Source organism: Ovis canadensis, chromosome 3 (genome assembly GCF_042477335.2).
Source record: "Ovis canadensis isolate MfBH-ARS-UI-01 breed Bighorn chromosome 3, ARS-UI_OviCan_v2, whole genome shotgun sequence".
Lineage (NCBI taxonomy): Eukaryota > Metazoa > Chordata > Mammalia > Artiodactyla > Bovidae > Ovis > Ovis canadensis.
In genome coordinates, this window is record NC_091247.1 from 85,451,304 (window position 1) to 85,590,842 (window position 139,539).

A 139,539-nucleotide genomic window follows, 5' to 3' on the forward strand; every position below is an offset into this window, starting at 1 on the left:
CCAGGCAAGAGTAATGGAGTGGGATGCCATCACCTTCTCCATGATTTTTACAACATATCTTTTCAATAGCATATTATTTCATCAATGATCCCTCAAAAAATCTGAATCAAGTTGTCTTATCTCTTTCTTACAGCTTATTCTGTCGTCCACATGAGTATTCCTAGGATCATTTATTTAGTCGTGCATTAATTGTAGGCTTCTAACCTATAGTGATGAAATTCTTGTTCAGAATCCTCCACTGACTCCTAACATTCAAACATCCTAATACAATAGACAAACCCCTTCATGATCTGACCTCTATCTAGCTCTGCAAACTCATCTTTCATCCCTTTCATTTACAAACTGGGCTCCTGACACAAAAACAGTCCTGTGGCTCCCTGTCCTCTCTAGCTTGTAGGATCTGTAAGTGGTGTTTCCTCAGTGGACATCCTCCCCCTACTCTGGGCTAGCTGTCAAACTCCTTGTGTTCTTTAACATTCTGTACAAGTATCACTCTTCCCTTTCTTGACATCTTAGTAAAGTCTTTGCTTTTCTGTGCTGCTTCAGTGTCTTGTCCACACTTCTACTATAGTATTTATCTATGTTAAATTACTAATTTAAGAATCTTGCTTCTACAAGATCAGGGGTCTGCATACTCTCAGAGTATCCATGAATCACCTGAATTATAAGCAAAACTTTACACAGATCTATTTTCTTCTGGGGAGAAGGTTCAGAGCTCACATCAGACTCTCAAAAGAGTCCATATTTACTCTCTCAAAATCAAATTAAGAACACTGCACTAGATGACGAGTCCCTAGAAAAGTGAGTTCTGTTCTTTGGGTCTGTTAGCTGAATGAGATTTTTAGTTATTATTTAAAGATAGATGTTCATACTAGTAAAGATATATGGTAAATTCAACTTCCTCTATTCTTTGATGGTTTAAAGTAGACCAGAAGTGTGATACAATGAAAAGCACATAGGATAAAAAGAAAGAGATGGAAGGCTTTATACCAAACTACTAACAGTGGTTACTCTTGAAAAGAGGGATGGGTTAGGGGTCAGATGGACTTACACCTTTTACTTATGCTCTTCTATCTTGAACAAGTGTTTGTTTTATAATGTGCACTTTTTAGATTTTAAATTAAAAATTAATTCTTTTAACTATGGGACTTTAAGTGCATTAAACATTCAAATTCTAACTCTGTTTCTTATTTAGCTTTGTGACCCTGGAACCTTACTAATCTTTATAAACCTATGTTTCTTCAACTGTAAAACCAGGGAAAGACTTACTAATCCCACATAGTTATTACATCACAAAGCCTAGTAGAAAGTAGACAGTAAATTTAGCTGAATGTAAAGTTAAGGGTTTTTTGAACTCTTCAAAAACATCTAAAATAGAACTCAAAACATAGCCATTATTATCTCAACACTGTGAGTAAACATTACAGTGTGCTTAGTCACTCAGTCATGTCCAACTCTGCGACACTATGGACTGCAGCCTTCCAGGCTCCTCTGAACATGGGGATTCTCTAGGCAAGAATACTGGAGTGGGTTGCCATGGCCTCCTCCAGGGGATCTTCCCAACCTAGGGATCAAACCCAGGTCTCCCACATTGCAGGCAGATTCTTTACCATCTGAGCCACCAGGGAAGCCCATATTATTATCTCAATACTGTGAGTAAACATTCATAAATGCAGTAAAAGTTTGATGTCATATGGCTGGTTTACGATGTGGCTATTAGCTGTGATTGCTAATTAATAAAGGAATCCCATAATATATTCACTTGTTTTTAAATAAAGAAGGGTTACAAAATTTTTCCAAATAATTTATAATATTTGTACTTCAAGAATGAAGTACAAGCACTGGTTTAAACTAAGTAAAGTACAAATATGTTTAAACTGGGTTCTCAGTTTATCCATGTTCTTACTAATAACAAATTCTTTGCAGTTTCACTCACCTTGTGGCCTGTCTCCACCTGTAGACATTACACCATATTTTGTGAAGCCTTCTTGATTTCTTTATAGGTTCTACAAAAAATAAAATGTTATTGATATGACAGGTACCTTGTAATTTCTACCATCTTTTATCCTATAATTTCATAACTAAAAGTTTTGTTATATATGCAATTGATTAAAATTTCTAATAGTTAAAAATACATAAATTAAATGCAAAAATCCTTGTTCCTCTTAGTCTTTAATTTTTAAGTCACTTGGTGTTAAGTAGGCACAATGACCTTGGTATTTGTCTCTGGAGTGACTAATAAAAATTAATTCTTATGTATTTAGAAATGTAGTTGGAATACTCTAACATGGCTTAGGGAGCTTTGCTGAATCAAAAGAATTCAAATCAGCTCATCTGACCTGAAAATAATGAAAGCCAAAAATCTAGAGATTTGCATTAAGTATCCCACATTAAATGAAATCACCTACATCAGGTGACAAGTGGAGGAGGTTTGTAATAGGTTTTTCTGTAGAGGCTAAGTCAGGTGATCTACAGTCAAAAGTAGGTATAAATCCTTTTGGAGAACACTCTACGAATTATATAGTTTTGTGAGTAGGACAGCAGATTCCAAGCCAGCTGTGTGTTTTATTTATTTTTCATTATCTGAAGCCTCTTGGGCAGTTTGGCCAAGTCTCTGAATCTTTGGACCTTCAGCTTATTAATTGGTATAACTGACCCAGTAGTAATAGTAGTCATCTCACAGTTCAGAAGTGAAGATTAAGGTGAGTGAAGGCTGAGGGGGCAGGGGCCAGGATATAGGAGTGGGCTTACTGAATCACCTTTGTCATTTTGTCAAGGTCCCTGTCCTTTATCCTAAGTGAATCTGTTTATTTCCAGCTCGGCTTGCTCTTTCTTTCCCTTTAACTTCACAGAAAACTTTTCTTAAAAGATTCCTTTTTTGTACAAATGCTGTTCTTTGTCCTAAAGGAACATGAGAGGCAATGGATGGCCTTACCGGCTCTGTCAGTCACTGCTAATTGCCACCCAGTAACCATGTTCCCTGTTTTCTAAGAAACCTGTTAAAAACAAAACAAAACAAAACTGTATTCCCCATTCTCCTTCACAGGTAGTTGTAACCATGGGGATAGATTCTACTCATGAGTTACAAGTAGAAACAGTGTGAGTGACTTCTGGGAAGTCTCCTTAAAAGAGACAGCACATCTTTTTCTTCCCATTCCTCCTTCCTGCTGGCTGAACACACAAATGAGACAGGTGGACTCCTAGCAACCTTCTGTACCAAGAGGTGAGACACCAAGGATGGCAGAAGAGCAAGATGGAAGGAAATCTTGATCTTTCACACCAAGGAATTGACTGAATAGCTCTGGATTGCCTATCTATGGACCTTCTTTTTTTTAACATAAGAGAGAAATGAGTTTCTAGCTTATGAAAGCCACTATTATTTAGGTTTGAGCCCAATCTTACTTATATGCTGGTCCTTTAGGAGGTTGTCTTGAAACAGGAACCATTTCTAATTCTTAAAAGTGTCATTACATTTCCTTTGATCCTATGTGTGCTTTCCTCATATCAAAAAATTTTCTACTATTCAAAAGCCTCTAGGGGATCCCTCCAGTTGTTTTTACCCTTTCTTTCTTGCATCACTCATATCTTGGATAGTGTACATTCATTTGAGCTCTTCAGATAGGAACTTGGAAAATGGGGCCACTCTAGTGGGGAAGGAAAAAGGAATTTTGGCTAAAATTAAATTTTAGCTTTTTTTGCATATTATAGGAAAAGCAGAGTTCATTTCAACTCAGAAAATATTTATTTAGCCCATACTATGTAAAAGGCATTGTGCCAGATCTTGGGAGGGAATATAAAGATGATATAGTCCCTCCTTCAGGGAGTTTACAGACTAGTAGGAAAGATGAGACATACATATAACTAACTATAGCATATGATGGATTGGAAAAACACGATAAGAAAAGTATAAAGTACCTAAAACTTGCAGAGAAAAAAAAATGAGTTCTGGTCATGGGGATTAAAGAAAGTGTCATAAAGAAGACAGGTTATGAGCTTGCCTGTGAACAGTTTGTAGATACGGTACAAAGGGGATCAGTGAAGGGTCAGAGGTGGACAGTTGCAATGCATCAGAAAATTTAGGGGTTCCAGGGAGTATCGTTGGTAGAGTAGAAGGTAAGGCTGGATAGTTGGATTAGAGACAGATAAAGGGAGGTGAATATCTTCTTGGGAGTCTCATCCGATGTGGAGAGAATAAGGAGTTACTGAAAGCCTCTGAGCAAGGGAATAACCAGATCACATGTCCTCAGTAAGAAGATGACAATTTTGACTGCAGAGGAAAGACTGGCTGTAGAGAGGCTAAGATGGGCACCTTTAATAATCCAAGTAAAAGGCAATGGTGGCCTGAATTAGGGAAGTGACTATTAGAGTGGAAAGGAGGGCACAGACAGAAGCAATATTTCAAAGGTTACTGCATGAGCTAAATGTATGCTTTGCCCAGGAAAAAAAAAAAAAAGAGTTGTAAAAAGAGTAATTCCCTGATCCAGAAGTGGAAAGAATTTTTAAAATTACTCTACGTTCTCTTAAACTAGGAAACTAAAAGGAGGCTGAATATGCTGTAATAATGAATTTATTGGTTCTACAATTTTGACAGAGACTTAACCTTTCTATTTCCCCAGATGTCAGTTGGGGGTACTCTGATTGACCCTCGAGGAGGTAAGGAAAGAATATGGAAGAGCATCTCAGGAAAGAATGCAATCAACCCTTCTATCCCATTGTTCATCCTTTGCCCAAGTGTTTTAGTAAATAGCAGATGGAAGGTGTTTTGCAAGGTAAGATTCTTCCACTTCTCCTCCGTTATCCCTTTGCCCATCCTTATGCACCATCTCCACTCAGCCTATCCATGCACACACTCCATAAGAAATCCAGAGAAAATTTAAGAGGAGGAGGAGGTTTTCTAAACAGCATTAAGAATTTCCTACTATTTGTCTCTTCGTTGCTCACTAAAACCATGCCAGCATAGCTCCCTCGAAATGGAGAAGGCTAGCCTAGACACATATAAGGACATTGTATTCTCTAATAGCTTTCAGATAAATAACACTCCCCTCCCCCAAGTCCTAAATAGCTACTTCTTCATTATCAGGAGATACATTTTAGAGATCTCCTCAAATGGACACAGTTGAACATTTAATCAGCTGCCATTTTCTGTTTTTATTTTCCTGATTATTGAGGAAGATTGAAATGGGTATTAAAGCCTGGTAATCTCTCTTTTCTCAATAAGGCAGGAGCAGACAAAATAAGCATGAACCTACGAATCAGAAGCGTGTCCTGTGTAATCTTTTGCAATTTATGGTTTAGTTCATCTTATGTGGGGCACTGAGAGCAATAAATGTAATAAAATAATGAGGATTTTTTTCTTCCGTGATTCCCAAGGTGATTCTTAGCACTCTCAAAAGCAGAAGTGATTAATCAAGTCAGTGGGGACAAGCAGCAGTAATGTGATTGTCAAAACTATAGATATCTGTTAAACTGTGTTTCACTCTCATGTAAGGTGTTTGTGTATGTTTGTTTGCATGTGTGTGTGTGTGTGTGTGTGTGTTGGGAGCTAGTCAGTGGGAGAATCAACGTCTTCAACATTGTCTCTGAGAGAAGATTAGCAGGAATTATAAATTTAAAAGATTCTTACATTTTATAAAAACCCAGAAGCTAAGAAAAATGTTGAGCAACTCATACTCTAGTCTTAAATTTCAAAATCAAAGGTCCTTAACTCAGGGTGTTCACAGATTGTATTTCAGGCTATCTATAAGTCTTCTGAAATTATATGCAAAATTTGGTGTGATTTTACATTTCTTTGCAGAGAGGGTGGGCTGGTTTCTAAAAATTCATAGAGTGATCCTTGACCCTCAAAAAGATGAACTCCCTTCATTAAAGAAAAGAGGACAAAGGAGGAGAGAAGGAAAGAGAGAGAGGAAAGAGGGGAAATAAAGAGAATTCAGGAGTCTTATCAATTCTGTCCCAAACCAAATGAATCAAATGTATGTGAAATTTGAACAAGGCACTTATCTATTAACCTTTATATTTGTATGAAAAGTTAGCAGTAGTATGATCATCTTCCTTCCAGAAGCCTCTGAGGTTTCAGGCTGGTTTCGACTGCATTTTGGAGCCCATGGTGTTAGCAAAAATTTAGATGTTAATTCAATTCTTGGAAACTATTTAGAAGAAAATGTGCTAAATCCTTCAGAAGTGCCTTTAAATGGCTACACCATTTGCAGCCAATAATTTTGTATTAAAAGGAGATATAAAAAAGATAAAATTTACACAAAGACAAATTTCTATATTTTTCAGAATATTATTGTTTCAGCATATAAAAAACTAATTATAGTGGATTCCTATTCTCACTTAAGAAAAGAAAGCTTTCAGGTGAAGCCTAATTCTTATCATGCTCCCCAAGCCCCAGCAAAGGCTTTAGAATTTTCACTAATGTTCCTATGTAACTAATTAGCACATATTTTTCTGCACATAGAGGAGTAAACACTGATAGAATCCTCTATCCCTTTTCTATGTTACAAAAGCCATGAATTAGCCTCCCTCCATTTCTAATCTTTTTCATTTTTCATTCTTATTCCTAAAGAGGCATACACATATTAGATATATGTGCCTTGTAAAATAGGCAGTCAGTCATCCTTTCTTTAAGATTGCTCTCAAATTTTAAGTCAGCTTCAACTAAATATGTAAATAAGCAACTCTTCAGTCCAAACATTTTTTAGTTGACAACCTGCAAAGGCAGACTATGACATCATATAAAAATAATTGTTATAACTTTGAATAAATAGTACTTTCTTTAAATGACTTCCTTAAAGAAAAGTTAGTATATTTTGAACCTGCATTAGTAAAGATTTATGAGATTTCTACTCTTCTGAAAATATTTGCCCTCTCAATGTCTCTCAAAGCATATAAAAGCACTACTTACCCCATGTTGCTTGCCGTGGTTATATCATCATCAGATCAAGGCGTATCTGGATTCTGAATTAACTTAAAGGTTATAAAAAGAAGCAGTAGAGGTTTGACTTCCCCAGAAACGAGACTGTCATATGCTAACTAGGCTTTTAAATGAGGAAAACTAGTGTCTCTTCTAATTATATAAGCTCCAGGTCAAATTCTAGCATCAACTAATCAAATAACTGAACTGCATTTAGTATCAAGGAGTAAAAAAAAGAAAACTGTTTAAGATGAATGATTTTAGCATCTTTGAAAACTGGAGACTTGGGCATTGGAAGTTATTCTTATACCATTAAAAGTTAAATATTTTAAAAGCAATGTATATATCTTGCTACCTTAAATAATTTGAAGAAAAGTATTAGGGAAATTTTAGTTTGCAGTAAAACAGGTATTTTTCTGTATTTTCCAGAAGTTCTGAATTTGCATTGTATGTCCTGGTCCCTGAAAACATCCTCTCAGGTTATCTTAACTTGTCCAGTATTTATCTCCTTACAAATTTTAATAAATAAAAATAAACTCTAAAATCATACCAAGTTAATGCTAAGCAACATATCCAAAATTGTCTAATTTTTAAATGTATCTTTTGAACACTTATAAATAGTCTTTTAAATTAAATACAAAGTTATTGTGATTTCTATTTAAAAAATGCCATTTAATTTCAACATTTTAAAAGACATTTCAACCCAAATTTATAATAGTACAACTAAAAATAGAATTTGGCAATGATTTATTGAGGAAATACAAATTTTCACAAGAAGTTGATAAAAGAAGTATATTACAGAAGTTATCTGTTCCATACACCATTTTGGAGGAGTTAGTTTTACAGAAATAGTTTCGGCAAAAATGCTAATCTTTTAAAAAATTTTTAGTGGAGTATAGTTGCTTTACAATGTTATGTTAGTTTCTGCTATACAGCAAAGTGAATTAGCTATACTTATGCATATAGCCCCTCTTCTTCGGTTATCCTCCCCATTTAGGTCAATACAGAACACTGCGTAGAGTTCCCTGTGCTATACAGTAGTAAAGTCTTTATTGTAATTTTTAATAGGTAGCTGTCATGTACTGCTTTGGCAATTTTTAAATTACTTTATCTAGAAGTAAAGGTGCTTTCTAGGCAGAGAATATGTGAGCCCACACTGATCTACTTTTTTTTTTAAATGAGATATAATTCACCTATGTCAAGGAGAAATACATTTTCCTCTACCCTTCCAGATTCTTCTGGCTGGTCTAAGAATTACAGTAAATTTGACATGAGATAGATTAACAGGAGAAAATCAAAAGTTTAATAACATGGGAGAGAATCAGGAAAGCGAATTAGCTCACTAAAATGGTCAAAGCCCTGACCTTAAAAACCACTTTTAGCTAAAGATAAAGGAGGATGTTGAGGGTAATGGTTTGGGACTTCAAAGGAAGGCAATTCAAGTAAGTTGGAAAAGCAAATGTTTGGTAAACAACTGTTTGTTGGGCCAGGGACAGACAATGAGGCAGAGTGGACTCTAAATGTCTGGGCCTTGCTGAGTTTCCCCCATCACATCTAGCCTAAATTCGTTGCAAGCATCTCTGGTGATACCTCTATTCTGGCAATAGATGCTTTATCTAAATTCTTTAGGCGGTTAAGGGGCAGGTGAAAAGAAAGACTTTAGGACTTAAAAGAAAGACTTTTAAGACTGTTTCTTAAAAATAAATCTCCCTAAATTAATACTCTTACCAAAGAGACACATTTTGCGGTGGCACATTTGGGATGGCTTCCTTACGTACAACATACATAAAATTTGCCCTTTTAATATTAACATGAACAATTCAGGGGTTTTTTGCATTTGCAAGTTGTACAGCTACTAATTCTAGAACATTTGCATCACTAAAGAGAAACAACCAGTCCATTCTAAAGGAGATCAGTCCTGGGTGTTCATTGGAAGGACTGATGCTAAGCTGAAACTCCAATACTTTGGCCACCTCCTGCGAAGAGTTAACTCATTGGAAAAGACTCTGATGCTGGGAGGGTTTGGGGGCAGGAGGAGAAGGGGACGACTGAGGATGAGATGGCTGGATGGCATCACCAACTCGATGGACATGGGTTTGGGTGAACTCGGGAGTTGGTGATGGACAGGGAGGCCTGGCGTGCTGCAATTCATGGGTCGCAAAGAGTCGGACGCGACTGAACTGAACTGAAAGGGAAACCCAATGCCTCCCAACTCCTCCCTCCTTTGCACTACTAATTTACTTCCTGTCTCTATGAATTTGCCTATTCTGGATACTTCACATAAAACATAGTATTATATGTGGCCTTTTGTGACTGGCTTCTTTCACTTGTTAGCTTCCCTGGTGGCTCAGATGGTAAAGTGTCTGCCTACAATGCAGGAGACCTGGGTTTGATCCTTGGGTTGGGAAGATCCTCTGGAGAAGACAATGGCAACCCACTCTAGTACTCTTGCCTGGAAAATCCCATGGACAGAGGAGCCTGGTAGGCTACAGTCTATGGGGTCGCAGAGTCGGACACGACTGAGCAACTTCACTTTCACTTTCTTTCACTTGGTATGATGTTTTCAAGGCTGGTTTATGCTATATCATATGTCAGTACTTCATTCCTTTTTGTGGCTGAAAAATATTCCACTGTAGAGATATATCACATTCATCCATTTATCAGTTGAGGGACATCTGGGTCTTCACTATTGGGCTGATATGAATGATGCTGTTATAAACATTTATATACAAGTCAATTCTCTTAACGTGCATACTCAGGAATTGCTGGAACATATAATTATATATCAACTTTTTGAGAAACTGTTTTCCACAGTGCTGTACCATTTTTCATTCCCACCAGACCAATCTTTATTATTATGTGTTTTTTAACATAGCCATCCTAGCGATTGAGAAATGGCATCTTATTTTGGGTTGCTTTGTATTTCCCTAAAGAATAATGATGTTGAATATCTTTTTGTTTGCTTATCAGTTCAATTCAGTTCAATCGTTCAGCTGTGTCCGACTCTTTGCGACCCCATGAATCGCAGCACGCCAGGCCTCCCTGTTCATCACCATCTCCCAGAGTTCACTCAGACTCATGTCCATCGAGTCCGTGATGCCATCCAGCATCTCATCCTGGGTCGCCCCCTTCTCCTCCTGCCCCCAATCCCTCCCAGCATCAGAGTCTTTTCCAATGAGTCAACTCTTCGCATGAGGTGGCCAAAGTACTGGAGTTTCAGCTTTAGCATCATTCCTTCCAAAGAAATCCCAGGCTTGATCTCCTTCAGAATGAACTGGTTGGATATCCTTGCAGTCCAAGGGACTCTCAAGAGTCTTCTCCAACACCACAGTTCAAAAGCATCAATTCTTTGGCACTCAGCCTTCTTCACAGTCCAACTCTCACATCCATACATTACCATGGGAAAAACCATAGCCTTGACTAGACAGACCTTAGTCGGCAAAGTAATGTCTCTGCTTTTGAATATGCTATTTAGGTTGGTCATAACTTTTCTTCCAAGGAGTAAGTGTCTTTTAATTTCATGGCTGCAGTCACCATCTGCAGAGATTTTGGAGCCCCGAAAAATAAAGTCTGACACTGTTTCCACTGTTTCCCCATCTATTTCCCATGAAGTGATGGGACCGGATGCCATGATCTTCGTTTTCTGAATGTTGAGCTTTAAGCCAACTTTGTCACTCTCCTCTTTCACTTTCATCAAGAGGCTTTTTAGTTCCTCTTCACTTTCTGCCATAAGGGTGGTGTCATCTGCATATCTGAGGTTATTGATATTTCTCCCGGCAATCTTGATTCCAGCTTGTGTTTCTTCCAGCTCAGCATTTCTCATGATGTACTCTGCGTATAAGTTAAATAAGCAGGGTGACAATATACAGCCTTGACGTATTCCTTTTCCTATTTGGAGCCAGTCTGTTGTTCCATGTCCAGTTCTAACTGTTGCTTCCTGACCTGCATACAGATTTCTTAAGAGGCAGGTCAGGTGGTCTGATATTCCCATCTCTTTCAGAATTTTCCACAGTTTATTGTGATCCACAGACATTTGTATATCTTCTTTGAAAAAATGTCCATTCAAATCCTTTGCCCATATTTAAACTGAGCTGTCTTTTAATTTATGTATATTTATATATGAATTCTGTATATATTCTGAAAACTAAACCTTTATCAGATATATGATTTTGCAAGTATTTTCTCCCATTCTGTGAACTGTCTTTTCATTTCCTTGATAGTTTCCTTTAAGACATAGATATACTTTTTAAAGATGACAAAATTCAGGTACAGGATTAGAAACTGACTTTGTCAAGATCTGCATAGTTTATATTAAAATGAACAAACAAACTCTCAATTGAATCATATAATTTCTTTTTTTTTCTTCTTTTCTTTATTTTGTCATGTGCTAGTTTAGTTCCCTGACCAGGGATCAAACCTGCGCCCCCTACAGTAGAAGCACAGAGTTTTAACCACTGGACTACCAAGGAAGTCCCCACAATTTATTTTAAATTAATTATAAGATGATCAAAAGAAAGTACAAAAAGGTGTAAATAAGTGATGGTTTTATTGGTAAAAGTAAACAGATAGTGTATGAAGTTATTTCAGATGACAGATTTAGTTGTTTTCCTTAGAAGTAAAAGCTGCAATTACCATATTAAAACTTTAATGCAGGCTATCTACATATGGAGCTTTAGCCTCAGGCCTGGAGCAGCTGTGAAATGAAAGTAACCACACCATTCTAGTCCTTGGATATCAGTATATTGTCCTTCACCTTCCACCCTGCAACAGTAAAAAATAAGTGTGTTCATTAACAAGACCAGAAATTTATAGTCCAGGTATAAGACTGTCTAGTATATTATATACTATGTCTGAAGAATTATATCATTCTGCTTTCAAACTTTGATTTAAAACCTGACAACCTATTTTTATATCCTACAAAAAAATAATACTACTATTCCAAACAACACTGTCATTATACAATTTTTTATGTCTAAGATTTTAGGGTTACATATGCTTAGTTTAGACAAAACCAGAACAGTCACAAAACGAAAAGTTTATATTGGTTATCTGACTTAATTAGTTCATTTATTCAACAAATGTTTATTGATCTTCAACTATGTTTGAGATACTGTGCTCTATGCTGGTGTTTTCTGGACTATTTGGAGTGGTGAAAATGCACTTTGCAGAACCAAACAGACCTTTATCCCATGGGTTAGAGTTTTCTCCCTTTATTAATATCAGTGGGAAAAGTTTATATGCTGTCATTACAGACTTGGCAACAGAAGAGGTGAACACTTTTCTACCCTCCTCAATATGTATCAACCTCTTCATAACAATTAGGTTGCATTTTTAATTCTGGAAATAATAAGGGGGTAGTTATAAATGAACATGAAACCTCTGGATGACATAGTATTTGGTGTGAGGATTAAGTTTATAAAGATGTGTGAGGGTGGGGGTGGAGATTTGGATGAAGGTGGTCAAAAGGTACAAATTTCCAGGTACAAGATAAATAAAGTATTAGGACTATTTATGTATGTAGAAATGTAGTAATGTACATTTCTACATACATAAATATAATTAATACTTTTGTATGTTATATACAGGGCTTCCCTGGTGGCTCAGAGGTTAAAGCGTCTGCCTCCAATGCAGGAAACCCGGGTTCGATCAAGTTAAGAGAGTAAATCCTTAGTTCTCATCACAAGAAAAAAATATTTTTTTTATTACTTTATATCAATGTGAGATGATGAATGTTCACTAAACTTATTGTGGTAATCACTTCATGATATATGTAAATCAAATCATTATGCTGTATACCTTGAATTTATACAGTGCTGTACATGAATGACATCTCAAACTGGAAGAAAATCTAAAATAAAATTTAAAACTATAAAAAAACCTTATTAAGACATTTCCAGTGAAAATAATTTTTGGCCTAAATTTTCTCAATAATTGCAACAAACTTTCCATCTCTCTTATGACTGCAAAAAGTTCCACAGGAATAAAGGAGTCAAGAGGATATAAATGAAAAATCTAATAGATTATCACTAGGCATGATATGTTTTGGAGGCTCATGATGGCCTTAGCCTCTCTCATAACATTTTTCCCCAAAATGATAATCCAACAATTCTTCTAAAATATAAGTATGCTGCTGCTGCTGCTGCTGCTAAGTCGCTTCAGTCGTGTCCGACTCTGTGCGACCCCAATATTTTAACTAAATACATTACAAAAGAAATTTAGCATTAACTAAATTTTTAGGCAAATATGCCTGAAAAATATCTTTTAGACTACAGTGACTTTTAATTTTAAACTCACCTGTTTTCATTGAAATTTCCAGTGTATTTTGCCCCAGTTGGGAATGTATAAGTTCCCAGTCCATGAAACATATTGTCCTTAAAGTGTCCTTCATATATTGCTCCTGAAAAATGCTCAAGTCTTCCGAAACCATTCATCTGTTTGCAACAAAGGAAATGACCTCAGTAACTCATCTTCAGTTTCATTAGTGTATTTCTAAAAAGTATACACAGATGTCTGTCATCCACTTAGTTATTATTTAATCTAACATTGTATCACCCTTTATTTCCACAAAAATAAGACAACATTTTTATCATTGTCCTTTGTATGTCTGTCTCTGTGAAGCTGACAAAGTCAGTGTTTCTCATCTGGGGCAATCGAACATCTTGCAGGTCCATAATGATAACAACAGGGCTCCTCAAGATACCTTGAATATATCGAAAATCTTAAAGGCCAACCTGTTTAGTTAGCCCAGAAATGGCACAAAGAAGTTGTTAAGAACAGAAATTTGTATTCAAGCAGATCTAAGACCATTTTTGTTTCATCACTTACTAGCTAGGCAAGAAATCTGAGCCTAATTTCCCTCAATTGTAGAGCAGCAATATTAATGATAACGAATCATTAGGCTGCTGTAAAGATTAAATGAGAAAATTATGTAATGAGTCTAGTTTGTTCAACGAATAGGAAATGAGAAAGATGATGACAGCTCTCTGAATGAGTTTCATACTATTCCTTATATTATTCATATATATTAAATACAATAATTTGTTATTTTTATTGCATGGCCTACTCATACATGTTTTTTGAAATGGCGAAATGCCAGGAATCATTTAACCAACAGAGTTACTTATCCACTGTCAATATTCAAAACAATAATAATACCTTGTCATCTTTCCAGCTTCCTGTGTAGACAATCCCATTAGGAGTGGTATGAATACCTATTCCATTTCTCTCAATGACTCCAGAAGATGTTCTTGTACAGTCCCCATCTAAGTAAGAGAGAAATACTGAAGATTATAAACGGGAACCCTGTTTGGCTAAATAATAAAGTATGTTCAGGCTTAATCAGAACTGCATCACAGTGGGTCTCTCTGCTTTCCTAGAACTAAAACTAATGAGACCACAGATGAGGCACTCTGTGGACCTTTAAATTATTGAGACTCAAGGGCCTGGAAGACTGACGTATTGCTATGGCCCTCCCATAGGTTTCCAAGGCACACTGTCTATACTTAACTTTAGAGTTTGAGTTTAAGATTTAAAATCTGTTCCTCCATTAGTATCTTTTTTTCTCTCCATTAGTATTTCTGTGTGATTTTATTTATGGAGTCAATATCTCAATAGTACTTTTATCAAGTGTGACAGTCCCAGTTTTGCACTCTTAAGCTATTTAATCTATATAGAAAAAAGTAATTGAAATGTATGCTTACCATACGTGTCTCCATTCGGAAATATAAAGTTTATCTTAAATACTTCTGGAGCTGTTTTAAAAGATTTAAGAAAAATCACATATTTTTTAAAGTTTTTTATTCTTTGATATGAACAGTTTTTTAAAGTCTTTATTGAATTTGTTACAAAATTGTTTCTGTTTTATGTTTTGGTTTTTTTGGCTACGAGGCATGTGGGATCTTAGCTTCCCAACCAGGGATCAAACCCACACCCCCTGCATTGGAAGGTGAAGTCTTAATCAGTGGACCACAAGGGAAGCCTCAAGCTTAAACATTTTTATGTTATAAGACCTATAACAAATTTGCTTAAAGAGCCAACCAAATACTCACTTTATATTCATGTTTACTTGGCATTTCCATAGTCGAGTGTAGGGTTCTGGGGAAATAATTTTGTCTAGATGATCTATTTTTATTTGTTTAACAGCTTTATTAATATATAATTCACGTACCACAAAAATTACTCTTTAAAAGTATACAAAATTCATTTGTTTTTGCATACTCAAGTTGTATAACTGTCACCACAATCTAATTTTAGGATATTTTAATCACCCTCAAAAGAAATCCTATACATATTATCAGTTTCTCTCTATTACCCTAAAACCTACCCAACCCCATCCCCAGACCCTGGCAAACAATAATCTATAATCTGTCTCTATGTACTGGTATAATCCAGACAGTTCATAGAAATGGAATCATACAATATGTGGTCCTTTGTAAGTAGCTTCTTTTACTCAGCTTCAAGTTTCATCAATGTTGTACCATGTATTAGTATTTTATCACTTTTTATTGCTGAATAGTCCATGGTACAAAAAGAACACATTTTGTTTATTTATCCATTGATCAGTTGATGGTCAGTTGAGTTGTTTCCAGTTTTGGCTGTTATGAATAGTGCTACTATAAACATTCATGTGTAATTTTTTGTACGGGCATATGTTTTTATTTCTCTTGGGTATTTGATCTATTGATTATTTCACAGAGGTAAGGTAGAGTGAGCAATCTCAGAATTGGCAGCAGAAAGAAATAGAAAAAAAAAGATAGTAAGTGAGAAGAGGTGGGGGGAGGAGTAGGGTCCAAACAGAATGAGATTAGAATGAAGACCAGGTGAAAAATGAAAAAAGAAAACCACAGCCTTAGGGGGCAGGGGTGGAATGGAATCTATGCCTCAGAGCTCTGAGACATTCAGTGGATTAAAACTTTAGAAACTAATTTTTTCCAATACTGAAGAAAACATATATTGGAGATGCTAAGTAAACTATAACTTCTAGAACAACAGCCTATTAGAATGTTACTCAAAGTGTGGCCCATGCATTAGAACCATTTAGGATGCTTTACAAGTTCCTAGGCCCTACTCCACACTGCTGCTGCTGCTGCACTGCTTCAGTCGTGTCCGACTCTGTGCGACCCCACAGACAGAAGCCCACCAGGCTCCCCATCCCTGGGATTCTCCAGGCAAGAACACTGGAATGGGTTGCCATTTCCTTCTCCAATGCATGAAAGTGAAAAGTGAACGTGAAGTCGCTCAGTCGTGTCTGACTCTTAGCGACCCCATGGACTGCAGCCTACCAGGCTCCTCCGTCCATGGGATTTTCCAGGCAAGAGTACTGGAGTGGGGTGCCATTGCCTTCTCTGCTACTCCACACTACTGAATCAGAATCTCTATGGGTGGGACAAGAGAACTGATCTTTTCAACTGGAAAACTAACCTGAGTGCCAGTTATGAAAGGCTGGAAGCTCATCTCCTCTGAGGAAACAGAGTTAATAAAATAGGCAGAAGACTTAAACATCATCAAAAAGGGAGAGTCCAGCAGCCTTGAGACAGGAGTAGACATTTATGAAAAATAATTAACAATTTAGGAAATGAATAATTTAACTGTGAAAAGAAGAGAAGCAAAAAGCAAAGGAGAAAAGGAAAGATATACCCATTTGAATGCAGAGTTCCAAAGAATAGCAAGGAGAGATAAGAAAGCCTTCTTCAGTGATCAGTGCAAAGAAATAGAGGAAAACAATAGAATGGGGAAGACTAGAGATCTCTTCAAGAAAATTAGAGATACCAAGGGAACATTTCATGCAAAGATGGGCTCAATAAAGGACAGAAATGGTATGGACCAAAAGAAGCAGAAGATATTAAGATGAGATGGCAAGAATACACAGAACTGTACAAAAATGATCTTTACGACCCAGATAATCACGATGGCGTGATCACTCACCTAGAGCCAGACATGCTGGTAAGCAAAGTCAAGGGGGCCTTAGAAAGCATCACTATGAACAAAGCTAGTGGAGGTGATGGAATTTCACTTGAGCTATTTCAAATCCTGAAAGATGATGCTGTGAAAGTGCTGCACTCAATATTCCAGCAAATCTGGGAAACTCAGCAGTGGCCACAGGACTGGAAAAGGTCAGTTTTCATTCCAATCCCAAAGAAAGGCAATGCCAAAGAATGCTCAAACTACTGCACAATTGCACTCATCTCACACGCTAGTAAAGTAATGCTGAAAGTTCTCTAAGCCAGGCTTCAGCAATACGTGAACCATGAACTTCCAGATGTTCAAGCTGGTTTTAGAAAAGGCAGAGGAACCAGAGATCAAATTGCCAACATCTGTTGAATCATCGAGAAAGCAAGAGAGTTCCAGAAAAACACCTATTTCTGCTTTATTGACTATGCCAAAGCCTTCGACCCTGTGGATCACAATAAACTGTGGAGAATTCTTCAGGAGATGGGCATACCAGACCACCTGATCTGCCTGTTGAGAAATCTGTATGCAGGTCAGGAGTAACAGTTAGAACTGGACATGGAACAACAGACTGGCTCCAAATAGGAAAAGGAGTATGTCAAGGCTGTATATTGTCACCCTGCTTATTTAACTTATATGCAGAGTACATCATGAGAAACACTGGGCTGGATGAAACACAAGCTGCAATCAAGATTGCGGGGAGAAATATAAAAAAGCTCAGCTATGCAGATGATACCACCCTTATGGCAGAAAGTGAAGAACTAAAGAGCCTCTTGATGAAAGTGAAAGAGCAGAGTGAAGAAGTTGGTTTAAAGCTCAACATTCAGAAAACAAAGATCATGGCATCAGGGCCCATCAATTCATGGCAAATAGATGGGGAAACAGTGGAAACAGTGAGAGACTTTATATTTTGGGGTTCCAAAATCACTGCAGATGGTGACTGCAGCCATGATATTAAATGACGCTTACTCGTTGGAAGGAAAGTTATGACCAACCTAGACAGCATATTCAAAAGCAGAGACATTACTTTGCCAGTAAAGATCCATCTAGTCAAGGCTATGGTTTTTCCAGTAGTCATGTATGGATGTGAGAGCTGGACTATAAAGAAAGCTGAGCACCAAAGAATTGATGCTTTTGAAGAGTGGCGTTGGGGAAGACTCTTGAGAGTCCCTTGGAGCGCGAGGAGATCCAACCAGTCCATCCTAAAGGAGATCAGTCCTGAGCGTCCTTTCAAAGGACTGACGTTGAAGCTGAAATTCCAATACTTGGCCATCTGATGTGAAGAGCTGATTCATTTGAAAAGACCCTGATGCTGGGAAAAATTGAAGGCAGGAGCAGAAGGGGATGACAGAGGATGAGATGGCTGGATGGCATCACCAACTCAATGGACATGAGTTTGGGTAAACTCCGGGAGTTGGTGATGGACAGGGAGGCCTGGCGTGCTGCAGTCCATGGGGTCACAAAGAGTCAGACATGACTGAGTGACTGAACTAAACTGAATTGAACTGTTGAAATAAACCGCCTTAGAAGGGCTGAAGAGCAAAATGAAAACCATTGGAAAGTAAATTAGTGAACTGGAATACAAGGCTGAACATTTTTCCCAAAAAGAGGCATAAAGGAAAACAGAGATATCACCTGACAAACCTTTCATATCTACCCTCATCCCCAGACTCTTCTAGGACCTCCCACAGCACTCTTGTTCTATCCCTGCTGTAGTGTGTGTGTGTTGGTCTATCCTTACTGTAGAGTGTGAGACTGTGTGTGCGTGTGTTGGTCTATCCCTAGAGCCCCCACACCACTCTTGGTCTATCCCTACTGTAGTGTGTGTGTGTGTCTGTGTGTGTGTTGGTCTATCCTTACTGTAGAGTGTGAGTGTGTGAGTGTGTGTGTGTGTGTGTGTTGGTCTATCCCTAGAGCCCCCACACCACTCTTGGTCTATCCCTACTGTAGTGTGTGTGTGTCTGTGTGTGTGTTGGTCTATCCTTACTGTAGAGTGTGTGTGTGCGTGTGTGTGTGTGTGTGAGTGTGTGTGTGTGTGTTGGTCTATCCCTAGAGCCCCCACAACACTTTTGGTCTATCCCTACTGTAGTGTGTCTGTGTGTGTTGGTCTATCCCTACTGTAGTGTGTGTGTCTATGTGTGTGTTGGTCTATCCTTACTGTAGAGTGTGAGTGTGTGTGTGTGTGTGTGAGTGTGTGTGTGTGTTGGTCTATCCCTAGAGCCCCCACAACACTTTTGGTTTATCCCTACTGTAGTGTGTGTGTGTGTCTGTGTGTGTGTTGGTCTATCCTTACTGTAGAGTGTGAGTGTGTGTGCGTGTGTGTGTGTGTGTGAGTGTGCGTGTGTGTGTTGGTCTATCCCTAGAGCCCCCACACCACTCTTGGTCTATCCCTACTGTAGTGTGTGTGTGTCTGTGTGTGTGTTGGTCTATCCTTACTGTAGAGTGTGAGTGTGTGTGTGTGTGTGTGTTGGTCTATCCCTAGAGCCCCCACAACACTTTTGGTCTATCCCTACTGTAGTGTGTCTGTGTGTGTTGGTCTATCCCTACTGTAGTGTGTGTGTCTATGTGTGTGTTGGTCTATCCTTACTGTAGAGTGTGAGTGTGTGTGTGTGTGTGTGAGTGTGTGTGTGTGTGTTGGTCTATCCCTAGAGCCCCCACAACACTTTTGGTTTATCCCTACTGTAGTGTGTGTGTGTGTCTGTGTGTGTGTTGGTCTATCCTTACTGTAGAGTGTGAGTGTGTGTGCGTGTGTGTGTGTGTGTGAGTGTGCGTGTGTGTGTTGGTCTATCCCTAGAGCCCCCACACCACTCTTGGTCTATCCCTACTGTAGTGTGTGTGTGTCTGTGTGTGTGTTGGTCTATCCTTACTGTAGAGTGTGAGTGTGTGTGTGTGTGTGTGAGAGTGTGTGTGTGTGTGTGTGTTGGTCTATCCCTAGAGCCCCCACAACACTTTTGGTCTATCCCTACTGTAGTGTGTCTGTGTGTGTTGGTCTATCCCTACTGTAGTGTGTGTATGTCAATTGCCCTTAAATGGTTCACACACCCGAAACTTCGGAATGTTAGAGCTAGAAGAAGGGAACCTAAGAGGTGCAGACTGGCAGTACGCTGGCACTGGCCCAGTGTGTCACAACAGCGAATCGACGGCCGGATGAGAGCTAGAACCCAGGTCTCCAGATTCCCGCTCCTGGGGCTCTCTCTGTACCCCCATCCCACCAGGAAATCTGTCTCATCCCTACTGGAGTTGCCAGGGGCCGGCTCACTGCATGTTCTATTTAAGAGACGTTGAGAGGATGGGGCACTCACTTGACACAGGGCTGCGGGAGAGATTTTCTGGACTCTGTGATTCTCCCTGGGCCGCCAGCTCGGTGGCCTGGAGGGCAGAAGCCCTAGTTCAGCGCCGGGTGCGACATGGTTGCTAGGGCGACCAGGCACCTCTCACCCGGAAGCGAATGTGGGGGGAGGGGTGGGCCCGAGGTTGAGCCAATCAGAAGGCGCCAGGGCTGTACCGCTGTAGCTGGGCCGCTGCGGAGCCGCTCCAGGTAAGGTCAGGGTGGATGGCAGCGCCCAGGCAGGGCCTTTGGCCGCTGGGCGCCACGTCCGAATAGGTGGCCCGAGAAGCAGCGCTACAAACCCGGGACGGTCGCCCCTTCAGCGGACGAGGAATGTGTGTCCGTGTGCGTGGTCCGCGCGTCTCCCTGGTGGTCAGTGTGCGGACCTTTCTACCGTCAGCCTCTTCCGCAGTGGGCAGGGTCTGAGAAGCCTCCCGGCCCGGTGGGATCCAGCCTGTCTGGCAGGGGCCGGTGAGTCTGGAGCAGCAGGATCCTAGGCCTGCGACCAGGCCTGGCCTGGGTCGACAGCTGAGGGTTGTACAGCTGAGGCCGGGGAGCTGAATTCTGCCGGATAAAGGGTTGACTTGGAGGGCCTCGGGCTGGTTTCCTGTATCTTAGCTCCATCTCCAGTTGGTGGCTGTTTGGGGAGAGGATTGGCTACAGTATGCTGGAAGAAAGTTACCAGGTCTGGGTATCTGCAAGGAGCTGGATCTATGGGGTCAGTCAGAGATTTGCCTGGGAGGGGAATGGTTTGTGCTAAGTTTTCAGCGCCCAGCTTGGTGATTCTGTTCCTGGGAGCCAAACTTAGGTTCTCGTGTCCACGGTGAATAAAGAAAGTTGAGATCTTCCCAGGCTAAATGGATTTCTGATGTTTTGTTGTCTTATGGGGCCTGCCTGACCAGGGAAAAAATGCCATTCCCGGGGCTAGCTGATTAACGATTGATCTGACAGCATGCCTTTCATATGCAAACCAACCAATCCTGCCCGCCTTACCTCCAACAACCTCCTTTGTCTAACCAGCAAGCCTGTAGTTCACTTGCCCTAAATCAGTCCAGGGCCAAGTACCAGGCAACTAGGGACAAGCCCTAGACCTTAGAGTCTGTGGGAATTACTTAAAGTAGCCAGTCCTAAGCTGTTTTCCCTGCCTGGCCTCTTCTTTCCCATGGAAAAACCAAGAAAGAATGCGGGGTGGCCTTCTCCTTACTCCTTTCTGCCTGCTCCTGACACAGGTGCTTCCCTGGCGTGGCCTATGGAGACAGACAGACCTCTCCTTTTTAGGAGAGCTGTAAGTAACATTAAACTTTTTCTTTTGATGGTATTAATCTCTCTGTGTCAGCACTCAGTCACCTTTATAAATTAAGGCCCAGGCACAAATCAAAGCGGGGCTGGCTTAACATTAAAATTTTGAATTGAAGATACAAAGTACATGTTTGGGGGGTAAAAGGTAAGTATGGGGGAAAGAATTTCAGCTTTGGAGTCAAATGGATTATTTCAGACCCTAGCTCCAGGCTTTTCTTCTATAGTAGTGACATTGGACAAGTTGTGTAATTTATCTGTACTCTAGTTTCCTCCTCTATAAAATATAGAAAATAATATTTACCTTGTAGGAGTTTTACAGAATTAATTGAAATAATCATGCAGACTTATATTTCCAACTATGTTCTACACATCTCCATTTGAATGTCTAGAAGGCATCTCCAGTGTAACATCCATTCTGAACTTGTGACACTCCCTATGTAATTTCATGTCCATTCCCTGGTGGCTCAGATGGTAAAGCATTTGCCTACAATGTGGGAGACCCAGGTTCGATCCCTGGGTTGGGAAGATCCCCTGGAGAAGGAAATGGCAACCCACTCCAGTACTCTTGCCTGGAACATTTCATGGATGGAGGAGCCTGGTAGGCTACCGTCCATGGGGTTGCAAAGAGTCGGACACGACTGAGCGACTTCACTTCACATTCCCATTCTGATCACATGGCTGAGCACAGAACCCCTATTCACCTAGTTAAGCTAGGACCTCAAATTTTACAATAACTCTAGACACTTCTTATACCTTTCATCTAATTCATCATCTATGATTAAAATACATTGAGACTCTATGGCCACTTTTCAACTCTACTTGTTTCCTCTGTAGTCCAACTCACTGTTTAGTTTTGTTTTTTATTTCCTACCTGAACAATTGCAGTAGTTGCCTAACTGGCCTCCTGGTTCTCCTCACCTCCCTACAGTCATTTTATTCTTCACATAGCAGCTAGAGTAATTGTTAGAACCGAAGTCAGTCATACCAAGCTTTTGCCTTTGTCCTCTATTGACTTTCTATTATATTTAGAGTAAAATTCAAAGTTCTTCCTAGGGCTTATACGGCCATCTCTGGTCTCTGACCCCATCTCCTTTGCTTACTACGTTGCAGACCCACAAGACTCCTCACTGTTCAGCCCACTGCACTGAAGATGTTATTCTGGACTTGGACCCTTTTCACCTACTATTGCTTTGCTTAGAATGTTCTTTTTACAAATATTTCATGACTCATTTTCTGCATGTTCACATGTCTGCTCAAATATGATCTCAGAAAGATGATCACTCTTACCTGACCACTCTATCTGAAAAAAGACTCAATTTTTTTCTTCATAGCACTTAATATTGTATATTTGTTTATTGTCATCTTAATTTCTAGAGGATGAGCTTCATGAGGCAAGAATTTTGTTGTCTTTGCTGTTGTATCCCTAGAATCTAGCACTTAATAAGTGTTCAATAAATATTTGTGGAATGAATAAATAAATGAATGGCTCTTCATTTTCATATCAGTAATTTATTCAACCCTCAGCTATTCCTCAAATACATGTTGAATTCCTGTTATATGCCATACACTATTAGAGGTACAGCGGTAATCAACATGGATATACTCCTTGCCTTCAGAGAGCGTTCTGGGGGCAGGGGGAGTGGCGGGAGATAAACATCAAAGAAACAATAAATACGTATAATTATAAAGGATTTGAAGAAAGGAATATCAGGAGACCTAGCCCAATTGCTACATATTTATGAGTTTCGCAGTTATTTCCCTGCTTTTGATTTCAAATTTCGTTTTAGTTTGGTTGCAAAACATACTTTTTAAAGTTTTGTCTTTTTAAACTTATTAAGGTTTGTTTTATAGGCTAGTATATTGTCTATCCTGGAAAATTTTCCTTGTCCACATACGAAAAATGTCTATTTTTTGTTGGTAGAATGTTCTATAGATGTCTCTTAGGTCAAGTTGGTTTTTACTGTTTCAAGTCTTCTGTTTCCTTATTGATCTTCTGTGTAGGTGCTTTTTACCGTGGCTGAACGTGGGTATTGCAGTTTCCTGCTGTTATATGTTGTGTATTTCTCTGTTCATTTCTGTCAGTTGTTGGTTGATGTGTTTTGGTGCTCTGTTATTACGTACAGTATATTTATAATTGTTACATCTTCCTCATGGATTGACTCTCTTATCTTTATGAAATGTTCTTCTTTATCACTAACAAGATTTTTTTTTGCTTTATAGTCTATTTTGTTTGATATTAACATAGTTGTTGCAGCTTTCTTGTGGTTTTCATTTGCATGATTTCTCTTTTTCCATCCTTTTACTTTTCATTTATTTGTATCTTTGAATTTAAAGTGATAGACAGCATATACTTGGATCTTGTTTTTTTCACTAAGAATTCATCTTTTCATTGGATTGTTTAATCCATTCACATTTAATATTGTTATTGGTATAGTGGGATTTATTTTTTCCATTCTACTTTTAGTTGTCAGTATGTCTCATGTCTATTTTGTTTCACTGTTCCTACTTTGCTGTTTTCTTTTGCATTAAATTATTCAATAAATTTTCCTAATGCAGTATTTTAATTTCTTTAGTGATTTTTTTTCACTACATTTATTGAATTTTTGGTTTACTTTTTAGTGACTGCTCAAGGATTTGTCTTATACCTCTTAACATATCAGAGTCAACTTCACATTTATACTAACTCAATTTTGGTAATATATAGAAATGTTACTTTCATATAGCTGTATGCCTTTCCTCTCCTTTTTGCAGTTAAGATTCCACATGTAAGCAATATCATATGATATTTGTCTTTGTCTGAGTTACTTCATTTAGTATGATAATCTCTCAGTCAGTTCAGTTCAGTTCAGTCACTCAGTCGTGTCCGACTCTTTGCGACCCCATGAATCACAGCACGCCAGGCCTCCCTGTCCATCACCAACTCCCGGAGTTCACTCAGACTCACGTCCATCAAGTCAGTGATGCCATCCAGCCATCTCATCCTCTGTCGTCCCCTTCTCCTCCTGCCCCCAATCCCTCCCAGCATCAGAGTCTTTTCCAATGAGTCAACTGTTCGCATGAGGTAGCCAAAGTACTGGAGTTTCAGCTTTAGCATCATTCCTTCCAAAGAAATCCCAGGGCTGATCTCCTTCAGAATGGACTGGTTGGATCTCCTTGCAGTCCAAGGGACTCTCAAGAGTCTTCTCCAACACCACAGTTCAAAAGCATCAATTCTTCAGTGCTCAGCTTTCTTCACAGTCCCACTCTCACATCCATACATGACCACGGGAAAAACCATAGCCTTGACTAGACAGACCTTAGTCGGCAAAGTAATGTCTCTGGGTCCATCCATGTTGTTAGTAATGGCATTATTTCATTCTTTTTTATGACTGAGTAATATTCCGTTGTGTATATGTACCATGTCTTCTTTATCCATTCATCTGGCAATGAAACCTTAGGTTGCATCCCCATCTATACATTGTTATAGTTATTACTTTACCATCTGTAGTCATTTTATTAACCCAATCCATCTGTGCTCCCGCCAACCTGTTTTGTTCTATTACAGCATATACGTTACATTTTTGCGTATCATAAACCCACTATTACGTTATATATATATTATTTTATATAGTTGCTTTTTAAATCAGTTATGTGAAGAAAGAACAAAATATGGATATACACTGTTTGGTAGGTTTTGAGGAAGTTGATTTTGTTTTATATTTACATAGTTACCTTTACTGGTGCTTCTTTTTATGTGTGTGTGAGTTCAGATTACCATCTAGGGTCACTTTCTTCAGCTTAAACAAATTCCTATAGTAGTTTTTTTGTAAAGCAGATCTTAATGGGTTTATATCTGTAAGTGACAAGTTGTTTTTCTCTAAATGCTTGCAAGACTTCTTGTCTTTAACTTTAGCATTTTTATGTATTGTGTCTATTTATGGATTTCTGGCTTTATCCTGTTTGAAGTCCTTAGAACTTCCTTTATGTGTAGGTTATTGTCTTTCAATACATTTGATAGGTCTTCTGTCATTATTTCTTAAAATGTTTTTTCTGTTCTTTTCTTTCTCTCTCTCCTATCCTTCTGGTGTTTCTGTTATGCATACTACTAACTTTGGACTTAGTTTGGGTGTAGTTAGTTGACTTAGTTAGAGCTTAGTTTGTTCTTTATTTCTGGTTCCTTAAGATGTAAATCTAGGTTGTTTATTTGAGATCATTTCTTTTTCTTAACATAGACATTTATTGTGATAAACTTCCCTCTTAGAGAACTCCTTTTGCTGCATCCCATAATTTTTGGTATGTTGTGTTTTCATTTTCAGTTGTTTGAGGATATTTTTAAATTTCCTTTTGGTTTTGTCTTTGACCCACTGGTTGTTCAGGAGCATGTTATTTAATTTCCATACATTTATGAATTTTCCAGTTTTCCTTCTTTTATTGATTTCTAGTTTTATACCATTGTTACCAGAAAAGATGTTTGATTTGTTCTCAGTCTTCTTAAATTTGTCAAGACTTGTTTTATGGCCTAACATATGATCTATCCTGAAAAATATTTCATGTGGCTTTGAATGGAATGTTCTGTGTATGTCTATTATAGTTCAAGTCGAATTTTTCTTTTACTGGATGACTATCTTTCTGGATGATCAGACCATGGTTGAAAGTGTGATATTAAAGTGTCCTATTACTGTTGTATTGCTGGCTGCTTCCTCTCAGTTATGTTAATATTTGCTTTATATATTTAGATGCTCTGATATTGGGAGTATAAATATTCATAATTGTTAGATTCTCTTGATGAATTGACCCCTTTATCACTGTATAATGATCTTCTCTGTCTCTTGTTACAGTGTTTGACTTAAAGGCTATTTTGTCTGAGTACAGCTACCCCTGCCGTTTCCTTGTGCATTTACTATCTTTTACATCCCTTCACTTTCAGTCTGTGTGTCTTCGCAGCTGAAGCAATTCTCTTAAAGACTGCATGTAGTTGAGTCTTATTTTTTTTATCCATTCAACTATTTTATGTATTTTGATGGGAGAATTTAGTCCATTTACATTTAAAGTAATTATTGATGAGTAAGGACTTACTGCCATATTGTTGTTTTCTGAGCATTTTTAAGATCTTTTGTTTGTTTCTTTCTCTCTTGCTGTCTTCATGATTTGATGATTTTCTATAGTGGTATGCTTTGATTTTTTTCCCTCCTCATCTTTTGTATATCTACTATAGATTTTTTTAAAATTTTTTATTCATTTATAGTTTCTTTCTTACTATAGATTTTTAATGTGTAATTGTTTGGTTTGTTTGTTTTTTACTGTGAGGCTAATGTAAGACATTTATAACATTTTACTTTAAGCTGATAGCAGCTTAACTTTGATCGCATGCAAGAGTTTTACAGTTTTACTCCCCTCCAGGCACAATCTCTTAGCCAGAGCTGTTTCTAAAAATATATATGTAAATATAAATTTTACTTATCAAATCATATATTAAATACATGAAACATCTCTTCTAGGGTTTTTAAACCCTGTGCCAGACCTAACCAAATCAGAATGTAGCAGGGGACCCTACACACCCTCGTGTGTGATTTGAAAACTTCTCCATGTGTTTCTGATGCACCTCCTGGTTAAGAAACTTGTGTCAGAGAAACTTATTAGATATTAGTCTGGGGAGATGTGCTTATAAATCTTTTGTGAAGCAGTTTGTTCATGCTTTTAAACTGGCCCTTTGAGTGCGTTTTCCTTTTTCTTTTTCTTTAAAATAGGCTATATCCTTAACTTTGACAAACAAAGGATTATTATATTTACCTGGTTTTATAATGTCTGTATTACTTTTTTCTCTTGCAGGTAAAAATGAGTTCTTCAGTAAGAAGGAAAGGCAAGCCAGGGAAAGGAGGTGGAAAAGGGTCTTCCAGAGGAGGAAGAGGAGGCAGGAACCATGCTAGTAAATCTCACGGGGGTGGCAGCAGTGGCGGTGGTGTTGGCGGCAACAGAAAGGCATCAAGTAGAATCTGGGATGATGGCGATGACTTTTGTATCTTCAGTGAATCAAGGCATTCATCCAGGTTATTATACTCGTTGAATGTTCAAATATGAAAACAGTGTCAATTCCTGATGTATGGGACAAAAGATGGTTAAGACAAAGGGGGAAAATGCCAAGTAATTCTGGCTAAGTTACTCTTCCTATTATTTTAAAGCCTTGCAGTCCCCCACTTTGAGAATTTTTTTATTTTTTATTTATTTATTTTTAAAATTTTATTTATTTATTTGGCTGCTCTGGGTCTTAGTTGTAGCATGTGGGATCTAGCTCCCTGACCAGGGATCAAACCTGGGCCCCTGCACTGGGAGCTCAGAGTCTTAGCCACTGGACCACCAGGGAAGTCCCGAGAATTTTTTTAAAAGCATAATGGTAAATAACACCTTTGGGAGAGGGCTGGGCATTGAAATCTGAACTTAACTTTAACTTCCATATGACACTGTAAATTGAGTGTAATATTGTTATTGTAATCAATATTACAGAAAAGTAAATATTGGAAATGGTAGGGTAATTGAAAATTATATTAAGTATTTCTTAGGCATTGTAGTTTGAAGGTCCCGAAATGAGATCTGGCTGTATCCCTTCTGTTTAGTTGATGAATTATCCATTTTCCAACCGATCAACCAAATATTTACTGAAGCTTAATGTGATGGCCAGAGATAGATATCATGCCCAGGCTTCTCTCATAGTCAACTTTTAATTAGTGAACGTTGTTTTGTTGTTGTTCAGTCACTTCAATCATGTCCAACTCTTGGCAGCCTCAGGGACTGCAGCACGCCAGGCTCTTCTGTCCTCCACTATGTCCCAGGGTTTGCTCAAATTCATGTCCAGCACCACATTTTGAAAGTATCAATTCTTTGGCACTCAGCCTTCTTTATGATCCAAAGCTCACATCTGTACATGACCACTTTTGTCACTAAAGTGATGCCTCTGCTTTTTAATACACTCTATAAGTTTGTCATAGCTTTCCTTCAAAGGAGCAGGCATCTTTTACTTTCAGTCCTCAGTGATTTTGGAGCCCAAGAAAATAAAATCTATCACTGCTTCCACTATTTCCCCTTCTATTTGCCTTGAAGTGATGGGACCAGATGCCATGATCTTAGTTTTTTTAATGTGGAGTTTCAAGCCAGCTTTTTCATTCTCCTCTTTCACCCTCATCCAAAGGCTCTTTAGTTTCTCTTTACTTTCTGCCATTATGAGTGATATCATCTGCCTATTTGAGGTTGTTATTTCTCCTGGCAATCTTGATTTCAGATTATGATTTATCCAGCCCAGCATTTCACATGATGTATTCTGCATAATTCTAATACATGTTTAATGAAAATAAAGATTTTCTACTGCATGTTATGCAGTATAAATATAAAATTCTCCTTGTTTTTCAAATTGCACTTTAAGCTGTTTACTTAAATTTTTAGAGATAGACTTCTTTAGAGTTATGTGTATATACACAGGCATACACACCCTCTTATGGGAACAATTACCAACTAAATATTGGTTAGAAATATAGGTGAGTGCTGAAGTTTCACTGGATCATACATGCTTTTAATTTAAATGAATTCAATTGTATACATTCAGGAAATAAAAAAGAAGAACAGATGGTATTTAAGTAGTTAAACTTGCCACTAAATGAATCTGAACTCCATCATGAACAGGATAATGAGAGAGGAAGGTGTCCATTCCTGTCAGTCTCAGTGTCTAAGTGCTTTATATAGTTCAAGCTTCTTGATGCACTGAGTAGGTGATATTAATGTGTTTTTTTAAACATATATTTCCTATACATAGTCTCTACCCTAACCAAATACTTCACTTGGTATGCAACCAGAGAATCTCCATTTTTTTCCATTCTAAATGAAGAATGGTCATTTTTTGACATACTGAGAGATAATATATCAATCTCAAACTTGATTCCTTTTTAAGAAATCTTCCAGAATAATTTAAAGCTACATTTCACATTAGCTGCTGACCTAAGAACTTGACTGCTGAGTTAGATGCAGCTCCATTCTTTCTGAAAACACTTACTTTATAGGTTCTTAGGGTCTTAGATGTTCATTCACACAGGATATATTGACTTAGTGCCTACTATGAGCCAGACAGTGTTTTAGTGACCAGGATTACAACAATGAATAAAATATTGTCCTGCTGTTCATAGAAGGAGGTTTGAGATATAAAAACTGTAAACAAAGGTGTAATAATATGTCAAGTGGTAAGTACTATGGAGGAAAATAAGGATGAAGGGATAGAAAATGCCAAACTGGATTGCTCGTGTTTTTAAATGGTTACTCTTGTCTGTGGAGTGATCAGAGAAGACTTCTCTCTTGATGTGTCATTTGAGGCAGGACAAGAAAGAAGTGAAGGAGTAAGCATGAATCTATCTGAGGGAAGAACGTTTGAGGCAGAACAGCAAGTGAACAGTTCCTGAGGCAGGAGTTTTAAGAAGATTTAGGGAATGACAAGGAAGCCATGTGGCTAGCATGGATGGGTAAGAAGTGTTAGGCAGTTAGATTCGGCAGGCTATGCTGTATAGAATCTTATAGGCCAGTATAAGGATTTTGTTTTGTTTGTAAGTTTTAAAAATCATGTTTGCTGAAGTGTAATTTACATTCAGTAAAACTCACCCTAAAGTTTGACAAATGCAGTCATCTCTGTAACCAGCAGTTCTTCAAAACTCGCCCATGCCCTTTTGCAGTGAACTCCTCCCTGATCCTTAGGGATTCATCTGTTTTCTGTCAGCAGGATCAAATTTAGTCACTAAAATGATGTATTGTAGGAAAAATAAGCACATAAAACCAAGGGATTTTTTTCTTTGTGTGTGGTTATTTGTTTAGTTGGTTTTTTAGTTGGTTTTTTGGCTATTTGTTAGTTGGTTTTAGCAAGCTGTGTGACTTGCTGTATGGCTTAGTTCCTTTACCAAAGCTCAAACCTGGGCCCTCTGCAGTAAAAACACAGAGTTCTAACCACTGGACAGCCAGAGAATTCCCAAAATTCAAGTTTTTAAAAGGATACTTTGGAATGTATACTCTTTAGAGTAATCAAAAGAATTGGGATTTTTAACAAAAGCTTTGAAAATTAAAGCACAGTTGTTGACAAAGTTGTCTTAAGATAGTTGCAGAATAGCTAGTCTAGTTACTGTGTCAGTCTTCAGCCTGGGGCTGTTTGGTACAAAACTATTTTAGATAATGGAATTGAATTATACAGAAATTCTCGATGGGGCAGATGTATATTCTCACAGATACCTGACACCTTCTCAAAAGATCACCCCTGCTGCCACCATGCAAGGGACAAGGAAAGCAGAAACATCTGTTCTGTTTATATCAGTCATCTCATGTTCAGATAGACCTTGCTGTCCAGTTGCTAAGCGTGTTCAGTTTTGTGTGCCACATGGACTGCAGCATGCCAGACTGCCCTGTCCTTCACTATCTCCAGGAATTTGCTCAAATTCATGGCTTCCCTGGTGGCTCAGACGATAAGCGTCTGCCTGCAATGTGGGAGACCCGGGTTCAATTCCTGGGTAGGGAAGATCCCCTAGAGAAGGAAATGGCAATCCACTCCAGCACTCTTGCCTGGAAAATCCCATGGACGGAGGAGCCTGGTAAGCTACAGTGCATGGGGTCGCAAAGAGTCAGACATGACTGAGCGATTTCACTTCACTTCACTTCATATCCATTGAGTCAGTGATGCCATCCAACCATCTCATCCTCTGTCATCCCCTTCTCCTCCTGCCTTCAGTCTTGCCCAGCATAGGATCTTTTCCAGTGAGTCGCTGTTTGCATCAGGCAGCCAGAGTATTGGAGCTTCAGCTTCAGCATTGGTCCTTCCATTGAATATTCAGGGTTAATTTCCTTTCGGATTGACTGATGTAGTCTCCTTGCTGTTCAAGGGACTCTCAGGAGTCTTCTCCAGCACCATAGTTTGAAAGCATCAATTCTTTGGTGCTCAGACTTCTTTATGGTCCAATTCTCACGTCCGTACTTCACTACTGGAAAAATCATAGCTTTGACTATACAGATGTTTGTCAGCAGAGTGATGTCTTTGCTTTTTAATACACTGTCTAGGTTTGTTATAGCTTTCCTTCCAAGGAGCAAGCTCTTTTAATTTCATGGCTGTAGTTACCATCTGCAGTGATTTTGCAGCCCAAGAAAATAAAATGTCACTATTTCCACTTTTTCCCCATCTATTTGCTATGAAGTGATAGGACCAGATGGCATGATCTTAGTTTTTGAATGTTGGGTTTAAGCTTGCTTTCTCACTCTCCTCTTTCACTCTCATCAAAAGACTGTTTAGTTCCTCTTCACTTTCTGCATTAGAGTGTTATTATATGCATATGTGAGGTTGTTGGTATTTTTCCCAGCAATCTTGATTCCAGCTTGTGATTCATCCAGCGCAGCATTTTGCATAATATACTCTGCAGATGCACCTTATCTACCTGAAAAACTTCTTTCAAGTACCACCCTTGAGGTTTGTCAGCATGTTGAAGTAGATTGAGCCAAATTGTGTACCATGGCTGAAAAGCTATTATAAGGACTTTGCCTTTTGGTTTGAGTAAGATGGGAAGCCATTGAAGGGTTTGAGGCGAGAGTATATGTCATCAATCACTCTGGCCAGAGTTACTGCCATTAATTATATCCTTTTATATGAATTAGAAAATGGTGAATGTGAATTAGAAAATGCCCCCTTCTCTGGTCACTTATAGCTCCAGAATACATGTCTTGGCAAGCAGAGAACACATTGGATTTTAGCTCTCACTGTCCCCTCCTCTGCTTCAGGACCCTTTGCATAGTACACAGTCTGTGCATCTATACTCAGCAGCCCTGCCTCAGTGTACTGTGTGGAGAATCGACTACAAGGGGACATGAGTGAAAGCAGGAAGACCAGTTAGAAGATACTGTCCCGGTGGTAGTGTCCTAGACAATTTAATAATATGTCTGGAGTTCAAGAACAAGATCTCACCTGGAGAAGTAAATGTATGAGTTCTTTATGAGTAAATACTATTTAAAGCTATGAGACTAAATGAGATAGGTTGTAGAGAAGAGGTCTAAATTTTGAGCCCTTGGGCACGCTAGGATTTAGGGTTGAAAGAGGTTAGGAGAATCAGACAAAGTAGATTGAGAAGTTGCCAGTGAAGTAGGAGGAAAACTAAAAGCTGATTTTCTGGAAGTCAAGGAATGAAGATGTTTTAAAGGGGGTTATCCAGTCAGATTGGCTTGGATACTTAAAAGGGATATGCAACTTGTATAAAAAAGTGCTTCTAGCAGGTCAAGAAAAATGTGTTCTGGGAGTTCCCTTGGTGGTTAGGACTTGGCACTTTCATTGCTGGGGCCCCAGGTTTAATCCCTGGTTGGAAGCTAAGATCCGACCAGCTGTGCAGCACGGCCAAAAGAAAAGGAAAATGTGTTCTGACTGTTGTCCACTGGATTTGGCAATGTGGGTAGCATGCGTAACCTTGATAAGAGTTGTTTGGTATAGTTTAGTTGGTATAGAGTGTGTTTCAGAGAGAAGAGGAAAAACAGTGGCGACAAAGACATGATTTAGAGACCCCTTTGGGGGAGTTTTACTGTAAAGGGCAAGGGTGGGAAGATGGATAGGACAATACCTTGAGGGGGATGTAAAGTCAAAGGGAGGAATTTTTTTTATTAATACGGTAGATGTTACATAGCATGTATATATGCTGGTGGAAATAATCCAAAGGAGAATGAAGAACTGATGTTGTAGAGAGGGGGATAAGTGCTAGAATGATTTCCTTGAGGAGACTGAAGAAATTGAGATACAATATACAAACAGAGGGACTGACTTTTAGGATCAAGAATGGTTCATCCTTAGTAACAGGAAGGAAGGCAAAGTATTGAGGTTTACAACTAAGTGGTAGATGAAATAGCATATGTAAGGTCTCCCCCACCCCCCTTTATTTTTTGCACTAATCGTGAAGAAACAGATAAATCCAAATTATGAGTATTCTACAGAAATACTGGCCTGAGTACCTAAAAAAAAGTCAATATCAGGAAATAGATAAGGAACTATTCTAAATTAAAGGAGTTTGAAAAACAGATAACTTAATGTCATTTTTAACTAGATAATCAGAAAATCTGTAGAAGATGTGACTGAGGCAATTAGGAACTTTGAATATCAGTTCAGTTCAGTTGCTCAGTCATGTCTGACTCTTTGTGACCCCATGGACTACAGCACACCAGGCTTCCCTGTCCATCACCAACTCCCAGAGCTTGCTTAAACTCATGTCCATTGAGTCACTGATGCCATCCAACCATCTCATCCTCTGTCATCCCCTTCTCCTGCCTTCAGTCTTTCCCAGCATCAAGGTCTTTTCCAATGAGTCAGTTCTTCACATCAGATGGCCAAAGTATTGGAGTTTCAGCTTCAGCATCAGTCCTTCCAATGAATACTCAGGACTGATTTCCTTTAGGGTGGACTGGTTGGATCTCCTTGCCGTCCAAGGTACTTTCAAGAGTCTTCCCTAACACCACAGTTCAAAAGCATCAGTTCTTCAGCGCTCAGCTTTCTTTATGGTCCAACTCTCACATCCATACATGACTACTGGAAAAACCATAGCTTTAACTAGATGGACCTTTGTTGGCAAAGTAACATCTCTGCTTTTTAGTATGCTGTCTAGGTTGGTCATAGCTTTTCTTCCAAGGAGCAAGCGTCTTTCAATTTCATGGCTGCAGTCACCATTTGCAGTGATTTTGGAGCCCAAGAAAATAAAATCTGTAACTGTTTCCTTTGTTTCTCCATTTGTTTGCCATGATGTGATGATATCAATATATAGTTAAATGATATATTAGATGAGATCAATATAAAATATTAATATCTTGTGAGTGATAATAGTATTATGGTTATATAAAAGTTTGTCTCTGTTCTTAGGAAATAACATGCAGAAGTATTTACGAGTGAATATGATGTCAGCAGCTTACATTCAGATGGTTTAGAACATGCATGTGTATACATGGGGAAGCATATATATATATATGCATATATGTGTGCATATAGAGAGGAAATAAGAGAAGGGCATAAATGTGTGTGTGCATATAAGTATGGCAGGTGTTAACAGTTATTGGTGAATCTTAATAAATGCTATATATATTAAAAAATTTTTGAAACAAAAAGGGGAAATGATGAATTTTGGATAACGTTTCTTTCAGAAGTTGGGATTATGTGGTTAAAAACCCCAGTCTCTTCTATTTTCTCCTTTGCTACCCAGTTGAGAGAGTGTAAGTGTGTGGTTCTTTTCAAAGTCTCAGTAATACGTTGGATTTTCAGTATAGAGAAGTTTCTACCATTTCCCTAGATTTTTGAAAATTTATAATGAAACATGCCAAGTGAAAAAAAGAAAAGAAACTTTGTGAGTAAAGGTAAACTGTAGAATTCATTGTTTTTTTAAATATTGAAAAGTGTCTCTAAAAAGTCTAAATTCCAAAAATGAGATTAGTGAAATAGTGAATAGTGAAATAAATTCTAGTCTCTCTGTGTTTAAAATTTAAAAATTAAGTTGTAGGAAAATGTTTAATTTGGGGGAAATGCCAGTTTGATTTTAATAAGGAAATAAAGCAAATTATAAAAAATTACATATGCCGCATAATTTTATAAAAAATGTATGTGAAAAGGAATGATATTAGTTAAGATGTTTTCTATTCTTTGTTCTCTATTTTTCTACAGTAAACATGTATTATTATATTTGTAATCAGGGAGTTAAAAAGTTAAATATTTCAAAAAATAGGGCCTAATAGTCACAAGATACGACTCTTAGTTGTTTTTGGATTAAATACCTCAAATAGAGTGAAATATGTACTCTTTGTACAAAGCGTGTTTCTTGTGAAAGAAATATGACTCCTCCACTAGTGCAGGAGTCATCATAGCATTGTTTTCCCCAGAAGATTCTTGAGTTAGTGAAGCAGGATTTAATGGTGAAGAATCTGATCAGGTTTTTCCCCAGCATTTAGAATATAATGAAGTTGAATAAATACCATAGACATGGAGACTATCTCCTCATTGATGTCCCCTTTCATAAGATACGTGACAGTCCAGTCATATTGTGGGTGTATGGAGACCCTGAAGAGAGTGTAAAAATTCTGATAACAAATAAGTGTGTAATTTTGTTCTTGTGTCCTTTGCAGACCTAGTAACAGTAGCGTGAGAAAAGGGGATGCACGCCCCAAGTGGAAGCCTGAAGCCAAAGTGCCCCTGCAGACTCTACATATGACTTCTGAGAATCAGGAGAAAGTGAAAGCTCTTCTCCGAGACCTGCAGGAACAAGATGCAGATGCTGGATCTGAGTAAATTATTATATTTGAATAAATTATTATATTGAGGAAGATAAAATGTGAGGGTCCTGTGTGTCTTTGGAATACTGTATCAATACTAATTGTGTTGTGGCTGTGTAACTAGTTGAAAGTGAGCCAAGAGAAATACAAGAATAGTTATTCAGCAACTTCTTGTCCTTTACAGTGTAACCTTTAGTTATTAAATTGTCTCTTTAAGTTTTAGTTGATCATCTGAGAAAGAAAAAAATGAGATTCCAGTAGTATCTGGCTGGGTTGTTGTGAAGATTTTCAAAGAGCTAGTACATATAAAACATTTAACATAGTGCCTGGCAAGTAATACATGCTATTAATTCCCAATATATAAGTTATTAGATCATTAAAGAACTAAATCAGTGACTCAGTAGTGTCAGGATGTGGTTCCATGAGTTCTTAAACCCTTATCAAATTTTTATTTGAAGCAAGTAGAAATTAATATATGATATATGAAAATGTTACTTTTGCCAGAAGAGGTGTTTCTGGGGAAGAAGATGATGAGCCTGATTATGACGACGAGCAGTACTGGTCACCCGGACGAGAAGCCTCCCTTGTTCCTGACTCTGATCCTTTGGAATGCGCTGGCTCAGGCCTGGTGGAGCCTCATAACCCAGACTTTACAGTCTCAGCATTTGCAGTGCACAGACTTTCCAGGTTTGCTTTCATCACTTATGGGAGGATCGAAGGAAACGAAGTCATGTTGTAAACGAATTACCTCTTCCTGAGTACTTCCCTGTAGTGTGGTCTCTAGCAGCAATACTTCCCTGTAGTGTGGTCTCTAGCAGTAATGCTTCCCTGTGGTGTGGGTTCCAGCAGTAATGCTTCCCTGTGGTGTGGGCTCTAGCAGTAATGCTTCCCTGTGGTGTGGGCTCCATCAGTAATACTTCCCTGTAGTGTGGGCTCTAGCAGTAATGCTTCCCTGTGGTGTGGGTTCCAGCAGTAATGCTTCCCTGTGGTGTGGGCTCTAGCAGTAATGCTTCCCTGTGGTGTGGGCTCCATCAGTAATACTTCCCTGTAGTGTGGGCTCTAGCAGTAATGCTTCCCTGTGGTGTGGGCTCCATCAGTAATACTTCCCTGTAGTGTGGGCTCTAGCAGTAATGCTTCCCTGTGGTGTGGGTTCCATCAGTAATACTTCCCTGTGGTGTGGGCTCCATCAGTAATACTTCCCTGTAGTGTGGGCTCTAGCAGTAATGCTTCCCTGTGGTGTGGGCTCCATCAGTAATACTTCCCTGTAGTGTGGGCTCTAGCAGTAATGCTTCCCTGTGGTGTGGGTTCCATCAGTAATACTTCCCTGTGGTGTGGGCTCCATCAGTAATACTTCCCTGTAGTGTGGGCTCTAGCAGTAATGCTTCCCTGTGGTGTGGGCTCCATCAGTAATACTTCCCTGTAGTGTGGTCTCTAGCAGTAATGCTTCCCTGTGGTGTGGGCTCCATCAGTAATACTTCCCTGTGGTGTGGACTCTAGCAGTAATACTTCCCTGTGGTGTGGGCTCTAGCAGTAATACTTCCCTGTAGTGTGGTCTCTAGCAGTAATGCTTCCCTGTGGTGTGGGTTCCATCAGTAATACTTCCCTGTGGTGTGGGCTCTAGCAGTAATACTTCCCTGTGGTGTGGGCTCTAGCAGTAATACTTCCCTGTGGTGTGGGCTCTAGCAGTAATACTTCCCTGTGGTGTGGGCTCTAGCAGTAATGCTTCCCTGTGGTGTGGGCTCTAGCAGTAATACTTCCCTGTGGTGTGGGCTCTAGCAGTAATACTTCCCTGTAGCGTGGGCTCCATCAGTAATACTTCCCTGTGGCGTGGGCTCTAGCAGTAATACTTCCCTGTAGCGTGGGTTCCAGCAGTAATACTTCCCTGTGGTGTGGGCTCTAGCAGTAATACTTCCCTGTAGTGTGGGTTCCATCAGTAATACTTCCCTGTGGTGTGGGCTCCAGCAGTAATACTTCCCTGTGGTGTGGGTTCCATCAGTAATCCTTCCCTGTGGTGTGGGCTCTAGCAGTAATACTTCCCTGTAGTGTGGGTTCCATCAGTAATACTTCCCTGTGGTGTGGGCTCTAGCAGTAATACTTCCCTGTAGTGTGGGCTCTAGCAGTAATACTTCCCTGTGGTGTGGGCTCTAGCAGTAATACTTCCCTGTGGTGTGGGCTCTAGCAGTAATACTTCCCTGTGGTGTGGGCTCTAGCAGTAATACTTCCCTGTGGTGTGGGCTCTAGCAGTAATACTTCCCTGTAGCGTGGGCTCCATCAGTAATACTTCCCTGTGGTGTGGGCTCTAGCAGTAATACTTCCCTGTAGCGTGGGTTCCAGCAGTAATACTTCCCTGTGGTGTGGGCTCTAGCAGTAATACTTCCCTGTGGTGTGGGTTCCATCAGTAATACTTCCCTGTGGTGTGGGCTCTAGCAGTAATACTTCCCTGTAGTGTGGGCTCTAGCAGTAATACTTCCCTGTAGTGTGGGTTCCAGCAGTAATACTTCCCTGTAGTGTGGGCTCTAGCAGTAATGCTTCCCTGTGGTGTGGGCTCTAGCAGTAATGCTTCCCTGTGGTGTGGGCTCTAGCAGTAATACTTCCCTGTAGTGTGGGCTCTAGCAGTAATACTTCCCTGTGGTGTGGGTTCCAGCAGTAATACTTCCCTGTTCTGTGGGCTCTAGCAGTAATGCTTCCCTGTGGTGTGGGTCATAGCAGGACTTGATAGTCTCAGTGTCCTGTCTTTTAGGATAGGTATGTGAGGTAGAAGTTAGTATTATCAGGGAGACTTCTTCGGGATACAGCCCCTGCCTGTCTACACTTATATCATCACGTGGATGGTTTTCTGATTGTGGGTTTTTTCAGTGGTTTTATTTATTTATTTATTTTGGCTGTGCTGGGCCTTCATTGCTATGCAGGCTTTTCTCTTGGTGTGGCAAGGCGGAAGCTACTCTAGTTGCCTGCATGGGCTTCTACCGAAGTGGCTTCTCTTGTTGTGGAGCATGGGTGTAGGGCTTATGGGGTCAGTAGTTGTGGCTCCTGGGTTCTAGAGCTCAGGCTCGATAGTTGCCGCACACGGGCTTACATGCTCCACAACATGTGGGATCTAACTGGATCAGGGATCGAACTCATGTCTCCTGCATTGGCAGATGGATTCTTTACCACTGAGCCACCAGGGAAGGCCCACATGCATGTATTTAAATGAATGTCTCTTCTGTGGTTTGATACTACTTCTTGATATTAGTCTTTTTTTGTCATGTTTCACACGTGGCAGGTATGGTTTCCACACTGAACACTGCCAGGCAGCGCTGAGGATTTGTGATGGAGACGTGGGGGCATCACTGGAACACCTACTCACCCAGTGCTTTTCAGAGACATTTGGAGAGAGGATGAAGATATCTGAGGCAGTTGCGCACATGAGCTTGGATGAGTGTGTGGAACAGCGACAGGAAGAGGCATTTGCTCTCAAGTCAATCTGTGGAGAAAAATTTATAGAAAGAATTCAAAACAGAGTCTGGACCATTGGATTAGAACTGGAGTATTTGACAAGTAAATTCTGCAAATTCAAGCAAAAGGAAAGTACCAAAAATATACAGGAGGCTTCACTTGAAGTCTGCAAATTTTACCTCAAAGGAAATTGTAAATTTGGATCAAAGTGCAAATTTAAACATGAAGTGCCCCCAAATCAAATTGTCGGAAGAGTCGAAAGAAATGTAGATGATTCTCATCTAAATGCTAATGAAGATGCATCATTTTTATATGAACTTGAAATTCGATTTTCTAAAGACCACAAATACCCCTACCAAGCTCCCCTTGTGGCATTTTATTCCACCAATGAGAATCTACCTCTGGCTTGTCGTTTACATATTTCTGAGTTCCTTTATGGCAAAGCCTTGACATTTGCAGAAACTTCAGAACCTGTTGTATATTCTTTGATAACCCTTTTAGAGGAAGAATCAGAAATAACCAAGTTACTAACAAATACCCATCACAAGTACAGTGTCCCTCCTGTGAACTTTCTGCCAGTATCACCTGGAACCAGACTAAATAATCCTGTCTGTCGTAAACCAGTGATTCCAAGTAATTCGTTTTTTTCAAATCAAATTCCAGAAGGTACGTAAGGCACTGACCAGATGGAGGGTGTTGTGGAGTGGGGCATTTGGAATGATGGATTAAAGAAATCAGAAGTTTTGAGGGCTGATCTGGGATCTCCAGGGATCTTAGGCAAGTCATTCTCCTCAGTTTAAGGGCAAAAAGGAATGAGAATCCCCTGAACTGTGCCTGACTTTCATTGTAAGGCCCAGTTGTGTCACTGTATTCCGGCTCACTGAATCAATCAAAAATTTATAGTGATGTATATAAGCTTGTTTTAGCAGGTGAGGGCTGGAAGAACCTTAAAGCATCCTTTCAGAAAATCTGCTTCATTTAACCCATTTGGTTTCATGTGATTACTTCTGATACTGTCTATAGGATTACTTTCAAATGAGTTTTTAGAGATACTTCTCTTTCTGGACCACTGTCCATACCCTCCTGCTTTTACCATGGTAGACCCCCAAAATTCATCAGGGCAGGGCTCTCTTTATGAATCCCTAAATCCTCAAATAGAGAAATGTTTGTACAAGCCTGTGGCTTTCTCCAGATCCAGATGTGCTATACAGAAGTTACCCCCTTTCAAAGTTCACCATTGGATTCAGAGAAACAAGTTTTTATTATTTCCCAAGAGTTCCTCGATAGACGTCAACAGGTAGAGAACAGTGAAACCACCAAGATGTGGATGCTAGACAGCTGACTGGGTTCACTCACCTGCCCCTTGACTTACTCCCAACTTGCAGCTAGTTCTGGCACATGGGACTTGGATGTGTTCCTCAAGAAATGAACAAGTATGTGTCATGGATTTTGGTGGGGGGAATAACAGCTTTATTAATATATAATTTACACCATGAAATCACCCTTTTGAAGTGTACAATTCAGTGATTTTTAGTATATCACAGAATTGCGCATCCATGACCACTGTTTAATTCTGGGACATTTTCATCACCCCATAAAGAAACACCATACCTGTTAGCAAGTCACTCCTCATTTCTCCCTTTCCCCAAGGCCTAACAACCATGAGTCTACATTCTGTCTCTATGGATTTGCCTGTTCTGGACATTTCATGGAAATGAAATCATACAGTAAATACATGGCTTTTTGTAATTGGTGTCTTTCAGTTAGCATACACAATGTTTTCCAGGTTCATCCATGTTGTAGCATGGATCAGTACTTCATTCCTTTTAATTACTAAATAATATTCCATTATATGGACATATCACATTTTATTTATTGATTAATCATTTGATTAATGATTATATTAAATGATTATAATGACACATTATATATATTGTGTCATGGAAATTTAGGAACACCTGCAGATATTTAAATCCTTAATTAACAAGGCATGCCATGATTTTCTTTTCTTTGTTCTTAACTTGGTTTAAGCAGAGCCATTTATACTTGATGATAAGTTTATTTGAAGATGTATTTTAAATTCTTTAGCAGTAGTAGTGTGGAAATGAATGAATTTGTTTTGTTCAAGCTTTAACTGTTTCTCTATTATGATTTTTGTTGTTGTTGTTACTTTGTTAGATAGTAACTTTCCCCCTTTGCTAAAGAAAGGGCTCCATATCGAAAACATTTCCTTTTATCCCCTTCAAGTTGAAAAAGAATCAGAGCCTGAGGAGGAGACAGATGAGGATGAAGGTCCAGCACCAGTTATGGTGGAGAATGAAAGCTATGTCAACCTTAAGAAAAAGATTTCCAAAAGATATGACTGGCAGGCAAAATCAGTACATGCTGAAAATGTCAAAATCTGCAAGCAGTTCCGAATAAAACAGGTAGGGTATTCTAAGAGAATGGCTAGTATTGCCTCTCTGATGTATGGATGAAGGGATTAGGAATTAGGAAGCTTTGGCTACTCTCCATAGTATACTTTCAGTCTTTTACTCTGATTAGTCAAAGTTTCTGCATGCCACCGCAAACTTGGATGCATGTTCTAACTAATTTTGGAAAATCTGATGGCTGATGAAAATGCAACATGTATATACCAAATATTCTGAGAATCCTGTGGCTTTGGTACTGTGATAGAAATCTGATAAGTGAAAGAAAAATTAGTACTGTGATTTACATTAGAAATACCAGTGTAGAAAAGGATAAGGAGGGACTCAACCCTATTTCAAGGCCTCCCAGAATAAATCATTTATCCAGGGTCACATAGCTGCTAAGGTTTCAAGCTAATTCTGTTTCCAAAGTTCATATTGTTTTACCTTATTCACATGAAGATTATTTTAAAAGAATTCATTAAGTGAACTGTCAGGATAGAGTTGGATGTAGGATAAAGATGAGTTACTTAAACCAGTTTGGGGATTGGATTAGATGCTGTCTAAGAGCTCTTTCAACTTTAAAGTTCTGTGATTCTGATTTTTGACATAGTATTAACACAAGTACATATATGCTGCAACACCCATAGAGTGTCAAATTGATCATACGTAAATAATGGTAGAAATTAAAAATTACACATTCAGTTTGAGTAGTGTGTTTACAGTGGTAAATTTATATGATTATATACAGATAGTGTCTGTGTTAATATAAATCCCTTACATTAGTCAAAAATACATCCACAGTTTTGACCTGTAGTACAGCATTTATAGCATTGGCCATTAGATGTCAAAGGGAGTTATATAGATGTGGTGATTGACCGAAAACCCTTTAGTGAGTGGTCTTAACTGTTGATTTGGATAAAAATCTGATGCTGTGTAGAGCTGCACTGTTCTATATGGTAGCCTCTAGCCATGTGTAGGAGAAGGCAATGGCAGGCCACTCCAGTACTCTTGCCTGGAAAATCCCATGGACGGAGGAGCCTGGTAGGCTGCAGTCCATGGGGTCGCTAAGAGTCGGGCATGACTGAGTGACTTCACTTCACTTTTCACTTTCATTCATTGGAGGAGGAAATGGCAACTCACCCCAGTGTTCTTGCCTGGAGAATCCCAGGTACAGAGGAGCCTGGTGGGCTGCCATCTATGGGGTCGCACAGAGTCAAACACAACTGAAGCGACTTAGCAGCAGCAGCAGCCATGTGTAGCTATTTAAAGTTTAATTAAAATTAAGTATAATAAAAATTTCAGTTCCTTGATGTTATTTAAATGCTCAATAGCCACATGTAGCCAGAGGTTGCTGTATTGGACAGTGCAAATATAGAACATTACCATCAGCCCAGAAAGTTCTGTTGAATAGTGCTGGTGTAGAGATTGTTACAAAAAGAGCTGGATAGGTGCTAGGCAAGAGGGGTTTTTTCTAAGATCCTTCAGTTTATTCAGATGTAGGAAAGCCACACAGATTCCACAGCTTGTTCTGGCAGGTTCTCTGAACAGCCTTCTGACCAGCATCCCACCCCCAACAAATCTTCACTTTCTATCCCTAAGCAAATTGATGAAGAAAGGACAGAAAAGGTATGTCTAACTTTGGAATTCCATGTTCAGAGCTTCGTGAAAGGTTATTCAGAGTAACCAAACTGATGTCTTGTTTTTGTTTTATTAGGCCTCCAGACAGTTCCAGTCAGTTCTACAAGAAAGACAGTCTCTCCCTGCTTGGGAAGAAAGAGAAAACATTCTCAAAATGTTGAGCAAGCACCAAGTGCTTGTTATAAGTGGTATGACTGGGTAAGAATGTAATTTATTTGTAATGCAGCTGTCATCTGTGAATATGGTGTGTGCCCTGGCTACCACTCACTGCTAGTTCGTCTTTGAAAAAGGAAAAAATAGTAGCTGGTGTTATTTGTGCTTTTTCCTGTCAAATATTAAATAATATCTCACAGAGGCAAACATGGTGGCAACTGTAACCAATTCAAAGCGAAACTCAGAAGTTTGGGAGTTGATAGACCTTGCGCACCACTGCCTTGAATCAGTTTAAAGCAAAATGCCTAGCCGAAGGCTTTTAACAAGACCCATTTAAAAATGTAAAGAATAGTTCCAGACCATTTAGCTTGAAACTCTTCATCTAAATTTATTCTGAATTCCCTAAAACTTTTGTTTAAGAACAGCTTAGGGTATCTTACTGTTCTGTTTCACAGTCTCCATGTGTTATCCAAACCTATTTATCAGGGACGAGCTGCAGGCTTATTTTAATTCTGTATTTGGTGGTTTAGTCACTAAGTCATGTCCGACTCTTGTGACCCCATGGACTATAACCTGCCAGGCTCCTCTGTCCATGGGATTCTCCAGGCAAGAATACTGGGGTGGGTTGCCATTTCTGTGTTTAAGGGTTTTCAATTTAATTTGTGCCCAGACTCACAGATATAGTAGTAACTTTGTATCTTCCAGTTTCTTGTCTTTTTAACTTCAGTCTATTTATAGTCAAGCAATGCCACACCAAGGGAAAAAACAAAGTATTTTAATAATCACAAGATAATACTCCTATTTCTCTGGGATTCATATGTAGAGTTCACATTCCTGGAGACATTTATAGACCTTAAGCTACTGTTTATTCAATGGTCCCAGTGTTACAAATAATAAACTTATTTGATTGCTCTTTTAATCTCAGTGCAAATTCCTAGGAGTTAACAGCTATAGGTAATAAGTCAGTAGGTAGGTTTGGAAGATAGATGAAGCTGAACAACTTTTACTCTGATTAGCTTTCTTAACCTTCCTCATTGCGTATGATTGCTTCTTCAGTTAAGTAGCACTTAAAAACTCTCATTTTAGGATTTATTTGTCCTACATCTTTTTGACATACAGATGTGGGAAAACCACACAGATTCCACAGTTTATTCTGGATGATTCTCTGAATGGACCACCTGAGAAGGTGGCTAACATCATCTGTACCCAACCCCGACGAATCTCTGCCATCTCTGTTGCTGAGCGCGTTGCTAAAGAAAGGGCAGAAAGAGTGGGTCTGACCGTGGGATACCAGATCCGGTTAGAAAGTGTCAAGGTTTGTATGTTCTTCTTATTTCCTGATGACAGAAGTGTAAGTTTTTCAGGTACAAAGAGTCATTGGTGTCTGGATAGTCACGGGCAAGTTGGTATATATACTTCAACAGGGCTGAAGTACTTTCAGACATATTTTAGTTTAAACTGTTACTGGGCTATACTTAATTTCCTCTATAAAGACCTTCTGTTCTTTGTTGGCAGAAGTGATCTAGTAAGTGCTGCCTTATTCCTAAGACTGGGACTTAGTCCATTTAATCAAATATAGAATGAATAAATTCAGAATTTGTTTCATCATTCACTGTTATCTTTATGTTTTATAATAATTTTTAAATGCTTTCTGTGAGTCCTAAAATTTTCATCTGAAGTGGGAAAGCTTTTGCTGTTATTGCCAGCAAGAAACTATGCATTTAGTCTCTTGGTTTATATTAAATGGAACTGCTGGTGTGTTCAATATTCTTTATCCCTACCCATTAAAAATGGCCTTGCTGGGAAAGTGTTTCCTTTTTTCAAAAATTTCATTAACGTTTTCTGTGCCCTTTTATGTGTAAGTCCTCAGCCACCAGATTGTTATACTGCACCACAGGAGTGCTGCTAAGAAGGCTGGAGGGAGATACAGCTCTACAGGGAGTCACCCATATCATTGTTGATGAAGTTCATGAGAGGACAGAAGAGAGGTAAAACAAAGATTTTCCAAATGAGCACCACATACATAGAATGGAGACAAGGCTTAAAGAATTTCATTCTGCTTCCAGTTCAGTTCCTTAGGGCTAGTAATGGTAGTTACCATAGAGAAGGCCTAAGTTAGAGAAGAGGAACTGCTTTCCTGGTCTCCAGGGTCTGTGACACGGAAAATGCTAGGCAGCACACCTTCATTGCTGGAAGAGTCATCCTGTTAGATGGACATCATCTAGTAAGAGGCACCTTGCTGAGCTGGGCACTGTACTTAGCAGGAGTGTCATGTGTAATGCATGTTGCAGCTGATGGATTAGTCAGTATATGCTTCCTTCTTTATTCATTTGGCCAGTCATTCAGTCCTAATGTGCTAAGTTGCTTCAGTCATTTCCCACCCTTTGCAACCACATGCACTGTAGCCTGGCAGTCTCCTCTGTCCATGGAATTCTCCAGGCAAGAACACTGGAGTGGGTTGCCATGCCCTTTTCCAAGAGGAACTTCCCAACCCAGGGATCGAACCCATGTCTCTTACATCTCCTGCACTGACAGCCAGATTCTTTACCACTAGCACCACGTGGGAAACCCATTCAGTTCTGATATTCATTCATATATTTATTCAGCCTGTATTAAGTGCCAGGTGGTGTATTAATTGCTGTAGATACTATAGTGAACAAACTCATGGTTCCCCTTCATCTCTTATGGTCTGCTAGGAAAAACAAATAATGAACAGGTAAATAACTACAAATTGGAATAAGTACCATAAAGGAATAAACAGGAAGCTGTGTTTGCGGGGAGAGAGCCTTAAGATAGTAGAGATGATGTCTCTGAAGAAATTACATTTAAATTAAAAACAAGTATGGAAAGGAGTCTCGTGAGACATAAGAGGGCAAGACAGGCATTTGCAAAGACTGCAGTAGCAAAGGGCTTCATGAGTTTAAAAACTAGGGGAAAGCCAGTGAAGCTGAAAGCATTTCAGTAGTGAAATGAGAGGAAAGGTGACAGGTTAAAAAAAAAGGCAGGAAGCAATGCACTGTGAATAATAAAGCATTTGGATTTTACTTTAATGGAATTAAGTCATTAAAGGCTTGAAATATAAAACAAAAAGTCTCAATATTTTAAAAGGAAGGACCATTAACTAGATGGCATTAATCATAGTTTGTCATGTAGTTGTTATTTTTCAGTCGCTAAGTTGTGTCTGACTCACCACGACCTCATGGACTACAGCATGCCAGGCTCCCCTGTCCCTCACTGTCTCCTGGAGTTTGCTTAGATTTGTGTCCATTGAGTCAATGATGCTCTCCAGCCATCTCATCCTCTGCTGCCCTTTTCTTTTGCCTTCAGTCTTTCCCAGCATCAGGGTCTTTTCCAGTGAGTCAGCTGTTCTCATCAGGTCGCCAAAGTATTGGAATTTCAGCTTCAGAATCAGTCCTTCCAATGAATTTCAGGGTTGATTTCCTTTAGGATTGACTGGTTTGATCTCCTTGCAGTCCAAGGGACTCTCAAGAATCTTCTCCAGCAACACAATTCAAAGGCATCAATTCTTCGGTGCTCAGCCTTTTTTATGATCCAATGGTCAAATCCATACATGACTTCTGGAAAAACCAAAACTTTGACTATATGGACCTTTGTCGGCAAAGTGATGTCTTTGCTTTTTAACACGCTTTCCAGGTTTGTCATAACTTTTCTTCCAAGGAGCAGGCGTCTTTTAATTTCATGGTTGCAGTCACTGTCCACAGTGATTTTAGAGCCCAAGAAGAGGAAATCTGTCACTGCTCCCAATTTTTCCCCACCTATTTTCCATGAAGTGATGGGACCAGATGCCATGATCTTAGTTTTTTGAATGTTGAGTTTTAAGCCAGCTTTTTTATTCTCTTCTTTCAACCTCATTCAGACTTAAATTGAAGAAAGTAGGGAAAACCACAAGACCATTCAGGTATGACCTAAATCAAATCCTTTATAATTATACTGTGGAAGTGACAAATAGATTCAAGGGATTAGATCTGATAGAGTGCCTGAAGAACTATGGATGGAGATTCGTGACATTGTACAGGAGGCAGTGATCAAGGCCATCCCCAAGAAAAAGAAATGCAAAAAGGTAAAATGGTTGTCTGAGGAGGCCTTACAAATAGCTGAGAAAAGTAGAGAAGCGAAAGGCAAAGGGGAAAAGGAAAGATATACCCATTTAAGTGCAGAGTGCCAAAGAATAGCAAGGGGAGATAAGAAAGACTTCCTCAGTGATCAGTGCAAATAGAGGAAAACAACGAATGGAAAAGACTAGAGATCTTTTCAAGAAAATTTGAGATACCAAGGGAACATTTCATGCAAAGATGGGCACAATAAAGGACAGAAATGGTATGAACCTAACAGAAGCAGAAGATATTAAGAAGAGGTGGCAAGAATACACAGAACAATACGAAAAAGATCTTCATGACCCAGATAACCACGATGGTGTGATCACTCACCTAGAGCCAGACATCCTGGAATGCGAAGTCAAATGGACCTTAGGAAGTGTCACCACGAACAAAGCTAGGTGGTGATGGAATTCCAGTTGAGCTGTTTAAAATCCTAAAAGATGATGCTGTGAAAATGCTGCACTCAATATGCCAGGCAAATTTGGAAAACTCAGCAGTGGCCACAGGACTGGAAAAGGTCAGTTTTCATTCCAATCCCAAAGAAAGGAAATGCCAAAGAATGTTCAAAGTACCACACAGTTGCACTCATCTCACACACTAGCAAAGTAATGCTCAAAATTCTCCAAGCCAGGCTTCAACAATATGTGAACCATGAACTTCCAGATGTTCAAGCTGGATTTAGAAAAGGCAGAGGAACCAGAGATCAAATTGCCAACATCCGTTGGATCATCGAAAAAGCAAGAGGATTCCAGAAAAACATCTGCTTTATTGACTACGCCAAAGCCTTTGACTGTGTGGATCACAACAAACTGGAAAATTCTTCAAGAGATGGGAATACCAGACCACCTTACCTGCCTCCTGAGAAATGTCTATGCAGGTCGAGAAGCAACAGTTAGAACTAGACATGGAACATCAGACTGGTTCCAAATTGGGAAAGGAGTACGTCAAGGCTGTATATTGTCACCCTGTTTATTTAACTTATATGCAGAAATGCATCATGAGAAATGCTGGGTAGGATTAAGCACAAACTGGAATATATATTGCTGGGAGAAATTTCAATAACAGATATGCAGGTGACACCACTTTTATGACAGAAAGCAAAGAACTAAAAAGCTTCTTGATAAAAGTGAAAGAGAGTGAAAAAGTTGGCTTAAAGCCCAACATTCAGAAAACTAAGATCATGGCACCTGGTCCCATCACTTCATGGCAATTAGATGGGGAAACAATGGAAACAGTGACAGACTTTATTTTGGGGGGCTCCAACATCACTGCAGATGGTGACTGCAGTCATGAAATTAAGAGATGCTTGCTCCTTGGAAGAAAAGCTATGACCAACCTAGACAGCATATTAAAAAGCAGAGACATTACTTTACCAACAGAGGTCCATCTAATCAAAGCTATGGTTTTTCCAGTAGTCATGTATGGATGTGAGAGTTGGACCATAAGAAAAGCTGAGCGCCAAAGAATTGATGCTTTTGAACTATAGTTTTGGGGAAGACACTTGAGAGTCCCTTGGACTCCAAGATCCAACCAGTCAATCCTAAAGGAAATCAGTCCTGAATATTCATTGGAAGGACTGATGCTGAAGCTAAAACTCCAAAACTTTGGCTTCCTGATGTGAAGAACTGACTAACTGGAAAAGCCCCTGATGCTGGGAAAGATTGAAGGCAGGAGGAGAAGGGGACAACAAAGGATGAGAGGGTTGGATGGCATCACCAACTTGATGGATGTGAGTTTGAGCAAGCTCTGGGAGTTGGTGATGGACATAGAGGCCTGGAGTGCTACAGTCCATGGGATTGCAAAAAATCAGACACAGCTGAGTGACGGAACTGAACTAAACTGAAGAGGCTCTTTAGTTCCTCTTCACTTTCTGTTGTTAGAGTGGTATCATCGCCATGTCTGAGGTTGTTGATATTTCTCCTGGCAATCTCGTCATGTAGATCATGCTCTAAAGCAGAAGAATAATGGGAAAAAGAGATGATCCTGTGAAAATAATGAGGGTTTTGCCAAAAGGACTATACTATTAAAATTATCTTGAGAAGAAGAAAAGTCTAAGTTAAGTTGATGGGCTGACAGAGAAGCCAAAACAGATCATAGTAAAACTAAAGAGGAGGAAGAAACACATGTATGTGAAAAGAGGTCCCAGCTACTGTTGAGAAACAGTTTTCAAGAACTGAACAGGGAAGACATGCAACCAGAAGACTGTTAGAAAAAATAAATAACACTGATCTAGTTATAAATAGGAAATATACAGAAATTTGAAACTAAAGAAAAGGATTTTTATATAAAAAGAATAGATCAGGGAATTCCCTGGCGGTCCAGTGGTTAGTACTCAGCACTTTCACTGCTGGGTCCCCAGTTTTGATCCCTGGTCAGCAGTCCATGGGGGTCACAGAGTCAGACATGACTAAATACACATGCATGCAATCCATGGGAGTCACATAGAGTCAGACACGACTGAACACACACATACATGCAGTCCATGGGAGTCACATAGAGTCAGACACGACTGAACACACACATACACACACACGAGGCACTGAGATCTTGCAAGCCGCGTGGTGTAGCCAAAACATTGTTTTAAATAAAGAATAATAAATAAAAATAATTCCTAGAACAAAACAATAATAAATTTTAAGTAGCTGTATAGAAAGCCCTGAAAATCTATGTTTGAGGGGCAAATCATCTTTTTGTAGAGACTCAGAGAACAGTGGGGAAAAAGTAAATGGTAAATAGTGTCAGTTTGCAGCTAAATGGTAAAATGAACATTTGAAAAAAGAACTAAGAATCACTGAACAGCTCTGAAGAAGAAATCAAAGCATTCTACCAAAATAATAATATTTAAATGATCGTATTCTAACAGTTTTTAAATTTTAGCGGAAGTTATTTTGAACATAAAAAATAACTCTGGGTTTTATAACATTTATGCTTCCACAGACTCAAAGAAACTGGAGGATAGCACTGAATCTGGTTCCTGGCTGCAATGGTGTTCTCAGAAAAAGATTCTTATAAAAACTTAATGACATATAGGGGCTTCCCTAACGGTTCAGCAGTAAAGAATCTGCCTGCAGTGCAGGAGTCGGTTCAGTCCCTGGTCAGGAAGATCCCCTGGAGGAGGGCATGGCAGCCCACTCCAGTATTCTTGCCTGGAGAATCCCATGGACCAAGGAGCCTGGAGGGGCTACAGTTCTTAGGGTTGCAAAGAGTTGGACACAGCTGAAGCGACTTAGCACACACAGTGACATATAGAATATTAGCAGTTAAAAACTCAAAATATTTTCACATCTGAATAAAGATAAATAACACACTGGAGAAGGGAGATTTGAGAATTTACAAATACCAGTCTATGGGAAGGAACTGTTGAAATTATAAGAAAAAGTAGAGGAATTATAACAAAAAGTAGGGAATAAGTGACTGAAAAAAGGCAGAAAATAGCAAATTCTAGGAACTAATATCAGTTAAGAAATAAGATAAAAGGTTGAAAGGAGAAAAATTATATTTAAATTTTTTAATAAATTTTTTGATCATAGAGACAACATTATTTTAACACATTTAGGCAATGTCAAGAAAATCTTCCTTTATAGAATGGCTAATTACCTGTTAGAATTTGGTCTGTTTTCTTCTGGGAGTATATTGGGAGTTAGGAAAGAGATGTGTGTCCATAAACACTATTGGGATTATATAGTGTGTGCTGCTTTTGATCTAATATTTAATTGCATGAACTGTTTTTGAAATTATTATTAATAATTGCATGAGGAAATTCTAATATATGGATGTATCATAAATTATTGGGTTGGCCAAAAACCCAAATTAAGTTTTTGGCTAACTGAATACCTAACCACTTGCCTATTGTTACATTATTTTCCTATTCCCTAAAATAGAAACAGAAAAATCATAAATGTAATTAAATTATCTCATTAAAGAAAACTAAGTGTATAAGGATATACTCTTATGAAAAATTGAAACAATGTAGATAAAGCAAAAGTCCCCTGTAACACTCGAATCATTCTTGATCCCTTCCCCAGAGATAACTGCAGCAGTCAGATTGGTGATAAATATTAACTTATATGCTTGCTTTGTCAGAAATAGGTACTTTTGTTTCATGACCTTTTTTTCTTTGACAAATTATATATTCATTTAATAAATCAACAAGCATTTATTGAGCACCTGCTATATCCCAGGCATTGGTCTCGGTACTAAAGTACTATCTTGTAGAACAAAATAACCAAAATCCCTGTCCTCATAGAGCTTGCATTCTAGTGAGAGAGCCCAACACTGAGCAAGATAAAGAAGTAAAATATAAGGTGTATTTGTTAAGTGCTAAGAAGAGAAAGGGTAATATGAAATGCAAGGAATGAGAGCATTTGCAATTTTAAACATGGTGGCCAGGGAAGGCCTCGCTGAAAAGGCACATTCTGAGTCAAGATTTGAAAAAAAGTGACTGAGTGAGCTTACCTCTGTGAGTATCTGGGAGAAGCCCTTTCTAGGCACATTAATAACACATGCAAGGGACCTGAGGTCCATGTCTCAAAGACATTAAGGAGAACATTGTGGCTGAAGCCAAGTGAACAAGAGGAAGAGGGACAGGAAATGAGCAGTGGGGCTGCAGATTCTGGGGCCTCATTAGTAAGAACTTTGGTAAATCATTTGAAGGATGTTGAGCAGAAGAGTTGAACAGTCAGGTTTACATTTGAATTATTGGTCTGCCATATTGAGAATAGATTTCAAGAAGTCAAGGGCTGGGGAAACCAGTTAGGCCTTTGATGTTCTGTGGTACATAGCGTTCTACAGCGTGGGTTCTTTTTCCACTAACAGTATGGCTTAGAGATGTTTTCATGTCTGTATCTAGAGTTCTGAACATCTAGAGTTCTGAACATCTAGAGTTCTGCTCTATTCCTTTTATCTGCCTCATGTTTTTCCTTAGAATGGATGATACTGTCTTAATTAACCATTTTTTGATTGATAGACATTTCAGTAGTTTCCATTGATTTACAAACTCTGCTATAATGAAAATCATTGTGTATGCCTCTTTATGTACATATAGATATCAAGAGGTAGAATTATCAAATGTAATGATAAATCCTGTTGGTATTTTGATTGGTACTACACATATTTGGACTTCCCCGGTGGCTCAGACAGTAAAGTGTCTGCCTATAACGCGGAAGACCTGGGTTCGATCCCTGGGTTGGGAAGATCTCCTGGAGAAGGAAATGGCAACCTACTGCAGTATGCTTGCCTGGAAAATCCCCTGGATGGAGGAACCTGGTAGGCTGCAGTCCACGGGGTCGCAAAGAGTCCGACGCGACTGAGCGACATTTACTTTACTTTACACATATTTTAGTTTATTTGATGGGAAATTGATAGCATTAAATCTTTACATCTAGAAACATGATACATCTTTCTCAGAATGTTGCAAGTTTTTTTCACATAGGTATCATACTTACTTGAAATATGTCAAAGTTTATTAATTTTCATATGTTAAATTTGTTTGATCCTCAGGTGTTTCTTTTATTTCCTCTAGTGACTTCTTACTGCTAGTTTTGAAAGACATTGTGGTGCAGAGACCAACTCTTCAAGTTATTTTGATGAGTGCAACCTTAAACGCTGAGCTCTTTTCAGAATATTTTAGTTCCTGCCCAGTTATCACTATACCAGGTGATTAAAATGCATCATTAAATAAGTATTGTCCTAATAAGCAAATACAATTATTTTAAAGTTCATTTCAGATAGAAATGAATAAGTATTTATACCTCCTTCTAGAGAAGAATGATTTGTTTATAACAAAATCATAACCATATAATGAAATTAATGAAGAGGTAATGTTATATTCATTTGCTGGGAGATTTTAATTTATATGTGTTTTAAAAAAAGTCTAGGTGATTGGATTTCTAGCATTCTGTTGTGTTTAATACCAAAGTGTGAATTTATAATGGTAATCTGTCATAAAGATGAAAGTTGTATCCATGTATAGCATATTTGTTCATTGATGAATTCTGCTAAATTTCTGGATATTGACCCACTCTGGGAGTAAATTGGGTAGTCTGTGTCTTCTTTTGGTGCTTTCAGTCTCATTGTGGGATTAATTTATCACCTTGGGCTTTTGGCTTATCCTTCTGCAGTTGATTGCTAAAGGAACAGTTTGGAAACACTGATAATAGTACTACTTGTTCTAGTTATAGAGGATATCAACAGTAGATTTAAAGATGAAATTATATTCTTGATCTAGAATACAGTTTTTGACTGTTATAAGATCCCCTGTGAGAAAGGAGGTAGGGGGTGAAAAGGTATAACAGATTTTTAAAAGAGGTAAACGTCTTATTAGCAAGTGATCATTTCTTCAACTATACACTTGTTTTATTTATTAACGGGAATCTACTCCTTCCAATTTTTATCATCAAAAGTGTTTTTTGGATACTTTTAAGACCACAGAGCAAATAGTACCTTATTGTGCCAGGCTTCATTTTAAGAAAATTTTACATATACAAACAATTTCAAGATAGTTGAATGGGTAGTCTGAGACTTACTTGTCCTGTCTTCTTGTTTTTCTAGGTCGTACATTTCCTGTCGATCAGTTTTTTCTGGAAGATGCAATTGCTGTGACAAGGTAAGGAAGATATTATTTATTAAGGTTTGATGAAAGTCCTTGAAAACAAAAAAATTATTTTACCTCATTGTGCCCAGATACTGATAAATGTGTTATTTTTTCTTCCAATTTTTCAATTTTTTGCATTTTGCTTTCCCCTTTCAGCAAATATTTACTATTCAAATTGTTTGAATTCACAGGCAATATATTATATGTTCAGCTCAGTTCAGTCGCTCAGTCATGTCTGACTCCTTGCGACCACATGAATCGCAGCACACCAGGCCTCTCTGTCCATCACCAACTCCCGGGGTTCATTCAAACTCATGTCCATTGAGTCAGTGATGCCATCCAGCCATCTCATCCTCTGTCATCCCCTTCTCCTCCTGCCCCCAATCCCTCCCAGCATCAGAGTCTTTTCCAATGAGTCAACTCTTCTCATGAGGTAGCCGAAGTATTGGAGTTTCAGCTTTAGCATCAGTCCTTCCAATGAACACCCAACTGATCTCCTTTAGAGTGGACTGGTTGGATCTCCTTGCAGTCCAAGGGACTCTCAAGAGTCTTCTCCAACACCACAGTTCAAAAGCATCAATTCTTTGGCACTCAGCTTTCTTCACAGTCCAACTCTCACATCCATACATGACTACTGGAAAAAACATAGCCTTGACTAGACGGACCTTTGCTGGCAAAGTAATGTCTCTGCTTTTCAATATGCTATCTAGGTTGGTCATAACTTTTCTTCCAAGGAATAAGCGTCTTTTAATTTCATGGCTGCAGTCACCATCTGCAGAGATTTTGGAGCCCCGAAAAATAAAGTCTGACACTGTTTCCACTGTTTCCCCATCTATTTCCCATGAAGTGATGGGACCAGATGCCATGATCTTCATTTTCTGAACGTTGAACTTTAAGCCAACTTTTTCGCTCTCCTCTTTCACTTTAATCAAGAGGCTTTTTAGTTCCTCTTCACTTTCTGCCATAAGGGTGGTGTCATTTGCATATCTGAGGTTATTGATATTTCTTCCGGCAATCTTGATTCCAGCTTGTGCTTCTTCCAGCCCAGCATTTCTCATGATGTACTCTGCATATAAGTTAAATAAGCAGGGTGACAATATACAGCCTTGACATACTCCTTTTCCTATTTGGAACCAGTCTGTTGTTCCATGTCCAGTTTTAACTGTTGCTTCCTGACCTGCATATAGGTTTCTCAAGAGGCAGGTCAGGTGGTCTGGTATTCCCATCTGTCTCAGAATTTTCCACGGTTTATTGTGATCCACACAGTCAAAGGCTTAGGCATAGTCAATAAAGCAGAAATAGATGTTCTTCTGGAACTCTTGCTTTTTCGATGATCCAGCGGATGTTGGCAATTTGATCTCTGGTTCCTCTGCCTTTTCTAAAACCAGCTTGAACATCAGGAAGTTCACAATTCATGTATTTCTGAAGCCTGGCTTGGAGAATTTTGAGCATTCCTTTACTAGAGTGTGAGATGAGTGCAACTGTGTGGTAGTTTGAGTATTCTTTGGCATTGCCTTTCTTTGAGATTGGAATGAAAACTGACCTTTTCCAGTCCTGTGGCCACTGCTGAGTTTTCCCAATTTGCTGGCATATTGAGTGCAGCACCTTCATAGCATCATTTTTCAAGATTTGAAATAGCTCAAAGATTAGATAATTATACATTTGTGTTAGCTGTTATTATCATTCTACCTTCAAGAAGTTTGCAATACATGTGGATGTTAAGATGTGTGTTTAAGTTTGGTACTGTATAGAAGATGATGATGTCTGTTGGATGCCAGCGGATTGCTGCTTTTTGGAAAGCCTTGCTTTCTCTTTCCTATTCCGTGACCTTAAGATTCCCAGAGTTTTGTTCTTGCACTGTTTCTTCTCAGGCTTATTTCAGCTGTTGCTGCTGTGTTTTCAGCTGTTGCTGCTGTGCCAAGAACTCCAGATCAGCGTCTTCATTCCTAACTTCTGAACTCCACAATGAAAATACCTGTCACATCTGACACCTTAAATTTTTTTTCCTTCTCTCTGCTCTTTCTGTGTCTAATAAGCCCCCTCATATTTCTTTGTTTATTTAATGATGTAGTATTCTCAGGCTAACAACCCTAGATCAGTGGTTCTCAAACTTCATAATGCAATATCATACTTAGGGAGCTCATTAAAGTTGTGTTGTGGGCTGTATCCCATTTCCACTGAATGTGAACCTCTGGGGAAATCCTTCATCTAGTTTCCCTGTCTTTTCTCTCACTTTTCTAAACTTACTACCTCCAAAATTATCTTAAAACAGATCCAAAAGCATTCCAATGTGTTCTCCACCAGAAGTAGGGCATGACGGAATCCTAGACTGGTGAAAGAATAGCCCGTGAATTGGGCAGAAGTGTTCTTGCCTGGAGAATCCCAGGGATGGGGGAGCCTGGTGGGCTGCCGTCTCTGGGGTCACAAAGAGTCGGACACGACTGAAGCGACGCAGCAGCAGCAGCAGCAGAGCAACACTGGCTGAATGAGATGTGAAACAGGTGAATGTTGTCATTCCTCACCAACAGACCCGCATCCATATCCACACGTTCTTTTTCGTCCTGCTCAGGTATGTGTTGCAGGATGGGAGCCCATACGCCCGCTCCATGAAGCAGATGTCAAAGGAGAAGCTCAAGGCCAGGCGCAGCAGAACCGCATTTGAGGAGGTGGAGGAGGACCTGCGTCTCTCCCTGCACCTCCAGGATCAGGATTCTGTCAAAGATGCAGTACCAGATCAACAGTTAGATTTTAAACAGCTCCTTGCCCGCTATCAAGGTAATGTGCTTCCTGGGGGAATTTTACAGTTATGCCAAAGGTAACCAGAGAAAGAAAAATGTAGCTCTTGTTTCATAATTATCTTGTCTTTAATTCATTAGAATAATAGAAAAATAACAGTTCCAATACATATTAAAGTCATTATTATTTATATTTACCAGTGGGTTTTTTTCTGATTATAAAAGAAATGTGTTCATTATAGAAAAATGAGATGGTAAAACATAAATTATATTCTTGAATATTTTGTAACTTTGTATTTTGATGTGATTTCAAATTTAGAATTAAAAGGTTGCTGGACTGCAGTGAACTCTCCTTTATCCTTTACCCTGATTCACCAGTTATTAACATTTTGCTTCATTTGCTCTGTGTTCACATATCTATATTTTTCCTGAATGTTTTGAGGGTAAATTGCAGATACGATGTTCCTTAACCCCTAATATTTCAGTATATATTTTCTAGGAACAAGGGCATCCTCTTACATAACAATAGGACATGGGAATTCCCTGGCAGTCCAGTGGTTAGGACTTAGCAGAACCGCCAGGGCCGGATTCGATCACTGGTCCTGGTTCCACGCCTGGTCAGGGAACTAAGACTGCAAGCCATGCGGTACGGCCAAAAGAAAAACCCCACAACAATAGGGCATGATCAAAATGAAAACATTTAACACAATACGGTACTTCTGTTTAATCTGTAGTCCAGATTCTCATTTTGTCAATCATTTCAATAATCTCCTTTATTGCTATTTTTTAAATGGTACAGTATCCAACCCAGGATTACATACTGTATTCAGTCATCATGTGTCTTTAGTTTCTTTTGATCTAGAAAAATTTACCAGCCTTTATTTTTCTTTTATGATTTACATTTTTAAAGAGTTTTGGGCCAAGTATTTTGTAGAATGTCCCTCATTTGGATTTGTCTAGTGTTGCCTAATGGTTAATTTTAGGTTATGTGTTTTTGGTTAGAAAACCACAGAAACAATGTTGAACCTTGTTCTCAGTGCATGCTATCAGGAGGCATATGATGCTGCCTTGTCCCATTATTGGCAGTGTTAACTTTGACCAACTGATTAAGACAATGCCTGTGTTTCTTCTCTGTGTAGTTGTTATTTATTCCCTTGGTAGTTAATGAGTCAGTTGTAGAGAGAGATTTGAAACTATTTAAATATCCTCAAAATTTCACCTACTAGTTTTAACATTATTCAGTGGGCATGGAAAATGACCTAAAATAGGCCTAAAAAATCTTTTTTTAGGGTCCACCCTGTGCTGAGTGCTTTACCTATGTTGTGAAGTACTCTCTCCTCCCATGCTAGATCCCACCCATCTTTGTTCCTAGATAGCCTTCCATATGTTCAGCTGGGCTGAATCCATAGAGATCCTAAGATGAATACTTTTGCTTTCTTTTTAAAGCCTAGACAGGTCTCAGCTGCTTTTCCTGTTCTCTTTTCCCTAGATTGCCATCCCAACTCTTCTTGGTCCTTCCAAAAAAAAACTGTTTACCTTGCAAGGTGTAAGGGCCTCAGATCCTTGCTACTTCTGTAGCAGAAAAGGCAAGTGAGTTTTCCTTTTCCTCCTTCCACCAGGGACTCAGTCCTGCGTGGGAAATGGTGATCATAAAGGAACTAGGGCAATAGCCATTTGTTCTGCTGTTCAGGAAGATTCACATAGCTCCCAAACGTTTCACTTCATCTTCCCAGCATCCTGGGAAGCAAGGTTAAGAGCATAGACTTGTATCCTACAGACCTGGGCTTAGCTCCCCAGGCTGTCATAGCCCAGTCAGATGCGAGTTCTCCATCCTCTCTGTTGCTGGTTTCCTTGTCTATAGAATGTGGTTATTTAGGAGATTGAATAAGACAATACAGATCAGCAGCATAGGGCCCAGTCAGTCAGTGCAGATTTATGATTCTGGTGAGAATGACTCAAATGTTTGTGTTCTTTCTGTACTTCATACCAGCTGACAGTTCCCATCTCCTTATTCTGTTACAAGAGTTAACAGGACTCTCTTTTGTTTCTCTTTTGAAATTCCAGAGTTTTCTTTAAGAATTATGACTGGATCTAAGTCACAGTCCTTCTAATGTCCAGCACAGGGACACAGAAGTTCCGAAAGTGCCTCTGAGAAATCTTTTCTAAGGATTTGCGGTCAGGAGCCTGGCTCTTCTGCTGTTTTCTGTGTGATGCTGGGCAGGTCTCTTAGCTTCTCTTAGTCTCCCTCTCCCTCTGAAACAATGACTTCTATCTAGCTGATCTCAGTGCTTTCTTTCACCTTTCAGAAAATTAAATGTTGTTCCCTAGCTCAATTTTTAAAACTTTTTCTAGTTGAAAGAGAATAATAAGTCTTTTAAAATACATAATTGATTAGTAAGCCCTGCTGAACTTTTTAAATTAAAAACATATTTTTTGTTTCCTTTTTTTTTCAATTAACTGGTTCTCCTTTTGGAAAAGTCTGGCTATTTGGAATCTTGGCAAATAAAAATGATTCCTGCTCTGCCTTCCACACCATCCACGTCTTTGCTTGTATAGCCTGTTTCTTCCTTTGTTTGATTTTTTACTGACATATGGTTCACTGTTAGGACAGCATTGTTTAAAAATGGCTTTTGCCTCTTTTCAAGCTTTTCAGCAAAATATAGGAAGCTTCCCTTCCTTGATACCAACTACAGTTATTTTGCTGTGGTTAGATTCTGTTTCAGGTGATGGGTCATTAGGAAGACCCAAAGGAAAGGGCAGCTATCTTTGGAGAGTTAGTCTCCCCCAGTTTATGCTGTTCGTTTGTTTGGTTTGGGGACTTTGTTTTGTTGTAGTTGGTGCATGTAAACTCTTAGTTATGGCATGTGGGGTGTAGTTCCCTGACCAGGGATGGAACCCAGGCTCCGTGCATTGGGAGTGCAGAGTCTTAGCCACTGGACCACAAGGGAAGCCCCTGCTGTTTGTTTCTAAAAGGAGCTGAGGCTTATAGTGCAACATAAGGAGCTATGTCTTTTACTAGGCCTCATGTGTATTAGAAGGAGATTGTAGACCCTCAACCTGAGGGTCTGTGGGTAGACTTCAGGGGTGTTGGTGAAGCCATTAAATCACATGTATTTTTCAGGGAAGATTCGTAACTTTTACGATTTTCTCAAAGGAATCTAAAAGTTAAAAGTCACTGTTGTAAAAGTGATGCTGAAGCTGTGGTCTGTGTGCTTTGATTTTTATAGTGACTGTTAGCTGGGCTTTCGTCTGATGTGACTTAAAACTTGATTAAATCTGGAAGGGTTTTCTGAAATACATTGCACTTTGAGTCTTATTTCTAGAACTTGAACTGTCAATAGATGCATGATAGATAAAAGGGGAAGGAAGGAAGACAGTAAAAAGCTGCCTCTCTGGCCCTTTGAAGCAGAGCCAGGAGCCTGCTCTTCAGGTAACAAAGTGCTTCTAGTGAGCTTGTACTTTCTGAGAGACTAAAGGGAAAAAGTTCATTTCAGTGCATTCAGTATGAACATCTGTGTTATTAAATCAAGATACAGCTAGTTCCCAGGCATATTTTCTTCAATAAGGTATAAAACTATTAATATCTTTATTATTTTTACCTTTCTTGCAGGAGTTAGCAAATCAGTCATCAAAACAATGTCCATTATGGATTTTGAAAAGGTTAATCTTGAATTAATCGAGGCCTTGTTAGAGTGGATTGTGGATGGAAAGCACTCCTACCCTCCAGGTAACTGTTGCTTGTCTTAAGTGTGAGCTGGCCAAGGGCAGGGACCGTCCTTCCTGACACAGTGGGGTTTGTGGGAACAGCCTATCTTCCTGGAGCCCTCACCCCAGTTTCCATCCCCAGTTGTTGTAAAGTTCCTTATTAGATTTTTCAGGGGGAAATTTTACCTTTTACCCACTTGAGTAAAAGGATGTTAACAATACGAAGTCCAAAAGGAAGAAGGCTGAAAAGAAGCCTAGGTATCTACCTGTTGAACACTCATTTGCCTCTGTGCATGCCTGCTCAATCGCTGAGTCATATCTGACTCTTTGCAACCCTTGAACTGAAGCCCACCAGGCTTCTCTGTCTGTGGAATTTTCCCAGCAAGAATACTGGAGTGGGTTGCCATTTCGTCCTCCAGGGGGTCTTCCCAACCAAGGGATCAAACCCACATCTCTTGCATCTCCTTCATTGGCAGGCAGAGTCTTCACCACTGCACCATCTGGGAGTCCCTGGCTAAATGGGAATCTAGTAGTGAGTGTTTGAGTCACGTGAAGACTAGACAGTTGGAGACCACAGGACCATGGGGTCAAGAGAACAGACTTTGGAGAATCTGTTAAACTTCCTGTTGTCTACTCTGTAACCTTGGATGATAAAGCCCTTATCTTTTCTATGCCTCAGGCTCCTTGTGGTAAAACAAAGACAATAATAAATCCTATTTTGAGGATTAAAAGAAACCATATATAAAACACTTAGCACAGTGCCTGGTGTATAATTAATGCCCAGTAGCTACTGCCCCAACAGTGTTAAAATTATGCTAGTCTATTTAACATTGTTTTTATTATGACTGTTATTACTCCTCCTCCTCCTGTTAATAACACAGGGCAATCTCTGTGTTATTAACACAGAGCAGTCGCCTTGCTCACTGTCTTCATGGCCTTCTTACCTCATATGTAGCCCCTTATCCCCAGGATGAATAAATCCCCAGATCTCATAACTGGATCTTTCACATCAGTCAGGTTTCCATCAAATGTCTTCTCTCCAGAGAAGTCTTCTCTGACCACCCTGTCTGTTGTCTCTTCCTTCACTCTGTCATAATACCCAAAAATGGGTTTCATTTTTATTATAGTACTTTTAACACTATCCAAAATTAAAGTTCTGCTTACTAATGGTCTCCTTTCAGTTCAGTTCAGTTCAGTCGCTCAGTTGTGTCTGACTCTTTGTGACCCCATGAATCGCAGCACGCCAGGCCTCCTTGTCCATCACCATCTCCTGGAGTTCACTCAGACTCACGTCCATCGAGTCTGTGATGCCATCCAGCCATCTCATCCTCTGTCGTCCCCTTCTCCTCCTGCCCCCAATCCCTCCCAGCATCAGTCTTTTTCAATGAGTCAACTCTTCGCATGAGGTGGCCAAAGTACTAGAGTTTCAGCTTTAGCATCATTCCTTCCAAAGAAATCCCAGGGCTAATCTCCTTCAGAATGGACTGGTTGGATCTCCTTGCAGTCCAAGGGACTCTCAAGAGTCTTCTCCAACATCACAGTTCAAAAGCATCAATTCTTCGGCGCTCAGCTTTCTTCACAGTCCAACTCTCACATCCATACATGACCACAGGAAAAACCATAGCCTTGACTAGACAGACCTTTGTTGGCAAAGTAATGTCTCTGCTTTTCAATATGCTATCTAGGTTGGTCATAACTTTTCTTCCAAGGAGTAAGCATCTTTTAATTTCATGGCTGCAGTCACCATCTGCAGTGATTTTGGAGTCCAAAAAAATAAAATCTGACACTGTTTCCACTGTTTCCCCATCTATTTCCCATGAAGTGATGGGACCAGATGCCATGATCTTCATTTTCTGAATGTTGAACTTTAAGCCAACTTTTCCACTCTCTTCTTTTGCTTTCATCAGGAGGCTTTTTAGTTCCTCTTCACTTTCTGCCATAAGGGTGGTGTCATCTGCATAGCTGAGGTTTTTTATATTTCTCCCCACAATCTTGATTCCAGCTTGTGCTTCTTCCAGCCCAGCATTTCTCATGATGTACTCTGCATATAAGTTAAATAAGCAGGGTGACAATATACAGCCTTGATGTACTCCTTTTCCTATTTGGAACCAGTCTGTTGTTCCATGTCCAGTTTTAACTGTTGCTTCCTGACTTGCATATAGGTTTCTCAAGAGGCAGGTTAGGTAGTCTGGTATTCCCATCTCTCTTAGAATTTTCCACGGTTTATTGTGATCCACACAGTCAAAGGCTTTGGCATAGTCAATAAAGCAGAAATAGATGTTTTTCTGGAACTCTTGCTTTTTTGATGATCCAGCGGATGTTGGCAATTTGATCTCTGGTTCCTCTGCCTTTTCTAAAACCAGCTTGATCATCTGGAAATTCACGGTTCATTAAGCCTGGCTTAGAGAACTTTGAGCATTACTTTACTAGCGTGTGAGATGAGTGCAGTTGTGCGGTAGTTTGAACATTCTTTGGCATTGCCTTTCTTTGGGATTGGAATGAAAACTGACCTTTTCCAGTCCTGTGGCCACTGCTGAGTTTTCCAAATTTGCTGGCATATTGAGTGCAGCACTTTCACAGCATCATCTTTCAGGATTTGAAAAAGCTCAACTGAAATTCCATCACCTCCACTAGCTTTGTTTATAGTGATGCTTTCTAAGGCCCACTTGACTTCACATTCCAGGATGTCTGGCTCTAGGTGAGTGATCACACCATCGTGATTATCTTGGTCTTGAAGATCTTTTTTATGCAGTTCTTCTGTGTATTCTTGCCACCTCTTCTTAATATCTTCTGCTTCTGATAGGTCCATACCATTTCTGTCCTTTATCGATCCCATCTTTGTATGAAATGTTCCCTTGGTATCTCTAATTTTCTTGAAGAGATCTCTAGTCTTTCCCATGGTCCTCTTTAGTAGAATATAAACTCTTTAAGAATGAATAAGGATTTCTTAATTCTGTTCTAGGGTCTGAGGGATGTTCCTAAGACCCAGAACAGTACCAGGAATATTTAGGTATGGAATAAATATTTGTTGCATAAATAGCTGCAACATTGTTGAGTGATAATTAAGTGGAATCATAGATCAGAAAATTTTATTATGTGCTTATGACCCAGTGCTTAGTGGCTGCCTAGATTTTAATCATTATGTGGTATTTTCTAAAGAAACATGTGAAACACGTAGAATTATTGAAGTGCCTTGTTTCTCACTGCTTGGCAAATAGCCAGTGTTGGTTAATGCATTATCACGGGATTAAATACCTGATTTCATCCCAAAGGAAATGACTATTACTGAAAAAATTAAAGTATAGCAGTCAAATGTTGGAAAGTTATCTGAATTCAAAGTAAAGTTGATGTAGTGATTAGGCAGTTGGTAACATATATGTGAATATTAAAGATAACCTTGATACTGATGGCCAAGCCATGAGTGCAGAGCAGATCAAAGGCACATAGAAATATACAGTTTTTCCCACTCCATATAGATTATTTTACCACTCTTAAATTTTGTGTTACTTTATAGAGTGAAGCATGAGGTATGTAATGGAAAGAGCATAGATCTGGTACCAGACACCCCGTATTTGTGTTCACACACCCTTCCTGTTAAGCTCTGTTACCTGACTATGTGACTCGGACCTTAAGGGTACTAATACTCTTCTTAACAGGTGGTTATGAGGATCAAATGGAGATAATCCATATGAACATTATTTGTAAACTATGAAGTATTAGAATGAACACTGAAAGATGTCTTTTGTCCTTCTCACTTCAGAGTTCAATTTTTGTAATAATTTAGTTTCCTTATTTATTTTATGGGGAGAAATAGCATGATAAATAATTGGTCATTAGCTCCTTGTGGGCAGATCTTTGTTTTACCTTCCATTGTACCTAGCACAGAGCTGACAAAGGTACCCAATAAGTATTTGTGAGATTAAAGGAGGTGCTGTTGAAGAGTGTCAGTTTCCTCTCTGAATGAAGCACAAAAGGTGTCTATTGCTGAGTGACTGTTCTTAACACAGAAATATACTATAATCACTTATCACTGTTTATTATCTTTAATGTAAAATTTTAAAACCCATAAGCCATGTTTATGGCATGGTTAGTTTCTGTATGGCCTCTTCAACACATATCTGAATTTAGATTACCAGATTGGTTGGCCAGTTATAGCTCCTTTTCCTCATTTCCAGTGAAATGTTTATGGATTTGACTTAGTAATGTAGAGAAGAGTCTTCCTGTCTTGTAAGATTAGAAGGATAACTCTATAGAAAGAGAATGTCAGAGCCAGTGCATTGAAGAAGTATGTTTAACGAGCTTTGCTAATGATTCTTATGTAATGTAAAGTCACTCAGTCGTGTCCAACTCTTTGCGACCCCTTGGACTGTAGCCTACCAGGCTCCTCTGTCCATTATATTTTTCTACATGTCATATTTTTTTCTGTTTTAGAAAGATGCAATACCTCATTCATTTTTTAGTTATTAAGTCAGAAAATGTATTTTAAAAGTTTGTTTTCCACTTAATTCCCTGGTGACTTTACAAAGACATGGGGTAGGAAATGGCAACCCACTCCATTATTCTTGCCTGGAAAATTCCATAGACAGAGGAGCCTGGCAGGCTATAGTCCATGGGGTCACAAGAGTCGGACATGACTAAGTGACTTTCACTTTACAAAGAAGAGAAAATTGATGGTGAAAAAGTCTCAGATTATTACATTTTTCATTTAAACTTATAATCTATAATAGTTTTTTCTTTTTTGCATCTATCAGATTGATTCTTTTGTTGTTGTTTTCTGACTGTTGTTGTTCAGTCACTAAGTCGTGTCTGGCTCTTTGCAACCCCATGGACTGCAGCTAGCCAGGCTTCCCTGTCCTTCACTATCTTCTGGAGTTTGCTCAGGTTCATGTCAATGGAGTCTGTGATGCCATCTAACCATCTCATCCTCTATTGTCCCCTTCTCCTTTTGCCTTCAATATTTCCCAGCATCAGGTTCTTTTCCAGTGAGTCGGCTTTTCTCATCAGGTGGCCAGATTATTGGAGTTTCAGTTTTAGCATCAGTCCTTCCAGTGAATGTTCAGGGTTGATTTCCTTTAGGATTGACTGGTTTGATCTCCTTGCATTCCAAAGGACTCTCAAGAGTCTTCTCCAGCACCACAATTCAAAAGTATCAATTCTTTAGGGCTCAGCCTTTTTTATGGTCCAACTCTTTTTATATACCCAGGTGCTATACTCGTATTTTTACCGGGACTAGCAGAAATCAAAATGCTATATGAACAGCTCCAGTCTAATTCTCTTTTCAACAATAGACGTAGTAATCGGTAAGTAATTGCTTTTTATATTCTTAATCATCTGTTGCAATTATATGTGAAAACGAATTACCAGAAAGATCTCTTTGACTGTCGTCACCCTCTTTAGATCCTAGTGTCACTCATCAAGAATATGTTTGTTTATGCCAGCTGGGAATAGACAAAGCAGTTTGTTTCAGGAAGTCAATTCATAGCTCTATTCCATTATATAAAAATGTTTCTCTTCACTTAGCATAGTATCTCAGAACAATTGCATGTACAGTTAACCCTGGAACAATATGGGTTTCAAATTTTTTTGTCAGTGATAGAGACTGTAGTACTGCATGATCTGTAGTTGGTTAAATCCATGGATGCGGAACCACAGGTACAGAGGAACCGCATAACAAAAGCCTGATTATAAATCATATGTGAGTTTTTGACTGCACAGAGGATTGGCTCCCCCTAATCCCTGGATTGTTCAATGGTCAACTGCTATTTCAGTTGCCAAATACCAGGGATTAAAGAAGCCAGTGTTAATAACAACAAATAAATGCTACCATTTTGAGAAAAAACGGTTTTCAGTGGTTCCTCTTCCAGTAGCAGAAAACACTGGGTATGTCTTCATAACTGAGGGAACAACTACTTGACAGATGAACACCCCCTAGAAATAGAAGAATGAAGTTTCTTAGAGAGACTGTCTCTGTCTCTCTCTGGCATTAAGCGTAGGGGAAAAAAATTCTTGTTTGGTTAGTGTGCGCTGGGCTTGGGTTACTTGTAGAATATCAACTATTTATTCTTATTAATTATTTACTACTGAATTACACTCCAGCTTTTCCCAAGTTGATGCAAGGTTTTTAGTTCATAGAACTCAGTAAGTACTTTGTAAGGGTCAGGAAAAGCCTTTTCACTTAGAAGACTTGGATCTTCTAAGGACAGGTTGTAGAGAAGCTGCTCGTTTTGGGAGTCATATTGCTTTAATAGAAATCCACCCATTATAACCTGATTTCAGTGTTTTGTGCTAGAACACTCAATATGTTTTTGTTTTTTTGTTTTTTTAGATGTGTTATTCACCCACTTCATTCATCTTTATCCAGTGAAGAGCAGCAGGCTGTGTTTGTAAAACCTCCTATGGGTGTAACTAAGATTATAATTTCCACCAACATTGCTGAGACATCCATAACCATCGATGATGTTGTCTATGTCATCGATTCTGGGAAAATGAAAGAAAAGAGGTATCCTCTTTTGGTGATGTAAAAGAGGGGCTAAAGATGCCTCAATTGGAGCAACACAGCTGTTAAAGGCTAATGCTATTAAGCTATGTAGATTATTCTTTGAAAAATCTTTATGCAAACTCTGTAGATATATAAGTGTTTCTTACATTCCCTCCCAAACAGAGGTGAGAGTTTAAAATTTTACCTTAGAAATAATTATTTTTCTTTTTTCATTCATATGCTTTACATGTACTTGAATGAAAAAGAATTGGTATGGGAGGTGATGGATATGTTAATTACCAGAAGACTGGTAATCATTTCATGAAGTGTGCATATATCAAATAAATGAAAAATAATTTTTTTAAAGTTGAATAGAAAAAACTGAATGTGGTATATACTAAAGAAGCCATTTAAATTAACGCTTAGCACTCAACTATCCCAGAACATGCAGGAACACTGTCCTTCAACAGAAGTAGAGCGGTTCATCTGATCTGTCCATGCCAAATAAAATCTTGGCCACATTTTTATAATGTGACTCCTTTTTACCTTTTCCTTTACTTTATAGATATGATGCCAGCAAAGGGATGGAAAGTTTAGAGGATACTTTTGTCTCTCAAGCCAATGCCCTGCAAAGAAAAGGTCGAGCAGGTCGTGTAGCGTCTGGGGTCTGCTTCCATTTATTCACCAGCCATCACTTCAATCACCAACTTCTAAAGCAGCAGCTACCAGAAATACAGAGAGTGCCATTGGAACAGCTCTGTCTGAGGTACACATTGGTCCTCGTGTCCTGCTTCCAAAAGGTCCCAGTGTTTCTCACCCTACGTTCCATGTTTTCTTTTTTTTAGTACAAGATGTTTTGCTAAGCATGCACTTGGACACACTCATTCATTTGCAAAGAGCTCTCCAGTGTTGCCTTTACCATATTGCTTCACATCAAGATTTCTTGCATTGCAGAGGATGGCCTTAAAATAGAGCTTAACAATAACACTTATAAGTCAAGAAAGTAATCTAACTTACCAAGAAATTTCTGCTAGGGCAGCACCAACATTCAGTCATCACAGGGGAAAATCTGCACCCTCATCATCAATTAGAACAAAGTGAACAAAAGCAACTTAAAACACCATTATTTACCTGGTGAACAAACAAGAACAAATATCATAAAATGGAATATAGTGAATGAATGATTAAACTTGATGTTACTGAAGCTGGGAAACCTTTGGTTCAGCCTTTCTGAAAATTTGCATAGCATTTTATAAGAACTCTAAAGCTATCTATGCCCTTTGACCAAGTCATTGTTTTGAGAGAGAATGCTCATAAAATGTTACCCCAAAGGGAAAAAAGTTGCTTGTACAAAGATATTATGCTCTTCTTTTATCCAATTGGTGTATTTCGAGGTCCTTCTATTACATTAGTAAAAATGTAAAGGAATTGTAAGTAAAGTAAACTTTTTACATATTAAATTTTTCTCTTTCAAAAATTACCTAAATTCATAATTTAAAAACAGCTTTTCAAGAGCTGCCACAGGCAGGACACAATGCACATTAATTTCATGAACAATTGCTGTGCAATTTCAGATGTGGGAAAGAGAATAGGTGGATCATTTCAATGTTATTTTGTGATTTGAATCCACTGTTACAGAGAAAAGTATTTTGGAAGTTTATAGAGAGAAATATATTTCAAATCTCAGTAAATTTCAGAATCTGAAAGTGTTTCTGCAATTTATTGCTAGGAGAAGTACAAGACATAAGAGGTTTTGTTTTGTTTTGTTTTAATTTATTTAAACTGACATTGTTTGGTTTATAAAAGCAGATATTTGGGAAATTGTAAATTATTATTCATTCATGGCAGAAGCTTACTTCTTTGTGTCATCCCACCAGAAATAAAATTGACAATTGTTTTGTTTTCTTCTTTCAGAGTTAAAATTTTAGAGATGTTTAGCACTCACAATCTCCAGGCTGTGTTCTCTCGGCTCATTGAACCCCCGCACACTGATTCTCTCCGTGCCTCAAAAATACGATTACGAGACTTGGGAGCATTAACTCCAGACGAAACACTGACCCCTCTAGGGTATCACTTGGCCTCTTTGCCTGTCGATGTGAGAATCGGCAAACTAATGCTGTTTGGGTCTATCTTCCGCTGTTTGGATCCTGCTCTCACCATTGCTGCCAGTTTAGCTTTTAAGTCTCCTTTTGTAAGTAAACAGCATTCATCTCAGCTGGAGTCCATAAGGGTCTAAGGGGACCATGGGGCTGCTTCAGGGTTATGTGAGCCCCTTAAAATTTTTCTTCTGAGTGTATTACATGTGGCTCTTTCAAGGCACAATGTCTAAAATTTTTATCAGATCTTCAAAGAAATCCATGCCCCAAGCAGATTAAGAACTAGAGACCCAGCATATTTAAATCATCTAAATATGCTTTTTCTGTATCTCCTTTACTTGCCCATTATAGTAAAATAAAAAAAATAAGTGTCCCTGCATGATTTTAAAAAACAATAAATACACTGGACTACATTTTTATCAGCTTTATTGAAATATAATTCACCCATTTAAAGTGCACTGTCGTTTTTAGTATTGTGCAGTCATCACCCTAGTCAGTTTTGGAATGTTTTTGTCACTTCATAAAAAACCTTATTTATCACTCTCCTATTTCCCTCTAATCTCCCCATCTCCTCCATCCTCAAGCAACCACCAGCTGGCTTTCTGTGTTCATAGATTTGCCTTTTCTGGACATCTCATATTAATGAAATAATATATAGTGTTTTGTGATCAACTTCTTCACTTAGCATAATGCATTTAAGATTCATCTATGTTATAGTATGTATCAGTACTTCATTCCTCTTATGGCCAAATAATATTCTTTGTTTGGGTGTACCACAATTCGTTTATCCATGCAGCACTTGAAGGACATTTGGGATTATTTCCACCTTTGGCTATAAACTTCCATGTACATGTTTTTATGTGAACATATGTTTTCATTTGTCTTAGGTGTAAGACCTAGGAGTGAAATAATTTGGTCAAATACTAGCTGTTTATTTAACTTTCTGAGGAACTTCCAGACTCTTCTAGAGTAGCTACATTTTACACTTGACCAGCATTTTATCAGGATTGTAATTTCTCCACATCCTGACTAACACTTGCTATTATCTGACTTTTCTTTTAACTATCCTACATGCTGTGAATTTGTGGTCTTTGAACTGTATTTCTCTAATGGCTAATGATATTAAACATCTTTTCATTTTCTTCTTGTCCATTTGTATATCTGACAAGAAATGTCTTCAGATAGTTTGCCCATTTCTTAATTGGGTTATTTGTCCTTTTATTATTGAGTTCTAAGCATTCTTTAGACATTCTGGATATAAGTTCTTTAACAGATATGTGATGTGCAAATGTTTTCTCCTGCACTGTGGTTTGCCTTTTTCACTTTCTTGATCTGTTCTTTGAAATACAAGTTCTTATTTTTATGAATTCCAGTTTATTTAGTTTTTTGTTGCTCAAACTGTTGCTGTAATGGTTAAGAATTCATTGCTAAATCCAAAGCAATGAAAATTTATCTGTATATTTTTTCCTAAAAGTTTTATAGTTTTAGCTCTTACATTACATTATGGTTTTCGCTCCATTTTGAGTTAGTTTTTGTATATAATGTGAAGTAAGAGTCCAGCTTCATTGCTCTGCATGTGACTATCCAATTGTCCCATCACCATTTGTTGAAAAGGCTATTCTTTCCCCATTGGATAGTCTTTGCATCTTATAAAAAGTCAATTAACCATAAATATATGGTTTTATTTCTGGATTCTTAATTCTATTCCATTGAATTATATGTTTACTTATGCCAGTTTCACACTATTTTGATTCAAAATACAAAACTCGAATAGTTTTGTAGTAAGTTTTGAAATCAGGAAGTGTGAGTCCTCCAATTTTGTTCTTTTTGTTAGTGTTTTGAGGATTTTTATATCATTTATGAGCGATGCTGGTCTGTAGTATTCCTTCCTTGTGATGTCTTTATCTGGCTTTGGTATCAGAGTAATACTGGCCACATGATAATTTGGGAAGTGTTCTTGCCAACTTTTTTTTTTGAAGATTTTGTGAGGAATTAATTCTTTAAATGCTTGGTATAATTCAGTGGTGAAGTCACGTGGGCTTTTCTTTGTGGTTAGTTTTTTTAATAATTAAACCTCTTTACTTGTTATAGGTATATTCAGATTATCTGTTTCTTTTTGAGTCATTTGCATTTTTCTAGGAATTTGTCCATTTCAGCTAAATTACCTAACTTATTAACATACAAACACTCATAGTATTTTATAGTCCTTTTTATTTCTGAGAGCCTGGTAATAATGTTACTCTTCATTTCTGATTCTAGTAATTTGAGCCTTCTCTCTTTTTCTCATGATCAGCTTGCCTAAAGGTTTATCAATTTTGTTGATCTTTTCAGAGAACCGGCTTTTGATTTCATTGATTTTCCCTACTGTTTTTCTGTTCTCTATTTTATTAATTTCTGTGATTTATTTTCTTCTATTTGTTTCAGTTTTAGTTCATTTCCCAGTGTCTTAAAGTGAAAGGTTAGGTTATTGATTTGAGATCTTTCTTCTTTTTTAATATAGACATATACAGCTATAAATTTTCTTCTATGGACGGCTTTAGCTGCATCCCATAAGTTTTGGTATGTTGCGTCTTCATTTGCATTCAAGTATTTTCTAATTTCCCTTTTCGGTTCTTCTATGACTCATTGGTTATTTAGGCATGTGGTGTTTAATGTCCATGCATCTATGAGTTTCCCAGTTTTTTCCTGTTATTGACTTCTAGTTTCATTCTGTTGTAGTCAGAGAATATACTTTGTATTATTTTAGTCCTTTAAAACTTGTTACGATCTTTGTTTTATGGCTAAGCATATGCTTTATTCTGGAAAGTATTCCATGTAGACTTGAGAATGAATTATTGTTATTGGTATTGAGTAGGGTGTCAATCTGCCTTTATTTTCACCAGGGCTTATCTCAGATAGATAGGGAATAGAGAGATGCAATAATTTTCTTCAGTTTTAATGTTATACGTCATGGAATTGTAAACTCACAGATCTACAAAAAGATCTTAGTTCAGCCTCTTCATTTAATAACAGTTAACAAAACCAAGGACCAGACTGGGTGATGTAGCTTACTCAGCAACAGTCAGTACTGATGTGAGCAATACCTCCACTGCCTATTCTCATGTAATCTAAATAGCCTCTCATTGGCTGTTTTCTTTTACTGGAATATAGAAATTGTTCATTAGAAATACTGGTGTCACCCTTAGCCAAAACTGAACACCTGTCCTTTGCTGGGTTCTGTAAGCATGATTCCCAAATGTAATCCTTTCTCCACTAGCCTTCCTAAAACAGAAGAAATTTTATTTTCAAGTAGAAATAAATAAAATTTTAATATTACTGTGTTACCTGTAAAGGTGTACAGATATACAAATTTAGAAAGAAGCACCATAGTTGGTTTAGATTGACTGTCAGTGTGATACTAGGGCCTCAGTGTAACATGCTGGTACCTATAGTACTGATACATGTGTATGTTGTATTGATACATGTGTATATTATAGTGAAAGAAGGCAGTGAAAATTAAGTTCTCAGCTAATGTCACTAATTTCTAGGGAAAAGGAGAACCTGTATTTTTAAGAGGAAAAAGCATGAATTATGGGTATAGAAATAGGGGGGACTTTCATCCCAATTCCAAAGAAAGGCAATGCAAAAGAATGCTCAAACTACTGCACAATTGCACTCATCTCACATGCTAGTAAAATAATGCTCAAAATTCTCCAAGCCAGGCTTCAGCAATACGTGAACCGTGTACTCCCTGATGTTCAAGCTGGTTTTAGAAAAGGCAGAGGAACCAGAGATCAAATTGCCAACATCTGCTGGGTCATGGAAAAAGCAAGAGAGTTCCAGAAAAACGTCTATTTCTGCTTTATTGACTATGCCAAAGCCTTTGACTGTGTGAATCACAATAAACTGTGGGAAATTCTGAAAGAGATAGGAATACCAGACCATCTGACCTGCCTCTGGAGAAATCTGTATGCAGGTCAGGAAGCAACAGTTAGAACTGGACATGGAACAACAGACTGGTTCCAGATAGGAAAAGGAGTACATCAAAGCTGTATATTGTCACCCTGCTTATTTAACTTATATGCAGAGTACATCATGAGAAATGCTGGACTGGAAGAAACACAAGCTGGAATCAAGATTGCCGGGAGAAATATCAATAACCTTGGATATGCAAATGACGCCACCCTTATGGCAGAAAGTGAAGAGGACCTAAAAAGCCTCTTGATGAAAGTGAAAGAGGAGAGTGAAAAAGTTGGCTTAAAGCTCAACATTCAGAAAACAAATATCATGGCATCTGGTCCCATCACTTCATGGTAAATAGATGGGGAAACAGTGGAAACGGTGTCAGACTTTATTTTTTTGGACTCCAAAATCACTGCAGATGGTGACTGTAGCCATGAAATTAAAAGATGCTTACTCCTTGGAAGAAAAGTTATGACCAACCTAGATAGTATATTCAAAAGCAGAGACATTACTTTGCCGACTAAGGTCTGTCTAGTCAAGGCTATGGTTTTTCCTTTGGTCGTGTATGGATGTGAGAGTTGGACTGCGAAGAAGGCTGAGTGCTGAAGAATTGATGCTTTTGAACTGTGCTGTTGGAGAGGACTCTTGAGAGTCCCTTGGACTGCAAGGAGATCCAACCAGTCCATTCTGAAGGAGATCAGCCCTGGGATTTCTTTGGAAGGAATGATGCTGAAGCTGAAGCTCCAGTACTTTGGCCACCTCATGCGAAGAGTTGACTCATTGGAAAAGACTCTGATGCGGGGATGGATTGAGGGCAGGAGGAGAAGGGGACGACAGAGGATGAGATGGCTGGATGGCATCACGGACTCGATGGACGTGAGTCTGAGTGAACGCCGGGAGATGGTGATGGACAGGGAGGCCTGGCGTGCCGAGTTCATGGGGTCGCAAAGAGTCGGACACGACTGAATGACTGAACTGAACTGACTGAAGTATAAAAGGTGAAAAAGAGTCTATAAAATGAAGATATCAGAGTTAACAGAATCTTGGATTTTAGATGTAGCTTTTACAATGAGTAGCTCTTTGACTTCTTGCCACTAGGAAGTAAAAAACCCAATAGAGGTCATTTTGAGTGGGAAGACGGACTCACACAGACAATTAAGGCTGTTGGCTTGGCACTTAACCACCATAATTACTTTTAGCCAGTCACCCACTTTGTATTCTGACCCACACGACACACTTCCCAAGCACCTGACTTCAGCAGCAGCAAAGTGCCACTTGAAACCTTGGGTAAAATGTGTCCTTCAAACTTGGCTTTCTTCCTTTAGGTATCTCCCTGGGATAAAAAAGAGGAAGCTAACCAGAAAAAGCTAGAATTTGCATTTGCAAACAGTGATTATCTGGCCCTTCTACGAGCATATAAGGTAAGTATATAAGCTAATAGCTGAGGTTTATTACCAGAGTTAGCACTAAAGACAGAATAACATTTTGGTTTTCTCAAAAATTTAGGGATGGCAGCTAAGTATGAAAGAAGGTATGCGTGCAAGTCATGATTACTGCAGACAAAACTTCTTGTCGGGAAGGGTTCTTCAGGTGAGTTGCTCTTTGGAAATCTGTTTCATTCACTTACTGTCATAGTGCACCAGAGGGTGCTGCAGCTTATCTTGCGTGTCCTACCTTGACATTGGAAACATTATTTTTGGAATATGCTTGGCTTCACCAGCTGTGTAAAACAGACTCCTGAACTATGACATCAGGCCTTCTGTGCTGAACCTTTCAATTCACCCGTTTTTCCTCTTCTCAGTGAATCTGTGTTTAACTTACGTGGAGGCTATGGGAATGTAGCCATTCTGCAGATTACTGCTTACTAGAAATCACTTTTTCCAGTGATTATACCAAACATCCTTAACCTGGATCCATAACCCCCTGAAATTGTTTCCAAAGTCACGCCCTTATACATATGTGCACTATTCTGGAGAAAGAGACCAAAGCTTTCATTGAGTCTCAAAGGTATCAATGACCATCCCCAAATCCCTTACCTTCTCCCTAAAACCAAAGAACAAATAGTGAACCAGATTTTCTTTATTTTTATTTTTTTTTCAGATTTTCTTTATTAATTCTTCTGTCCATCAGAGGCTACTGTGTCAAAAACGAGTACACGAGAAAGGTTTATTATCTTTTGTATAATCATAGACAGGGCTCTGTCTTCTGTTGTGACAATATTTTAGGCCCCTTTCCATAGCAGCATGAAAATCCAGAATAATAATGGTGTATATATTTATAGAGCCTCCATTTCACTCAAATTTTAAAGCTAGGGAGGTGGAAGGACTTTCTTTCCATATTAGATGATGTTTTGGAATAGAACACAAAACTAATGTTCATACCTGACAGCTAGTTACCTCTCTACCCCATAAGGACCGTCAGAGCAGAGATTTTATGTTTTCTTCAGTTCTATATCCCCAGTGCCTAGAAGAGTACTTAGAACAAGTTGATGCCCAGTAAAATTCATTGAATGCATGAGTGAATGAGTTTGTTTATTGACAGTGAAGTTCAGTTCAGTTGCTCAGTTGTGTCCGACTCTTTGCGACCCCATGAATCGCAGCATGCCAGGCCTCCCTGTCCATCACCGTCTCCCGAAGTTCATTCAAACTCATGTCCATCGAGTCAGTGATGCCATCCAGGCATCTCATCCTCTGTCATCCCCTTCTCCTCCTGTCCCCAATCCCTCCCAGCATCAGAGTCTTTTCCAATGAGCCAACTCTTTGCATGAGGTGGCCAAAGTACTGGAGTTTCTCAGTACTGAGAAATCCCAGGGCTGATATCCCTCAGAATGGACTGGTTGGATCTCCTCAAGGGACTCTCAAGAGTCTTCTCCAACACCACAGTTCAAAAGAGACCTCAGAACCATCCCAGTACTTGCCTTCCTCCTTCTCTGCCTTTAGGTGTACTACAAAGAGACCTTTGGAGAAGACAGAGGCTCTGGCTTTAATCTAAGTATAAGAAAAGCAGTGATTTTCAATCTTGGCCACACATTAGATTCACCTGAGGAAGCTTAAAAAAAATGCAAAATGCCCAAATTCCACCCCACGCCAGTTACATCTGGATCTCTAGGGGTAGGGCCTGAGCATCTGTTTATTCTCCTTGTTGTGAATTCAACAAGTCATTCTCATATGCTGCAAGGGTTGAGAACCACTGGTCTAAAGATATTTTATATGTAAAGCACAATAATATTTCCTTGAGTCCTTAAGACTTTTAAGTGTAAAAGATACCTTTAAATTACATATATATATTTACTAAATTTGATCTTTTTCCTTTATTTACGTTAGATTATTAGGCTGTATTTAGATGTTTCAGTGATCTTTGAGGTTCATCCATTACTTCTTTTCACTAAATTCCAGCTTAGAGCATAGAATTAGTTTTAATAAGATACCAATAAAAGCTTGTCATGAAATAGAACTCTGGGATATTTGAATCCCAGTTGTATTTTTGCCATGTTATCCATCTGTACTTGAGACAGTCCAAGAAAACACTTAAATTGTCATCAGAGACAGAGCCATTGCTTAGCTTTCCATTCCTTTGATTGGCGTCATCTGCTTCTGTGTTGTCTGATAGACAGCCGGTATTTGAACAGAAGCCAAAAACAGGTTTGTTTTCATTCTGGTGCTCAGCTACAGAATGAGTGTGTAAATCTAAACCAATTAATAGTATTCCTATTCCCAGGGGAAAATATGAGCCAGCAAGTCTACAAGGTAAGAGAAATGGAACGTTTCTGAGGTGGGTATTCTGCATCCATTGAGAGAGAACGCCAACCGCTTTAAGCTCAGAGAAGGCACTATAAGGACCCCAGCAGAAAGGAAGTAGGAAAAATGAACAGGGTCACAGCACCATGAGTTAGGGTTCCAATCACAATACACTACATTTCTGGCTGTAAGCATTGCCAGAAAAAAATCAGACCTGTGCAAAATCCAGTTAATTTTTTTGTAAACACCTGACCTGCCTCTTGAGAAACCTATATGCAGGTCAGGAAGCAACAGTTAAAACTGGACATGAAACAACAGACTGGTTCCAAATAGGAAAAGGAGTACGTCAAGGCTGTATATTGTTACCCTGCTTATTTAACTTATATGCAGAGTACATTATGAGAAACGCTGGGCTGGAAGAAGCACAAGCTGGAATCAAGATTGCCAGGAGAAATATCAATAACCTCAGATACGCAGATGACACCACCTTTATGGCAGAAAGTGAAGAGGAACTAAAAAGCCTCTTGATGAAAGTGAAAGAGAAGAGTGAAAAGGTTGGCTTAAAGCTCAACATTCAGAAAATGAAGATCATGGCATCTGGTCCCATCACTTCATGGGAAATAGATGGGGAAACAGTGGAAACAGTGTCAGACTTTATTTTTTTGGGGTCCAAAATCACTGCAGATGGTGACTGTAGCCATGAAATTAAAAGACGCTTACTCCTTGGAAGAAAAGTTATGACCAACCTAGATAGCATATTGAAAAGCAGAGACGTTACTTTGCCAACAAAGGTCCGTCAAGGCTATGGTTTTTCCAGTGGTCATATATGGATGTGAGAGTTGGACTGTGAAGAAAGCTGAGCGCTGAAGAATTGATGCTTTTGAACTTGGAGAAGACTCCTGAGAGTCCCTTGGACTGCAAGGATATCCAACCAGTCCATTCTGAAGCAGATCAGCTGTGGGTGTTCTTTGGAGGGAATGATGCTAAAGCTGAAGCGCCAGTACTTTGGTCACCTCATGCGAAGAGTTGACTCATTGGAAAAGACTGATGCTGGGAGGGATTGGGGGCAGGAGGAAAAGGGGACGACAGAGGATGAGATGGCTGGATGGCATCACTGACTCGATGGACATGAGTTTGAGTGAACTCCAGGAGATGGTGATGGACAGGGAGGCCTGACGTGCTGCGATTCATGGGGTCACAAAGAGTCGGACACAACTGCGCGACTGAGCTGAACTGAACAATTAAATGATCTTTGGGTTTTCTGAAATTTGTGAATTTCTGTGTAACAGTTTTACTCTGTCTGCTGGTTTGTATAAGTGAAAACTGCCCTTCTGGGAATGAACAGACAAGATATTCTTCATACTTGTCTGGTAAACCCATGAGTCCACTGTCCACTAAATTAATTCATTTTAGTAGTCATTTTTGCCTTTGATGTGTCAGTGTCTCTGCTTAAAGACTTTCTCCACTTGTTTCAGGAAATGGCAAGCCTGAAACGACAGTTCACTGAACTGTTATCGGACATTGGCTTTGTTAAGGAGGGACTCCGAGCAAGGGAAATTGAGAAAAGGGCCCAAGGAGGAGGAGATGGTATATTGGATGCCACAGGAGAAGAGGTAAAGTGTGTGCAGGTAGCTCTTATTTTATTTCTCTTTAATGATCATATACTTAGTCTATTACCTGAGGAATACCTGTAGGCCTTCTTCACTTAAGCCCTGGGAGCAATAGGTTAGTGGCAGTCTTGATTTCCTTCTTTCCACAAATGTCAACTAACACTCATAAAAACAAAGGTTTTTCTGTTTCTTGTTGCTTTTGCTATTTTTGTTTTATTTACATAGATTTTTGGTGAGTCCATTAGAGATAAAACAGACTTTCCAATAATGTCTTCTTAATCAGACCAGCCTTTTTCAAACCAAGGATAGTTTTATATTTAACTATAGGAAGAACAATTCAAGATGAACCTGATGTCACGCTCAGTGCAGTTAATACTTTCTAGAAATTGTGAACATCTCACAAACCCGAATCTTTCTCTCCACTGATCCTTAGGAACACTGGCTTTATAACTGCTTTGCAGAGATCTTGAAAATAATTGTGGGCTTCTTGGAATGGGTCCTGTGTGAATGTAGTTGAGTAGATTGCTTTCTTAGAAATAATTTTTCACATGCTTTTAAGATAGAAGTCAAAAGAAATATAATAGTAAATTCTAAGGCACAGACAGAAATAGTCACATTATTTATAAGATTAACACTGTATTTCTCTCACAGGCAAACTCAAATGCTGAGAACCCCAAGCTGATATCAGCAATGCTGTGTGCTGCTCTGTATCCAAATGTAGTGCAGGTAACAGAACGTTTTCCTGGTCCCCCCCACTTCTTGTTGGTTTGATTTGTAGCCAAGAGATGTAAGTTAAGACACTCACATTAAACATCTAAAGACACACACACACACAGCCTTTTAAACTTAGTTTATATTTCCAATCCTTCAATTCTCCAAATGTGTTTAGATATAGAATCTTAAAGAACACATTCATTATATAAAATAAGGTGCCTTTTTAATCCTTCTGACATGATATTCCAGAAATCAAAATGGGCATAAATGTCACTGTCAGCCAGTCTGTGCATAACTAACCTAGGCTTAGGTCGAAATTTGATTCTACTACAGCTCCCATTATGCCCTCTCAGTTCAGCTCAGCTCAGTCGCTCAGTCGTGTCCGACTCTTTGCGACCCCATGAATCACAGCACGCCAGGCCTCCCTGTCCATCACCAACTCCTGGAGTCCACTCAGACTCACGCCCATCGAGTCAGTGATGCCATCCAGCCATCTCATCCTCTGTCATCCCCTTCTCCTCCTGCCCCCAATCCCTCCCAGCATCAGAGTCTTTTCCAATGAGTCAGCTCTTCGCCTGAGGTGGCCAAAGTACTGGAGCTTCAGCTTTAGCATCATTATGCCTTCTACTCTGGGCTAAAATTAGATAAGAACAGAATCAAGTCAGTGCTTTGCCATGGGACATCTGTGATCTCTTCTGGAAACTGTACCTGAGTGGAGTGTTGGACTTGCGGTTTGATCATCTCGTCCCTGTCAACCTCAGAATGTGAATTTGTCAGCGTACTGAGCGCTTCTCGTAGCTGTTTGCTATATACTCAGCTGACATCTGTTGATTCTTTTATGGCTTAGTTTTGCTTAGTGCTTGCATGCTTTTGAAACCATTTGCAGCTTCTCCAAATGATTTTTTTTTCAAGTAAAAGCAATGGAGACAATTGAAAAATCAGGGGTGGATGGGATGAATAAGCCCAACACAGAAGCTTTTTAGGGCAGTAAAAATACTGTGCGTGATACCATAACGATAGATACGTATCACACTTGTCCAAACCCTTGGAATATACAACAACAAGAGTGAACCCTCACGTAAACTGTGGGCTTTAGGTGATTGTGATTTGAAAATTTCTTTAATCCACCCTTTCTAGATAGCAGTTTCGTTTCTAAGGATTTATTATGAGAAAATAATTGCATATTTATGTAAAGATACAGCTAGGAGAATATTTGCAATTATAAACAGCACTAGAATGAATGGTCTAAAACTCCAATAATAGGGAATTTATTGGTTAAATTATTACATGTCATTACAGTGATCCTATATTAGTTTTGGTATATATTTTATATCATTTGTTTGTCTCCATTTCTATATTATGAAGATCTAATAGAAAACTAAAGTGTTTCTCAAATATTTTTATTTCTTAATCATGAGATTACAAGAGATTTTTCCTAGTATATATATATTTTTATTGAAGTATAGTTGATTAACAGTATTGTGTTAGTTTTAGGTGTAGAGCAGTGATTCAGTTTTATATATTTTTTCAGACTATTTTCCATTATAGGTTCTTATAAGATATTGAATATTGTTCCCTGTGTTGCACAGTACTGTTGCTTTTTACAGTAAATATGGGGGTATGTGTGTGCACATAAGCTTTTCAGTTGTTTCAAATGAAACAGTCTATTCATTCATAGAGGGGGTTTTTTTTTGCTGTTTTGAAAAAGTCATTTGGAAGTATTGGCCTGGTATGGGAGGTGTCAGCGGATTCCCGGCCAGTGTTGCCAGCAGGATCTCTTTTCCCGATACTCAGTGCGCACCTGAGACATCAGCATGGTTTCTCCCCCATGTGGCTGGTGTGTGGTATAGTCACCCAGGACTACTGCAGTTATGTCCACACTTCTTCATGGTTAAAAAAAGAAAGCAAGCATGCTTCTACTGCTTTTAAAAGGAAACTAAGAGAGAGGGAAGACGCAGCAAAGGCATTCAAACAAGATTTTGTGTCGGGATATACCCTACAATGGAAATACATACATATTTTTTTCTTATAACTATGTATTGTTTAGGTGAAAAGCCCAGAGGGGAAATTTCAGAAGACCAGTACCGGAGCTGTCAGAATGCAGCCAAAATCAGATGAGTTGAAGTTTGTCACCAAGAACGATGGATATGTACACATTCACCCTTCATCAGTGAACTATCAGGTCAGGATGGCTGGGTAAACTTACAGTCAGGTTCCGCATCCACAGATTCAGCCAACACAGATTGTGTAGTACTGTGGTATTAGCTACTGAAAAGATCCAAATCTAAGGGGACCCACATGGTTCAAAGCCTTTCTGTTCAAGGGTCAGCTGTTTTTACATGTGGCAGGTCCTGGGGTGAGAAACAGTCCCTTAATTCACCCAAACCTTGTTCTGTCACTTGCTGTCCTTAGGTGCTGACTTGGGGAAGGTTGAATAAGCACAGATGTGCTAGAAATTGAACTGTTAAGCCTGCTTTCAGATACAAAATTGTTTCTTTAAAGGTCGTGATGTAGTCCTTTGCCTCCATCTGTGCCTTAAGAGGCCTTGACCTATACTCTGATCCAGGCTTCTCAGCTTTCACTCTTCCTTCAGCCTCTTGCTGGACGCCTTCTGCTCCCATCACTCCACTAAATTCATCAGAAGTCATGAATAACTGGCAAGTTGTCAAATCTTGGGAACAAATTTCCGGCTTCTCATCATTCTTGACTCATGTAGTATAAGACACTGCTGACCTCCCTACCTCTTGACACTATCTTTAATGTTTTTTGCTTCTGAAATATCACTTCTGTTTCTCTGATCATCGCCTTCCAGCTCCTTTACTAGATTCTCCTCCCTTGCTCTGAAAGCATGGTTCTGTCCCTGTCCTTATGTTCTTACCGCAGGGCACATAGTCTTCCTGAACCACCAGAGCACACCATCGTAGTTCTCACTGCCACCTACATTTTGACACAGACTCCAGATCTCTCTCATCCTTGGTTTCTTCTCTGAGTTCTTGCTGGAAATCACCATCTGGGTGCCTTCTTGTCTCCTCAAACTCAAAGGCTGGAAAACCAAACTCATTATCTCTGAATTCACTGCTCTCTGTTCCCTCTCTTGGTGAAATGGTACCAAATCAGAACCCCGGAGTCACATAAACCCTGCTTCTTTTCTCCTGATGCTAATCTAATTGGTCACCAGGTCCCAATAATTCCACCTTTTTGACGTATCTCAGATTTGCCCACTTCTCCTGTCCCTGCTGCCATTTCCTCAGTTCAGACCCCAGACATCTGTCTCTTGCCTGAAGTACTAATCTTATGTCCGGTGCTTGCTCTCTAGCCCTTTGTACTACTGCTTCCAGAGTCACCTTTACAAAGCACATCTCTGAGCATGTCACGAGTGTTAGTCGCTCAGTCATGTCCACCTCTTTGCGGCCTCTTGGACCACAGGCTCTTAGCCCACCAGGCCCCTCCGTCCATGGGATTCTCCAGGCAAGAGTACTGGAGTGGGCTGCCATTCCCTTCTCCAGGGGTCTTTTGAACCCCAGGTCTCCTGCACTGCAAGCAGATTCTTTACTGTCTGAGTCACCAGGGAAGCCCACCTTTACAAAACATACCTTTGTTCGTGTCATACCGTCGTTTAAAACTCTTCATCTGTGGAGTCGCTTTGTATGTGGAGCCTACTGTAAACTCTCCTATAACCTTTCACATCTAGCCCCTTCTTAGACCACCGCCCCAGCTCCCTCTCTGTCACGCTCCAGGCCACACCAGACGACCGGCAGTATCTTCCAGTGCCGTGACACAGGACGCACTGTTCTCTGTGCCTGGAGTGGCATTCTCATTCCCCAGCAGGCTCCTACTTGGCTTTCAAGCCCAGTGCTCCTCTCCAGGGTGCTCCTTACTCCTGCCCCACCACTGTACAGCATGCGTTTTTCTGCTGCTGCATTTACCACATTCTCTTATGGTTTATGGTATGTCTCATTCATAGACTTTTGAAATTCCTGAAGACAGGAATTGAATTTTATTCATTTCCACATTCTCAACGTCTAGCACAGTGCCTCGCCAGCATGAAGGCAGATGTTCAACAAAGCTTCATCTCGATAAAGAGATGGAGGAAAAGAGAATGAAGAGAGTTTGAAGTGTGAGGGCTGGTCAGCCCCTAGAACTACTAAGTGAAGTGTCAACAAAGCCTGAAAAATATCTCCTTAAGCTCAGAAGAATCTGAGGACTGGGAGATCATCTGCCCTCTCCACTGCATGTGTACTTAGCAAACAGGCGCCCAAGTTATCTCCACTCCTCTCCTGAGTTTACCATGACATTTCTGCAGTAAATCTAAGTCATCCGTGCATCCAGTCAGTACCTGCCACCGTCTGTGTGCCAGGCACTGTTGTAGGCCATGGAGGACAGCAGATGAGCTAGGGAGACACGGTCTCTGCCCTCAGGGAGCTTAGGTTCCAGAGGGGAAGACAGGCAAGAAATAAGTAAACAATCTCAGGTGAACGACAGATGTTAGAAAATAAAACCATAAGAGATTGAGAGTGACAGGAGAGGGTTTTTTGGGGTTTTTTTAACTATAGTTGAAATTAACACAATGTTGTAAATCAGGTATATAGCTTCAGATTCATTTCTGTTATACATATATTGACTATAGTTCCCTGTGCTATACAGTAAATCCTTGTTATCTTTTATATACAGTGGTATCTATTAATCTCATATTCCTAATTTACCCCTCCCCTTCCCAAGAGGGGCTGTTTTACATAGTGTGGTAAGGAAGAACTCCAAGGAGAAAAAATTGGACAGGTCCTAAATAAAGTAAAGGGCAAGTTATGCAAGTATCTAAAAAGAAAACCTTCTAAGCCGGGGAAATAAGTGCAAAGACCATGAGATGAGGGCACATTTGGTGTGTTCCGGCAAATGCAGGAAGGCAACCAGTGCAAACGAGGGGGAAGGTCAGGGGCGGCGGTGACAGAAGAGTTGCGATAAGCAGGCAGGAATCAGGTCATGTGGGACCTTGTAATCCACAGTAAAGATCTGAGATTTTATCCTTGAGAAATCTCTGGAGGGTTTTGAGCCCTAACTGGTTTTTAAAAGATCACTGTGGCCACTGTATGGAAAAGAAACTGAGGATGCAAAGGGGCAGGTACATAGGAAGCCACTGCAGTGGTCTGTATGAGATGATGGTTTGTACGAGGTGGTAGCTGTAGAAGTGGAGGGGCTATGTCAGTTCATTGTGTATTTTGAAAATAGAACCATCAGGACTTAGTGATGATAGAGAGAGAGAGAGAAAGCAATCAAGGATGCTTCCAAATGTGGGCTTGAGCAACTAGGTGAATGGGAGTCTCACTTACTGAGCTAGTGAACCCGACAAGCATGGGAAAATGGAAAGTTCCCTTGAACGTAAGTCCAAGATACTTGTTAGCTGTCCAGGTGCAGACATCCCAATAGGCAGCTGCAAGTACAAGGCTAGAGCTCAGGGGAAGGTACAGGCTGAAGGTCATCTGGGGAGTCACTGTACAGGTGACAGGTAAATCCCTGGGACTGGTGGGATTCTGCTTACGTCGCCAGTGACATCACTGTCATGTTCCAGGTCAGACACTTTGACAGCCCCTACCTGGTGTACCACGAGAAGATCAAAACTAGTCGTGTGTTCATCCGAGACTGCAGCATGGTGTCTGTGTACCCACTGGTCTTGTTTGGAGGAGGCCAAGTGAATGTGCAGCTCCAAAAGGGAGAGTTTGTTGTTTCCCTGGATGATGGTTGGATCCGCTTTGCAGCTGCTTCCCATCAGGTAAGGGATAAGGGGCTCTGATAATATGAAATACAGGGCATTCCTTCAGGGAACAAGGACAACAGAGCTGTGTTAGAGTGAATGACGCGTGTGCAGGGGACACTGAGCAAGACTGAGGCTGAAGTAAGGCCAGGGGTGGAGCTGTAGTAAGAGCTGAAGAAGTGCACTGGGAGGGAAAGCCCAGGACAGAAGCTGTGAGTGAGGTATTGGAGCTTTCTGTTATAGAAATATAGATTCAGAGATAACATAGGTGAGCAGAAGTAAAAATTACCCTGATTCTACAGCCACCATTAAAAAAATAATAAAGATAATGGGTCTAAATGTTTTTATTCTCAGGTCTCAAATTATTCAGTATATGGAGTCTCTAGAAAACATTTAAGGGAGAGTATATTCAAGAAAAGATTTTAACATTTGCATCTGTTGGAAATCTTCTAATCTTCTATTGCAGGGGGTAGAAACACCAGTTCAAACATTACAGTGAAATACACCAATGAATTCCCTTTAAAGTCTAAAGCAGCACTGTCTAGGAGAAATATACGTGGCACATACCTAAGAATTTTTCTAGTAGCCACATTTTAAAAAAATAAATAGATGAAATTAATTTTAATGTATTTTATATCACACAATTTTAATATATTTTATGTAGCATAAAACATTTAAAAGTTTTAATTGTATCATGTAATCAGTATAAAAAATTGAGATTTTTATATTCTTTTTCATACTAAGTCTTCAAAATCTGGTGTGTATTTTATAGTCAGAGTACATCTCAGTTAAGACCAGGCGCATTTCATGTGTCATGAGATTAGCCACATGGGACAGTACAGGTCAGGAGGGCCAGGCAGGGTTGGTTTGATTGAACTGCTTAATGACAAAAGCCTGGCTGGCCCCTGGTATAGGATGGCTATAGCTCCTGCATGTCCAGGAAGCACATATGGCCCCAAAGTGGAGACAGAACGCTGCTTTCCTGAAGGCACACCTCGTCTTCTAAACCGGTTCCTGTCACTGAAGAATGTCATGGCCTCTGAGGCCTGGACCCCCTGAACCGTTCGCTCTGGTGCGTGGCATGAGCCGATTAGATCAGAGTGGCTACTCAAGGTTGCCGCACAGTGGAGGAAGAGCCAGACAGATGTTGGCAAGACGTCCACAGTGCCACATCGGCACAAGCAATGTGCTGTGCTCCCACCCCATCTCCTCACCAATCAAAGCATAAAAATTCCAGAGTTAAGGAGATTTTTTGGTTTAATGTCTGCCATTTTTAATTCTCCATTTTCCTGCTTCTCCTCTCAGAGCTAATTGTAAAAGTTGGCCAAGCTTTAACATGCAGAACACTGCATAAAAGCTGTTTCTGGATTTAATCTTTTCTTTAAATGAAATGTGACAGAGGAGCCTTTTTATAATGGTCCCAGTTAGTACACTACAGAGCTGTATGTTCCTGTAATTGCATCAAGAAACTTTAGAAGCACTTTTAGAGGGAAGAAAAAAAAGCATTTCGTTCTCCCCCCATGGAATTAATAGCAGAGACCTAGAACAATGGGCATCACAACTGGAGAATTCCCTTTAACCACTTTTCCTCCCTTGGTGGTCCAAGCACTGCTTACATCGCAACTTTCATTTTAGGTGGCTGAATTAGTAAAGGAACTTCGTTGTGAACTTGACCAGCTCCTCCAGGATAAGATAAAAAACCCAAGCATAGATCTGTGCACCTGTCCTCGAGGGTCACGGATCATCAGCATGATTGTGAAACTTGTCACCACACAGTGAAGACCTGTCGCGGAGAGCGCTCCCTCCTCACCCGCTTGCTCAGCTGGGAACCGATAGCGGCGCTTCTACATCCAGCTGCAGCGCGTGGGGCTGCCCTGGGGAAGGAGCCCAGGGCAGGCTCTGCTGCGTCAGCTGCGGCCACACACACCTTTAGGGACGTTTTCCAGACTGAGTGTTGCTAACCAAGCAGTGGGCACTCCTGCCTGGCACAGTTTGAAGTGTCAGTGTGAGACAGCTTAAAAACCAACCTGCCGGTTTTTTTTTTTTTTCCTGTCTGACTGCCCTGGAATGAATGAAGTTCATCTGATAACACAAAAGTGAACGTTTAATACAGTGGTTTTAATCTCTATTTTTTTCCTGCTTTTTATTAGATTGAGATGAGGGGCATGAGGAGAAATACCAGTTGTTTTTTTCTGTCATAAAAGCTCAACTGAGAGAAATCAGAACAGAGAAGGAAAAAAAATCATGTGAGCAAGAAAAATTAAAACTTCATTTTCAGCCATAGGCATTATGTAAACTTCATTTGTGAGGGGTTTATTTTTACTCATTAAAATTCAGCTTAAAAAAAGTTGAGTTCTTATTTGTTATTAAAATGTGAGCTGGTTTTATCAGTAACACGCTTATTCTTAAAAGCAGAACAACCTGGGTGTTTTCATCCTCTTTTGGGTTTTCCATTTATGAGTCTTACTCTGTCTTTTGAACTCGCCCGGATCTAAGGGCCACATTTCACATTACCCGAAGGGGAATTTTAATGGTATTCTCAGAACATAGTTGGCATGGTTCAGGTTCATGGAGAAAGCTGCCATGCTAGTGTCAAATTTACAGCCATGAAAATACCTTCTATGAGAGTGCTTATTTTCAGTCACCACTTAGGTTAATGCAGCACTCACATTTGGGAAAAAACATGAATACATTTACCTTGGCTAGATAGTTTTCAGTGTCCAAGAAGAATTCCAGAAAAATGAGTGGAAGACGTATTCTTGTATGTGTAGCCCTCAGGTAGAGAGTTTCCCACTACAGATAGAATTCACACTAACTCAACAAAAGCACCTCAGTGAAGGATGTTCACCTTTCAAGCTATTAAAGTTTCCAGGAAACCTCCTAGACTATTCAAATGGTCACACATATCAGTGGTCCCCAACCTTTTTGGCATTAGGGACCAGTTTGATGGAAGACAATTTTTCCACAGACTCGAGTAGAGGGGAATGGTTTGGGGATGATTCAAGCGTATCAGCCCCACCTTAAATCATCAGGCATTAAATCCCGGCAGTTAGGGGCCCTGGCATATATGATATCACATGTATAATCTAAAAAAAAATAAGTGATTCAAACAAACTTATTTACAAAACAGAAATAGACTCACAGGCATAGAAAACTTATGGTTATCAAAGGGTATAGCAGGGTGGGAGGTAGAGAGATGGGAAAGAAATTAGGAGTTTGGGATTAACATGTAAATACTACTATGTATAAAATAGGTTAACAAGGAACTGCTATATGGCACAGGGAACTATAGTCAATATCTTTTAATAAAAAGAATGAAAAAGTATATTCAATATATGTATAACTGAATCACTTTGCTGTACATTTGAAACATTTTAAATTAACTATATCAATAAAAAAAAAGAAAACACATAAATCCTATCAATCTGTAGGTGTGCCAGACTGAAAAAGTTTGGAATGCCTTGACTGAAGGCATTCATAAGAAAATCCTCACCCCAAACTAAATTTCTTAAAGCTCATCATTGCAATTTTGAAATAAATGAAATTGGATTCTTTGTGATTCAAGTCAGAATGCAGTAGTATTTCAAGGTGAAACTGGATTTCCAAGCACTAATAAGATGGTCAGCTTTTAACGTTTATTTTATGGAGAAGTCTGTACATGATTTCTCAGATATTTATTTTACAGGAATCTAGTTAGGGAACAATATTAAATTAAGTGCTCGCTACAAAATTAGCCCACACTGCTGTTTTGTCCAACATGTAACTGGGAAGTTCTCAGGAAATGAAAATAATTCAACACTTAGGGAGGGGGTCAGGTTGATAAAACATTAGCTTGGTCTTCTTCCTTCTGGAGTTCCATATCTGAATGTTACAACTCAAACTCCCTGACAAGTAATGAACTTTAGTCTGTCCCCATTCTGTTATCTGAGCAGTTTACTGTATCAAAGCATGCAGACTCTGGATCCGTAGGCACGAAAATTTTTTCTATTTCTTGGCAATGGTCTGAATGTTTCCCTGAGAGGTTGTCATAAAATAAGACCTTATGAAAGTGAGATAGGCTGGGGTCTGGGGCTCTTTGCCTTAGTGCTTGTACCTAGGCAAACGTCTCCTGGAGCAACAAAGTAACAAAATATATATATATATATATATGTAAGGGACTAAAAATAACTGTGTAAATGGGCAGTGGTGCAGTTATGAACAAGATACAAAAAGAGCAAAAACCCAAACAGCACTGCCAAGGGTGTGGGCAGACCACCTTTGCCATCCCTCTGGCCTAACCCCTGCATCCACCCCTGCCCTCACCCTGTTTAAGAAACCAGCGCACCCCTCCTCAAGGAGTGAGCAAGGGAACCTACTTGTTTCTCTTCCCTCCTGCTGCAGTAGGAGTCCCCAAAAGCCTTGCCCAAGTTTGGCCTTTTGTCAACTTCTACTGATTAAGGAGGCCAAGAACCCAAGTCAGTAACAAAAGTACTTTGTAAAATTAAAATACAGCAAATGTAAGCAAATTGGGACTGAGGGGTGGTTTTCAGATGCAGCCCAGGCTGGCTCTAAGGGGACAGCACTCTGTTGTGGTCTCAGTTGCTGGTACTGACAGCTAGTGAGCTTGGGCTTCAAGCTCTGAGGGTATTTTGTGGGTTTCACTCACTTGCTACATAAATAATGGATTCCTGGGAGTTCCCAGGGATAAGAGAGTATGGTCACACTGCCATTACTATGCCTGAACAAGCCTAGGCAGAGGCTGCCTCTTTCCTCCTAAATCATGCTAGAATTAAGCATAATTCCTAGGGTTTATTTTCCCCCAAATGCAGGGGGATATTTGTTTAATATGTACAAGGTAAGCTATATTGTTTTCAGAAATTAGAGCTTGACTGTGAATCTGTGTCAGTCAATATTTGAGTGCCATGGTACAGAGTGCCTTAAACAATGAGTACAATTTTTTATCACTGCAATAGTTTCAGATCCTTCTAGAGTGACAGGCTTCTTCCGCAATGGGTCATTAACATGGAGAAACTTTTTCTTGCCATTTCTAAGTTACCACTCAAAAGGTATATCAAAGACTGGTCTTAAATATGACTTGCAGCCAATCACTGACGCTTAAGGTGCTTTAAAATCTGTTTTCATAATTTGTTGCACCAAAGAGCAGAAAAAGAGTTCTTTTGGGGAACTGAAGCTCTGTGTATGAACCATTAGGAAAGAATAGAATCAGTGTTTCATAAAAACACAAGACAGCAGCCTAAATTTGAACTTTTCCCCACAGTTTGGCCTCTTTGCCCCATCCATGCCCGACTTGAGCCACCCAGCTCTACTCCCAAATCAGTTCTAAACCAGCTGCTTGGTAAACAAGCCAGAAAACAGCGCCCCAATGAGATAGCTGGGAAGAGGACACCTTGGAATCAATAGACTGGGGGGGGGGGTTTTCACCTCTATTTCAGTGTTTTAGGAAAGAAACAAATGGCAGCAAAAGCCAGCATAAGAGGGGTTTGTTTGGAAAAGCAACTACTCAGGGGTGGCTTTGGAAATTCAGCCCAATCCCATAACTACCAACAATGTGAAGCAGTATTTAGGATGATGACCCTGACATGTTACAAATACAAATATTGCTTAACATTTCAACAGAAGCATTTCAAAATAGCGAAGTTTTTAAAAATTATTCCTTATGTAGAAAATGAAGTTCCTGCTGCCTCCCTCCAACCTAGCTGTTACCAAAAATGACCTGAAGGAGTTAATTTTCCTTTTATGTTCAATGATTTTAATCAAGAAACTATCCTTTCCTGTTTTTTCTACAACAATTAAAAGACAAGCTAAGTTAACCAAAAAGACTCATTTACTTCATGAGTAAATGAGTACTTATTTACTTTATTTACTTCTGCTTTTAATAAGTTTTGTCTCATTCCATTCTTGAGTTTCAAATGTGTAATTTGAAAGGTTAACAGGAAAAAAAAAATGAAAGGTTAAGATACTTCTATTGTAAGACTTTATTTGTCCAGAGATTAATTTTAACAAATATATGTACAAAAACGAAAGAAGTTTCCTCATGGGAGAAAATGTAGTTTTTATTTGAAAATCTGGTTCTCAACTTGGGGCACTTTTGCTCACGAGGGAACACCTGGCAATATTTGGAGATGTCACATATGAAGGGGGAAAGAGTATCCTCGGTAACTAGTGGTTAGAAGCCAAGGATGCTGCTAAATATCCTACCTGCACAGGACACTGGAACAACAACAACAACAAAATCACCCATTCAAACTGCCAGTGCCAAGGTAAAGAAAACCATTCTAAACAAAATGAGATAGGGGACTGCTTATAAAGTCTATTAGTTATCAGTCAGATATAAAGTATGCCCATAGTTGTCTTTAAAAATATAAGTATACTTGGACTAACTGAAAGCAAAATCTCTGCCAAATCAACTCTAATAAACATGCACTGTGTGACTAGGAGCTTAAGAGTGTATCATTTTATTAAAAATACACAGTACTTGAGAGATTGAGGTAAATGTATGTAAGAATGGCAAAGTCATGCACAGATAGGTAGGGATATTTTTCCTTTAAAAAGATGTTCTATCATGAAAAATTTTTTTAAGTCATTTATTTTGAAAATGTGAAAAGTCAAGACATGCTTTTTGAAAATATAGTTAACATAATTGCATGTGATACTAACATTGCTAACACTCTCCACTGCAAAAGTTAAGTTTTCATACTTAGGTCCGTCCATATTAAGGTGTTTAAAACATGAACACATGCACCCTTATCTATTATTTGAACAGAGTCCAATCTAGTAGACTTTGGCCAATAAGCTAAAACACAAATTGGGTTAATAAAAGGGGGGATGGGAGTATACAGCACTACAGGTGTATGATTGTAAAATGCTTAAATCTAACATGAAGCCTAACCAGAACTATAATTTCTGTGTTCAGTAATCCACCTCCCATAGTTTGAACCAGAAAGAAAAAATCAGTTTTGTTTTAGGACTTGATTATTAGTAAGGTGACCACACTGAATGTCAAAAACGTGTTGTGTACTTTAAAAGACAGATGTCTTTACCGTCAGAGGCTGTGCTATACCATGGGTGCCAAGGGACTACCCATGTGAGGGAACTAATCCACTAATTATAGAGCCAGCATAAAACAGCTTGTAATGAGACATTTCTCTTAATGCCACTCTTCTGTCTCAAATTCACCTGTGCTCTTTCCCATTTAGACTCCAGCTGTCCCCATTACTTCTAGCCCATAAATCTTTATAGCATCCTTTTCTACTGTAAGCATGGCTAAGACTGGATTAATCGAAGCATGCAATCTGATTAGTTAACAGGAAGGCCGATTGTCTACTTTATAACTAACGTGCTACATGGCTAATTTGAAACCCATACTGGGGTTACAGAAATTCCTCTCACATTTATACTCATAATTTCAATATAACCAATTTATTTTAATCACGTACTATGGAATGTAAAATGGTGCAGCCACGTTGGAAAATAGTGTGACACTTTCCTAAGATGTTAGTTGTCATGTAACCTAGCAACTCCACTCCTAGGTATTTCACCCAAGAAATATGAAAATATATGCCCACACAAAGACTTGCCACAGATGTTCACAGCAACATTATTCATAATTGCCCCAAACTGGAAACAATCCAAATATCCAACAAGCAAAATGTCAGTGTATTCACAATGGAATATTATTCAGTAATAAAAAGAAGCCACTGATATATGCTACAACATGGAGATCAGATTCAAGATTTAGGGGAATATTTTAATAAGTTGTGGTTCATCAACACAATAGATAGAGTCTTAAATATTATACAAGTGAGTAAAGTTATTTTTAAAAAATGTTTTATTTGGCTACTCCAGGTCTTAGCTGTGGAATGCAGGATCTAGTTCTCTAACCAGAGTAAATTTAAACGGAGCCAGTCGGACACAGACTATATGTTGTATGATTCCATTTAAGGGAAATATACCCCTCAAAATCAAATCTATAGATACAGAAAGTAGATTAGTGATTGCCTGGGGTGGAGAGTGCAAATGGGAATCTACTGCAAATGAGACAGAAAGTCTTGTGGCGACAATGGAAATGTTTAAAAAATTAGATTGTGATGATGGCTGCACAACTCTAAACTTTCCAAAAGAATCACTGAATTATGCCTTGAGGTGGATGAATTTTATGTTAATAATGAAGCTTTTAGAAATATGTATGAAGATGCCTTTGATTACAAAAGAGAAAAAGTGATTTTACAGTGGAAAAACCTGACAGACACCACCTTAACCAAGTAATCACAGTTAACATCACAAACATGGGCCAAATCAGCACAGTATGCCTCCTGATGCACTGAGAAGAATACACTATCACCTCCAGGGTCTTCCTTTCCCAACAATGCACACCGATATGGATCACTGGGAAACAGAGAAACCCAAATTGAGGGATATTGCACAAAATAACTGGCCAATATTGAAAAATGTCGATGTCATGAAAGTCAAAGAAAGACTGAGGAACTACTCCAGAGTAAAGGAAACTAAAGAGACATGATCCAAATAAAGTCTTTTTTTGATATAGTGAACATTGAGCAATAGGCAAAATCTAGATAATGTCTGTATTAAATTATACTACTGTATGAATACTAGTTTTGATAACTGTACCATGGTTAAGAAAATGTTCTTACGTTTCCATTGTATCCACAGCTTATTCTCGAACAGTTCAGGAAGCAACATGAACACACATGCACAGAAAATGCAAATGTGGTAAGATACTAATATTTGCTGGATAAAGGATACAGGACAGTTCTTTGTCCTGTTCTCATGTATTTTCTGTAACTCTGAAATGATGTCAGAATTAGTTAGAAGTGATGCATGTACAATTAACAGTTGCTTATTAACATATTAATATATAGCCATGTGAGTACAAATAAACACAAAGAAACAGTTATGAGAATATGGAGGAAATAACTTTTTGAAAATGAAGATTTTTTTTAAAAATTAAGATATGATTCAAACAGTACCCATACTGGAAACACATGGAGAATAAACACAAAGCAATTGTAAAACACCATCTTATGTTCAGTCATAAAAATTAAATAAAATACTATACTCTAAGGGTGTAATGAAATTTGTATACACCTTATTGTTCTTGTTGATGTCAAGTAGCACAAAGTATTTAAAGAGTATTGTACTTTCATTTCTAAGCACTAGTTTTGGAGGGTTTTGTGTTTTTTTTTAGCATTTGGCTGCACCCAGTCTTGGTTATGGCACATGGGATCTAGTTCCCTAACCAGGGATCGAACCTGTGCCCCCTGCACTGGAAGCACAGACCAACAGAGAAGCACTGGACTGCCAGGAAGTTCCCTCTAGGCACTAGTTTTTGGTAACAGCAGTGAGGACATATGAAGACATTCTTCGTACCATACACTGACAGCAAAAAGAACAAATGTCAAAAAAATGTTTAATAAGTTTTAGCCCAACAACACAGTACCATGTTGTCTTTAAATCATGAAAACTACAGAAAAAATATATACATTGTATGCAACAGAAACCATGTCTGATAATAGTATAATTTTTAATAAAGAAATCCTTTAATGTCTGAAAAATGAAAACCAGTGGTATAAGGCGGCAGGAAAAGCTGGAGGTGATATGTGTTTATGGCATAGACTGTGGTGATGGTTTCATAGGTGTATGCTTATCTTCAAATCATCAAGCTGTATACACTAAATATGTAGTTTTTTGTATGTTACTCCGTCAAAGTGGTTTTTTGTAAAACCAATTGTATTTGGCAGTGAATGCAATTAATTATGTGTAATTATAGTCCACTGCTCTGATTTCTCCCAAAATTTATAGTAACCCTTGCTTTGACTCTGGCATTCTAGAATCTACTCCAAGAGGCATCATAAAAATTCTAGTTCTCAGAACAATTGTTAATGTTTTAAATTTCATTACTTTTATTGAAAACAATTCATGGAGGGTGTATTTCAGCTGTAACATTTAGGAGGAGAGATTTAGGAAATCAAGTGAACGATGGATAGCAAGATACAGGGCAGAGGTTGGAAAGTTTTCTCCAAGACCGAAAGATACTCAAAGTCCTGAAAACCTTTTGTTCTGCAAAATATTCTTGACACCAGTTGTGTTCAAAGACTGCCCTGGTGCCGGCTTTGGGGAGGATCTCCCCCTGGGAATCTGGAACCAGGAGAGGGATGAGAAACAGACAGGTTAAACTCTCAGGGGGAATTTGAGCTGAGGAACTGGCTGGCCCAACTCCCTAAGCAGGGAAAGGTTTCCATGGCAGTGCCAAATCATATATCCTCAGGTTTTGGCTCACAAGGCAAATTTTCAAACAAATCAGAGGACTCAGCTGCCAAGAAAGTCTGTCCCCAGCTCATTAGACTGACAGCAAGTAAGTCTACCAACACTAGTGCACCCGTCCCTGGGCAAAGGTTCATTCCGGACCAACACTCTGGATAATTTCCTACATGTCTTTTTTCAAGACCTCCCTCATTTTGTCACAATCCTTTCCATCTATTTGTTCTTATTCCCCTTCCCCTATCTGATGTCCAAAGACATCTGAGGGTTTGAAGGGGAAAGGCTACGTGATAAATTTCACTTTCAGGATTCTGGAACTCTATAGTTGTGAGGGAAGGCCTTTCTGTTCCCCCAGGCTTCTAAACTGCTTTTGCAAGGGTAATCTGATCTGGGACAGGTAGCTACCATTATCTGGGAGTGTTACAAATGCAAGCTCCTGGACCCCTACTAGGTCAGAATCGACTGCTGGGCCCTACTCCCAACTGTGTTAGCAAGCCCTCCAGCTGATTCTGATGTTTGCAAAAGTACAAAAAGCACTTGGATACATCCTGTTATTAGACAACCATGCAGGAAAGTAACTTAGCTATGTTGTCAAAGTGCTTTCAAAGACCCCCTAAAATCCAAGTCTTTTAAAGTATTTCTTCCAAAAGGCACAAGATTCCTTTTGTATGGATGGCAGACCCCTGGCAGACCATGCTAGTTCAAGGCTCTCCTGCTGCTGCTAAGTCACTTCAGTCGTATCCGACTGCATGTGACCCCATAGACGGCAGCCCACCAGGCTCCCTTGTTCCTGGGATTCTCCTAGGGCAAGCTTTTCTGTAAACAGCCATATTTTTCTGTAGATACAATCCATATCATTTCTGTCAATACTCAACTCTGCCACTTCAACAACAGCCACAGACAATACACAAAGCAATGGGTCTGGCTGTGTTCCAGTAAAGCTTTAATAAATTAGAGGCAGCAGGCTGGATTCTGCTAAGAACCTGAGGTGTGCTAACTCATCCTCGGGTTCTAACCTGATGCGGGAACCCTGGGGTCACTGTAGACACTCCCCTGAAAAGTCCCAGTTGGGCTGCATCTACAGGCATGCAAGCTCTGCAGTTGCCGAGTCAGTCCATAAGAGGGAGTCCGGAAACAGCGTCACAGCTATCAATGGTTTAATAGATGGGGGAGCTTACACACCTGAAGAAAACTCCTGGAGCAACAATCCATCATATGTAGCAGACAAACAAGGTGGCGAGCAGGACACAGTGGTGGCAGTGGTCTTCGCTGCGGGGGAGGGGGCAAGACTACCTTTTAAAAGGTGGTTGGAGACTATCTTTTACAGGGGGAATTGACCTCACGTTGGCTGTTACCAGGGAAACCAGCAGCTGAGACCCATCCCTTACAGCCCCTCAGGTTAACCATCATGAGGGCAGATGTTTCCCTTTAATAAACTAGCAGGTGGAGGCATTCTGGCCCAAGGATTAGAACACTCACTGGCTGGGGCAAGGGCGAGCACATTTGTTCCAACACAGTGTAGGCGCGGCAGGGACTCATCAAGCAGAGGATGTACAGAGAGCAAGAGCAGCCGTCTTGAGTGGCCTGACCATACACTCCACAAGCCTTACCCCCTTAAGTCTGCCCCTCTTATGTGATATTCCTGGGGTCAGGTATGTAGAGGTGCACCTCCACCCAATAAAACAAGTGCAATACAGACAGCAGCAGCTGAAGAGGATCAAGTGTAAGACGTGGGTAAATTTGGAGGTAGGCACTTACTGGGTCCATTTTTCATGGAAGTCCCGAGGAGGACATCTTGCTGTAGACCCAGCAGAGGCCACTGATATCTCCCCATCTGTGAGCAGCTTCCTCTGCTCGGACAGGTGAAATGCCAAGATGTTTAGCAGGCACAATACAGGGGAGATCACAACCATTAGCCAAATCTACCCTCATCCTGCCCAGCTACCCTCAGTCCCCACAGACTGTGCCAAATACAGGCAAAGTGGTAGAACAGACTGTAAGGTTAATATAATAGATGGTGCCTCCCTCCAGTAAATGCCTGCCTTGTTCTCAGGCGGGGCAGGTATAAGACAGGTGAAATCTGTCCCTTTCTAATCCTATTCCCCACAGGGGACTTACCCAAACCACAGGGGACTTACCTGCCAATTCCAGAGCCATTTCTTTTATAATACGTTCCCGAGGGTAGAAATTGTGGCAAGGGCAAAAGTGAGTTACTGTCCTGACCAGTAGTTGACAACGGTCCCTTTGGGGGTAAACAGTTGAACTCGGATGGTGTTGACTAGTTGCCTCTGGGTTAACATGGCATAAGCACTGGGACAACTAACTGTTCCTGGGATGTTGAGTTATAGTTCCTAGGCTGGAGTTAGCCTCCTGGGCCCACAGGTAGAGAAATTTTCCTATCTTGGTTGTTGAAGTAATCCACTCATCCTTTCAACTAACCTGGCAGCAGTGGGTGGGTAGAAATGCCCGTGTGTCATCTTCACTGGCCCATATCTGAACTTTATGGCCAGTGAAGTGGATTTCTTGGCCACTATTATGTCCACAGGGCATAATAGATGCCAAATAGTGGTTTTTGCATTGCTCGACAACTTGAGTAGGCCTTTTATAATGTCTCTCATCTGTTATAATACTTTATAGACTACATATAATTGCTGTTCCAGCACACTGCATCACTGCTCTGTCCCTTTCCATAGCTCAAGGGGACTCCAATTATTTTGCCGTTGCACAGACCTGTACCAGACTCTTCCAGGAAACTGGCCATGTCCAATTCCAATTCATGTCCTAAGTTAATATCCCTAAAGCCTGTATTGTTTAGAGGTGATGGGTTAGGGGTATGCTTGTCCTTTGTAGGTAGTTCAGATCCCTTGTGTTACGTCTGTGTTCACCAGCCATCCCCCTGCAGTTAGTCAGATGAGCCACGGGCATGGGGCTGCTCTATAAACTGGTAAGAGACTAAGTTTAACAGGATATCATCAATGCAATAAAAGACAGAAACCATCTTTCATGGCTACTCAACTGCCACAGGGCTCCACACGCTAGTGGACGGCCACCCTGAGATTCCTCCCAACCCCCCACAACTTTTCATTCCCCGTCCTTACATCTCAATGGTCACAGGAGTACCCTTAGCCTCCTGGCTATTTTGTGAATTGTTGGGCTACAAGCCTTGTGGATGCCCAGCCTTGGGACCAGAAAGAGCCCAGAGACAGCAACAAAGACATTAAAAGCTTATTGGACACAGGGATCTTACATGTCCGAAGCAAGGTCCTAGAGCAACACCTCCACCATGTGTGGCGGATAGTGGGCATAACCTGGTGGCAGCCCTCACTTACCCAGCAGGGAGGAGGCTACCATTTATTCAAGAATTGATGTCAGGTTGCCTCATCAGTTACCAGGGAAACCAGCAGCTAGACTGGTTTCTTATAGCCCCTCAGCAGCCAGAATACTTGTCACACTTACCTTTTTCCTCAGATATATTAGCCAGTGTTCACTTTTAAGGCTTTGAGATTTATAAGGCTTATATGTTAAGGTTTTACCAAAACTTTAAGTTTCAACCAAAAAAGCATATATTCTGATTCAAAAGCTATTTCATCATTACACTAAAAAAAATTTTTTTTAATAGACATTTTAAAAAAAGAGACATCTAGGGACTTCCCTAGTGGTCCAGTGGTTAAGATTCCACACTTCCAATGCAGGGGGTGAGAGTTCAATCCCTGGTTGGGGAACTAAGATCCCACATGTCATGCAACCACCAAAACAAAAACAAAAACAAAAACCTCTATGCCTGTGGTGGTAGTTGCACAACACTAAAGACATCAAAAGTCACTGAACTGTGCAAGGAAAGCTAGTGAATTATATCGTATGTAAACTATAACTCAATAAAAATTTAAAAAGACACATCTAGTTAGAATAAGCAGTGTTAACAAGACTGATTTTACCTTAGCATTTTATATCGAATCTAACATGTTGCATGTTTTCCAAATACATTTCTTGCCTAATAGAAATGGAGGTGTATTCCGATCAAAAGAAGAGATTCTTGTAATTCTGTCCCCAAGTTAGTTTTGTTTGAGATGTCATCCTTGCCCAGTTCACTTATTAGTACCGATAATCCCCATCTTTGATTTTACCTAAAACAACAAAGAACTTTCAAAAATATGAAATCTTATTTCAATCAGTGCATCCATAGTTCTTAGCCTCTCATTGGGAAGCTTCAAGATGTCCTTGAATAAGATCCTGAACACGGGACAAAATAATCTCATTAGAACTGCTGCAATTTTCTGGACCATATGGTGGGTCTATAGTCAAGACCCCAGCCACACAAAGAGTCTTTTGTGAATCTCTCTGTTCGGTGATGGGGATGTGATTCTTCTCCAGCCATTTCTTCAGGCTGTTCTTCCTCTTTTCCAGATCCTCAGGGCTGTATGCTTTGCAGTCTCCGGACATGAACAAATGCATCAGCTTCTCTCTCATGCTATGGTCCCCTTCATTCACAATTTCAACAGTCTGTACAGCATGTCCCATAATTCCAGTCACAGACATGCTGCCATCTTCAAGGAAGTTCACGAGGACAATACTTTGGAGGAAAAATAAGTTCAGACCACAGTTGCAAAAGAAAAACGTAAAGGCCCATAAAACTAGAGAAGCAATGAAATGAGAGCATCAACCCCAACAGGTCATTAGAACAATAGGGAATGTTCTCTCCATTTTAAATTAATATTCTCACCACCAAATGTTTTCACTTGTTCAATATGAATTCTCTGAGGGTCCTAAACACCTAAACCTTTTGTCCAGCTAATCATTGTGCTGCTGTTGCTAAGTCACTTCAGTTGTGTCCGACTCTATGTGACCCCACAGATGGCAGCCCACCAGGCTCTGCAGTCCCTGGATTCTCCAGGCAAGAACACTGGAGTAGGTTGCCATTTCCTTCTCCAATCCATGAAAGTGAAAAGTGAAAGTGAAGTTGCTCAGTCGTGTCCGACTCTTTGCAACCCCATGGACTGCAGCCTACCAGGCTCCTCCATTCATGGGATTTTCCAGGCACGAGTATTGGAGTGGGTTGCCATCATTGTGGGATGTAGTTAAAGCATTACTTTAAAAGTTATGAATGTTTTAATATGTATTAGGAAAGAAGAGAGTACAGATTTAACTTTCAGAGTTCGGAAACAACTGAATAACTCCCCTTCAGAGCAGACCAAAGAAAATAACACAGCACAAAATTAATGAAACAGAAAGCAGAAGAGTCAAGTCAGTAAGAGGATCATCAAAGCCAAAAGCTGGTTCTTTGAAAAGGGTATATAAGTTTTACAAAACTCAGGCAAGGTTAATAAAGAGAGAAAGAAGGCACACATAAATAGTATTAGGAATAAGGCAGCAAAAATTAATAGTATAAAATATTAAAAACACATTTAAATCAGTAATTTTGACACTTAGAAAACTTCCTAGAAAATATGAATTTCTACTACTGACTCAAAAAGAGAAAGAGAGAATGTAAATAGTCCTATAACTTTTAAAAAAAGAAACCTGAAATAACCAGTTTAAAATCTTCCCATGTTGCGGGGTAAGGCTGGCAGGGATTGAGAGGGGGAAAGGCCCAGACAATTTTACCACAAAATTCTATAAAACTGTCAAGAATCAAACATTTCCAATCCAACCAATCCAATTCTCCTAAGGACTATAATAGGGAGATTATGCCATAACTCATTTAATGAGGTTAATATAACCTTGATACCAAAAGCAGAGGACAGGATTAAAAAATAAAATTATAAGCTAATCTCACTTATGAATACAAATGCAAAAATCCTAACTAAAATACAATATATATATGATATGACATGATGCAATGTGACATGATAGAATTTCATTTCTGTGGTACTGTCCCCCCAAACCTATAATCCCAGTCCATACAAACCCAAACTGAGAGATATTCTATTAAACACCTCACCAAAACTCTTCAAGAGTGTCAGGGTCATGAAAAACAAGTAAATTTAAAAAGGGCTGAGACACTATCACATATCAGAGGAGACTAAGGAGACACGGTGATTAAATGTAATGTGGGACCTTGGACTGAATTCTAGAATAGAAAATCCTTGGCTTGGAATCCATAAAAAGGCCATCAGTGGAAAAACTGATAAAATCCAAATGGTTGTAGTTTACTTAGGGAAAATTTTTAGTTCTGACAAATGTTTGATGGTTGTGTAAACTGTTAATATTAGGGGAAGTTAGATACACAGGTACTCTCTGTACTTTCCTTGCAATTTTTTTGTAAATCTAAAATCATTCCAAAATAAAGTGCGAGTGTATCACTACCTTTACAGTAGCCTTGCAAAAAATAATTCTGATCCTAATCAAACCTCTAGATATGATTAACAGTTTATAAGAAACACAAACGATAAAAGAACATGTTAAACTACACCATGATAATGCAATGAGCTAAATTCAGAGTGTGTTCAATTTGAAGACAAATGACTCCATTTCTTCAACAAAAAAGAACATGGAAAACCAAAGGGAAAGTACAGAGTTACAGATTAAGATTCTTAAGAGACATATCAACAAGTTGATAGGCCAACATTAAAGAGATGCTTTGGAAACAATCAGGAAAACCTGAACTCAAACTAGGAATTAGCTAATATTAAAGTTATTATTACTTTTGTTAGGTGGTTATAATGGTATGTGGTTACATTTATTAAAGAGTCCATTAGGACTGAGCTCCTGTTAAGGAGCTCAGCCCTGGGATTTCTTTGGAAGGAATGATGCTAAAGCTGAAACTGCAGTACTTTGGCCACCTCATGCGAAGAGTTGACTCACTGGAAACGACTGATGCTGGGAGGGATTGGGGGCAGGAGAAGAAGGGGACGACAGAGGATGAGATGGCTGGATGGCATCACTGACTCGATGGACGGGAGTCTGAGTGAACTCTGGGAGTTGGTGATGGACAGGGAGGCCTGGCGTGCAGCGATTCATGGGGTCGCAAACAGTCGGACACAACTGAGCGACTGAACTGAACTGAATCTGCTAAGAGGTATATTTAAGGATTTATGAACAAAATTTAGTCAGTAATAGGCTTTAAAATATTTGGAAGGCGGAATAAGATTAATGTTTATTATATTACTCTCTTCACAATTGTGTATATTTGAAATTCTCCAACAAAATGTAATTAAGTGTCCCATTTCTACAAACTTGGCTGGTCTGACAGAAATCTACAGTTTGACAGTATTTAGGTTCAAAGGAAATTAAGCACTTATATAAGAATAATCAGTCTTTCTTTTATTTATCGGCTTTGTATGCATACGGCTTCCCTGGTGGCTCAGACGGTAAAGCGTCTGCCTGCAATGCTGGAGACCTGGGTTCCATCCCTGGGTGGGGAAGATCCCCTGGAGAAGGAAATGGAAACCCACTCCAGTACTCTTGCCTAGAGAAGTTCATGGACTGAGGAGCCTGGTAGGCTACAGTCCATGGGGTCGCAAAGAGTCAGACATGACTGAGTGACTTCATTTTTCTTTAGTATGGATATAACATATAGGCAGTGCAAAGGGGTGATTTCAGGGAAGCAGGACTCGTACTCACTTGGCAGAGACTGGGTCTGTGGTTAAAACCCATCCTTTATACTCCTTGTCACTGGCTGTTACGCTGACCGCTTTGTAAGTGTAATCTTGCCATTCTAACGGGCCTTTCTTCATCCATTCATTCATGGCTGCCTGCTGGCTAGATCTAAAACAACCACCAGTTAGGATTAAGATATATGTTCCCCCCAAGGAAATGTCTTACCCGTAATCTCCATTCTAGAGGTAGAGAACACTAGCGATTTGCATCATCTTCCATATCAGAAAAAGTTAAATTTTACTATTCAGTCTGAAAGCCACGGGACCACGAGTTGCCGCGGGGACGCGTCTGGAGTAATTTATCTGGCACACTTGTATCTCAACTCCCAATCTCAATTCCAGACCGTCTTGACGTTAGCTTCGACCTCTAGTCCGCAGATGCTCAAACCCTTTAACTCAGCTCTCCTTTCACCAAAAGAGCTCACTCCACACCACTATTAACCAAAACTGAAAAAAGAAAACTCTAATATCCACCCAGTCCCTCTAAGTTTTCGCTGGATACCGCCAAGGAGAGGCCCCCAGATCTGTGACAATTTCATCTAAAAACTTGTTCAGAGATGCGTAAACGAAGCGAGAGCAGCCGAGACCCACCGCCGCATGATACTAAGAACTGTACTCAAACCAGGGAATACTTAACGTGTAATCCTGACAAATGAGAAAAATACCAGTTAAAACTCCTAGCACCGCCCGATTCTCTTAAACCACGCTGGGAGGAAGGAATCGCTAAGGGCTGAACCCGCCCGAGCCCAGCGTGCTTTGCTCCATGTCGTCACTTCCTTCCCCCAGAATTCTCTGTTTTGTAGTCCGTGGCCTTCTCACACCTCTAAGTCTGAGTCCGCAGACCTGGGATGATAAAAGTAGGGTGAAGGGTGTGGGCGGGGGATAAGATTTTTTTTTTCCTGTAATAACAATAAGCTTCTTTGTTTGCGAGGGTCCCCCCATTCACTGCCATTACTGATGGACATTTTAAAATAAAAATTTTAAGACTTGTGCCACTTCCTCCTCTGGAGTTGAAATGGAATTCCAATTTTGCCATGAATCAATCTTTCATGTAAATCCTACAACTCTAGAAGTGTGAGGTGACATTGCCTTGGGGCAGAGATATAGAACCAATATATTTCCTGTTTGCCCTGTTGTAAGCCAGTTAAGATGCTTACTCTTTGATGTGTCTTTGCTACTGTCCTGATGCCAAAGCCTTTGGCTGTGTGGATCACAATAAACTGGAAAATTCTTCAAGAGGTGGGAATACCAAACCAACTGACCTGCCTCTTGAGAAACCTGTATACAGGTCAGGAAGCAACAGTTAGAATTGGATATGGAACAACAGAATGGTTCCAAATAGGAAAAGGAGTACATCAAGGCTGTATATTGTCACACCGCTTATTTAACTTATATACAGAGTACATCATGAGAAATGCTGGGCGGGAGGAAGCACAAGCTGGAATCTAGATCGCCAGGAGAAATATCAATAACCTCAGATATGCAGATGACACCACCATTATGGCAGAAAGTGAAGAGGAACTAAAAAGCCTCTTGATGAAAGTGAAAGAGGAGAGTGAAAAAGTTGACTTAAAGCTCAACATTCAGAAAATGAAGATCATGGCATCTGGTCCCATCACTTCATGGGGAAACAGTGGAAACAGTGTCAGACTTTATTTTTCGGGGCTCCAAAATCTCTGCAGATGGTGACTGCAGCCATGCAATTAAGATGCTTGCTCCTTGGAAGGAAAGGTATGACCAACCTAGAAAGAAAGAAGAAAGAAAGTGAAGTCGCTCAGTCATGCCTGACTCTGTGACCCCATGGATAGTAGCCTGCACCAAGCTCCTCCATCCATGGGATTTTCTAGGCAAGAGTACTGGAGTGGGTTGCCATTTATGACCAACCTAGACAGCATATTAAAAAGCAGAGATATTACTTTGCCAACAAAGGTCCGTCTAGTCAAGGCTATGGTTTTTCCTGTGGTCATGTATGGATGTGAGAGTTGGACTATAAAGAAAGCTGAGCGCCAAAGAATTGATGCTTTTCAAACGTGGTGTTGGAGAAGACTCTTGAGAGTCCCTTGGACTGCAAGGAGATCCAACCAGTCCATTCTGAAGGAGATCAGTCCTGGGTGTTCATTGGAGGGACTGATGTTGAAGCTGAAACTTAGAGCTTTCCTGATGGCTCAGATGGTAAAGTGTCTGCCTGCAATATGGGAGACTGGGGTTTGATCCCTGGGTTGGGAAGATCTCCTGGAGAAGGAAATGGCAACCCACTCCAGTATTCCTGCCTGGGTAATCCCAGGGACAGAGGAGCCTGGTAGGCTACAGTCCATGGGGTCGCAGAGTCGGACATGACTGAGCAACTTCACTTCACTTCAGTTCACCTGATGCGAAGAGCTGACTCATTGGAAAAGACCCTGATGCTGGGAAAGACTGAGGGCAGGAGAAGAAGGGGATGACAGAGGATGAGATGGTTAGATTCCATCACTGATAATGGACATGGGTTTGGGTGGACTCCAGGAGTTGCTGATGGACAGGGAGGCCTGGCATGCTGCAGTTCATGGGGTCACAAAGAGTTGGACATGACTGAGCAATTGAACTGAACTGAGTGGGGTACAGAAGCTGGAAAGAAAAGCCTAGGATAGGACTGAATTAACGCCCACATAGAAAAGAGCAAGGGACTTGCTTCCATCACAAATCTGTGGTCATGTACTTAGTTGGCTTCTAGGAATGGTCCAGAATTTTTCCAGACTATGATCCTGAAAAATGGTGCAAGGTGGTAAATTTTGAGCTCCAAATCTGCAAATGCAGATTTTAAAAAACTGAGTGGGAGGACTGTAAAACAATACAGGAAACACCAACAGTTAACCAGTTTTTCCCTCACAACTTGGGATTTGAGTTCCATATAATCCTTGAAGTGTATTGTTTCTAATGTTATCATGTCAAATAATCCTTACCCAAACCTTCACTCAGGTTTCCCTGGTGCCTCAGACGGTAAGCGTCTGCCTGCAATGCAGGAGTCCTGGGTCCGATTCCTGGGTCAGGAAGATCCCCTGGAGAAGGAAATGGCAACCGACTCCAGTACTCTTGCCTGGAAAATCCCATGGACAGAGAAGCCGGGTAGACCATGGGATCGCAAAGAGTCGGACACACTGAGCAACTTCACTTCAACCTTCACTCATTGAATGATTGGCTTATGATATTAAGGTAGCTTTTGTAGATAAGATTTTGCCATCTAATCTATAAAATTTAATCTAACCTCTAAAGTGAGAGTGAAGTTGCTCAGTTGTGTCCGACTCTTTGCGACCTCATGGACTATAGCCTATCAGGTTCCTCCGTCCATGGGGTTTTCTAGGTAAGAGTGCTGGAGTGGATTGTCATTTCTTTCTTCAGGGGATCTTCCCAAACCAGGAATAGAACCTGGGTCTCCCGCATTGCAGGCAGACGCTTTACCATCCCTTTTTCAGGAGATCTTCAGGAATCTAACCTCCAAGTCCTCTATAAATCTACAAAGAACTAATATAAATAGCAATTATTATTGTAATGTGAAGGAGAATATTTGAATTCATAAAAACTCAGCCCCAAAGAGATATTTGTGACAATGGGTCATGTGCATTTTAAGCCTACTGTCTATATTGCAGAATGAAAGACTTTGGCCTCTATTTTATATACATAAAATTCTACAGGTAGTTGCTAGCCTCAAGCTTAGCCATCAAGTTAGCCCCTTTAAAGCCATGAGGAGACAGGGCCACTTCCCTCCCTTCTCTCCCCTCTCCCTTTAGTCTCCTAACTAAAGGCTCATTACCAGATTTGCTGATACAAATCACTGACTTCTAGCAAACTGAACCCAGCCCATTACCTACAGTTCAGTTCAGTTCAGTTCAGTTCAGTCACTCAGTCGTGTCTGACTCTTTGTGACCCCATGAATCACAGCACGCCAGGCCTCCCGGTCCATCACCAACTCCCGGAGTCCACTCAGACTCACGTCCATCGAGTCAGTGATGCCATCCAGCCATCTCATCCTCTGTCGTCCCCTTCTCCTCCTGCCACCAATCCCTCCCAGCATCAGAGTCTTTCCAATGAGTCAACTCTTCGCGTGAGGTGGCCAAAGTACTGGAGTTTCAGCTTTAGCATCAGTCCTTCCAAAGAAATCCCAGGCTTGATCTCCTTCAGAATGGACTGGTTGGATATCCTTGCAGTCCAAGGGACTCTCAAGAGTCTTCTCCAGCACCACAGTTCAAAAGCATCAATTCTTCAGTGCTCAGCCTTCTTCACAGTCCAACTCTCACATCCATACATGACCACTGGAAAAACGATAGCCTAGACCAGATGAACCTTAGTCGGCAAAGTAATGTCTCTGCTTTTGAATATGCTTTGTAGGTTGGTCATAACTTTTCTTCCAAGGAGTAAGCGTCTTTTAATTTCATGGCTGCAATCACCATCTGCAGTGATTTTGGAGCCCCCAAAAATAAAGTCTGACACTGTTTCCACTGTTTCCCCATCTATTTCCCATGAAGTGATGGGACCAGATGCCATGATCTTCATTTTCTGAATGTTGAGCTTTAAGCCAACTTTTTCACTCTCCTCTTTCACTTTCATCAAGAGGCTTTTTAGTTCCTCTTCACTTTCTGCCATAATGGTGGTGTCATCTGCATATCTGAGGTTATTGATATTTCTCCTGGCTATCTTGATTCCAGCTTGTGTTTCTTCCAGCCCAGTGTTTCTCATGATGTACTCTGCATATAAGTTAAATAAGCAGGGTGACAATATACAGACTTGACGTACTCCTTTTCCTATCTGGAACCAGTCTGTTGTTCCATGTCCAGTTCTAACTGTTGCTTCCTGACCTGCATACAGATTTCTTAAGAGGCAGGTCAGGTGGTCTGGTATTCCCATCTCTTTCAGAATTTTCCACAGTTTACTGCGATCCACATGGTCAAAGGCTTTGGCATAGTCAATAAAGCAGAAAAAGATGTTTTTCTGGAACTCTCTTGCTTTTTTGATGATCCAGCGGATGTTGGCAATTTGATCTCTGGTTCCTCTGCCTTTTCTAAAACCGACTTGAACTTCAATAACCTCAGATATGCAGATGACACCACCATTATGGCAGAAAGTGAAGAGGAACTAAAAAGCCTATTGATGAAAGTGAAAGAGGAGAGTGAAAATGTTGGCTTAAAGCTCAACATTCAGAAAACGAAGATCATGGCATCCAGTCCCATCACTTCATGGGAAACAGATGGAGAAACAATGGAAACAGTGTCAGACTTTGTTTTGGGGGGCTCCAAAATCACTGCAGATGGTGATTGCAGCCATGAAATTAAAAGACGCTTACTCCTTGGAAGAAAAGTTATGACCAACCTACAAAGCATATTCAAAAGCAGAGACATTACTTTGCCGACTAAGGTCCATCTAGTCAAGGCTATGGTTTTTCCTGTGGTCATGTATGGATGTGAGAGCTGGACTGTGAAGGCTGAGCACCGAAGAATTGATGCTTTTGAACTGTGGTGTTGGAGAAGACTCTTGAGAGTCCCTTGGACTGCAAGGAGATCCAACCAGTCCATTCTGAAGGAGATCAGCCCTGGGACTTCTTTAGAGGGAATGATGCTAAAGCTGAAACTCCAGTACTTTGGCCACCTCATGCGAAGAGCTGACTCATTGGAAAAGACTCTGATGCTGGGAGGGATTGGTGGCAGGAGGAGAAGGGGACAACAGAGGATGAGATGGCTGGATGGCATCACTGACTTGATGGACGTGAGTCTGAGTGGACTCTGGGAGTTGGTGATGGACAGGGAGGCCTGGCGTGTTGCGATTCATGGGGTCGCAGAGTTGGACACGACTGGGCGACTGAACTGAACTGAACTTGAGCATTCTTTGGCATTGCCTTTCTTTGGGATTGGAATGAAAACTGACCTTTTCCAGTCCCATGGCCACTGCTGAGTTTTCCCAATTTGCTGGCATATTGAGTGCAACATTTTGACAGCATCATCTTTCAGGATATGAAATAGCTCAACTGGAATTCCATCACCTCCACTAGCTTTGTTCATAGTGATGCTTTCTAGGGCCCACTTGACTTCACATTCTAGGATGTCTGGCCAAGGGGCAACCCATTACCTAGACAAGTTCTCAAACAGGCCCTCTCCTGTATCTTGTCCTCAGTGAGTTCAGAGGGTGTGGCTTTTCCTTTCCCTGGTCAACTCTTACCCTTGTTCCCCCTGGAGCCTCTCATCCCCAGTTGATATCCCTTCTCTCACATTCTCTGCTCCTTTGGCCGTGCCATGTGGCACATGGGAACTTACTTCCTTGGCCAGGGATTAAACCCATGCCCTCTGCACTGGAAATGTGGCAGACTTAACCACTGGATCACCAGGGAGGTCCCTAAATTTTGTCTTTTAATTTGAAAGCCTTCAGATAGGTTTTGTCTCTTCTTTATAACTAGTTTCCACCAGTTTTACTATTTTACACACTTGGCTGATTCATATGTTTAACATTTCCTGCCTAATTCCTATAGGAAACTTGAGTTTTTGACTCTGGAATAGTCCCTACTGATAAATGAATAAATTAGCAGAGTAAATTATACCTTAATCTCTTGCGAGTTTGGTGAGAATCAGTCTCAGTATGTCTAGTCAACTGCTGGGCCAGTTAAAGGCCAGAACCAGGACTGTGGGTAGCAATGTCAAGGAAATGCCAGTTGCAGGATTTCTCGTTGGATCTCCATACAGACTTCTCCAGGTGATTTCAAGAGCTCATTGTCATCTGCCCCCTTTTCAACCGTGTCCTCCGATACCATTTTATAGCTTGTTGTTATTCACATTTATATTTTGGCAGTTACTGTAGGCTGGCTCATTTAACAATCCTTTCCCACAACCTCCTAATGAGGCTTGAAAGCTAAAAATCTTCAGCTTCCCATGACAGTAAAAGTGACCACAGGAATACTTCTGGCCAGTGAGACATACATGGAAGTACCTAAGAAAGCTGTCCCTTCCAAAATAAAACAGAAAATTCTCCTAAGGAGGCGAAAACCTTTTTGATCCTTTGATCATTTCTCCTCCAGCCCGCCTGCACATGCGGTAGCCACTTTGCACCGAGGAGATATACATAAGAGCCTCATGCCACACAGAAAGATAAAAGAAAGAAAAAGATCCACAGCAGACCTGAACTACCTACCTTTCTATTTATTTTATTTGGGACAAATAAACTCCTTTCTGTTTAAACAAAATCGTTTTCTAGTTTATCTAATAAAATCCCCAAGAGAGAGAGCCTGTTTTATCTTTATATTCTCAGTACCTTGTTCAATGCCTGCATATAACAGGCATTCAGCATAGATTTGTTTAGCCAATTAATAAGTTTGCTGTTCTTTGGGGAAAGCTGGGACAAAACAGAACACCATAATTCAAGCAAAGAGTTACTTACTTCATAAGGGACTAAGATAACTAAGAACAGAAAAAGCAAACTGACAGGTCAAATTTTAAATTGGCAAAGCAGTTAACAAAGGGACCTTTGCTTTTTTCAAGAAAGTAATTTAAATCCACTGCACTGAAGACTACAGTATATTACTATCCTTACTAATAGTAGCAGTAGTAACAATAAAAATGCTATTAACTCACTTTTAATGAACATATAAATCATTATCCTTATTTTATAGCTAACGAAACTGAGGCACAAAAGCTCAAGGTCACATAGCTAGTTAGTGACAGAGCTAGAATACAAACCCAGGCAGTCAGGTCAAAGCCTGCCCTCTTAACCACTGTATCATACTAATTAAATAATAGGGAATAACTCAAGTATAATTTGTCACTTAAAAGCCTATTTTTAGTTAGTGAGGAACATGCTTTTCAAAGTAAGTGTTCTAAAATACCAGTTTCCCATTGTGCTCCAGTTGGTTGTCTGGATACCCAAAGTACTAAGTTAATGTGTTTCACCCACGTGTTCTAGCAAACTAAACTCTCCCAGCAAATTCTGTCTCCAAGGGTAACTGCAAGAAGGATATACTCAGTCAGATATAATATTTTGGAAGTTAGGATTTTATCCTTAAAGCAGGTAAAACCATAAGAAGCCCCATTCCTACAGCTGCTGTTTACTCTCAGTGTAGCTTATGAACAGTGACAACAGCTTAGAATCAAGTGGCTTAATGATGTGGAAAAGCTGACTTTCAGAGGAATTATACCTTATGGATGGCAACTAAAGAGAGGCTATGCAGTAACCAAACTCTTCCTCAAACAACCTAGTCTTTTCTTTTTTTCTATCCAGTGAATTTATCCTCTTGTCCTCCTTCAATTATTTTCAGAAGGTTTATGTGTGTGTGGAAGCGAGGCCTCTTTCTTCCCTATTTTGTGGCAATTATAGGCCCATATTCGAGCTTCCTAATGAAAAAGGATAAAATACAGCACTGATCACACAGGGGAAGATATTGTCTCTGGTATAAAAAACCAACAAAAAGAATTGTGTACATGGGAAAACCATTCAAGAGTCTATGCTATTCAGTACATCATTGTTTTGAAATGTCAGTAAGATCTTAAAGTCTTTCTTCTTTCTTTAATAATTAAATAAAAACATTTACAGGGCACTGGGATTCCTGGTATAGCTACTTCCCCTATTTTATTTGAGAGCTATCTACATTATTCAGTGAGATGTTTAAAAAATATTTTTTTCTTTTTAAAAATGTTGCCTAATTTAATTGGTAAATTCATTACTTATAAGAGAGCCAGTATGTTTTAAAATGTACATCATGGAGTTAGAAGATGGCAGAGGAATAGGTCAGGGAGACCACTTTCTCCCCCACAAATTCATCAAAAGATGATTTGAACGCTGAGCAAATACCACAAAACAACTTCTGAATGTTGGCAGAGGACACCAGGCACCCAGAAAGGCAGCCTATTGTCTTCAAAAGGAGGTAGGACAAAATATAAAAGATAAAAAAAGAGACAAAAGAGGTAGGGACAGATACCCATCCTGGGGAGGGAGACTTAAAACAGGAGAAGTTTCCAAACACCAGGAAACCCTCTCAACAGCAGGTCTGTGGGTAGTTTTGGAATCTCAGAGGGCAACATAACCGGGAGGAAAAAATAAATAAAACCTACAGATTACACGCCTAACTGCAACTCCCAGAGGAGAAATAGCCCAGACACTCACTTCCCACCACCAGCAAGCAGGGGCTGAACGGGGAGGCACAGGCTGCACTGCTTAGGACTGGGCCTGAATGCCTTGAGGGCAATCTGAGGGAGCTAATGTGAGATAGCTACCCAAACTGTGGGATAGCCAGAGAGAGAGAGGGGAAAAAAAAGAGAGAGAACTTTCCCATGAAAAGCTCTAACCTAAGGCACTGTCAGCCCTGCTCATAGAACAAAGGACTGAGCAAATACCAGAGGAGAGCTACCTGGCAGCAGACCGACCCATCCCCCGCCAGAGGCAGGGAGGCAGGCGGGCGACAGCCAGAGCCAGAAGGCAAGGGGCAAAGTCGGTCCCAGAGATGGCATCCTCTACCAAACTGCAAGCAGGCTCCCAGTTGCTAACTAAGTCTTCCTGGGATCCTGGACGGTTGACATCCACCAGGAGGGTTGCAGCCAGAGATCAAATCCCCAGAGGAGACACACGGCACACCTGAGACAGCGCTCCCGCTGCACACCCAGGAAACTCAGCAACTGGGACTGGGAAGGTGATAAGACACACCGCCCTACCTGGGGAGAGTGTGCTCACCAAGCACCTGGTCTCCTGAGCTGCTCAGACCTGGGAAGGGCACAAAACGAAGGCCCAACCAAGTCTGTGCCTTTGTGGAGTACCCGAGAACCTGAACCTGGGCAGCTCAGACCTGGGAAGTGCATGCAACCTAGGGCTCGCTTAGACAGTTCCCCTGCAGAGTAACCTGGAGCCTGAGCAGTGTAGACCAGGAAAGCACACACGCCGTGAGTGGGGGCAAACCCAGTGTGCCCCAGACACTGCAAGCACTCCCTACACATGCCAGTGATATTTGTTTGCAGTGTTCCTCCCTCCCTGCAGCACAACTGAACAAGTGAGCCTAAATAAATGACCACCTCCATCCCCTTGTGTCAGGCGGAAGTGAGACACTGAAGAGACTTGCAAACAGAGGAAGCCAAAGTAAACAAAGAGGGAACGGTTTTGGAAGGGGCAGGTGCAACAGACTAAAACCCTACATTAAACCCTGGGTTTTATGTAGCCTTCCACTGGCTACATTGGAAGGGACCTATAGACCTTGAGAAGAAGTAGAAGGTGGAACAAGGAACTAGCTGAAACTGAACTGACCATACACTGCCCTCAACAGCTCCAGAGAAATTCCTAGATATATTTTACTATTATAATTTTTTAATTTTTAAGTTCTTTATTACTCGTTTTTCATTTTTAAAACCTACGATTACCTTGAGAAAAAAGACCCTATTTTTAAAGCAAATTTCATATTTTTGTATATAACTTGCGATTGTTTTGTTTTGTTAATATTGTATTTTTGAGAGTCTAATCTCTACTCTAGATTTTTAATCTTTACTTTTTGGTATTTGTTATCAATTCTGTACCTTTAAGAATCCAATCTTCAGTATCCATTTTTACTTAGGAGTGTGATTACTGTGTTGATTGCTCTCTCCCTTTTTGACTCTCCTTTTTCTCCCCAGATCACCTCTATCTCCTCCCTCCCCCTTTTCTTCTCTACTTAACTCTGTGACTCTCTTTGGGTGTTCTAGGCTGTGGAGAAAACTTAGGGAACTGATCCCAGGCTAGATTGGTTTCTCTCCTTTTGACTCTTCCTCCTCTCCTCCTGGTCACCTCTATCTCCTTCCTTCCTCTTTTCTACTCTAAGGAACTCCGTGAACCTCTCTTGAGTGTTCCAGACTGTGGAGAGCAAGTAGGAAATTGATTACTGGCTAGACTGCTCTCTCCCCTTTTGATTCCCCCTCTTCTCCTCCTGGTCACCTCTATCTCCCACCTCCCTCTTTTCTTCTTCATGTAACTCTGTGAACCTCTCTGGGATTCCATCACTGAGAATCTTTTCACCATTAACCTAGATGTTTTATCATCAGTGCTGTATGGATGGAGAAGTCTTAAGGCTACTACAAGAATAAGACTGAAAGCCAGAGGCAGGAGGCCTAAATCCAAAACTTGAGAACACCAGAAAACTCCTGACTCCAGGGACCAACAATTGACAAGAGCTCATCCAAAAGCCTCCATACCTACACAGAAACCAAGCTCCACCCAAGAACCAACAAGTTTAAGAGCAAGACATACCAAGCTAGTTCTCCAACAAAAAAGGAACATAACCCTGAGCACAAAAATACAGGTGGCCAAAAGTCACACCAAACCCATAGACACCTCAAAACTCACTACTGGACACTTCATTCCACTCCAGAGAGAAGAGATCCAGCTCCACCCACCAGAACACTGACACAAGCATCCCTAACCATGAAACCTTGAAAGCCACTTGGCCAACCCCACCCACAAGGAGGAATGTGCACAATAAAGAGGAGCCACAAACTTCCACCATACAGAAAGGCCACCCCAAACACAGCAACCTAAATAAGATGAAAAGGCAGAGAAATATTCAGCAGGTAAAGGAACATGATAAAAGCACACCAAACCAAACAAAAGAGAAGGAGATAGGGAGTCTACCTGACAAAGAATTCAGAATAATGATAGTAAAAATGATCCAAAAATTTGAAAACAAAATGGAGTTACAGATAAATAGTCTGGAGGCAAGGATTGAGAATATCCAAGAAAAGTTTAACAAGTACCTAGAAAAAATAAAAAAGAGTCAATCAATAATGAATAATGCAATAACTGAGATCAAAAGCACTCTGGAGGGAACCAACAGTAGAATAACTGAGGCAGAAGATAGGATAAGTGAGATGGAAGATAGAATGGTAGAAATAAATGAAGCAGAGAGGAAAAAAGAAATGAGACAACCTCAGAGACCTCTGGGACAATGGTAAACACCCCAACATTCGAATCATAGGAGTCCCAGAAAAAGAAGACAAAAAGAAAGGCCATGAGAAAATACTTGAGGAGATAATAGTTGAAAACATCCCTAAAATGGGGAAGAAATAGCCACCAAGGTCCAAGAAACCCAGAGAGTCTCAAACAGGATAAACCCAAGGTGAAACACCCCAAGACACATATTAATCAAATTAACAAAGATCAAACACAAAGAACAAATATTAAAAGCAGCAAGGGAAAAACAACAAATAACCCACAAGGGGATCTCCATAAGGATAACAGCTTATCTTTCAATAATAACTCTTCAAGCCAGAAAGGCATGGCAGGACATACTTAAAGTGATGAAAAAGAAAAATCTACAACCCAGATTACTGTACCCAGCAAGGATCTCATTCAAATATGAAGGAAAAATCAGAAGCTTTACAGACAAGCAAAAGCTGAGAGAATTCAGCACCACCAAACCAGCTCTTCAACAAATGCTAAAGGATCTTCTCTAGACAGGAAACAAAGAAAAGGTTTATAAAATCAAACCCAAAACAATAAAGTAAATGGCAATGGGATCATATTTATCAATAATTACCTTAAAATGTAAATGAGTTGAATGCCCCAACCAAAAGACAAAGATTGGTTGAATGGATACAAAAACAAGACCCCTATATATGCTGTCTACAAGAGACCCACCTCAAACCTAGGGACATATACAGATTGAAAGTGAAGGGCTGCAAAAAGATATTTCACTCAAATGGAGACCAAACGAAAGCAGGCGTAGCAATACTCATATCAGATAAAATAGACTTTGAAATAAAGTCCGTGAAAAAAGACAAAGAAGGACACTACATAATGATCAAAGGATCCATCTAAGAAGAAGCTATAACAACTATAAATATATATGTACCCAACATAGGAGCACTGCAATATGTAAGGCAAATGCTAACAAATATGAAAGGGGAAATTAACAGTAACACAATAATACTGGAAGACTTTAATACCCCACTCACATCTATGGATAGATCAACTAAACAGAAAATTAGCAAGGAAACACAAACTTTAAATGGTACAATGGACCAATTAGACCTAATTGATATCTATAGGACATTTCACCTTAAAACAACAATGAATTTCACCTTTTTCTCAAGTGCACAAGGAATCTTCTCCAAGATAGATCACATCCTGGGCCATAAATCTAGCCTTGGTATATTTTTAAAAAATGAAATCATCTCAAGCATCTTTTCTGATCACAATGTGATAAGATTAGATGTCAACTACACGAAAAAAACTATTAAAAATACAAACATATGGAGGCTAAACAACATACTTCTGAATAACCAACAAATCACAGAAGAAATCAAAATATGCATAGAAACGAATGAAAATGAAAATACAACAACCCCAAACCTATAGGATTCAGTAAAAGCAGTGCTAAGGGGAAGGTTCATAGCAATACAAACCTACCTTAAGAAACAAGAGAGAAATCAAATAAATAACCTAACTCTACACCTAAAGCAACTAGAAAAGAAGAAGTGAAGAACCCCAGGGTTAGTAGAAGGAAAGAAATCACAAAAATTAGGGCAGAAAAAAATGCAAAAGAAACAATGGAGACTGTAGCAAAAATCAACAAAGCTAAAAGCTGGTTCTTTGAGAAGATAAATAAAATAGACAAACCATTAGCCAGACACATCAAGAAACAAAGGGAGAAGAATCAAATCAACAAAATTAGAAATGACAATGGAGAAATCACAACAGACAACACAGAGATACAAAGGATCATAAGAGACTACTATCAGCAACTATATGCCAATAAAATGGACAACTTGGAAGAAATGGACAAATTCTTAGAAAAGTGTAACTTTCCAAAACTGAGCCAGGAAGAAATAGAAAGTCTTAACAGATATATCACAAGCACAGAAATCGAAACCATAATCAGAAATCTTCCAACAAACAAAAGCCCAGGACCAGACAGCTTCACAGCTGAATTCTACCAAAAAATTTAGAGAAGAGCTAACTATCTTACTCAAACTCTTCCAGAAAATTGCAGAGGAAGGTAAACTTCCAAACTCATTCTATGAGGCCACCATCACCCTAATATCAAAATCAGACAAAGATGCCACACAAAAAGAAAACTACAGGCCAGTATCACTGATGAACATAGATGCAAAAACCCTAAAAAAAATTCTAGCAAACAGAACCCAACAACATGTTAAAAAGATCATACATCATGAACAAGTGGGCTTTATCCCAGGGATGCAAGGATTCTTCAATATCCGCAAATCAATCAATGTAATATACCACATTAACAAATTGAAAAATAAAAGCCGTATGATTATCTCAATAGATGCAAAGAAAGCCTTTGACAAAATTCAACATCCATTTATGATAAAAACTCTCCAGAAAGCAGGAATAGAAGGAACATACCTCAACATAATAAAAGCTATATACGAGAAACCCACAGCAAACATTATCCTCAATGGTGAAAAACTGAAAGCATTTCCCCTAAAGTCAGGAATAAGACAAGGGTGCCCACTCTCACCACTGCTATTCAACATAGTTTTGGAAGTTTTGGCCATGGCAATCAGAGCAGAAAAAGAAATAAAAGGAATCCAAATTGGAAAAGAAGAAGTAAAGCTCTCACTGTTTGCAGATGGCATGATCCTCTACATAGAAAACCCTAAAGACTCCATCAGAAAATTGCTAGAGCTGATCAATGAATATAGTAAAGTTGCAGGATATAAAATCAACACACAGAAATCCCTTGCATTCCTACACATTAATAATGAGAAAATAGAGAAATTAAGGAAACAATTCCATTCACCATTGCAATGAAAAGAATAAAATACTTAGGAATATATCTACCTAAAGAAACTAAAGACCTATATATAGAAAACTATAAAACACTAGTGAAAGAAATCAAAGAGGACACTAATGGATGGAGAAATATACCATGTTCATGGATCGGAAGAATCAATATAGTGAAAATGAGTATACTACCCAAAACAATCTACAGATTCAATGCAATCCCTATCAAGCTACCAACGGTACTTTTCACAGAGCTAGAACAAATAATTTCACAATTTGTATTTGTAAAAAACCTCGAATAGCCAAAGCAATCTTGAGAAAGAAGAATGGAACTGGAGGAATCAACCTGCCTGACTTCAGGCTCTACGACAAAGCTATAGTCATCAAGACAGTATGGTACTGGCACAAAGACAGAAATATAGATCAATGGAACAAAATAGAAAGCTCAGAGATAAATCCACGCACCTACAGACACCTTATGTTTGACAAAGGAGGCAAGAATATAATAGAGAAAAGACAATCTCTTTAACAAATGGTGCTGGGAAAACTGGTCAACCACTTGTAAAAGAATGAAACTAGAACACTTTCTAACACCATACACAAAAATAAACTCAAAATGGATTAAAGATCTAAATGTAAGACCAGAAACTATAAAACTCCTAGAGGAGAACATAGGCAAAACACTCTCCGACATAAATCACAACAGGATCCTCTATGACCCACCTCCCAGAATACTGGAAATAAAAGCAAAAATAAACAAATGGGACCTAATTAAAATTAAAAGCTTCTGCACAACAAAGGAAAGTATAAGCAAGGTGAAAAGACAGCCTTCAGAATGGGAGAAAATGATAGCAAATGAAGCAACTGACAAACAACTAATCTCAAAAATATACAAGCAACTCCTGCAGCTCAATTCCAGAAAAATAATCGACCCAATCAAAAAAACGGGCCAAAGAAGTAAACAGACATTTCTCCAAAGAAGACATATAGATGGCTAACAAACACATGAAAAGATGCTCAACATCACTCATTATCAGAGAAATGCAAATCAAAACCACAAAGAAGTAACATTTCATGCCTGTCAGAATGACTGCTATCAAAAAGTCTACAAGCAATAAATGCTGGAGAGGGTGTGGAGAAAAGGGGACCCTCTTACACTGTTGGTGGGAATGCAAACTAATATAGCCACTGTAGAACAGTGTGGAGATTCCTTAAAAAACTGGAAATAGAACTGCCATATGACCCAGCAATCCCACTGCTGGGCATACACAATGAGGAAACCAGAATTGAAAGAGACACATGTACCCCAATGTTCATTGCAGCACTGTTTACAATAGCTAGAACATGAAAGCAACCTATATGTCCTTTGGCAGATGAATGGATAAGAAAGCTGTGGTACATATACACAATGGAATATTAAAGAGAACACATTTGGATCAGCTCTAATGAGGTGGATGAAACTGGAGCCTACTATACAGAGTGAAGTCAAAAAGAAAAACATGAATACAGTATACTAACGCATATATATGGAATTTAGAAAGATGGTAATGATGACCCTATATGCAAGACAGCAAAAGAGACACAGATGTAAAAAATAGACTTTTGGACTCTAGGAGAAGGTGAGGGAGGGATGATTTGAGAGAATAGTGTATATTGAAACGTGTATATCACCATATGTGAAACAGATTGCCAGTCTAGATTCAATGCATGAGACGGGACACTCAGGGCTGGTGCACTGGGATGACCCTGAGGGATGGGATGGGGAGGGAGGTGGGAGGGGGCTTCAGGATGGGGGACACATATACACCCATGGCTGATTCATGTCAATGTATGGCAAAAACCACTACAATATTGTAAAGTAATTAGCCTCCAATTAAAATTAAAAAAAAATAAATGTACATCATTTACCTTTCCTTTGTCAAGAATATGCATCACTCCATTTGCCAGTCTAAAACATTCCATTTTATAGGTATGGAGGAGGAAAGAGGAAAAAGTAATGGCCAATTCCTTTCTTCCTTGTTACTGGTCAGATTCTTAGCAGTTGCCTCTTCTTGGATTCCTTCCACAAAGAAATTATTTTTCTACTTGTTAATTACCAAGCTGATAGTAGACACTTCACTCATAGAAAAACAAAACCACACTTGTGTTTAAATCACTTTTTCTTTAGCTATTTGTTCAAGGGCTATGTGAGCCCTAAACTGTAATCGGGCTTCCATGGAATAGTCTTTGTAATTTTTTATGTTTTCTAGGGTTTTTATTGCACTGGCATAATCTCCTTTTAGATAGTATAGAATTCCCAGTTCATAGTAAGAATACGGCACCAAATAGTGGTCATATTTTAACAATTTCTCCTTTTCAATGACATGACTAAAGCAGTACTCAGCCATTGAATATTTGCCTAAGTATTTCAGACACAGACCTTTCAGTAAATTTAATAAACTTATGTCATCTATGACATACTCTTTATTTGGAGTTTCTTGTAAAAGTTGTTCTCCTTTGTCAATGATTGATAGCCAGGTTGAAATAAGCTCTAGTTTTTTGCCTATGACTCGGAAACCACTCCAGGCATACATAAATTCCAGAATGGGCTGTGCTGTAAACCAGCCTGCAGTTGTCGCATAGCGCTGACCCTTCTCAGCAACAAACTTTTCTATCGGCACAGAAGTTCCTAAAATTCTGATTCTCAGGCTATCCACGCTTAGGAAGAGAGAGCTCATGTCCTCACTTACTGATTTCGCAAAATCAGGAGGAAGCACAGCCAGTAGGGAAGCTTTAGCGAAAGAATATACTGACTTGGACCACCTGCTGTTTTGAACCAGCACATGAGCATAGTGGTAAGCCTGCTTCCATTCCAGCAGGAAAATGTGGCACCACATAAGCTCCCAGTAACAGAGGTGATGAAGCTGCTTCCATTCATCCTGAATAAAAATGCACTCCTCTAATGTTAACTGGGCATGTTTAAAATATCCTTTCAGCATACTAAAACGTCCATGAAAAAATTTAAGTATGGCACAGTTTGGAAATTTCTGAAGGTAGATTAGGAAGAGATTCTCCACAGCAGAACTATGGTTCTTTTCAACACTAAAAGTTATGGAGAGATAATTGTAATAAAACAGTAGAATCAAAACACTAAAGATATTATTTATATGGGATTCAGATGCACTCTCATGAAGCAAAGTCAAGCCTACTTCTCTATCACCAGAATATCCAACAACATTGAGTAGTTTAAGTGTCCTTGGTGGCACAAGTGATAATAACAAGTTGAATACTCCAAGTCCAAATTTTATGCCTCCAACCAGGTGTCTGTAGGTTTTGCTTTGGTAATCAGGTATCTGTGTTAATATTTGTTGACAGTCTTTGTATATTTGGTAACTTAACCCAATGTTGATCCCACTTTTAAGAAAACTAAGTGTACTGTCATCTTGTATAAACATTACAGTGGATTTCAAGATCAAACACTCAGCATAACAGACTTCTGCATGCAATTCCTCTTCTTTAATAGCCTTTATTCCCTGCCTGCTAACTAGACGAGAAAAACTTATCATCCTAGATTTCCTTCGGAAATTGTTACAGACTCTCAAAGCTTCCTTTGTGGCAGTCATCCCAATCTCTATATCCTGTGGATCAAAAGTCAAAAAGGCCTTGATAACCATAAGGATGCTATAGATTAGAGCATGGTATATGCTGTTTTTTGACCATGGATAAATGAGATGTATGGCATCAGAGAATCTGTTATTTAGAAATAAATACAATCCTGTTGTGCATTCTTCCAAAGAAGATACTACATCCATTGTTGCCGCTGCAGGGATAATTTCATAGGCATCTTCAAACTTGTCCTCCTTATTTTCTTCCTTACTAAATGATGTCAACCCATGCTCCATATCATCTCTCTTATTCCGAGTAAACGACATATTTGTTTCTTTACTTTAGAGATGTGAAGTATCTGAAGTATAGAGATGTGGCCTCAGTGAGGGTAGTTCCTGATCTCCTACCTGGGGTCACTTCTTCCACGGCCTGAAGTCTTGCTGTTATAATGGAGGCAGACTTAGAGCTGTGAGGTTCAGTATCAAGATATTCTCATCTATGTCAGACAAAGGGGGGGAAAAAGATAATTTTATTTACCTAGAAGATGAATTTCTGAAAAGTTAAAATCATTTGGAACATACTAAAGAAAATATGCTCTTTTAGAACACTATGAAGCATATCCTTTGTAAACCAAAGAGGTCCTTTGTGAACCATCCCTCCAATCTATCATTTTCATAAGATCATTCTTTTGTGTATTTTTGTTGTAGAAATGTACAATGACTGCTGAACAAAGATAATGAATTCTCTGTAGGAAGACCTTGGGAGCAAGAATCTGGCTGGAAAGAGAAATATATTTGCATATGTATCTAGTTAAGACTAGATGAAAGGGTAAGCTGTCCAGACCAAAGAATACAGATTATGAGAATTAAAAATCCAACACCTGTTATTCTTAGTACCACTACTGTACTTGCATATATTTTCACAGAAAACTAGGTCTTGATAAAATATTATGGTTAGTTATAGAAGACTTTGGAATGGAAAGTGCTGTGTAAATTAGAAAGATTTCCTTGCATTGTTGCAATTAGGAAAAAAACTCAAATGAAACAGTTTTTATCACAACATTACTATAATATCTTGGTCGGAAGGTGGGGTGGATGTGGGCACAATGGAAAACCAATTCCAAACAACAAGCTACTTAATAATAGGTCCAATTAATCTATTCTTAAAAATAGAAACGGCCAAAAAAAAGAAACCGCAAGCAAAATGCTTCAATAGTAATTTTCACAATGTTTTACAACAATTAGAAACATAGATTAAAATGTACTTTAATTTTGTATTTTTATATGTTAAATGACAGGAGGGGAAAATGAAACAAAGGAGAATAATCAAAGGAAAAGAAAGAGAAAAGCAGAAGGGATACAGATTTTTATACAGTGGGAAGAGAAAACAGAGGGAAAATATGTTATATATTTAAAAAATAAATAAAGGGAGATGACAGCCTCAAAGATACTACTCTACTTAAATTGCTTGTTTTTAAACCTTAAGGTTTAGTTATGCTTCAGTATTAGCAACTATCATCTCTATTCATTGTAAAGCTAAGTTAATTACACATTTATCTAAAAGGCTCGGCTCTGAGCACATCTTTCACGTCTGTCTTCATCACAGAGTACAATGCCTGCCTCTTACTCATTAAACTAAATGAATATCATATGACTATGACAGTTTTTTATTTACTAAGATAAATTCAGAATGAAATAATCAATTGCTGTTAAGACTGTAAGAGTCTTCACAGACATACAGAAGAGACTGAGAAGATGGGAAGTGGGGGGAATGGACTGGAAGTCTGGGGTTTGCACATGTATAGACTTCCCAAGTGGTACTAGTGGTAAAGAACCCACCTGCCAATGCAGGAGACATAAGAGACTTGGGTTCAATCCCTGGGTTGGGAAGACCCCCTGGAGGAGAGCACAGCAATCCACTCCAGTATTCTTGCCTGGAGAATCCCATGGACAGAGGAGACTGATGGGCTACAAGCCATATATATATACACATATATAAACACACACACACATATATGCTGTGTGCATGCATGCTAAATTGCTTCAGTTGCGTCTGACTCTTCGTGACCCTATGGACTGAATTCCTTTGGTGCATAACAGAAATTAACACAACACTGTAAATACTTCATTTAAAAACTTTTTTATAAAAAGAAAAAGCTAAACTTGCAGCAACAGAGAATAGAATGGTGGTTATCAGAGGCTGCGAAATAGGGAAACTGGAGAACTGTCTAAGAGTATAAACTTGTAACTAGTAGATAAATAAATCCTGGAAATCTAGTGCACAGCATAGTGATTATAGTCAACAATATTGTATTATAAACTTCTAAGTGTCTGAGAGACTAGATTTTAATTGTTCTCACTACAAAATAGAAATTATAATTATGTAACATGATAGACGTGTTAGCTAACTCTACAGTGGTAATCATACTGCAATATCCAAATATATCAGATCAACTTGTTGTAAACCATAAACTTACACAATGTTTTATGTCAAGAATATATCAATTAAAAATGTATGGTTCTGAAAAAAATCTATAAGAGTCTGAAAAATTTAACAGTGAATACAAATAACTGAAGTTCTTAATATAGTAAGAATTGCCATGAATCAGTTAGATAGAAGAAACACTCCAACAGAAAAATCAGCAAAGGACAGAAACAAATTGCCAGTGAGCATAATGTTCAATTTTACTGTAAATCAACAAAAGACAAATGAAAAAAAATCCATAAAAAAAACAAACTTGGTAGGTTAAAAATATGATAACATCCAATATTAATGAAAGTAGAGAATCAAATACCCTTGTAGGTTAATTAAGGAGGTGTATAAATGGCTATAACCCTTTTGGAGAGTTATTTGGCAACATGCTTTAAAACTTTTATATTTTTTAATATTCTGACTCTAATTTCATTTATGGAATTATTCTAAAGAAATAGTCAAGATGGGATGGTGGGATGATTTGGGAGAATGGCATTGAACCATGTATAATATCACATATGAAACAAGTCGCCAGCCCAGGTTCAATGCATGATACTGGATGCTTGGGGCTGGTGCACTGGGACGATCCAGAGGGATGGTACAGGGAGGGAGGAAGGAGGGGATCTCAGGATGGGGAACACGTGTATACCTGTGGTAGATACATGTTGATGTATGGCAAAACCAATACAATTTTAGAATTAAAGAATTTTTGAATAAAAAATTTAGAAAAAAAAAGAAGAAATAGTCAGGGATTTGCATCTATGCAAGTTGTATACACTTCAGCATTATTTGTAATATGAAAATGAAAATAATCTAAATTTCTTACAATAGAAGATACTCATACAATTGAAATCTATGCAAATACTGTAAGATTGTAGAATATTTAATGACTTGGAAAATTGTTTATGTGTAATACACTATATTAGTTCTCCGAAGAAACAAATCCAATACCAGATACCTGGCAATAGCATAAACATATAAAGGCCATAATGACAAATCTACAGCTAACATCATCCTCCATGGTGACAAGCTGAAAGCATTTACTCTATGATCAGGAACAAGACAAGGATGCCCAGTCTCACCACTTTTATTCAACATAATTTTGGAAATCCTAGCCATAGCAATCAGAGAAGAAAAAGAAATAAAAGGAATTCAAATCAGAAAGGAAGAAGTAAAACTGTCACTGTTTGCAGATGACATAATACTAGACATAGAAAATCTTAAAGATGTCACCAGAAAATTACCAAAGATAATCAATGAATTCAGTAAAGCTGAAGGATACAAAATTAATATACAGTAATCTGCTGCATTTCTGAATAGTAACAACGAACTGTCAGAAAGAGAAATTTAAAAAAAACATTCCCATTTACCATTGCATTAAAAAGAACAAAATACCTAGGAATAAATCTACCTGAGAAGGACATATTTATATCTCTATACTCAGAAAACTGTAAGACACTGATGGAAAAATTGAAGACAACACAAACTGATGGAAAGATACACCATGTTCTTGGATTGGAAGAATTAATACTGTTAAAATGACCACGCTACCCAAGGCAATCTATAGATTCAAGTACTATCCCTATCAAAATACTTATGGCATTTTTCACAGAAATAGAACAAAAGAATTTTTTAGAACAAATAATTTTAAAATTTGAATGGAGACACAGAAGACCCCAAATAGCCAAAACAATCTTAAGAACGAAGCTGGAAGAATTACACCCTGACTTCAGACTATACTACAAAGATACAGTCATCAAAACAGTATGGTACTGTATCTCCCTTGTGGTCCAGTGGTTAAGAATCTGCCTGCCAATGCAGGGGATATGCATTTGATCCCTGGTCCAGGAAGACTCCACCTGCTGTGGGGGCAACTAAGCCCATGCACCACAACTACTAAGCCCACACTCTAGAGCCCATGCTCTGTAACAAGAGAAGCCACTGCAATGAAAAGCCCATGAACCACAAACTAGAGAGCAGCCCCTGCTTGCCACAACTAGAGAAAGTCCATGTGCAGCAATGAGTGCAGCCAAAGCTAAATAAATAAACAAATAATAAAATTTAAAAAGAAAATAGTATGGCACTGTCTCAAAAACAGATACATAGATCAGTGGAGAACAGAATAGAGAACACAGAAATAAACCTGTAGACTTACTGTCAATTAATCTATGACAAAGGAGGAAGAATATACAAAGGAGAAAAGGCAGTCTGTTCAATAAGTGGTGCTGGAAAAACTGGACAGCCACATGTAAAAGAATGAAATTAGAATATTCTCTTACATCATACATAAAAATAAATTGAAAATGGATTAAAGACCTAAATACCTGAGTGTAAGTCCAGATACTATAAAACTCCTAGAAGAAAACATTGGCAGAACACTCTTTGACATAAATTGTAGCAGTAGTTTTTTTGAGCTATCTCCAAGAGCAAAAGAAATAAAAGCAAAAATAAACAAATGGAACCTAATTAAATGTAAAAGCTTTTGCACAGCATAGGAAATCACTGACAATACTAAAAGACAACTTACTGAATGGCAGAAAATATTTGCAAGTGATATGACTGATAAGGGGTTAATATCCCACATATATAAACAGTTCATACAGCTCAACATCAAAACAACAACAACAACAAACAAACTCAAAAAACCTAATTTTAAAAATGGACAGAAGATATGAATAGACATTTTTCCAGAGAGGAAATGCAGATGGCCAACACACACACACATGAAAAGATGCTCAACATCATTAGCCATCAGGGAAATGCAAATCAAAACCACATTTGATTTGTCAGAATGTCTATCATCAAAAAGTACATAAATGAGAAATGTTGGTGAGGATGTAAAGAAAAGGGAACCCTGTCCAAGTTGGTGGAGTTGAAGGATGTGCACTCATCTTCTCCTGCAAGAGCACCAAAACTGCACCTAGCTATTGAATGACCATTGACAGAAGGGTGCTGGAACCCACCAAAAAAAGATACCCCATGTCCAAAGACAAAGAAGAAGCCTCAGTGAGATGATAGGAGGGACACAATCACCATAAAATCAAATTTCAAACCCACCAGGTGAGTGAGCCACAAACTGGAAAACAAGAGTACCAAGGAAATCCTCCCACTGTTGTGAAGGTTCTGAACCCCACATCAGCCTTCCCAGCCAAGGGATCCAAAAATGGGACTGGGAATTCCCAAGGAATCTGACCTTGAAGGCCAACAGGCTTTGATTATAGGACTTGCACAGGACTGGGGGAAACAGAGACTCCAGCCTTGGAAGCCACAAACAAAATCTTGCCCACACCAAGACCCAGAGGAAAGGAGCAGTGACCTCACAGGAGACTGAACCAAAACTACCTGATAGTGTTGGAGGGTCTCCTGCGGAGGCATGAATTGGCAGGGGCTCATCACAGGGATGGGGGCACTGGTAGCAGCAGTCTGGGAAGGTCCCCCTTGGCATAAGCCCTGTTGGAGGTGGCCACTAACCCAACCATAGAGCTCCTAGACCCCAGGGCTGGGTAGCCTCAGGCCAAACAACTAACAGGGAGGGAGTGAAACCTAACCCATCACCAGATAATTTTATTAAAGCTACGTTCAAGCTGGTTTTAGAAAAGGCAGAGGAACCAGAGATAAAATTGCCAACATCTGCTAGATCATCAAAAAAGCAAAAGAGTTCCAGAAAAACATCTATTTCTGCTTTATTGACTATGCCAAAGCCTTTGACCATGTGGATCACAATAAACTGTGGAGAATTTTGAAAGAGATAGGAATACCAGACCACCTGACCTGCCTCTTGAGAAATCTGTATGCAGGTCAGGAAGCAACAGTTAGAACTGGACATGGAACAACAGACTGGTTTCAAATAGGAAAAGGAGTACATCAAGGCTGTATATTGTCACCCTATTTATTTAACTTCTATGCAGAGTACATCATGAGAAACGCTGGGCTGGAGGAAGCACAAGCTGGAATCAAGATTGTCGGGAGAAATATCAATAACCTCAGATATGCAGATGACACCACCCTTATGGCAGAAAGTGAAGAACTAAAGAGCCTCTTGATGAAAGTGAAAGAGGAGAGTGAAAAAGTTGGCTTAAAGCTCAACATTCAGAAAATGAAGATCACGGCATCCGATCCCATCACTTCTTGGCAAATACATCGGGAAACAGTGGCTGACTTTATTTTTGGGGGTTCCAAAATCACTGCAGATGGTGCTTGCACCCATGAAATTAAAAGATTGCTTACTCCTTGGAAGGAAAGTTATGACCAATCTAGATAGCATATTCAAAAGCAGAGACATTACTTTGCTAACAAAGGTCCATCTAGTCAAGGCTATGGTTTTTCCAGTGGTCATGTATGGATGTGAGAGTTGGATGATAAAGAAAGCTGAGCGCAGAAGAATTGATGCTTTTGAACTGTGGTGTTGGAGAAGACTCTTGAGAGTCCCTTGGACTGCAAGGAGATCCAACCAGCCCATCCTAAAGGAGATCAGTCCTGGGTGTTCATTGGAAGGACTGATATTGAAACTGAAAATCCCAATACTTTGGCCACCTGATGCGAAGAGCTGACTCACTGGAAAAGACCCTGATGCTGGGAAAGATTGAGGGCAGGAGGAAAAGGGGACGACAGAGGATGTGATGGTTGGATGGCATCACCGACTCAATGGACATGGGTTTGGGTGGACATGGGTTTGGACAGGGAATCCTGGCATGCTGCAGGTCACAGGGTTGCAAAGAGTTGGCCATGATTGAGCGACTGAACTGAACTGAACTGAGCAAGGCCCTGCCCACCACAGCAAGACCCAGTTTTCCCATCAGTCCCTACCATCAGGAAGCTTACCAAGTCTCTTAGCCTCCTCCATCAGAGGGCAGACAGAAAAAGCAAGAAGAACCACAATGCCAAAGCGGCTAGAACAAAAACCACATTACAGGAAGATAATCGAGATGAAAAAGCAGAAAGTTATGTCCCACATGAAGGGACAAGACAAACCCCCAGAAAAACAACTAAATGAAGTGGAGATAGGCATCCCTCCAGAAAAAGAATTCAGAATAATGATAGTGAAGATGATCCAGGATCTTGGGAAAATAACGGAGAAGATGCACGAAATGCTTATAAAAGACCTAGAAGAACTAAAGACTAGATAAACAGAGATGAATACTATACTAGAAGGAATCAATAGCAGAATAACTGAGGCAGAAGAATGGATAAATGACCTGGAGAACAGAATGGTGGAAATCACTGCCACAGAACCAAACATAGGGAAAAGAACAACAACAAAAAAATGAAGACAGCCTAAGAGACTTCGGGGACAACATTAAGCATACCAACATTCGCATTATAGGAGTTCTAGAAGGAGAAGAGAGTGAGAAAGGACCTGAGAAAATATTTTTATAATAGCTGAAAACTTCCCTCACATGGCAAAGGAAATAGTCAACTAAGTCCAAGAAGCACAGAGAGTCCCAGGCAGGATAAACCCAAGGAGGAACACACTGAAACACATAATAATCAAACAGACAAAAGTTAAAGATAAAGATAAAATATTAAAAGCAACAAGGGAAAAATGACAAATAACATACAAGGGAACTCCCATCAGGTTATCAGCTGATTTCTCAACAAACTCTACAAACCAGAAGGGAATGGCACAATTTATTTAAAGTGATGAAAGGGAAGAGCCTACAACCAAGAATACTCTACGCAGCAACACTTGGCTGGGTAGAGTCTGGCTCTACTCTTTTTGTCTGGCTATTCTCCATTCAGATTTGATGGAGAAATCAAAAGCTTTCCAAACAAGCAAAAATTAAGAAATTCAGCATCACCAAACCGGCTTTACAACAAATGCTAAAGCAGGGAGCACGAGAGAAGAAAAAGACCTATATAAAATAAACCCAATTAAAAGAGTAATAGGATCATACATATCAATAATTACCTTAAATGTAAATGGATTAAATGCACCAACCAAAAGACACAGACTGGCTGGGTGGAGGAAAACATGTGCATGTATGCACTTCCACTTACTACATCACTCTGCTTGACACCTCCCCCCAGTTGTATATAATTATTTTATATTGTTAGGTTAACCATGCCCCCATTATGGCTTGCAATTATAATCATCCTTTTTGATTGTGAAAGCTGGTAAACATCATTCTATATCACCAAAACTACCATTTGACAGAAAAACCTGTAATCACTTTTAAAAATCCAGATGTATATCAGAATTTTCTTTGAATTTTTTGAAAAATACAAATGCCCACATATTGCTTTCTTTTCCTCCAAAGCTCCAAATATATTTCTAAAGGGCAGCCATGTTTAAAAATAACTGGACTATATGATGATCCTTTACTTTTATCTAGCTTCACCTTTTCTATTTCCTATTCAGTGCTCCCATTTCATTTAGTTTAAGGTTTCCAATTTCTCCATCTCTTGTTTTCTTTGATGTTATTTCTCAAGCCTTTATCAAGCACAGTAGAAAAATACTTGTATACATATATATATAAATATGTATAATATATATATTTTAGAAAACTTGTGAGTTTTTGCCTAAAAAATTTATGACATCTTGATTCCACTTGTTTGACTTAGTATGAATAGAATGATAAATTCTAATTTAATAATATATATGCAACAAGCAACAAAAGTTTAGCGTTCAGCTCAGGAAACTACAGTCAATATCTTATAATAACCTATAATGGAAAATAATTTGAAAAATAATATATGTGTATATGTACAACTGAATCACCTTGCTGTGTACCTGAAACATTGTAAGTTAACTATATTCAATAATATATATATATGTTAAGAAAAAAAGAAAAGGGAACCCTGGTGGGAATGTAAATTAGTGCAGCCACTATGGAAAACAGCCTGGAGGTTTCCACAAAAAACTAAAAATAGAACTACCATATGATCCAGCAATTCCACTCCTGGGTATACACTAGAAAAAACCAAAAGTACTAATTCAAAAAGATACATGCACCCCAATTTTCAAACCAGCATTATTTACAATTGCCAAGATATAGAAGCAACGTAACTGTCCATCAATAGATGAATGGATAAAGAAGATGTGATATATATGTATGTATATATAGGCTTCCTTGATGGCTCAGATGGTAAAGAATCTGCCTGCAAGGTAGGAGACCTGGGTTTGATCCCTGGGTAGGAAAGATCCCTTGGAGTAGGAAATGGAAACCGACTCCAGTATTCTTGCCTGGAAAATTCCATGGACAGAGAAACCTGGTGGGCTACACTCCATGGGGTCACAAAAAGCTGGACACAAATGAGCAACTGAGCATGCACACATATGTATATACATATATTTATACACACTGGAATACTACCAGCCATAAAAAGAATGAAATTTTGCATCTGCATCAACATGGATGGACTTGGAGGGCACAATGCTAAGTGAAATGTCAGACATGGCAAGACAAATACTGTATGCTATCACTTATATGTGGAATGTAAAAAATATAACAAGCAAGAAGTAGATTCATAGATACTGAGAACAAACTAGTAGTTACCAGTGAAGAGAGGAAAGGCAGGGCGGCATTACAGGAGTAGGAGATTAAGAAGTATAAACTATAAGGTATAAAATAAACTACAAGGATGTACTGTACAACATGGGAAATATACATACAATACAGTTTTACAATAACTATAAATGAAGCTTAACCTTTAAATATTGTGTCACTACATTGTACACCTTTTCCCTATATAATATTGTATATCAACTATACTTCAATTTAAAAATGATTTTAAAAAGAGAACCATTCTAGAATATAGTAATTTTTATTGTTGTTGTTGCTTTAAATACCAACAGTGCCCCACAGGAAAATGGTAGTAACCTGCAGGTTTCACAGGCAGATTTTTATAACGTAAAATAAATGTTTCACTACAACTCTCAAAGAGTTGAGAAAAAGCCAAAACAAGTTACTTCTAGGAAGGCAGTGTGGTGCAAAAGAAATCTCTATGGACTGAGAATCAGAGGTTCAGATTTGGAACCTAAATATCTATCTATGCAATGTGATAATGCAATGTGAAAGTCTCTCAGTCATGTCCAACTCTTCATGACCCCATGGAATATACAGTCCATGGAATTCTCCAGGCCAGAATATTGGGATGGGTAAGCTTTTCCCTTCTCCAGGGGATCTTCCCAACCCAGGGGTCAAACCCAGGTCTCCCACATTGCAGGAGGATTCTTTACCAGCTGAGCCACAAGGGAAATGCTTTGTAAATATTAAATGAGCAACAACCATGTGAAATAGTTTCTTAGTAGAATTAATTAATTCTACAAATATTGAGAATGTAGTGCTGTACAAGCCAGGCACAATGCCAGACAATAGGAATGCATCAGAGAGTAAAACAAAGTCCCTGCCCTTGAGGATCTCACACTGTATCACAGAGTAAATGAAGAGGTTAGAGGTGAGAAGAGCTATGAAGGAAGATAAAGTTGAGTAAACTGTGTAGAGATTGCGGGAGAAGGGCACATTATAATGTTGAAGCATTATTACAAAAGTACTATATTTGTTTATAAAGACACAAAACCTGCAAACAACACAGAAGACCTCATTGTTCAGTTAAATGATGAAGGCCCTTTTCATCTTCAACCAAATTTCACTTCCCAGAGGCAACCACTTCTCCCTAGATTAACTATCCTATTTAATTCTTCCATTATGACTTCCACTTAAAATATTTATATTTATTTATTTTTAGATTACATTCAATTTTTTACTAGAAGCAATTCAGGTCGTAACAGAAAAAATTTTTTAAATAACCAAAACCATGGAAACTACATTCATGATACCACTCACCCACAGACAGTATCATTAAAACCCATGTTTTCTTTTGCAAAATCTTGAACCTAGAATGACAAGTAGAGCCACATGTTCCAATTAACACAACTACTAAATAGTGATTCTCAGTTCAAACTTGGAACTCCTTTGTCTCCAAGCCTCTCAATTTAAAAAGAAAAATTATAAGACATTGTAAAATACAGAAAAATAAAACAAGAAAACTTACTTTATTAATATAATTTGTTTTTACAAAACCAGAATTACTGTGCATGCATATCATTTTAAAATCTGCTTTCTTAATTACATAACATTAACATTTTTCTGACATTGAAGAATTCTACAATGTGGTTCTTAATGGTCATAATATACGTAACCAATTTATGTGCTATAACATTTAATTACCCCTTCATGGATCACAGCCTTGTTGTGGTGAACCGGTTGGCATAACTCAATGAAGTTATGAGCCATGCCATACAGGGCCACCCAAGATGGACACGTCATAGTAGTGAGTTCTGACAAAACGTGGTCCACTGGAGGAGGGAATGGCAAAACACTCCAGTATTCTTGCCACTAAAACCCCATGAACAGTACGATAAGGAAGAAAGATATGACACCAAAAGATGAGCCCCCAGATTGGAAGGTGTCCCACATGCTACTAGAGAAGAGCAGAGGGCAATTACTAATAGCTTCAGAAAGAATGAAGCAGCTGGGCCAAAGTGGATACGATGTTCAGTTGTGGATGTGTCTGGTAGTGAAAGTAAAGTACAATGCTGTCAAGAACAATACTGCACAGAAACCTGAAATGTTAGGTCTATGAATCAAGGTATATTGGACATGGTCAAGCAGGAGATGGCAAAAGTGAAACATTGACATCTTAGGAATCAGTGAACTAAAATGGACGGGAATGGGAGAATTTAATACAGATGACCATTGTATCTATTATGGTGAGCAAGAATCCCTTAGAAGAAATGGAGTAGCCCTCGTAGTCAACAAGAGTCTGAAATGCAGTACCTAGGTACAATCTCAAAAACGACAGAATGATCTCTGTTCATTTCCAAGGCAAACCATCAATATTACAGTAATCCAAGTCTATGCCTCAACCACTAATGATGAAAAAACCTCAAGTTGAACAGAGAAGCTGTTGCAATAAGAAGCTTGCACACTGAAACTAGAGAGTAGACCTCACTTATGGCAACTCGAGAAAGTCCTTGCACAGCAACAAAGACCTAGCACAGCCAATAAACAAAACAAAACAAAAACCAGAAAACCAGAAAGATTGCCAGGAGAAATGTCAACAACCTCAGATACACAGATGACACCACTCTAATGGCACCAGGTGAAAAAGAACTAAAAAATCTCTTGATGAAAATGAAACAGGAGAGTGAAAAAGCTCACCTAAAACTCAACATTCAGAAAACTAAGATCATGGAATCTGGTCATATTAACCTCATAACAAACAGATGGGGGGAAAGTGGAAGCAGTGACAGATTTTATTTTCCTGGGCTCCAAAATCACTGCAGACAGTGATGGCAGCCGTGAAATTAAGACACTTGCTCCTTGGAAGAAAAGCCACGATAAATCTAGACAGTGTATTAAAAAAGCAAAGGCATCACTTTGCCGACAAAGGTGCATCTAGTCTAAGTTATGGTTTTTCCAGCAGTCATGTACGGATGTGAGAGTTGGACCATAAAGAAGGCTGAGTGCTGAAGAATTGATGCTTTCAAACTGTAGTACTGGAGAAGACCCCTGAGAGTCCCTTGGACTGCAAGATTAAAGCAGTCAATCCTAAAGGAAATCAATCTTAAATATTCACTGGAAAGACTGATGCTAAAGCTGAAGCTCTAATATTTTGGCCACCTGATGCAAAGAGCTGACACACTGGCAAAGATCTGGATGCTGGGAAAGAACTGAAGGCAAAAGGAGAAGCGGGCAACAAAGGATGAGATGGTTAGATAGCATCACCAACTCAATGAACATGAATCTGAGCACACTCTGGGAGATGGTGAAGGACAGGGAAGCCTGCTGTCCTGGGGGTCACAAAGAGTCAGACAAGACTTAGCAACTGAACAACATTTAACCAATGCTTTATGTCTGATTTTCAAATTATTTCCAACTTTTGAAAAGATAATATCTTACCAACCTTTTTCCAGATGAATCTTTATGTGCATCTATGGTTAATTCCAGGAAGATTACTAGTCCAAAATATACATGTAACTTAATAATTTTAAAACACATTGCCAAATTGACCTCCTCAAATGTATTATTTCATATTGCCATTAGTGTGTGTAAGTGGAAATTTCCTTGCACTCCTATTAGAAATAGCATGCTGTTTTAATTTGCATTTTTATTAAGGACAGACATTTTTCCTGCTTCTACTTTGATTTCTTACTGTCTGATTTTTTCTCTATTTTTTATTGGGTCAAGTCATGCTTTGTTCTTTTCTAGATTCTGGATCCTTGAATTTGGAGAACTAGCTAGGTCTGAAAAAATTGAGGGACAGAGAGGACACACTTTTTGTGTCAAGAAAACACATGAGATTTTTTTTTAAGTTCTTAGCATTCTTGGGAGGGATATTTTAACAGAAAAAAAGACATAATAAATAAAGGATGGTTTTCCCCAAGAAAGAGTGGTTGGCAATAGTTTATATTTTTCTGAGACTGGAGAAATTTTCATTCAAGCTCAGACAGACTGACTGTCTTTGTAGCAGGGTTTGGGAACCACTGCACTCATCATGCTGCAATTCTAGGTTTAGTCTCATTCGAAAAATGAGGTGGTTAGACTACTGATCTGGTAGAGAAGTCCTCTTATCTCTGAATTTCAAGGCATTCCTTTCATATACAATCTTACTTTAATTATCTATTTGAGAGTTATACCATATGCATCCACTCGTCAGAAGCTTTGAAATAGATTTTATCCATTTTTAAAAGTTTAAAAAATTATTTCACTGCACCTAGATGCAGCATGCAGAATCTTTTAGTTGTGGCATTTGAACACTAAACTGAGGCAAGTGGGATATAGTTCCCTGACCAGGGATCCAACTGGGCCCCCTGCAATGGGAGTGAGGAGTCTTAGCCACTGGAACACCAGGGAAGTCTCTAAAATTTTTTTTTTTTAATGTTTCATTTTATGTTTTTGACTGTGCTGCTTGCAGGATCTTGGTTCCCCAATCAGAGATCGAACCCACCAATGGAAGAGAAAGTCCTAACCAGAGGACCAGCAGATAATTCCCTATATATACGGATTTTTTTTATGGTATACCTAATCTCATAGAAATTAGCCTCCAAGGCTAAATTTGGTAATAAAAGTGACAATTTCTACATTGCTCACAAACATCTGTCTCCCCATTCCACAGGCAAATACCTTTGTATAGAACCTTTAAGAAGGTTTCAGGGTGTGATTTTGGGATTCCTGGGATTACTTTTCATGAAAAACCTTTGAGTTTTTTCATGTTATATGCGTCAGATGATTTTTCTCTATGTGCATTTAGTCAAAGAAGTGACAACTGTTCCTCCTGCAGTCATTGAGTGAAGAAAGACATCTTAGGAGTGGCCACTGAAGGATGGTCATCACCATGTTCCAGAGTTTTGTCCCCAGCTTTGCAGAAATTTCAATTTTGTCTAAGTGCCCAGATCATATCAAATTTTTAGATAGTGCTAAGTGCTAAACTCTAAGCTAGTCTAGCTCTAATTATGACATTAAGCTGATCAAGTCACTTTCATTAATAGTCTTCCTTAAAGAAGGAACAACACAAGTGACTGGTTTAGGGCTTGATGACAGTTGATAGTTTCACGCTTTTTAACACAAGAGGCATTCCTCAGAAAGCCTCACTATTCCTGGATTGCTCCAAATGCCTAAATCATCAATTTAGGTAGTATTTCTATCAGTGGGGCACTCTTGAATCACAACTTCCCTCTTCCGAGTTTACTCCTTCAGTTCAGTTCAGTCACTCAGTTGTGTCTGACTCTTTGTGACCCCATGAATCGCAGCACGCCAGGCCTCCCTGTCCATCACCATCTCCCGGAGTTCACTCAAACTCACATCCATCAAGTCGGTGATGCCATCCAGCCATCTCATCCTCTGTCATCCCCTTCTCCTCCTGCCCCCAGTTCCTCCCAGCATCAGATTCTTTTCCAATGAGTCAACTCTTTGCATGAGGTAGCCAAAGTATTGGAGTTTCAGCTTTAGCATCAGTCCTTCCAATGAATATTCAAGACTGATTTCCTTTAGGATGGACTGGTTGGATCTCCTTGCAGTCCAAGGGACTCTCAAGAGTCTTCTCCAACACCACAGTTCAAAGCATCAATTCTTTGGCGCTCAGTTTTCTTCACAGTCCAACTCTCACATCCATACGTGACTACTGGAAAAACCATAGCCTTGACTAGACGGACCTTTGTTGGCAAAGTAACGTCTCTGCTTTTGAATATGCTATCTAGGTTGGTCATAACTTTCCTTCCAAGGAGTAAGCGTCTTTTAATTTCATGAGGGCAATCACCATCTGCAGTGATTTTGGAGCCCAAAAAAATAAAGTCTGATACTGTTTCCACTGTTTCCCCATCTATTTCCCATGAAGTGATGGGACCAGATGCCATGATCTTAGTTTTCTGAATGTTGAGTTTTAAGCCAACTTTTTCGCTCTCCACTTTCACTTTCATCAAGAGGCTTTTTAGTTCCTCTTCACTTTCTGCCATAAGGGTGGTGTCATCTGCATATCTGAGGTTATTGATATTGATACTGATATTCTCCCGGCAATCTTGATTCCAGCTTGTGTGTCTTCCAGCCCAGCGTTTCTCATGATGTACTCTGCATAGAAGTTAAATAAATAGGGTGACAATATACAGCTTTGACGTACTTCTCTTCCTATTTGGAACCAGTCTGTTGTTCCATGTCCAGTTCTAACTGTTGCTTCCTGACCTGCATATAGGTTTCTCAAGAGGCAGGTCAGGTGGTCTGGTATTCCCTTCTCTTTCAGAATTTTCCATAGTTTATTGTGATCCACACAAAGGCTTTGGCATAGTCAATAAAGCAGAAAAAGATGTTTTTCTGGAACTCTCTTCCTTTTTCCATGATTCAGTGGATGTTGACAATTTGATCTCTGGTTCCTCTGCCTTTTCTAAAACCATCTTGAACATCTGGAAGTTCACGGTTCACATATTGCTGAAGCCTGGCTGTTCTGTTGTTCTCCTCTCCCTCCTATATACTTCAGTACTAACTGCAGTCCAGTACTTAGCTAATGAGAAGTTAATTTCTTTATACAGTATGAAAGACTCATAAACCTGCCTCTAATAATTGTTTCTTCCCAGAATTTAAAGATATTCCATAGGGAATAGCAGAGTATGAAATGTTAAGAAAAGGAAGTTGTGGTTGAACACAGTTGTTTGGATTCATCTCAGGACAAACATACACAGAACATACATAAATATATATTAAATGACTCGTGTTGGGGAAATTCCCTGGAGGTCCAGCGGTTAGGACTTTGCATTTTCACTGTTGAGGGCCCAGGTTCAATCCCTCGTGGGGGAACTAACATCCTGAAAGCCTTGGGCAGGGGAGGGGAACCACTGTTGGTAATACTATTCTAAAATAAAGATTATCTCTTACTAAAAAGTAATACACATAGCACAAAGTCTAAAATTGTTTTTCTTGTTTTAAAGTTTTCACATCCAAGTAAAATGATGACAATGACTTAAAAGTGAAACTCAAAATAAAGCTAGATAAAAGGTGAATACTTCTTTTTTTTTCTTTTTGGTTAATTCCTTTGTTTTGTTTCATTTTATTATAGGCAGTCAACATTAAATCCTCTTTTAGTATTTCCTTCCATTAGAAAAGGTGAATATTTCTCTGTTTCTCTGGAAACACTGAATCTAGGGAATGTAGATACATTGAAAGCTGCAGCTTTCAAAAGAATTACCCCTCCCTTCATAAACTAATAATATTACTATTTAACAACAGAAACTTAAGATTTTAAAAAGTCATATAGGAAATATTAGAATACTTGTTGAATTAACTTTCACATTCAAATTGAAACTGGGAATTTGACCTTAAATTAATTCAGAATTCTAGGGGCAAGAAATTTATGTGAAAATGATTTAAAAACAATCAGTAGAAATAAAAGAACTGTACAAAAAAATCTCCCTGATTGGACTGACATTTAGTTGAAAAGAACTGTTCTTAAAGAGAAAGTTTTCAATATAACAGGGTGCAAAAGTAGTACACAGTACTGTTATTTTTTCATGGCAATGAGGTTAGCAAAGCCCAGCCTAGGAATCGTCCCTCCTTTAATGAGAGAGATAGTTACAGAATCAGACAAGCCAGTCCAGGTTTACCACTTTCCCTTTAATGTGCTTGAAACCAGTTTGTTGTAAGTTGGACAGCTGCTTCTTTTCATACTGTTTACACTGTTATTTGCTCAAAAATTCTTTTGTACAGTACACTTTGTATTCAAAGCCCCCAAAATATTTATTGAAGTCTATGAGAAACTATGCAGTATAATAAGCACTATCTTTTTTTTACCTATGCTTTGTACCTATGCTCTTTCTATTTAAAGTATATATAAATGAGTATGTAAAGGATCGGTATTGCTTAATACTTTTAGGAAGAACTCTGTTAAGTAGATAACAAAAAAAAAAAAATAAGGGAGAACAAACATAACAAACGATGAAACTTCTATTTTCTCACTAGAGATTTTCTTGAGGTAGACCAATTCCTTCCATAATTTGAAAAGTTATGGCAATAATGTAAAACCTTAGCATTACTCTCAGATAATTCATTTTTTATTTACCTGAAGACATGCTAATTTAACTAAGTCCCCTTTCTCCTGTACTGCGTATCCCACATCTATACATACCAAGTGAAGTTACATACAGCAGATGAAAAAGGAAAAAAAAATAGAAATACCTAAGAATTTCCTCTTGTTTTGTGGGACATTTGCAACTCATGTATTCCAAGTATTTACAGTGCAATGCTTTTTTTTAACTGGATGGTAAAAAAGTGAAATCTGTATTTATAGAGCTGGTGTCTGGCAAATACACTGTATAAAATTGAAACTGCACTTTTAAGCGATTCTAACAAAGAAAAGATTTTCATTTATTTGATATACAGAATGACTGAGCAGCAAGGCTGCTTACTCAGAGACAACTTAAGAAACTCCCCATCCTCAGGATACAATATTAGTGGATGAGATGTGGTACTACAGTGCAAAGCAGAAAGCACTAGAAAGGGGGCACAGATAACACTTTGTGCGTCAAATGCAAATGGTTTCAG

The 139,539-nt window shown here is 39.3% G+C and overlaps 3 protein-coding genes across 11 annotated transcripts; 1 reads left to right on the forward strand and 2 right to left on the reverse strand.

Annotated features, from left to right (window-relative positions):
* Window positions 1-11,443: 11,443 nt before the first annotated feature.
* Window positions 11,444-20,254, reverse strand: MORN2 (MORN repeat containing 2; the record flags this gene model as incomplete). Its single annotated transcript, XM_069581925.1, has 5 exons — window positions 11,444-11,677; window positions 13,211-13,347; window positions 14,072-14,178; window positions 14,617-14,667; window positions 20,167-20,254. Coding segments are annotated over 5 exons (486 nt in total), but the record flags the coding sequence as incomplete, so codon positions are not given.
* Window positions 20,255-20,321: 67 nt separating this feature from the next.
* DHX57 (DExH-box helicase 57) lies at window positions 20,322-87,266 on the forward strand. Of its 8 annotated transcripts, none has more exons than XM_069580461.1 (25): window positions 20,346-20,402; window positions 21,422-21,477; window positions 27,300-27,517; window positions 35,613-35,771; window positions 36,264-36,446; window positions 39,025-39,863; window positions 41,445-41,623; window positions 43,323-43,444; window positions 44,519-44,714; window positions 45,263-45,387; window positions 53,039-53,172; window positions 54,067-54,121; window positions 56,679-56,884; window positions 60,455-60,571; window positions 65,753-65,849; window positions 66,875-67,048; window positions 67,593-67,793; window positions 68,942-69,218; window positions 74,391-74,486; window positions 74,572-74,655; window positions 78,278-78,415; window positions 79,064-79,138; window positions 81,174-81,308; window positions 84,690-84,890; window positions 86,508-87,266. In XM_069580461.1, the coding sequence occupies exons 2-25, from the start codon at window positions 21,442-21,444 to the stop codon at window positions 86,649-86,651; spliced, it is 4,191 nt and encodes a 1,396-aa protein (XP_069436562.1). In that variant the 5' UTR covers window positions 20,346-20,402; window positions 21,422-21,441; the 3' UTR covers window positions 86,652-87,266. The 8 variants fall into 8 exon arrangements, with proteins under 8 accessions (XP_069436564.1, XP_069436562.1, XP_069436566.1 ...); XM_069580460.1 differs by having other exon boundaries at window positions 20,350-20,663; XM_069580462.1 differs by having other exon boundaries at window positions 20,350-20,663; window positions 36,267-36,446.
* Window positions 87,267-98,741: 11,475 nt separating this feature from the next.
* On the reverse strand, window positions 98,742-103,497 carry GEMIN6 (gem nuclear organelle associated protein 6). 2 transcript variants are annotated; one of them, XM_069583518.1, is made up of 3 exons: window positions 103,411-103,497; window positions 102,711-102,854; window positions 98,742-99,720 (listed from the first exon to the last, which is right to left on the reverse strand). In XM_069583518.1, exons 2-3 carry the CDS (start codon window positions 102,833-102,835, stop codon window positions 99,345-99,347), a joined length of 501 nt encoding a protein of 166 aa, XP_069439619.1. In that variant the 5' UTR covers window positions 102,836-102,854; window positions 103,411-103,497; the 3' UTR covers window positions 98,742-99,344. The 2 variants fall into 2 exon arrangements, with proteins under 2 accessions (XP_069439619.1, XP_069439620.1); XM_069583519.1 differs by lacking the exon at window positions 103,411-103,497 and adding an exon at window positions 103,383-103,403.
* Between the last annotated feature and the right edge of the window lie 36,042 nt (window positions 103,498-139,539).

Excerpts from the sequence above, each read along its gene's own strand:
- DHX57 (XM_069580461.1), top strand. The coding sequence starts at position 21,442 with ATGGAGACAGACAGACCTCTCCTTTTTAGGAGAGCT. Across the intron at positions 74,487-74,571 it reads CCCTTCTACGAGCATATAAG|GGATGGCAGCTAAGTATGAA; the intron begins GTAAGTATATAA and ends TCAAAAATTTAG. Across the intron at positions 74,656-78,277 it reads TGTCGGGAAGGGTTCTTCAG|GAAATGGCAAGCCTGAAACG; the intron begins GTGAGTTGCTCT and ends CACTTGTTTCAG.
- GEMIN6 (XM_069583518.1), bottom strand. The coding sequence starts at position 102,835 with ATGAATGAATGGATGAAGAAAGGCCCGTTAGAATGGCAAGATTACACT. Across the intron at positions 99,721-102,710 it reads ACAGACCCAGTCTCTGCCAA|TATTGTCCTCGTGAACTTCC; the intron begins GTGAGTACGAGT and ends TTTCCTCCAAAG.